Raw genomic sequence first — 117121 nt, 5'->3', positions numbered from 1 at the left:
AGATGCTTTCCTTTTCAATGATGGTGGAGTGCCCAGGTAGGAGTGACAGGTGCAATAAACCCTAAAGAAAAATTAAGTGGAGAGAGAGAAGGGCAGAATGGCTTCTGTCTGTAGAAGGAGGAAGTCCTTACTCACAAGGTCATTCTGAAGAAGCCAGTCCACGATTTTTACATTGGCTATCAATTTGACATCTTTGGGCCAATGAGAAGGCTTACACTTCCATATAACACCCTGAGGAAGGGGGGCAAAGGCAGCATTTATCTCCATTAGGTCTTCCTCAACCTATTGGGTGTACATCATGAAGCCCAGTGTTAAGAACAGAACATACATGTCCAAATTTGGCAATAAAGTTCTCAAATTCCTGGAGAGAACAAAAAGAAGAGTTATACCATTCATGAAGCACACATCTGAACTCTCTGTGTTTCTCTTGTTTAGGATAAATGGAAACCTTTCTTTTCCGTAGGCTAACATCAACTGTGCTGGATGGCCTGGAAGACAGAGGTTTTTCTGAGCCTTGATTTATCCTTTTTCTCCAGGATCACAGGAATGGTATATCCTCTCCCTGCAGGCTTTATAACTGGATAAATTTCAAATTTGTCTCTTGTGGATCAGGAGGGAAGACAGGGAAAGTTTTTGATAGTATCCTCCAGAGGACCATGTCAACAGCTTTCCCCATCCTGCACGATGGGCTTCCCCCAGAGGACACTGGGAAGTAAGCAGGATTCCCAAATGGTTAGGAGGAGCTGGATCTCATCTACCACTGCTAGGGAGGCAGCAAAAATATGTAGTGCTGGAAGATGGTCAGAGAGACACATGTGGCAAAACGATACAATATGATCTGAAATTCTCATTTTTCTAAAGGTTTCCAGTAACCTATGTGGGCTTTGCCACAAGGCAAGTTAAGTTCATGGGTATTTGTGTCCTTCCCAACCACCACTCTCTCTAAATGATGTTCTGTGGGTATACTTTTGAGAGAGTTTGTCATCTCTTCTCTCTCCTTCTTTCTGTGCTTCCAGAGTCATCCACTTTTCATGTGCTTGAGCTCATTCCTTTCCCAGTGGTAGTGGCTGCTATGGGATAAGGGAGGACCTAATGAAAAAGATGATGGTAAATCTCTCAAGAATGTATAGAAAGCTATAAGCCAGGCTGTAATGTGAAACATCAAAAATACAGAAGTAACTGGATCTTTGCCTCCCAGTTAACCAACTGAGGGGCATGTGTCTGGTTTTGTGGTCCTTGTTAACTGAGATGTAACAATAGTAATAACAAAGGCAAATACCACTTAGTCATGCCCAACATGTGTCAGGTACTGCAATGGAACTCTTAAAAACATATATCCTCTTAATCATAGGAAACAAACTTAGGGTCCCTGGAGGAGAGTGGGATGGGGGATGGGGTAACTGGGCATTGGACATTAAGAAGGGCACATGATGTAATGAGCCTGGGTATTATATAAGACTGATGAATCACTGATGTCTGCCTCTGAAACCAATAACACATTATATGTTAATTAATTTAATTTAAATGCAATTTTTAAAAACCGTATATCCAATCCTCTGAACAATCCTGAGTGCTAAGATTATAGCTCTTTTACACTCCCAGAAACTGAGGCTTAGAGAAGAAAAAGCACTTGTTGAAGAGAATATATCAAATAAATGGCAGAACCAGGATTCAATTCAGGCTGTGTCTAACTCTGAAGTCCATGTTTTTTTCTACTATACAACATCAAAGTGGACTAATATTTGAAAAGAATGATTATTACATATTTCTCTTAGAATATTCACAGACAGAACTGATAGTGAACATATTTTTCAGTTTGGTAGTTCACTTTGGGATTTAGCAGAGACTATGGAGGGAAAGAATAAAAAATAGTGGTTGTCTCACAGTCAGTCTTAAAGACTCAAATGTTGAGTCCATATAAATGCAGTTTTGGTGTTGTTGAAAATGCAAATTACCTGGATTCAAACCTAGAGATTCTGATTCACGCTAGGGTGGGGCCTAGAATCTATATTTTTAATAAGTATCTCTAGTGAACCTGACAAAGATGGGCTAAGAACCACACTTTAAGGATGACTAATGCAGGGTGTGACATGCATAATCCTGAAGCACTAATGTGGAAGGGTGCACCTCACTGGAGCTATCTATATATCCTGGGGTTGGGTTGAAAAACGTTCTGACAAGGCAGCATATATAACTGATAAGATACCTGGAGTAGAGCACCAATTGTTCCAGAGCTCCCAGTTCCCATATATCACTTCGTATCTATGAAAAATGAAATATCTGGTTATCAGATATGTGAAGTGAGCAAATTATTTGACTAAAAACAATTTCTCAGAACTGACACTAAAAAATTAGAAATTTTAAGTAGCTTTAAATAGCTTATTAAAGTTTTGTTTTATTTTTTTTACAAAAATTGAATTCAGAATCAAAAAGCTTTCAAAAAGAAACCTCTAGAAACATAACCTCATGAAATACAAGAAGGTGCAATTTCAATCGAGTTTTATGAGACCAGCTTATCCTTTAAAATATTTTTCTTTTTTTCCAAGATTTATTTTATTTATTTATTTATTTATTTATTTATTTATTTATTTATTTGACAGAGAAAGACAAAGAGAGAAAGCAAGAGAACACAAGCAGGGGTGGGGATCAACACCCTGACATATAATAGTGAAGCTTGCAAATTTCAGGGATAAAGAAAAAATCCTAAAAGCAGCTCAAGACAAGAGGATTCCTAACATACAATGGAAGAGAAACATCAGATTAACAACAGGTCTATCCAGAGACCTGACAGGACAGAAAGGGCTGGCATGGTATACTCAGGGTACCAAATGAGAAAAACATGCAGCCCAGAATACTTTATCCAGCAAGGCTGTCATTCAGAATGGAAGGAGAGATAAAGAGCTTCTAGGACAGATAGAAACTGAAAGAATATGTGACCACCAAACCAGCTCTGCAAGAAATATTAAGGGTGATCTTGTAAGCAAATAAGGAGCCCAAAGAAACACAAACAATCTGCAGAAACAGGGACTCTACAGGTAACACAATGGTACTAAATTCATATCTTTCAGTAGTTACTCTGAACATGAATTGCTCCAGTGAAAAGACACAGGGTATCAGACTGGATAAAAAAGCAAGACCCATCCACATGCTAGCTACAAGAGACTCATTTTAGACATAAAGACACCTTCAGACTGAAAATGAGGGGATGGAGAACCACTTAGCATGCAAACGGCCCTCAAAAGAAAGCTGGGGTAACAATCCTCATTTCAGATGAATTAGACAATAAATCAAAAACTGAAGTAAGAGATGAAGAGGGATATATACTATAGCATATTTAAAGAGTCTATCCAACAGGAATATATAACTATTATGAACACTTATGCAGGAAAAGCCTAATTATATCAATGTGGGAAAGGCCAATTATATCAACCAATTAATAACCAAAGTAAAGAAACACATGGATAACAAAACATTAATAGTAGGATACTTCAACACTCCACTCTCAGCGAGGGACAGATTATCTAAGCAGAAGATCAACAAAGAAACAAGGGTTTTGAATGATAGACTTCAGAGATACATACAGAGAATTCCATCCTAATGCAACAGAATATACATTTTTCTCCAGTGTACATGGAGCATTCTCCAGAATAGATATCATACTGTGTCACAAATCAGGTCTCAACCAGTACCAAAAGATTGGGGTTATTCCATGCATATTTTCAGATCACAGTGGAGTGAAAAACTTGAACTCAATCATAAGAGGAAATTTGGAAAGAACTCAAACACTTGGAGGTTAAAAAGCATCCTACTAAAGAATTAATGGGTGAACCAGGAAATTAAAGAGCCATTTAAAAAAATCATGGAGGGCAGCCTGAGTGGCTCAGCCGTTTAGCACCACCTTCGACCCAGGGCATGATCCTGGAGACCCAGGATCGAGTCCCACATCGGGCTCCCTGCATGGAGCCTGCTTCTCCCTCTGCCTGTGTCTCTGCCTCTCTCTCTCTCTCTCTCTCTCTCTCTCTCTGTCACTCATGAAAAAATAAATAAAATCTTTAAAAAAATTTTTAAAAACCCTTTGAAAGCTACAGTCTAAAAAAAGAAAACTAGAGTCTAATAAGTGAATTTATTAAAATTAGAGGACTCAAGGTTGATATATAAAAGTTATTATATTTCTATGTAATAGCAAAAGTGATCGAAAATTGTAATATAAAAAATTTCAAAAAGTTCACACACCTAGGATTAAATCTAACAAAAAATTCCCATGCAACTGAAAACTACAAAGCATAATTGAGTTAAACTGAAGAGACTAGACTCTAAATAAATGGAAAGATTACCATGTTAATGGATCTGAAATCTCAATATTCTTAAGATCTCCATTCTCCCAAGTTGATCTATAGATTCAGCTTATCCCAAAACAAAATCCCAGCAGGTTCTTTTGAGATATAAAGAATAACTGAATATCTATATATATTTTAAAGAACCATAGTCTTCTAAATAATTTATATACAAGAATTAATTCAGGGGATCCCTGGGTGGCGCAGCGGTTTAGTGCCTGCCTTTGGCCCGGGGCGTGATCCTGGAGACCCGGGATCGAATCCCACGTTGGGCTCCCGGTGCATGGAGCCTGCTTCTCCCTCTGCCTATGTCTCTGCCTCTCTCTCTCTCTCTGTGTGACTATCATAAGTAAATAAAAAATTTAAAAAAAAAAAGAATTAATTCAGGATAGATCATAAGTTTAAATGTAAAATCCAGAACTATAAAGCCTACAGAAAAAAAAAGCATTGGAGAATATCCTTATCTGTACATTGGCAAAATTATAAAGCAATTTCTTTAAAACAAATAAACAAACAAACCTAGCTTTATGGGATGCCTGGGTGATTCAGTTGGTTAAACATCTGACTTGATTTTAGCTCAGGTCATGATCTCAGGGTCATGATGAAGCCCTGTGTCAAGCTCTGCACTCAGCAGAGTCTGCTTGAGATTCTCTCTCCCTCTTCCTCTCACCCTGCTTGTTCTCTCTCTATTCTCTCCCCCCATAAACAAACAAACAAATAAATAAATAAGTCTTCAAAAAACCCACCTAGATGTAACTTTTGAACAATTGCTATCTGTGCGCTAAAGACAGCATCATGAGGGTGACTCTTCACATCCAAATGGGGCACAAAGGTTTTATTTACCTGAGTATTGGTTCAACAGGTTGACCATTAAACCTGCAGTGTAAACAATGTTGTGAAGCAGCGGTCAGGCAAAATAAAGGCAAAGTCAGAATTAACAAACCACAGCTCTGCTTTCTTTAATTTTCAGTTGAAGATTAAAGAGCTCTGGCCTGGAGCCTTCTGGGAAATGTTCCCTGACATGACAGTCATCAACCTGAGTATAAATATACCATTCCCTCAAGGTTGAAATGAAGAACATCAGTTCTTCACTAGGCCTCAGAAATCCATGTGATCTGTCATGGAGGAGTAGAATGCTGGAACATAAGACACAGGCTCACACAGCCCAAAATTCATAATTCCTTTTTTTCTTTAAGATTTTATTTATTTATTCATGAGAGACACACAAAGAGAGAAAGGCAGAGACACAGGCAGAGGGAGAAGCAGGCTCCATGCAGGGAGCCCGACGTGGGACTCGATCCTGGGACTCCAGGATCATGCCCTGAGCCGAAGGCAGGTGCACAACCACTGAGCCACCCAGGCATCCCAAAATTCATAATTCCAAATGTGCCAGTAAGGATAGTCACAAATGGCCTTCTAAGTTTCTCAACAACCAGGGGAGTGCAGTGATCTATAGCATCAACCACCACTGGCTCGAAACTCTCATTCTTGAAGGAGCCCACAATGTCTTCCTAATCAATGACTACACTGAGTTGCATGTAGAGCTTCATGACCTTTAAAAGTTCTTTAAATGAGTTCCTGCAAAAGAAAGAAAAAAGAAGTGAGAAATGTTCAATATTCATAAACAGTGTTAATCTTGGAACACACAAAAGAATCCTGGCACCAGAAGTGACTAATCTAGAAAGCACTTTTGGCAATAATCCCTTCTATTGTTCTCTCCTAAGAAGTTTCTGATCTAGCTGTTGGTCTTTTCATGATCTCCAAATCTACCTTGTTTTTTTTCTTTGCTATAATTCTTCCTAATGCTTCGAATGTTCCTCTTCCTCCCTTCCCCTCATGGAACTCCTACCCACTTTTCAATGCTCTTCCTTCCCTGAGATGTTACCAGCTATAGCTGAAGCCTATGACCTCTCTCCATTCGCTGAATGCTGAAGTTCATCCATGATGCTCTATATGATCTTCAATTATATGTAAACTTTGCTCTCAAATGTACATGTGTGTAGGACTTATTTTCCCGGGGCTGTAAGCATCTCGATGACAGGGTCCTATGAACATAAGTGAAAAATCAGCATTTTCCATTGGAGAAACCACTGTAGAAGCTGTGTGCCAGTGACAGCTGCTAGTTTCTTGCTTTCAACTACTGGGCCGATAGAGACCTTCACACTCCGCTGGCAAAAAAAAATCCTTCAAAACGGTCACTATTGTTTGAGCTCCCCACTTAAGGGCCAGTGAATAAGGACTTTGCACTTTTCTCTCTCTCAGGGCCTCTTCTGTGATACAAAGTCTAAAAAACCTTACTGAAAATTAATATCCATGTAAGCTTTTACTTGAGCATTTACTTTGTTTTATGGGGTATTGATTTACTTTTCTAATAATAATGTTTAAATAGTTGCTATGGTGATTCTAAACTGAGGATCCACAAAATAGGCTGAAAATTAGATTCTAACTAGGATTCAGGCAGTTGACTTATACAACAAGGATCAGCAATCAGGTACTTGATCTCCTTTTGCTAAAGTGAAGGCACAACACTTAAAGAGAACCCTTAGGTAAGAACACTGCCCTATGCCCTCTGGCAAGCGGTGAAGGGGGAAATAGAAACATGGCTCCAGGAGAAAGGTCTCTACCCTGACTTTTTCTATAATTCCTAAGGTAAGGAGGTTTATAAATACATCTATGCCTGGGCTTCACCATTAATAATTTACATAAGACTTTCTGAAAGTGGGGCCCCAAGCATAAGTATTTGCTTAAAGCTCCTCAGGTGATTCTAATATGCAGCCAGGGTTGAGAAGTGCCATCCTGAGAGAAAGAGAAGGCAAATATGCATTTATCCTAACATAAGGACACAGGGTATACCACTATTCATGTATATTTAAATGGTTCGACTATGTTCTAAAGATTTATTTATTTATTTATTTATTTGAGAGAGGGAGAGAGAGTGGGGGGGGGGCACGGAGAGGGGCAGACAGGATGGAAAAGGGACAGAGAATCTCAAGCAGACTCTGCATTGGGTGCTGAACCTGACGTGGAGCTCCATCTCACAACCCTAAGATCATGACCTGAGCTGAAACCAAGAGTCGGACCCTTAACCAACTGAGCTACCCAGGTGCCACTGGTTCAACTCTTTTTATAATTGGTTCAGGAGAAAGAAGATGGAATGAACTAATTTGGGGACAAAAGTTGTAAGAAGTTCTGTTTCCATGAAGAAAATTCTTTCTATGAGAATAATTACTGATAATTATTGGGGACAAGAGAGAGGAAGTTGTTTTGTCATTTCAGTGGCATGATCAGTAGGACAGCCTTCTTCCAAAAGGACACAAGGTTATGAGGAGAAAATAAATGGGACTAAATGGACAGTCAGTGTAGTAAGTTTGAGAGGGTGTTCTGATTGGATCAGGGACAGGAGGAGGAAAGCAGACAACTACTTTAAGCAGGAGAGAGAACAGGGCAGCCCAGGTGGCTCAGTGCTTTAGTGCTGCCTTCAGCCCAGGGCATGATCTTGGAGACCCAGGATTGAGTCCCACGTTGGGCTCCCTGCATGGAGCCTGCTTCTCCCTCTGCCTGTGTCTTTGCCTCTGTGTATGTGTCTCTCATGAGTAAATAAATAAAATCTTTAAAAAAAAATTTAAGCAGGAGAAAGAACAGTCCAAGGAGGCTTCTTGAATTCAATGATCACATCAGGATAATTTTCCTAATTATATCTGGGACAATATCAAAGGTTTCAATAACTGTAAAAAGCTAGTCAAGGAAGATGTAATTTATAATTTAACCTAGTATTTTTATAAATCTTGATCTTTCTGTAATAAAGGCTTATCTTCTGCCTACTATGTGTTATACACTATGGTAGGTTCTGTGGGCCTAGTAATGTGCAAAGAAAACATGATCTTTGCCCTCATGGCGCTTACACTTTGATAGGGAAAGCAGATATTGAGCAAGTCATTACAAATAAAAAAAGTGCCAGTGTGTTCACTGTTTCAAAAGAAAAAGCTAGGCATTATGAAAGTGTTGAAACAGCTTAGTTAGCATAGCAGTTAGTACAGTGATTCTCTCTGTGCGCTTCTATCAATTTCAAATACATCAGTGGAGATACATTTTTAAAATTAAGTATTTTGGGGGGGCAGCCCCCATGGCTCAGCGGTTTAGCACTGCCTTCTGCCCAGGGCGTGACCCTGGAGACCTAGGGTCGAGTCCCGTGTTGGGCTCCCTGTATGGAGCCTGCTTCTCCCTCTACCTGTGTCTCTGCCTCTCTCTCTCTCTCTGGTAAATTAATAAATAAATACATAAATTAAGTATTTTTTTAAATGTTTAAAGGGGGAAACTGGCTGGCTCAGGCAATAGCTGACTCAGGCGATAGCACATGTGACTCCTGATCTCAGTGTCCTGAGTTCAAGTTTAAAAAAAAAAGAAAGAAAAAGAAAAAGAAAGAAAATTAAGGTAACACATGGAATAGTTTTGAAAAATTCAAGACAGCAGCTATAAATTTTTAGAAATTAAAACTTGGAAATATAAACATTGACTTCCAATGAGAGAGAAAAAACTGGCAGAAACAGTACTAAGCTCTATAGGTCACACTCTAAAAGTGTATGTTCCCTGATTCATCTAGTTGGAGGATGGGAGAACAAAGGGAAGACATGGGGATTTTTTGTTTGTTTTCCAATAGCTTTCATTCTCTGCTATCTCAACTCCTACATTGCCTGGCACATATTAAGTACCCAATAAGTCTTTTTAATGAAAAAAAAATACAGCACAAAAGTAAGTGCTAAGTCAGGGGTATAGAGAAGTTTAGAGAAGAAATGAGATAAATAAAACACATTTTATGTAGGAGGCAGTATTTAAGGAATCCCTTGACTGGGCAGCCCCGGTGGTGCAGAGGTTTAGTGCCGCCTGCAGCCCAGGGCATGATCCTGGAGACCTGGGATCGAGTTCCACGTTGGGCCTCCCTGCATGGAGCCTGCTTCTCCCTCTGCCTGTGTCTCTGCCTGTCTCTCTGAATGAATAAATAAATAAATCTTAAAAAAAAAAAAAGAAAGAAATGCCTTGAGTGGTGAGTAGCATCATTTTCAGAAATGAGGGAGCAGCAAGGACATTCTACTTAACAGAGACACTATGATTTTCCTCTCTATGATTTCATAGTTAAGATGAGTACCTTATTGTTATTTTGAGTTTCCGAGGAGTGGAATTTCCAAGAGTCAGCCTCATGACTTACAGTCTGCAAGGCTGAAAGCAAGTGAGTTATGCAATGAGTGGATCTTAATGACCAGGTTCAAGTTTTGCAAAAATCAATCTTTGTAAGTGACCTCATCATCAAAAAACTTATGAAAAGAGAAAGGAAGAGAAAGAAGTGAAATTGAGTAACTGTGACTTTATCCAACAATGAAATGGTGAGTTTCCTTGTCCCTAAGCTGGAGAGATTGAAGGCAAGGAGAGAAGTAGGCGAGGTTCATAAGGTGAGATTCACCCCAATTTCTAAGGGTACTATTTACTCATTCAAGCTTGGAAGCTAAACAAACTGGGAATGTTTGCCAGAGTACCATATTCCCAAGACTGCCTGAAGTGACTTGTTCAGAGATAATTGAAGAATTGTTTGATTTATTAGTTAATTCATTCACTCATTCAGATTTCCCAAATAATAATTGCTTTATTTTTGTGTAAAAAAAAAAAAAAGGGCAAACAGTTTATGACACTACCTTAGCCTTCACTTCCTGCTTGTGCAGAGGCTCAAGGGTGATCAAAAGTGAGCACTTAGGGCCTTCTCAGGTCTTTCCTCAACATGTGCACAGTCCTGAATGTGCACATAGCCTTCTAGATTCCCAGGAATAGGTCAGAGCTTTTCAAATCCAAGAATCATCTTCTCAATTAGTTATACCACAATATATTGAGTTATATAAGCATTCAAACATTCCAAGTTCATATTCTTATAACTATGTAAAAATTGTTTATTTTTTAGCTAAATAGTATATTATTATCTGGTTTTCATTTGTGTACTTTTCTCCCCCTTGGAGTTAATATTGCCTGTTTAAAAAAAATTGTTTAGGTTTTGTTTTGTTTTGTTTCTGTGTGTATTGCTCAGCCTTTCAATTTCCTCTAATTCAGTTTCCAGTAATGTCAACCTATTGACTAATTTTTTTCCTAGGATATGTTCTTTCTGGATTCTTCCACTGATTCAGTCTGAACTAACTGCTCTCCAAGCCAACTGCACAGCTGATGTCTTAAGGCAAATCTTAACGCTCTTCTTTCGCCAGTTCTATTGACTGATTCTCTGTCTTCCTCTTTCTTGGTTAGGCCATTGTTCTGCTGGGACTAAATGCTGTAGTAAATTCTTAAGAAGCGGTATATGAAAAGGAAAACCTTTGAGATGCTTTTACTGTCACATCTTCTTGATTTTCTGTGAACACTGTTGTAATGTCAACGCTAAAAGGATTGATGCCATTCTGAGTCTTATTCACCATTGAAGTGTAGTAAAACATTTAGGTTGCTTTTTATTAATCACTACTACTCTGAAATTTCACTATGATTGGTCTCAGTGTAGATCATTTTTTTATTCTTTGTGTTGAGTGCCAGATGGGAGCCTTTCAGTGTGGAGCTTCATGTATTTTAGTTCTGAAATTTCTTCTTGTATTAGCTCTTTGATAAGTTTCTGCAGTTTTACTGTTTTCTTTTTCTAGAATCATTAGTAATCAGAAAAATCATCTTTATCCAGTCTTCACAAACTATACTTAAGATTTAATATAACATAAACGAAGTAGCATTTTATCAAATCGATCTGGAAATGTTTATGAAGGGTTCCTGTGAATGGGCTGAAGATAGCGGTGAGAGGATATGAGATGGAGGAGTGCAGAGGATGATGAACAGAGCCAAACAATGTTTCCAATTTTCTTATGCTATAGTTATGGTTTAAGAGGGACCTTGAAGTAGACACAGATACCACACATATATCTTTTTTCATAATAATAATTCAGTAGACTCAAATGAAATTTTGCTGAACATTTAACACACGCAAGGCACTCATAGCTTATCACTTATGGTAGAAGGGTCCAAACACTACCGTCCAATACGGCAGCCATTAACTACATGTAGCTGTTGGGCACTTGAAATGTGGCTAGTGTGAACTGTAAAATACACACAAGATTTCAAAGATTTAGTATAAACTAACATGAAATATTTCATTAATAATGTTTATATTGTTTACATGTTGAAATGATATTTTGGATATATTGAGTTAAATAAAATATATTATTAAAATTAGGTTGACCTGTTTTTATTTTTTATGTGGCTTCTGGAATATAATTACATCATGGTGCTTGCATTTGTGGCTCCTGTTATATTTCTGTTGGACAGAACCAGTCCACAGAATAGAAAGATATGATACGTGATGTGAACAAAAGTCCATTCTGTTGGAGTGAGATCACATTATGCCCATGGTCTTAAAGAATCTGAGATACCCGGTCCATCATTAGATAATGGCTTCCCCCTCAAAACAAGGTTTTGTTTTTGTGAGGTCCACGAAGAGAAAAACCAGGGTGGGAAGGTGGGGATATAGAGAAGCTTCAGGATAAGCCTTCATTGGAGATGAGCAGAAGGAAAGCTTCATCCATCTCTTCATTTCCTATATGGGCAACCCTGCCTTGGACCCTCAGAGTCCTCACACTGACTCTCTGAGCCCTCACCTAGAGCAACTTTTCTCTATGGTTTCCCTGTCCTGTGACCCAGAGCCTCTATCCATGTCAATGTGATAAGCTCTTGAGGACTTACTTAGAGTTGAAAGCGTTCCTCTTTTTTGGAAATAAACTACATTTTAGTAAAGGTCGTGTCCCTTTTTTTATATATATAAATTTACTTTTTATTGGTGTTCAATTTGTCAACATATAGAATAACACCCAGTGCTCATCCCGTCAAGTGCCCACCTCAGTGCCCGTCACCCAGTCACCCCCACCCACCTCCTTAATCAAGCTCTAAAAAATAACTGCACTCGGTGGTATACATATGGCTTCTTATAGTAGACAGCTGACCAGGAATATCCTGGGAGCCTTCTCTTTGGCAATTTTTGCTACAGTGAAAACCACAAAGTGGCTAGAAAATGAGTCCAGGAGACAGTCATGGGGTGGAGGTGGAACTGATCTTTAACCCTAGAAACTTCCTTTAAAATGTAAATGCTTTGTGTAGGGGGGGTACTTATTTGGGGCCCCAGCTTGGCTCCACTCAAAATTTAGACATCTTGGGTGTGAAAATCAAGGAAACCTTAAAAATGTGGTGGGGAAGGCCTGAAGGAAGAGGTCTCAGCAGGTACCACACAGTCCACACAGCCAGCAGGGGAAAGGAAGGTAAGAATTATTTCAACACAGGAAGGCACTTTTCACTTAGGAGTTGAATGGAACTAGAGGGTATTATGCTAAGTGAAATAAATTTATCAGAGAAAGACAATTAATCATATGATCTCACTCATATGTGCACTTTAAAAACAGAACAGAGGATCATAGGGGAAGGGAAGGAAGAAAGAAAACAAGGTGAAATCAGAGAGGGAGCCAAACCCTAAGAGACTCTTAATCATAGGAAACAAACTGAGGGCTGCTGGAGGGGAGGGGGGTGGGAGGATGGGGTAACTGGGTGATGGACATTAAGGAGGGCACTTCATGGAATAAGCACTGGGTGTATGTAACTGATGAATCATTAAACTCTACCTCTGAAACTAATAAAACACTATATATTAATTGATTGAATTTAAATAAATTTTTAAATATCTGGAGAAAAAAAAAAAAAAGAAAAGGAAGGGAGATCCCTCCCTTCCCCAACAATAAGTCACTAACCACCACCTTTGACCAACAAGGAACCGCCCCAATCTCAAACTCTTGCTCTTCTAGAAACATGTCTTCAGAGTAACCTTCCCCACTTTCCTCCCAAGGTCTGGTAAGAGCTCGCCTTCTCTTGGTATCTTGGGGTTCTCCGCCGGTTGCTTGGCCTGAATTGCAGTTCCCTTGCTCTCTCCGCCTAAACTCATTTTTTGCTGGAGTCAAATGGCTCTGCTCTGCTTCAAGTCAACCGCGGCTCCCGGGCCGGGCCTCACGACCCCGCAGGCACCTGCCCCGCCGAGGTGCATCAAGCAGGAAGGAGAGACGGGTGGAGGGAGACTCAGCCTGGGGGGGAGGTGGGGGGAAGCTGCAGGCCGACTTGGCGTGCCTGCCCCCACTGGGTGGCAGCCAAGCATCAGGCCCAGTGTCTTCACCCCACCCCTGCTGGGCCCTTTGACACCTCTTGGGGCCCCCGACCTCTCACCTGGGCCCTGCCTAGAAGTCCAGGGCCGCAGAGTCTCAACGAAAATCCTGCGAGGACAGGCCAGTCCCTGCAGCGGCCAAGGGAAACTCCAGAGCGGGGCTAGCCTGGAATGCCAAGTTGGGTCTGCTGTTCAGATTCCCGTTGCCTTTTGCTGGACCTTTCTCTGGACTTTTGGGTGCCCGTTGCCTTCTCACTAACTCTAACAGTCACACAGACCTAGCCTCCGATTCTCCCCTCTTCCCCCAGGGCAGAGCTCCAGAGGGGCGGAGCTTGGCACAGCCTGGCGTTCACAGCCTGGCACCTGCCGTAATGCAGTAGCGCAGGTCGGGGCGGGGTGGCGGCTGAGCAATTTCCCCCATTCAACACCAATTTATTGAACCCTTAGTGTGGGTCAGAGCAGAGTGGTTCTGCAAACGAAACAAAAATCATTCCTCGTGGAACTCATGTTAGAGAGATGTGCATTAGCTCGTCTAATATGTTAGCTCATCTATCATGTTAGGTGGTTGGTGTTAAGGTACTATCATGTGTTTTTTGGCATTTTCAAATGCATTATTTGATTATAATCCTCACAACCACCCTCACAGGTAATGTTATAAACCATCCCACTCCCCACCCCTCTCTTTCTCTCTCTCTTTAACAAATGAGTCTGAGGTTCAGGTTTGTTGAGGATCTCTGACTTTTTTTTCTTTAAAGATTTTATTTACTTAATCATGAGAGACACAGAGAGAGAGGCAGAGACACAGGAGAGGGAGAAGCAGGCCCCCCGCAGGGAACCCAACAAGGGACTTGATCCCAGGACCCCGGGATGACGTCCTGAGCCAAAGGCAGATGCTCCACCGCTGAGCCACCCAAGTGTCCCTGAGGGTCTCTGACTTAACCAGGATTCAGGGATCCCAAACACCATATTAAAAAATGACACTTCTCAGTAAATTGTGTATTTTTGGATCTTCCATATACATGACCATCAAAATCAAGATGGATAAATGCTTGTTCTTTTCCCATCCTTAGGCCTTTCATTTCTCTTATCTTATGATTATGGAACATACAGTGTTAAATAGAAGTGATGATGGTAGGCATTCGTGGCTGTTCTGGACCTCAAAGATAGCATTAAGTATGGTTTCTTCCATAGTTTTATGTTCTTGTTTATAGATATATGTCTATAGGTACATATATAGATATACATCCTTTATCGGAAAAAAGAATGCTATCTTTCTTTAAAAAAACAACAGACTTTAAAAACACTAAAGAAATTATATCAAAATGTTTTCAACATCTATTTGAGATGATCATGTAGATTTTACTCTTTTCAACTATTAATGTAATTTATAGAAATTGATTTTTCTTTTTAAAACCTTTTACTTTTTTTTTTTTTAATTCATGATAGGCACACACAGTGAGATAGAGAGAGAGAGAGAGAGGTAGAGACATAGGCAGAGGGAGAAGCAGGCTCCATGCACCGGGAGCCCGACATGGGACTCGATTCCGGGTCTCCAGGATCGCACCCTGGGCCAAAGGCAGGCGCTAAACCGCTGCGCCACCCAGGGATCCCCTAAAACCTTTTACATTTTGAAATACAAACAGAAATTCAGAAAAGTGCAGGAGCACCTGGGTGACTCAGTCGGTTGAGCATCTGACTCTTGATTTCAGCTCAGGTCATGATCTCAGGATCCTGGGATCAAGCCCTAACTTGGTATCCCTATTCAGCGGGGAATCTGCTTAGGGATTTTCTCTCTCTCTCTGTCTCCCTCTGTCCCTCCCTTTTCTTTTTTTTAAAAGATTTTATTTATTTATTTATGAGAGACACAGAGAGAGAGAGAGGCAGAGACACAGGCAAAGGGAGAAGCGGGCTCCATGCAGGGAGCCCGATGTGGTACTCGATCCCGGGACTCCAGGATCACGCCCTGAGCCGAAGACAGGTGCTCAACCGCAGAGCCACCCTGTCCCTGTCCCTCCCTTTGCTTGCACATGCTCTCTCTCCCAAAATAAGTAATCTTTTTAAAAAACCAAAAGAGCATAAAATATAAATATTTAGTTAATAAGTAAAACATGCTTGGAAAAAGCACCCAAAGAAATAAAACTTTGCCCTTACTAACCCAGAGGTTCTCTGAGCGATACCCCTGAATGTCCATCCCACCAGAAGCACTACCATGACTTAAATGCTAAATTGCTTCACATAACTTTATAGTTTGCCCAACTATGTATGCACTTCTAAACAATAAAATTTGGATCTTGGCTGTTTTTGTTCTTTTGCTGTTTTGAATTGGATCATTTTTTGTGGGGGGGGGGTCATTCCAACTTCCCTGTATTTGAAGCTAAATTCTATTTTTATTCTTTTAATAGTTACCAAAGAGATTACAGCACGCATCCTTCACAAAGTTTAGCTTAAGCAATATCTTTATTCCTCCTTTATGTTATCATGACCTTAGCATACTATAATGCAACGTCCTCCACACCCAATTTATGAGGTAAATTATGTAATTTAATGCTCTCCCTAAAGATTTTACCCTTACTACAAAATAAAATGCACATACAGGAAAGCACATGCAAAGGCATGTAGTTGTCAACAACCCATTACAAAGTGAACATCTAGAAAACCAGCACCCGAGAAAGAGAAGATAGGCCACAATGCTGAAACTTCTCTTGTGCTTTACTTTAATCACTGATCCCTTCCTCCTCCTCCAAGGTAAGCCATAGCCTGACATGTATGGTAATTTCTTCCTTGATTATTTTTATGGTTTTACTACAAAGCATCAATGTTTGTACTATGCAGTCTAGTTTTGCCAGTTTTTGAACTTTAAGTGTAACCACACTATATTACTTTTTCACATCTGGCTTCTTTTGATACGCATTATGTGAGTTTCATCTATGCTGTTGCATAGCTGCAAATCATTAATTTTCATTTAGTTGTACATGTATATATCATCATGTTGAATAAGTAAAACTATTCTGTTTATCGAGCCGTTTATGGACTATGAAGAATGCTGCTATGAACGTTCTTGTATATGTCTTATTACATACACACACATTTTTGTGTGATATATAGACTCATTGCCAAGCCCAAAGTCATCTCTGTTATCTTCTAGAAGGTTTATAGTTTTGCATTTATGAATCATTTTGAGTTATTTTTTGTGAAAGATGTAAAGTCAGCACTGTCTAGATTCCATTTTTCCCCTTCTTTTTGGCCTGTGGCTATTCATTCGTCCCAGCCTCCTTTGTTGAAAAGGCTATCGTTTCTCTATTGAATTGCCTTTGTTCCTTTGTCAAAGATCAATGGACTGTTTGTGGGCCTACTGGTGGACTTTCTATTCTGTTTCACTGTCTACTCTTTTGTCAGTCCTACAATGTTTGGTTACTACAGCTGTATAGTAAGTTTTGAAGCTGGGTAGTGTCAATTCTCTTTTTCTTGTCCTTCAAAATTGTGTTAGTCCAGGTCTTCAGCTTGCCATATAAACTTTGGAATTAGTTTGTCAATACCCACAAAATAACTTATTGGAATTTTGATTGGGATTGCATTGACTCTACAGATTAGGTTGGGAAAAACTGACATCTTGACAATGTTGAGTCTTTCTCTCTATGAACACAGATTCTCTCCATTTATTAGGTTATTTAATTTCTTTCATCAGTTTTGTACTTTTCCTCATATACATCTTCTCTCTACATATATTTTGTTAGATTTAGATCTAAGTATTTCACTTCTGGGGGTGCCTATGTAAATGGTATTGTTTTTTTTTTTTTTTTAATTCAATTTGCCACCTTCCTTTCGGCCAGAACCGCCATCTTTCAGTAATTTGCCAAAATGAGCACAAAGGGAAAGAGGAGAGGTACCCGTTATATGTTCTCTAGGCCTTTTAGAAAACATGGAGTTGTTCCTTTGGCCACATACATGCGAATCTATAAGAAAGGTGATTATTGTGGACATCAAGGGAATGGGCACTGTTCAAAAAGGAATGCCCCACAAATGTTACCATGGCAAAACTGGAAGAGTCTACAATGTTACTTAGCATTCTGTTGGCATTGTTGTAAACAAACAGGTTAAGGTCAAGATTCTTGCCAAGAGAATTAATGTCCGCATTGAGCATATTAAACACTCAAAGAGCTGAGATAGCTTCCTGAAGCATGTGAAGGAAAATGATCAGAAAAAGAAGGAAACCAAAGAGAAAGGCACTTGGGTCCAACTGAAGCGCCAGTGTGCCCCACCCAGAGAAGCACACTTTGTGAGAACTAATGGAAAGGAGCCTGAACTGCTGGAACCCATTCCCTATGAATTCATGGCATGATAAATGTAAAGAAAACAAAAGACCTCAGGATTAAATAAATAAATAAATAAATAAATTCAATTTGTCAACATACAGTGTAACACCCAGTGCTCTTCATTTCATATCATGTGACCACTGTAGTGCCCATCACCCAGTCACCCCATCCCCCACTCACTTCCCCTTCCACAATCCTTTGTTTCCCAGAGTTAGGAGACTCTCATGGTTTTTCTGCCTCTCTAATTTTTCCCCACTCAGTTTCCCCTCCTTCCCTTATAGTCCCTTTCACTATTTCTTATATTCCAAATGTGAGTGAAACCATATGATAAGTGTCTTTCTCCAACTGACTTATACACTTAATACCCTCTAGTTCTATCCACATTGATGTAAATGGTAGGTATTCATCCTTTCTGATGGCTGAGTAATATTCCATTGTGTGTGTGTGTGTATACATATATATCATATCTTTTTCATCCATTTATCTAAGGACACCTTGGCTAATCCCATAGTTTGGCTATTGTGGACATTGCTGCAATGAACATGGGGGTACAATGTCCATCGTTTTACTATATTTGTATCTTTGGGGTAAACACCCAGTAGTGCAATTGCTGGGTTGTAGGGTAGCTCTATTTTTAGCTTTTTCAGGAACCTCCGTACTGTTTTCCAGAGTGGATGCACCAGCTTGCAAACTACCAACAGTGTAAGAGGGTTCCCCCCTTTCTCCACATCCTCTCCAACATTTCTTATTCCTGACTTGTTAATTTTAGCCATTCTCACCAGTGTAAAGTGGTATCTCATTGTGGTTTTGATTTGTATTTCCCTGCTGACAAGTGATGAGGTGCCATATTTTCATGTGCCTGTCGGCATGTGTAGGTCTTCTTTGGAGAAATGTCTATTCATGTCTTCTGCCCGTTTCTTGACTGGATTGCTTATTTTTCAGGTGTTGAGTTTGGTAAGTTCTTTATAGATCTTGGAAACTAGCCCTTTATCTGATAGGACATTTGCAAATATCTTCTCCCATTCTGTAGGCTGCCCTTTAGTTTTGTTAACTGTTTCCTTTGCTGTGAAGAAGCTTTTTATCTTGATGAAATCCCAGTAGTTCACTATTGGTTTTGTTTCCCTTCCCTTTAGAGACATTTCTTGCAAGAAGTTACTGTGGCTGAGGTCACAGAGGTTGCTGCCTAGGTTCTCCTCTAGGATTTCGATAGATTCCTGTCTCACATTTAGGTCTTTCGTCCATTTTGAGTTTATCTTTGTGCATGGTGTAAGAATGGTCCAGTTTCATTCTTCTGCATGTGGCCGTCCAATTTTCCCAACACCACTTACTGAAGAGCCTGTCTTTTTTCCAGTGGATAGTCTTTCCTGCTTTATCAAAGATGAGTTGACCATAGAGTTGAGGGTCCGTTTCTGGGTTCTCTCTTAGGTTCCATTGATCTATGTGTCTGTTTTTGTGTCAGTACCATGCTATCTTGTTGATCACAGCTTTGTGCGACAGCTTGAAGCCTGGCATTGTGATGGCCCAGCTTTGGTTTTCTTTTTCAACATTCCTCTGGCTACTCAGGGTCTTTTCTGATTCCATACAAATCTTAGGCTTATTGGTTCCAACTCTGTGAAGAAAGTCCATGGTATTTTGATAGGGATGTCATTGAATATGTAAATTGCTCTGGTAGCATAGACATTTTCACAGTATTTATTCTTCTAATCTATGATCATGGAATGTTTTCCCACCTCTTTGTGTCTTTCTCAGTTTCTTTCCTTATGCGTTTTGGTGCAATTTGGTGCAAATATATTGTATCTTATGGGTTTTGGTGCAATTATAAATGGGATTGATTCCTACTTTCTCTTTCTTCTGTCTCATTATTAGTGTATAGAAATGCTACTGATGGGCAGCCCCGGTGGTGCAGCGGTTTAGCGCCACCTGCAGCCCAGGGCATGATCCTGGAGACCCTGGATCGAGTCCCACGTCAGGCTCTCTGTATGGTGCCTGTTTCTCCCTCTGCCTGTGTCTCTGCCTCTCTCTCTCTCTCTCTCTCTCTCTCTCGGTCTCTATGAATAAATAAATAAAATTTAAAAAAAAAAGAAATGCTACTGATTTCTGTGAATTGATTTTGTATCCTGTCACATTGCTGAATTGCTATTTGAGTGCTAGGGATTTTGAGGTGGAGTCTTTTGGGTTCAACATATACAGTATCATGCCATCTGTGAAGAATGAGAGTTTGACTTCTTCTTTGCCAATTTGGATGCCTTTTATTTCTTTTTGTTGTCTGATTGCTGAGGCTAGGACTTCTATACTGTATCAAACAACAGTGGTGAGAATGGTCATCCTTGTAGTGTTCCTGACCTTATGGGGAAAACTGAGAGCTTTCCAAATTTCTTCCTGTGATTGGTTCAAATTTCAATGCATTATGGTCTGAAAATATGCACGGAATGACCCCAATCTTTGGTAGGAGATGAAACCCGATTTATGACACAGTTATGAGATCTATTCTGGAGGATGTTCTATGTGTACTGGAGTAGAATATGTATGTATATGTATGTTTTAGGATGGAATGCTCCATATATTTCTGTGAAATCCATCTGGTCCAGTGTTTCATTCAAAGTCCTTGTTTCCTTGTTGATCTTCTGCTTAGATGATCTGTCCATTGCTGTGAGTGGGGTATTGAAGTCCTCCTACTATTACTGTATTATTATCAATGTGATTCTTTACTTTTGTTATTAATTGGCTTATATAATTGCCTGCTCCCTTGTTAGGAGCATGAATATTTATATTTATTAGATATTCTGCTGGACTTGAAGATCATACCCTTTAAGTATGCTACAGTGTTCCTTTTCGTCCCTTACTACTGTCTTTGGTTTAAAATCTAATTTGCCTGATATGAGGATCACTACCCTAGCTTTCTTTTGAGGTCCATTAGCATGATAAATGGTTCTCCACCCCCTCATTTTCAGTCCAGAGGTGTCTTTAGGCCTCAAATGAGTCTCTTGAAAGATATGAATTTAGTGCTACTTAATTACCTATAAAGTCCCTGTTTCTGTAGATTGTCTGTTTCTTTCTGTTCTATGTTACTCTTGGGTTCTCTTCTTGCTTTCAGAATCCTGTTTAATATTTCTTGAAGGTCTGGTTTGGTGGTCACATATTCTTTTAGCTTCTATCTGTCCTGGAAGCTCTTTATCTCTCCTTCCATTCTGAATGACAGCCTTGCTAGATAAAGTGTTCTTGGCCACATGTTTTCCTCATTTGGTACCCTGAGTATACCATGCCAGCCCTTTCTGACCTGCCAGGTCTCTGTGGATAGACTTGTTGTTAATCTGATGTTTCTCTTCCACTTTATGTTAGGAATCTCTTGTCTTAAGCTGCCTTCAAGATTCTCTATTTCCAAAATTTGCAAGCTTCAGTATTATATGTCAGGGTGTTGATCAGTTGCTGTTTTTTTTGGGGGGGGGGAGGGTGGAGAGGAGATCCTCTCTATCTCTTGGATATAAATACTTGTTTCTTTCCCCAGATTAGGGAAGTTTTTAGCTATGATTTGTTCAAACATACCTTCTGGTCCTCTCTCCATGCCCTCTGGAATCCCAATAATGTGGATTTTTTTTTCAAACTATCACCGAGTCTCTCCTCTTGGGCTCTTAGCTGTTTTTCTCTTTTCCTCAGTTTCCTTTTTCCCCATCAACTTGTCTTCCATGTCCTTATTTTCTCTTCTGCCTCATTTACCCTGGCTGTTAGAGAATCCAGTTTAGAGTACATTTCAGAGAATTTTTAATTTTGGCCTGATTAGATCTCATTTCTGCAGTAAGAGAATCTCTTGAGTGTTTTATGCTTTTTTCAAGTCCAGTTAGTAATTTTATCATTGTATTCCTGAATTCTATCTCCAACTTTTTACTTAAATCCATATCCATTAAATCTGTATTACCTCTGGTTCTTTTTTTGTGTGTGTGTGGTGAATTCTTCCTTCTAGTCATTTTGTCCAGAGCAGAATGGCTGTACAAGTGAGCAGAGTCAAAATATCACCCATAACCCAAGCAAAATACATACTACATACTTCCATAGAGGTCCGGGACCAGAAAACAAAAGAAAAAAGTTAAAGAAAAAGAAAATAAAATTTTTTTAAAAAGGGGGGGTGGATGGGGGAAGGTTAGGGTTAGGGTTAGAAAAAAAAAAGAAAAAGAAAAAGAAATTTAAAAAAAAGGGGGGGGTCCCTGGGTGGCGCAGCGGTTTGGTGCCTGCCTTTGGCCCAGGGCGCGATCCTGGAGACCCAAGATCGAGTCCCACATTGGGCTCCTGGTGCATGGAACCTGCTTCTCCCTCTGCCTGTGTCTCTGCCTCTCTCTGTGTGTGTGTGTGTGTGTGTGTGTGTGACTATCATAAATAAATAAATAAATAAATAAATAAATAAATAAATAAATAAATAAAATTTAAAAAAGGGGGGGGGGTTGGGGTAGGGAAACGGTGTATGAGAGAAAATAGAATCTCACAGGGTGGACCAAGATGGTGATCCACTTGGTTTTGAGTGTATTTTGGTCTATATGTTGAAGGTATGAAATTCCAAACTTATATATATATATATGAAAAACTTCTATATTTACCAAAAAAAAAAAATTGAGTAAGTGGTAAGGAAGCCAAAAATGAAGAATATATCTATAACGTGATTGTAAAATACGAAAGAAAAAACTTCAAAATAGAGTTAATAAAATGTTATAGTTAAGACGGGAAAAGAGAATGAATATTGGAAAATTTTAACCTGAAAGATAAATCATAAGAAAAAAGAAATCCTCGAGTTCTAAATGCTACTTTCTCTTAGTCCTGGATTCTTCTGTCCCTGTAGGTCAGTAACTTGCTGTTCTGGTTCTTTGGGCTGGTCTTCTGTGGGCGGGGCCTGCTGCGAGGGTTCTCGGGTGTCCGGGTGTCGGTGCCTGGGTGGAGCAGCTCTGCCCCTTGCCGGGTGGCTGGGCTCAGTAGGAGCAGTTTGCTGTGTGAGGTCTTTGTTCCTGGAGGCTTTCCGTGCCTCTTTTGAGGGCAAAGAAAAAAAAAAAAAAAAAAAAAAAGTCCCGCAGAGGTCTCCAGCCCGGGAGCCAAGAGATCCAGCGTGTGCCAAACTGCAGTCCCCTCTAGCGCCCACTCCCTCCTCCTCCTCCTCCTCCTCCCCCTCCCCCTCCCCCTCCTCCTTCTCCTCCCCCCGAGCAGGTGGGCGGCCCCTGACCCGTGCAGCAGGACACCCGCTTGTTGCGGGGACCCGGCAGGCAGAGGTCACCGATCTGTCCTCGGTTCCGTTTTATGGCACAAGCTGGCGTCTTCCCCGGGCTCGCTGACCTAAACCTGTTTCCCTGATCCCATGCTTGGGAGCTCTGCCCCTCAGGCGCCCCTGATCTTTCTGTTCCTCCAGGAATATTGAGACCTCACTGTCCCTCCTATAATTCTGCGTTTCACCACTGAGCTCCTTTCAGGCAGGGAAGACTCTCCGGGAGCAGATTTCTAAAGGTCCTGATTTTGAGCCCCGGGGCTGGGGCTGTATCACTTTCCTGCAGCCCGGCTACAAAGGCTCCCTCCCCCTGCGCTTTACCTTCCCATAGATCCCCCGTTTCTCTTCTCCACAATCCTCCTTGCAAGAAGTGGTCACTTTTCTATTTGTAGAGTTCCAGCCATGCTTTCTTTACATCTCCGGTTGAATTCATAGGTGTTCAGGATGGTTTGAAAGTTACCTTGCTAAACTTGGGGGAACCAGATGAAACGAGATCCCCTGTCCTTCCGCCATGCTGCCATTGGTATGGTGTTTTTAATTTCAAATTTCACTTTTCCATTGGTTATATGGGAAAATGATTGACTTTTGTAATATTAATCTTGTATCTTGCAACCTTATCATAATTACTTATTCCAGGAGTTTTTTGGGCCAATTCTTTTAGGTTGTTTACATAGGCAATCATGTCATCTGCTAACAAAGACAGTTTTATTTCTTCCTTCCAAATCTGTGTACCTTTTATTTCCTTCTCTTAAACTGCATTAGCTAGGACTAATATAAACGGTATTGTTTTTAATTTCAAACTTCAATTGTTCTTTTTTGGTATAAAGGAAAGCAATTCTCTGTTTACTTAGTCTGGCTATGATTTAATCAATTTTATTGATATTTTCAAGAACCTAGGCTTTGGTTTTATTGATTTTCTTTATTGTTTTCCAGCTTTAAATTTCATTGATTTCTAATTTTTGTAACAATTATTTATTTTAATTATAAACACTGGATAAAGTAATGTAGAACCTAAAGTACATGTGTTTAATTATCTTAAAATAGAACAAAGAAAGCTTCAGGCTCCTTAGGGGTTTAATCTCAGAGATGTTATCAAATGAAACACATAAATAATCAGCAAAATTCTTAGGAACTTGTAAAAATGTTCTTTATTTCATGCAAAGCCACATAATTTCCTATATTTTAATAGCTAATCAAGTAAACATTTCAAAAAATTCATTACATCACAATAAGTTAAAATACTACAAAGCAACTGCAAGTCCACGAGTTTGTCAAAACCAAACCGAAGGAACATTATGCATAGATAAGGCCAAAGATGCTAACTTACTTATAGGAGCATTTTGCAGCTTTTTCCAAATACATATTTGAAAATGTAGTGAGAATCTGCAGAGAAAAATAGTTAACCCATTGGTCAGATAGGAAAACATCTGTCATTACATATCAGGTAGTAATGGCTGATTAAAGACAAATTTGGCATCATGCACCAAAAATGAACAGAATGAACATTTAGAAAAATTATGACCAGATGCACATTTGAAAAGACTTATCCTCTATTTCACCTAATCCACTGAATTAGACAAATAACAAGTACTTCATTAATGCAACACAGAAATTAGGCTTTTGGTATACTTCGTTTGGGTACTGATATATATAAAAAGACACTGAAGGGATGAAAGAATATTTCAAATTCACACTGGATTACTGAACTTTAGAATTGCCCCAAGGAACTAGGATGTGGGCAGAACTTATTTGAGAATGATTTTTAAACTACTTAAAAGCACTACAATTAGTTACTACAAAAAATTTTTATAAAAATTAAATACCAGAAAGTAACAACATCAATATTAGAGCTCTTTTTTCAATGCTATAATTTATAAATATATATTAGATTACAGTAATTTAAAAGACATGTCCACATGTTTTCTACCTTCTAAAATGAGAAAAATCCTTCAAGCTGTTTTCAAAGTATGGACAAAAACAAATCCATTGGATTGCTTTTAATAAAATAAATACAAGTCTCTCCCCTACAACTTGGTGTACTAAGTAGGGAAGATGCTAGCCAGCGTTCTTTTGAGAAATACAGCTCTAAGTGACTAGATTGATAGGATTTATATCAATTATATTGACTCAATATGGTGTTGCACAGAGTCACAAATTATGACTTTACCCTACATATATCTGCCATAGTAAACCACTTTTTCTACACTTTTGCACTGAGTACAGAAAAAAAAAATCTTTTATAAAATGATTTGAGATCAAGATAACCACCAAAGAAAAAATTTTCAGGAGAAAAAGTTATTTTTTTCCAGGGTGTGTGTCAAAAATAAATGTCTTTTAAGATTATCAATAAGAAGAGGAACATGCCAATATTCCTGCTTTATTAATAAATTAAAAATTGTAGAAAGGCTTCAACCAACCTCAATGGACAAATCTTTTGACAATGATAATAAAATTTTAGGAAGACCAGACTAAGTGTGAAAAGAATTAGAAGTGAGGTCATGTTCCCAATGATGGGACTGAGGATAGGGCAGGGCTAGTGCCCACTCTGCTGGGGAAAAGGATTCATCAGGCCTGGTCTCCAGGAGTTGGGGTAAAGGATGACAGGGCTTGGTCTTCTAGTTCTCTGGGCATGAAAAAGTCCACTGGGAAGAAGTACTTTTCATGGAGGGAATTAATATTTTAGAACGCCTCCTATAACCCTCTTGTATTATTCTAACCTCTCCTAATGAAACTTTGACAACTATGTAGGTTATTTATGAACTCTTTCTCATAAAAAGTTATCTTAAGGTTCTTATTTGTTGTTGTTGTTGTGTTTTTTAAAATCATTGTTTTTGGAAATCCATTTTATGCCAACACATTACACTGAGAGTAATTCCTATTAATGAAGTGTCCTCTTTAGTGACCTAAAGACAACACACTGAGTCAGCATGTATCACATTTACATTTAGATGTTGCTTAGTTGTCTAGAAAAATATGTTTCACTACTTTCGGTGCAATATTACTATTCAAGTAGTGGGATGTGGAATCAGAACTAGTTCCTTTTGAGTGTACTGATCATCAGAAACAACTGTATACACAAAACAAAGAAAATCTGTCAGCATATTAAAAATCATACTGTAAAAAGAAGTTTCAGAAAGTATAAAAGGACGAGGAAGGAAGAAAACAAAGAAAAGATAGAACTCTAAATCCATTTACTCCTTAACATTTAGAATTTAATGTAATGTGATCCATTACACTTTACAGATTCAAGTATGTTAAGATTTCTCAGGGACATGTTTTGTCTCTTTAGTGCAAATATACTTATCCTTGTAACTTTCAGGCATGGTCCACTCAAATCACAAGTACAAAACTCCTATTACTGAACAGTGTGAATTGTAATTAGGGAGAGCTTTCTTTCTTTTAAGATGCTCATCAACATACCATCAAGAACATTCCCTGAATCTCTTACAAGACAAAAAATGAGGTTTGCTATTGTACATAAATGAAATTCTTTTATCCGTATGCTGAAATATACTTTTAAAAGCCCACAAATTGACTTTCCTATCCATATTTAATTTCATTTGGGTACACAACCAGTGTAAATTTAAGAACTGATACTCTAATCAAATAGTAGAGACCAAAAATAGATCAACTCGCGGTATTTATTTTTGATTGTCAAATTTTCTGATCTATTTTTTAATAAATGGAAAATCTTTGAATGTTTTGACTTAGCTTTTATCACTCTTGTGAAGTGAGGACTTGTGTATTGAAAGTACTCGAAAGCCCTTATATTCACTTGGTAAGAGAGCAAATCCTAATAATTAGGTTTAAACCTTATTTATTATTTTACTAATGATTTTTATAAAAATGCTTTACTGATAAGATCAAGTTACTGATGTAGTAACAAAAGTTAATTAGCAACTTACAGGTGATTCGTGAAATTAACAGATTATTATCACTTTCTGCAATGGTTATTTTGAATTATTGGCTTACTGAATATTCTTACCTAATAATTATTCAGAAAAATAATTTAGAAAATTTAATTGGATATCTATTATTATATAAGAAAGACATCAAAAGCTAATTGTCAGAAGTAATTGTTTAGGAAATTACTTTGCACTTAAAGTGTATGAATTTAGTAGTAATGTTTTGCAGTAGATGTCATTACATTTTAATAAGCTTCCCCAAGCAGAAAACTTGTTCTTACTTTAGTTTTTTACACAAGGTGGCTTTACAGACATTAACTTAGTTCCTCCACCAATAAATTCTTTATTCTTCAGAGGTTAAAATGTTATGAACTCAAATTTGTCCAGCCAGGTAACCTTCCTATATGATCGTATATAAAATCCTGTAAGATAAATTCTGCTTAAAAAGTTGACTCTAGATCATTTAAACAACCAAAAATTATTTTGGAAATAACTCAGAAGTCACAAAGGGAGCTAGGTTGTTTGTGAAGTATTACATACATTTCAATTATTATAATCATAAAAAAATAATAAAGGAAAGTAGTACATTCCCCTACATATTCCTAGCAATTACTTTAGGGTATTATAAGTTACAAAAGTGACTTATAAGTGAATAATTTTTCTGCTGCTGCTTCTCGTACAGCATCTGGGTTTCATGATAAAACCTGATGAGAAACAACATTATACTTAAGGAAAATATGCCAAGGTAAACCCAAAGACCAAATATACCACAATACTATTTTCAGAGGACTTTTGATAAATTATTCCAAAAACAGTTTTTGCTTCAGGGACTTAAAAGCTTCTCTGTAATTATAAAGAAACTGAACCCCTCTCCGAGCTTATCATTTCTCCATCCAACACCTTCAAGTACCACTAGGAAGAACAGCAGAGGTTACAACTTCTTTTGTTTTGTTTTGTTTTAAACTCCAGCATATCAGCATCAACTCAATACCCTCACAATAGTTTTGTGAGGTAGATGAGTAGGTAAATAGCAAGTATCATCTTCATTTCACGAATGAAGAAATTGAGGCACTGAGAGGTTACATAATTTGTCCAAGATATTGAATGGTCAGTCATGAAATGACAAACAATATCAAATGATCTCTGTTCCTGGCCTACAGTCTGTAACCACACTTTACAGTGAAAGTCTCTGTGTGGGTTCTCAAATGGGCAGCCTGTATGACCTTTGACTGAGAATAAAATCTATCCATTTATAATTATTTAAAGGGATTTAATCTCAAAGATCATAAAAATTAAACAAAATCAGGTAAGTAGGATGATATACTATTCCTTTCAGTATCTGCATAGAACTGTCTTTTAAAAATTTACATGATAATACTAAATAAAAAGCAAAATAAAAAATTTAAAATTATGATTCAAGGGAAGATTACCTTCAAGAAACATAAAAAACATAAAATCATATTGTTAGGGTGATCATATAACTCATTTTTAAACTGGGAAACTTCAGAGTGAAAGCGAGGACTATTAAAATTTATACAGAATAATAGGCGTTAAACTGAGACTTGTGGGCAAGCTCAAGAATAGTCACCACTGGGTGAATCCATAGCAGGGATTCTTTGAGTTGCAAACATTTCAGGGACACAAAAAACTCTCTGGAAGCATATTGTGTTCAACTGTGCAATATTCACTGTGCAATAAAACACTGATGATTCAAAATATAATACCCAACTTTGGCTTAAACACAAAAATTAAAAAACTCATTTTAAAATAATTAGCACGTTTAACAGTTATCACATATTTCCATTCTATAAACCCAAATTTAAGTATTAGTAAATGGATTCACTTTTTTCCTTAGAGTAACCATTTTCCACAAAGCATCAAGAGGCACCTTTAAAAATTAGAGAATTTTGTGGGACTCTTTGGCTATTAAAAAAAAAAAAACACAAAAACAACCCACAATTTACCATTAATGCTTCAGATTCTCTTTGAGTGGAACGATCCACACTTAAGTTAATACGCTGAATGATAAAGGTGAATATTTCTCCCTGAAATGAAAATCTTTTACAAAGCAATACCAAAAGCGTATAGTAATTTCCAGTTACTAGCAAAGACTGAAAGAATAATACATCACCCGACTATAGTATACATGCTAAAGATACTAATACTATCAGTTGAAGTATAATCTTAATTATACATGCAAAAACCTCACTGATTTGCATATAGAGTTGAAAAAGAGCTTTCTACATTCAGTTATGTCTGGTAAGTAAGCCTTGTTTTAAGACATGGGTTTTGTAAATACCATTACTATTTGAGGTCTCCATCTCTTTGGGAAATATGGGATTAACATATTCTTTAGAAACAGCAAAAATGTAAATCACAATAATAAAACCATATGATGTTATTTAGTTATGACTTATGGCTTTCTTGGATCTTTAAAACAACTTTCCCAAGAAAAACTAATATGAAACAAACCGAACTACATGTTCTCAACATATAGCGATCTTTACCATGAATTGAATGCCTTCCACTACACCTGTACTTCCTAAGGCAGACACGTCAGGAACAGTGTGTAATAAACCTTACAAGAAAAGATGACACTCTATCCAATGGGCAATAAACTATTATTACTAAGATGTGATTAACTTTCAGGGCCTGTTTTGTCCTGACATTTTCACTAAGAGTACAGTATAAATTCTAGGGCACACATATGTTCTGAAAGACTGGATTGATGCGTTGATCTTGGTTAGTTGTTCATAAATTTTCAGACTTTAAACATCATCAAATATTCTGCTTTGAGACATCGAGAGGTATCGTCCACCAGGCTGATACCTGAAAGGTGGATAAAGAAATGATCTGAGGCATCAAAAATAACAAAGGAGGAGAGAAAAACAAGGACACATTAAAAGGAAGTGGCTACATAATTTGTAAGCATAATTTATAAAAACCTATTCAGTAGCTGAAGGCAGAAACTTATAAAGATAATATCCCAAAGTGATTTACTTAATTATAAATTAACCAACAGCTTTTCTAGAGCCTAGAATACCTTGTTTTCTATATATAAAAAAAGAGAGATATAAAAAGAAAGGGATAGGGGGATATAAACTGAAGATTTAATAATCATTCTTGATTGTTCAATATAAATAAAATATTCTAGTGTTTTTGCTATTTATAGACAATACTATAGCAAATATCTCATGCATATGATATTTTGCTTTTGTTTAATCATTTCACAGAGTGGCCAAAACCACAGACCCTATAGCCAGAGTCCTGGGGTTTGAATGCCTGACTTTTGCCATTTGCAAGCTATTTTACTCTGAGTAAGTTAAGTTACTAAGCCTCTCAGGATTCAAATCCAATTGGGTTTATAACCATAAAATATAGTATCATTGGTAATGTGCTTAGAATAGTATCCGATACCTAGCCATGACCATGTAGCTATTGCTAAATATGATAAATTTCATAAATGGGATCATTAGAAATAGGCATATAAACATTGTTAATAGTCTTACTAACAATTTCAATTCTTCTTTCTTATTTAGAATACCACTAGTGGTTTATGGATATAGTAATTTCAATTACCACCACTGGATGCTATAATTTTTACAATATAAAAGCATTAGAAGGGATAAAAAGCTACCAAGGGTTAATTAATATGATTATTATTAGCAGTAAAGATGAACATTTTTTCCTTACGTTTATTTCATCAAGTTTTATGTTCTTAAAATTCCAGAATGTTGGAGCCAAAATGATACAGTCAGAGCTTACCTTCCCGATTCAGATTCCAGAGGATCATCAGTGAATGTTTCTGCATTAAAATCCAAAGGTTCTACATCTTGGAGGAGTTCTATTCGGTCCCTTTCAGTTCTGTTACTGGCCCTGTTATATTTGGATGCTGCTGTAAAGGAACAAAAAAAGATCTGTCTACTTTTCTATTGTCCTCATGGGTCACAGTCTATGGACTCACAAAAAAAGTCAAGATTTTAAAGGATCTGAATTTTGATTGTGAAGATAATAGCAAGAAAAGATAATTACTTGATTCCTTCAAAATCAGATTCAAATGAAAAATGGTATGATAGAAAATAACAACTGGTCTTGTAACTGGTCTAAGCTCAGAAGTAGGTACAATGCAAAGAATTAATATGAATCAGAATTAACATTTAACATATGAATTATGACATTGTTCATTATCAAGTTTCAAATGGTTTCATGGTTGAATCCAGGGGCTCCCATATGTCAGTTCTTGGCTAGAATTTTCTCAAATGTTCTCAGTTACATAAAAATGTAAAAAGGAACAGGTGAAATTAATTTTAACCAATTTAATTTAATTCACTATATCCAATATATTATCATTTCAACATGGGGCGTCAGCCATGTTGCAAATGCTCAATGGCCACAGGTGGTTAATGACGACCATCCTGATCACTTCAGATTTATACAACTAAGTCTCCCTTTTCTATGTGGGTTTTCTTCATAAACAACCTAAATTTTCACAATGTTGTTCTGAGTAATCCAGTAACTTCAGAAGAACTTTATGATATAGCTCTTTTTGAAAACTTAAGGCAAGCCAAGTCTATCATATCTTATACTTTTGTCATCTTGGACTCTGCCCTTCATCTTTTCTCTCATTCATTCAGCAAATATTGATTGCCTCCTGCATTCCGGGTTCTCTTCATGTCATTATCCAAAGGCGTTGTATTTCTCTTCTCTTGACCATTCTCCTACACTCCCACATCTCTATTGTGTCAACTCCTACTCCGCGGTAAGCAAACTTCCAAATCTTTGTAGAATCCTCTTTCTTTCTTCTTAGCTTTGACTACACCTTTAGCTCTCTCCTGTTTCTTTGACCATAAATCTCACTCAAACACATCCTTTCTTCCTCATGTGTAGGGATCACTGCTGATTTAAAGGCCCTCATCATTTCTTGATCGCATTACCAAAACAGAGAACTGATTTCTGTGTCTCACTTCCCTGGAAATCATACTTTATGTTGCTATCAAACTATCTCTTGAAACCAAAAATGTGCGCATGCTCCTTTTCTGACTAAAATCTTAACTTGGGAGAGAATCTTAACTTCTGAGTATGGTAATACCTGCTTTCCAACTGTCTCTGCAGCTTCCCCTCTTTATCAGGCTTCTCCTACTCAGGATCTTGTCACAGAAACAAACTTGCATTCTCCCAAAGTTCTCTTAAGTCATTCATTCATCCTTCTGCCCAAAACACCTTCACCTGGATAAGTACTATTCATTTCCAAATGTTAAGTTAACGTTACTCTATCACAGAAATCCTTTCTCAACAAAGACCTCTTTTTCTATTCCCTAAGTCGAGAGTCGAGTTCCCTCAGCATCAGGAGTATACCTTCTACTCTCTCAGCATTCCTGCCTCTTCCCCAAAGACAAACATTCTCTGCCATCTACTCTGGGCAGAGTCCTGAGCAAACACAGGTTTCTTGCCACCTTCCCAGGTGCAGATGGCAGGGATAAGGATGTGGGGAGGTGTCCTAGCTCAACCCACTGGCAAACATCTTCTCCTTATTATCAGTCCCTCACTGAACTAATTAGCATCCCAAGGACAGGAAATGTTTCTCTATAACCCTATAAACCTGGGAAAGTACCTGATATATTGATCAGTCAGGAAATGGTTATAAAAATGACTGAATTGCCTACACCCATTAACAGAAAAAGTAAAGAACAGCATCGGGGAAATAGTAGAAACCAACATGTACCTAAGACATGCCTGGGATAAGTACTGATATTATTTAAGGTAGTATATTATCCCAATTCTCCATCTCCTACCAGAATGCATATTTGAGTTTCCCTTTCCCTCTATACACTGAGGGATGAGAAAGGAAAGACAGAACCACATCTACAGTTCTCTAAAGGCATTTTTTAAAAAATATTTTATGTATTTATTCATAAGAGACACAGACAGAGAAAGACAGAGACACAGGCAGAGGGAGAAGCAGGCTCCTCATGGGGAGTCCAATGTGGGACTCAATCCCAGGATCACGACCTGAGCTAACTCAACTGCTGAGCCACCCAGGTGCCCCTCCAAAGGCATTTTTGGATGGATATCTTAATCCTCAGTCTCTATGCAACCAAGTTTAAGAAACAATTTCTAAGGGAATTGGAAAATAAACTACTTACATCGGTTGGTACTAAGATCTGAGAGGTTTGACTCTTTTGGGTCAACATGAACATTTCTGTTTCTAGTGGAATCTTCTCTACTGTGTCCATAACGTTCTTTCCATTCCTAGGACAGAAAAATAAATAAATATATGTAGCAAAGGAACTCAAAGGCAGAAAGTAATTCATCAGTGTCAATAGATAGTACATAGAGATAATATAATTTATTTTCATCAGAAATTCACCACATAATCAGTATGTTAGCATAGTACCACGAAAATTTTCAAAAAAGATTTTTCTTTGTCTCTACGTGATTTTAATATGGTCTCCAAACATTTTTCCAAATGAACGCTTATAGACATTTTCGCTAGCTATAATTAACCTTCTCAATTCTATCTAAAGTGTCAAAAGGATATGATAGCTACGATAGGCTTACCTTGACCACATAAAAATTATGAGAACTCCTAATAATTTGAGAGGTTAACAAAATTACCTCCCATACAAATCAACTACAAATATTGAGACCTGAAAAGTTACTTTCGAAAGCAAAATTTGAGTTGTATACAAAGATAATTAGATCATTGTAGTCAAACCTTATGAAGTGGGATGCTACTCAGTCAATTCATAGAACTGAAAGGAACCTTACAGGTCACCTAATTCGACCTCCCCTGCATTGTAGGGGTTCATTCTAAAATAGCCATGCCATTGACTGTCTTATTAGAGGGCATGAAGTTTCTATGTGTGAGTAGCTCACCACAATTTTGTGTGTGGTGTGTGTGTGTGTGTGTGTGTAAGCCCATCTCAATTTTGATAAACTATGGAAGTTAGATATTTTCACCAAGAGGTGAAATCTATCTGCAGTATCTTTCACTCTCTGGTTCCAATTATGTCTTCTAAAATAAAGAACAAGTCTCCTTTTACATGCTACACACTAACATATATGGACAACTATCATGTCTCCTCCTCTGAGTCTTCATTTCTCCAGTATAGATTAGCCCCAGCTGTTGTAATTTGTGGTAACCACACTAAATTTTTCTGATTTTCTGCCTTTTCTCTCTACAGGAGGAGGTTAGTTTGCCTCAGCAGAGGACTAAAGAAAAACTGAAGAGGAATATAATTAATGTCATATTATAAAAAAGCATAACAATTTTAAAGCAATCAAAATGACTTTAATAATAAGACTGCGTGATTTTATTAATTCATTCAATAAGTATTCACAAAGCACTGAGCTTAGGCAAGAAACTGCTAGACACTGGACACAAAGTAACTTAAAACTAGTGACTTTTTGGAACAGGTCTGACCAAAAAATGCTTAGCATGTACATCTGAAAGTATTAAAATTACCTTTTAAAAAAAACGTGTCGTATGTCATTTTCCCACTGCTCTTTGGTCTTTAGCCAATTGTAAATCAGTAAAATTCTTTTTTTTTAAATAAATTTATTTTTTATTGGTGTTCAATTTACCAACATACAGAATAACACCCAGTGCTCATCCCGTCAAGTGCCCCCCTCAGTGCCCATCACCCATTCACCCCCACCCCCCACCCTCCTCCCCTTCCACCACCCCTAGTTCGTTTCCCAGAGTTAGGAGTCTTTATGTTCTGTCTCCCTTTCTGATATTTCCCACACATTTCTTCTCCCTTCCTTTATATTCCCTTTCACTATTATTTATATTCCCCAAATGAATGAGAACATACACTGTTTGTCCTCCGATTGACTTACTTCACTCAGCATAATACCCTCCAGTTCAGTAAAATTCTTATGATTATTTCACATCAGTCTTTAGGTTACAACAAATTATTAAGTACTATACTTACTCTTCTTCGATTTTCACCTTCTTCTTGCCTTTGTCTTTTTCTCTTCTCTAGAGACAGAAAAGTGGTCTCAAATTTGGTATAATGGGTTTAGTTAGACGTAGAGTAACTGAAGTAAAGGTATCAGGCTATGACCAATTTCCTTTAAATTACTACAAAGTCAAAAGTAATAGGTTATTGTTGGAAAGGACCTTAGAGGTCACCTAAGTCCACAGAGGATATCTTCTATATTTCTGTTGGACATGACCTTTAGGCCATGTGTAAATAGTTTTTAGTGAGGAAAACATTCTTCCTCATGGTGATCTGAAATTTGTTGGTAATTTCTTTCTCTTTGCCTCATCTTCTAAATTAAGTTGATATTTTTTCTGCATAAAAGTCCTTTCCCTTATTCTCTTCAGGCTGTATACTCACAGTGGTTTTTGGTTTTGTTTTGTTTTTGTGTAAGTTACGCTCTACAGACTCATAGTTCTGGCTGTCCTTCTCTAAATACCTTCTAACTTACCAGTTCTACTCTTGAAATCTTACCCAGGACTGAATACAATATTCCACATGAGGTCTTATTAATGCAAAAAGCAGCAGAACCATTACATCAACTGGACTCCACCTTCCTCAGAATGTGAAGACTATGAAAGCTTTTATTGGAGTCACAACATATTTTGGCCTCCATTTAACTAAATGACCACACAAAAGCTCCAGACTCACGGAGGGAGAATGTCTAGGAATCAATGTCCCCACACTCAAGTTTTGTTTTCTTTTTTCCCTACCATCACTTGAACCTCAGGAAATTTGATATATTCAGTGTCCGGATTAGATTTTACTAGAGTGCCATGTATTCTAATAGGCTGTTAATGATCATTGCATTCTCAAAACCAGCCTTGGCTTGAATGATTTCTTGTGTGGTATTAAACTGATGATTCTTTGAATTCATGAATTTTATAGTTGTACTGAGCTTGGCAAATCCATTTCCAGGAAAATATGAAAGTAACTCCAATGCCATCCAAGAGCATTATTTAGTTGAGGGCATACTAAATTTCTGCTGTCTGCTGTAGTATTTCTTAAAGACAGATGAGAGTTTCAATTTTTTTTATAGTTTATAGTTTCAAATTATTTTTATAGTTTCAAATTATTTTTGTTATGAAGGTTGTTTTTGTAGAATTTTAGCTAAAAAAAACATTAATTTCTTAAGAGATTAAAAATTACAAATTATAGAAACACTAATTCGTATTTTGAGTTTTAGAACTTTCCTTTCCTTGATTTTAAAAGACAAATCTTACCTCGTCTGATTAATTCTTTTCCTTCATCAACCAAGTCTGATGTCATATCATTATCTCCCATGAACTGCTGGAAACCAAGTAGATTCAAACAACGAGTTCCCAAACTAATAAAAGTAGATTTTTAAAAAGGCAAGCATTATTTCTCATTGTAAATGTTTAAACTCTTCTTTGGTATTGTCATTCCAAAGAAGCCTATGTTTTATTATTACTTATCACAGCAAGTTATGTAGTTATAATAACTTGTCTTTCTTTAAGAAGGACTTATTTCTCTTTCTAAGAAGTTTATATAGCCAGTATTCCATTAACAAGGTATGCACCATACCCAGATTTCTTACAAAAACACACTGAGTTGGGTTATTTGTATACCTTCAGAAAATTATTACACAAGAATACAAAACAATGGCTCTAATACAAATGCAATTTGTTCTTTTCTTATATTCACACAATTTTAATGCTGAAAATACACAACTAGTATTTTTAAGTATAAAACAACATGGTTTAGAAAATCTTAATTATGAAAATTAATTTTCCTGTTCAATTTTTTTAAATAACCTAAAAGCTAGTCAATTCCATTTAAATGGATTTTATTATACACTCAGAATTTATTACTATGTCTTACCTGAGGGCTATTATTTTATCTTATTTGCTGTTTACTTTAAACCTCACTGTTGTATAGAACAAGAGTACTCTGAAAATATGACACACAAGGAAAGAAGCAATGGATGGACAGGCAGGATTAATATTTGTTAAGATCCTACGATTCAGGACAGCCCTGGTGGCTTAGTGGTTTAGCTTTGCCTTCAACCCAGGGCATGATCCTGGAGACCCGGGATCGAGTCCCACATCAGGCTCCCGGCATGGAGCCTGCTTCTCCCCCTGCCTGTGTCTCTGCCTCTCTCTCTCTTTCTCTCTCTCTGTGTCTCTAATAAATAAGTAAAATCTTAAAATAAAATAAAAAAAAAGACCCTGCTATTCATCAGCCAATTTACAGACACTCTCTTACCTTATTCTTACTGTGATCCTAAGAAATAATTATTTTACAGATAAAGAAACAGAGGCCCAAAGGGTTAAATACTTTGCTAATGATCATTTAACAAATTTTAGAGCTAGAATTTAAATCCAAGACAAAACAAAGACCAAGGACTTTTTGTTGCCTTAGTTTCAGACTTTTTCACTGAGGATCAGACTTTTTCACTGATGTACTCCTCATGGCATAAGCCCAAACACATACATGGAGCAAGGGAGGAAGAGAGGAAGAAGGAGAAAGAGGGATGAGTGTGTGTGTGTGTGGGGGGGGGTGCATGTGAGCATTACACTGAGGAAAACAGTGGAGCGATTACAAGAAAGTAAAGGTCTCCCATTTTACACAACTGATGTGTAAGAAATACAACTAATTCATAACACATCTCCTTGCTTTAATATATAAGGAATGTTTTATATGATTTATCATTGAGCAAAACTGGGGTTTCAGATAGATGGTTATGCTAATTCTGTGACACTAAATACTTCCTTACTATCTTCACACCCTTGTGGGAATACAATACTCTAGGAGGAGAAACCCCAATTAGATAATTATTTCTGGGAAGGTCATAGCTTTTTCTAGTGTCAGGAAATAGCCTTACACTCTCTAGGCAGTTAAGTCTAAATATTAACTCTAGGGATGGCTGTGTTGTTAGTAACATGGGAATTAGTAGGGTGCCTGGGTGACTCAATTGGTGACAAATTAACTCTTGATCTCAGCTCAGGTCATGATCATAGAGTGGTGGGATAGAGCCTTACGTTGGGCTCCATGCTCTGCAGGGAGTCAGCTTGAGATTCATTCTCATATTCTCTCTCTCTATCTCTTTCTCTCTCTCTCTCTCTCTCTCTCGTTTTTGCCCCTCCCCCTCTGTGCATGCTCTCTCTCTAAATCAATCAATCTTAAAAAACAAAACATGAGCATTAGACTAATTATGGCAGCATTTCAAAAGAAAATGGACCTATGAAGCAAATTATCACTAAAATGTCACTAAGGCACTGTTTCATATATCTCTATAATAGCATATCTATTTTGAGAGATAATTTGAAAATTGAAGAATCTGACCTTTTTTTTCCTAAAAGACAAACTGGCACTCAAAGTTTATCCCAATTAACTCTAAAATAATACCTTTAATGGATTAATAATTTTCCTTTTAGATACAATAACTCTTTATATTTACGATTTTATAGTTGATAAACCACTATCCCACCCATCTATTCCTTGATCCGTGTAACACCCTAATATAAAGTAGGAAGATATGCTAATCTTGCCAACAAAACTAACATGTGAAGACACAGATCAAAAGTTCTTAATGTTTCATTAGTAATTTTATAAACCTTTAAAATAAATAAGCATATAATCAAAATTAAGTCTTAGACATGCAAAGTGTGGTTTCCTCCTTTACTACCTCATTTTCACAATGATGACACATTTCACAAACCTATGGTCTTTTCTACCTTATAGAAAAAAAATCTTGAAATTTAGATTTTCTATGAGTTCATATTAACAGTTTTATTTTAAAATATAATCTTTTATTTTAGCTATAAGAAGGTAAAATATAAATATTTTAAAACATTCAATAGAGAATTTATTTCAAAGGATACTTGACTTTACTCAAAATCCTCTTAATGAATACATACATATTATTTGTAATAGCAATAGAATGGTATCAAAAGATTTAAATGAAAAGTGGTTAGAAGAAACATTTTCATCAGAAAGGCAAACTGATGGACATCAATAAATATTTTTTCAGGGGCACCTGAGTGGCTCAGTTAGTTAAATGTTTGACTCTTCATTTTGGTTCAGGTTGTGATTTCTGGGTGGTGGGATCAAGCCCTGCCGTCAGGCTCTACACTCAGTGGGGAGTCTGCTTAGTATTCTCTCCCCTCCCTTGGTCCCTCCCTCCCTTACACCTGTGTTCTCTTGCTCTCTCTCTCTCTCAAATAATTAAATCTTTAAAAATAAATAAATATATATTTTTAAGAATTTATTTATTTATTTGACACAGAGAGAGAGATCACAAGCAGGGGGAACAGCAGGCAGAGGGAGAAGCAGGCTCTCCATCAAGCAGGGAGCCTGATGTGGAGCTTGATTCCAGGACCCAAGGATCACAACCTGAGCCAAAAGCAGGCACTTAAATGACTGAGCCACCCAGGCACCCCAGTAAAAATTTTCTTTAACTTTTTGGTGTGTCACGGAACACCTAAGCAGTTGGGTGAAGAGGGCAGACACAGTACAGGATGATGGCTCTTGACATGTGGAAATAGGGAAGACAATGTGTTAGAAGCCAAGCATATTTACCTCCTTTTGAGCTGTACCCTTGCCAAGATTCAATTATTTTCTAATCCTATAAAAAGTGGTAGGCTGTGTCCTTTCCAGCCTTATATGTACTGCCCAATTACAATCGCTCCTCACATGATATTTTGTGCTGGCTAAGGTCTAAGACATCTAGAAACCCAGCAATGATTGTGGGGAAAGCCCTTAGACTCATTTATGTTACTGGATAAAAAGTGGGCATGGGATTATTTTATAAGATAAATCAACTGTCAGGTGTTGAAGGCCAGGACTTAGAGTTAACATTCTGTAATCAATCCTATCACTTGTAGCCTAAATACTTATAAAAGAATGACTGTACTTCTCTTTTCTTAAAAATACCTTCAGAGTGAAAACCTGTCCTCATCACTTAAGCAAATCCTTTAAACTACCTACAGTTCCCCGAAAGCCACAATAAAACAAACAACAACCAAAACCTGACCAGTAAATATTTAAAAACAGCTTTGAGACAGGATATCCAGATTGGACAAGAGTAGGAGGAAAAATTATCAATGTTAAGTTTCTTACCTAAAGTAAGTAGCAATGCAGAGAATTACCACCAACATAGGATAATATATATAGAATCCATCTGCGATAAAGGATAAAACTTTCATGGAACCCATAATCTAACAAGCCAAAGGAAAAAAAGGAAGTTAAATTAGTACAGTTCCGTATTTTTCATTACTTTCCACCTTTAGAAAATTCACTCTTAACCCAGCATATTAACAAATTTGGAGTTTTCGAAAAGTAGAAATAAAGCTCTAAATGGATTGATTTTTAAGTTCTCATCATAAGAAAAAAAAAACAGTCTGATGTTAACTAAAGATACTGTGGCAATCATTTCAAAATATATACATACATCATATCATTCTGCTGTATATTTTAAACTAATATGTTATATGTAAATTATGTCTGAATTTGCTTATTTATTGAGGTTTTCATCTAAAGAAAATATTTTATAAATATTATTGAAATTTATTGTGTACATAAAGATTATAAATATAAAAGCTAATATTATAGATGAAGTCTATTGATATTGCTCAGTTGCACAAGCAATGTGCACCAAAAAACTTTTTTTACAATAAAAGAGAGAAAAAAAATAATTTTTATCCAGTCATTAGTAGTTACATATACAACCTTTAAAAGAAAGTTTGATATTAAAAAAAGATCCTAATAACACTACAAAACTTTTTTGCTGGCATTACAAGAAATTCCACAGTATGGGACGCCTGGGTGGCTCAGAAGTTAAACGTCTCATCTGCCTTTGGCTCGGGTGTGATCCTGGAATTCTGCGATCGAGTCCGACATCAGGCTCCCTGCGTGGAGCCTGCTTTTCCCTCTGCCTATGTCCCTGCCTCTCTCTTTCTGTGTCTCTCATGAATAAATAAAATCTTTAAAAAAAAATCCACAATAATACATCTCATAGAGACAATCTTAAAAAACTGTTTTCTGACTATACTTACAGATGTATAAGCAGTTGGCTGTGTATTCTGGTGAGAGATGGATGAATCCATATGGGTCAAACCCAAGAAATTAAGACACAACGGAGGAGTCAAACGGCAAAATAACCTGTAAAAACGCATTTATAAACAGAATATGTAAAAAAAAATAGTAGCAAAATACATTTTACTATATTGAAATATAACTATTATTTCCATCAGTATGTATATTTACCTTGAATTCTTAATGTGAAATGTCCTTACCTGAGAGATATTCTGAAAACCCTATTAATTGCATCTCCCTAAAATACCAACACCCACACAGCAAAACTCCAGCCTCAGACTGCCTACTTTGATGGTGTTTGCTGCTGCTTTATCCTAACAATTTGTGGAGTGCTACATATGCACTTTTTTCAAGTCTACCATCTGTGTAATCTGTCTCAGAATGGCAAGGACAGCAATATCCTCAAGGGGAACTGGACTTACTAAATTTCTTAGCAAAGATTATTCCTGTTTGTTTTCTCAAGCCCTCATAATGCAGTTTGATGCCACCAAATCTCAGAACTCTCTAGGTCTGACTTAGCCCCCAAATTTTCAAATGATCCTAGTATTTACTAATCTATTTACTGAATCTCTGATTTGTAAATCCAGGCTGTCTTTCTTTTTCTCTCTAACCTAGCAAACCTAATATAACCTTAAGCTTCAAGCAGGATTTAGTCAGCAAACATCTAACTAATGCTTGAACCTAATCAATGAGCTCACATAGATACAGGTGCTAGTGGAACACCCGTAAACAAGAAATAAATGAGAAATCCATAGAATGCATGCAATGGAGTCACCCGCTTGTCTCTATACACAGTCCTACTTACATGCCACTGAAAAGAAGGCTGTAAGCATCAGTTTGGTGATGTGAAGCCAAGTAATAATAGTTAAATACACGAATCCTGAACACAGTAGAATAAACACAGATGCTCAGAAAGAAGATGGAAAGGAAACAAGCAATCTGAAAAAGAAGCAAAACCAGCTTAAGACTAATCGACTTGGGTACTTTATATACTTTTCTTAAGCAGTATCCCTTATTTCCGGCTAACATTTATTGACATCCTAAAATTTAAACACAGTAACAGTTTTTCTTAACCATCTAAGAAAATGAATTTATAAAAAAATCTACATCTCAACCAGTTCAACAACCTGTCCATGAGTTTCAAATCTACCTCCTAAAGTGCGCCCATTCTCCCACTCCCTTGGCAATTCTCCATATGAAGACTCTAAATTAAATAGCTTCACTGGCATAAAGAGGGTCAAAGTATTCTCATAAAAGGATTCTGTACTATTTTGCACCTTGTCATCTTCCCTCAAACACAATTCTTAGTTTAGGTAAATGGATGAAGACCATTTTTGAAAGTCTGAATAATAACAGCGCAGGGAACTTTACTGCTTTCATTGTTAGTAAAATAAATAAAGAAAAAATAACAGTTGACAACTATACTATGAACTGACACATGTTTATGACAGAAATGAAATAAACCAACCTCAATATAAATATAATTGTACGTTTTTTCAGCCAGCTGTATGAAGACTGCAAAGAGGGATAAGACAGGTGTAGTGCTAAAAAATGTGCATTCGGACCACACAACAATCACAGAGAAGATGGACAAAACCACAGCAAGTATCCTATAAAACCATGGTCGCAAAAGACATTCCCAGTACCATTCTGGAAGATAAAAGAAAAAAATTAGGAAAACCATTAAAGGAGTAAGTGGGTATTTACATTACTTCAAAATATCCCCAAACAAGATCTATAACTGCAAAGAGGAAAACAGTTAAGTTCACAACAGAGGAACCAGGCAGATTTGGCTCCTCGCCAAATAATCACCAGTAATGGGACAAAGTAACATCATGTGCCTCCTGCCATGAAGCACTGAGAACACAGTATCAGTGCCACCGTATTCCCACCCAAAATGTAAAGCCTGCATCCAACATGAGGAAATATCAGACTCAAACTCAGGGATACCCAATAAAAAACTGGCCTAGAGTCTCCAAAAATATCAACGTCATAAAACAAAAAGAAGCTGAGAAATCGTTTCAGATAAAAGAAAACTAAGGCGACATGACACTTGAGTGTGCTGCATTTTAAAAATCTGGGATTTTTTTTTTATAAATTTATTTTTTATTGGTGTTTAATTTGCCAACATATAGAATAACACCCAGTGCTCATCCCATTAAGTGCCCCCATCAGGGCCCGTCACGCAGTCACAACCCCCCCCCCCCCCACCCACCTCCCCTTTCACCACCCCTAGTTCATTTCCCAGTTAGGAGTCTTTCATGTTCTGTCTTCCTTTCTGATATTTCCCACTCATATTTTCTCCTTTCCCCTTTATTCCCTTTCACTCAAAAATCTGGGATTTTTAACAAAGAATATTTTGGGATAATTTGATTAAGGTCTATAGATAACAGTTCCATATCAAAGTTCATTTCCTGGTTTGATCATTGTATTTGGTTATATAAGAAAATGTCTTTATTTTTAGAAATTCTACACTGAAGCATTTAGGAGAAAATGGCATCACATCTGGATTCAACTCTGAAAAGATTAAGGAAAAAAAGATAAATTCGGGTAAACCATTACCATGTGGAGAATCTGGGTGAAGCATATACAAGAATTATTTGTACTAATCTGACAATTCCCAGTTAAGTCTGACTTTAGGTATAAAAAAAAATAAAAGTAAAAAAAAAAGAAACAAAGAAAAAGAAAAAAGCTACCCAAATTGAAAAGGCTGTATTTTCACTTCATTCACTGAGGTATTGAGTTCTGAGCCACTAAAAATTTCAACCTTACTCTCAGCACAATTCCTGGTGAGCTCATGGTCCAAACTGATGATTTTTTTTTTTTTATGATAGAGAGAGAGAGAGAGAGAGAGAGAGAGAGAGAGGCAGCGATATAGGCAGAGGGAGAAGCAGGCTCTATGCACCGGGAGCCCGATGTGGGATTCGATCCCGGGTCCCCAGGATGGCGCCCTGGGCCAAAGGCAGGCGCCAAACTGCTGTGCCACCCAGGGATCCCCTGATGATCCTTTTTTTAGTCCCTTTGGAGTCTTTCACTTCCTTGCCCTCCTTTCCCCCAGAGGTCTCATCTCCACCCCACCCTTGCAACTCACGCACACCCCTCATCCCTAAGCCTCTCACTGCCAATAACTCCCACCCTTCCTTTTAATCTCATTACTGGGTCCCTGTTTCCAAGCAATATCTTCATCTAATATTCCAATTCCACTGACTGACCTTACCTGCATCAATGATCCATTCATTCTAGCACCTTTGTATTGCCCTTAAGGCCCTGGTACCCTATTGCTTTCTTTACCAGCTCAGATTCTATAGTCTTTGAGGAGAACTAGTCTCCAACATCCCACTTTCTTTGCCCTCTCTTGCTTCTCTGCAGTTGCTAACTGAAGCCACACCCTGGTCAGATCCAACTTTCCAGCTGCTCTGAGCCTGCACCCATGGAGCTGCACACCGCAAAAGGGAGACACACAACTTTGCTGACTGGTCTCACTTAAACTCTTACTTCCCAGCTTCAGGCGGACCTTGAGCACTGCCTGGCTAGCCGATTATAATTCACCAATCTTCTCCCAGGCCTTTTCTCCTTAGCAACTATTTTGTACCTTCCCTTCTCTCTTCAAATCTCCCAAATCTCTTCTCCTATACTTACTCTTAGCATTTCACAGAGTAGCTGGCAGAAGGGAGCCTCCCCAAGTTCCCACTACCACCTCTTCTTACCTGCTCAGGTACATTTGTGCCTTACTTCCTAATCTAAGGGGATTCTCTGCTGTTCACTATTTCCCATTTCATGGCTCCTTCTCATGAACATCAGCAGAGCCATGCTCCTCTCTCATTACATTTCCTCCAAGACACTGTTCCCAAATTACATGCTATGATTGATCTTGACCCTGCCATCCTCCTTCAGCTACTACTTCTTTTCTCTACTCCCTTTTATAAGGAAAACATTTTACATTTTCTATTCTCTGCCTCTTAATTGCTCTCCTTATTTCTTTTAAACTCCAACTAAGCTTTCTTATCCCCTCAACCTCCACCTCACTTCTCTGAAGTCCAATGGCCAAGGCTTCATGTGACTGTAGACGCATCTACAACATTTGGAAAGGTGCTTTACATACCCCTTTCCTCAAAACACCTCACCATCCTGCTTTTCTTCCTACTTCACTGGCCACTTCTCTTTTAGCCTTTTTCCTGGTTCCTCCTCATCAACCCAATGTTTACATTCTGGAATGCCTCGATTTGGTCCTCTGACTTTCTCTCGCTTTTATCATTTACTTCTTTGTTGATTTTATTCTGACCCATAGCTCACTGATATGATACACTGATGATGCCTGATTTTTACTTGTAGACCAGACTTCTCCCCTGAATTCCCATTTCTACAGCCAGCTACCTACTCAGCACTTTCTTCACACCTCTATGTATACATTGTTTATTTTTCTCACTCCACAAAGAGGAATTTTCATCTTTACACTTACTGATAAGTAAGTACCCAAGCACCCAACGATGGATAACATATATGTTCTCAAATACTTGTCAAATGAATGAAAATAAGTATTTCTTTTATTTAATTAGAAAAGATCTTTGCTGAAGGAGTTTTCCAAGATACATTATGGGCATTGTCTTCATACTCAAGACCAAATATGAGAAAGAGAACATAAGGTTTATTTAGAAAAATAAGGTAAATGGAAGTGTTAATACTATGACACTTTGGCATATTTTCATTAAGTTCTTCATACTAAATCTGATAACGTTTGAAGAGAGTGTGACAAACAATCATTAAAGAGAATGAAATAGGTGCCTCAGCAGTTGAGTGCCTGCCTTCAGTCCAGGGTGTGATCCTGGAGTCCCAGGATCAAGTCCCACACTTTGGGCTCCCTGCATGGAGCCTGCTTCTCTCTCTGCCTGTGTCCTTGCCTCCCTCTCTCTGTGTCTCTCATGAATAAAAAAGTAAAATCTTTAAAAAAAAGAGAGAATGAAATAATTACAAATACTCAGTGTAGGTCTTGTAAATAGACCAATAGATATAAATAATCAAAGACTTGTTAGGGAAATATTTTAGTAGTATGTCAAGACTGAAGAAGAGACCCAAGCTTATGATATGAAATTGCTTAAAATTCTAATTTTTTAGAGTATGTATTATGAATACATATTATGCTTGATGCATTGCATATATTTTTGGATAGAATTTTGGTTAACTGTAAAGTAACAGTAGAAACTGATAATCTGTTATATAACCAGTAAAATATTTTTAGAGGGGAGGTTTATCAAATATATAGTACCACATGGTATATATCAAATAATACAAATATGATTCAACTCTGCACTTAGAAAAATTATCATTAAATTTTGAAATTATGTCAAATTACGTACCAACTGTAGGATTATAAAAATATTGGATAAATTTGTTTTCTGGCTCTGGTGACTGAAAGGTATGAACAAACTGATGAGTAGCACTAGTTTCATTTTTTGCTACATCTTCTAGATAAAATGCTTGCTCCAGAAGAATCTGCCATTGTACTTGAGTTCGACGGTGCCTCTGAACTGAATAAATCACCTAAAAAAGAGAACAGGGGAATATGTCTTTCAGTGTTCTGATCCAGCAGTGTTTCATCTTCCTGCCAGACAGCATATTTTGGTTCTCATAACAATGGGGAAATGTCCGTGGCACTTGCTGGGTTGAGCCAAGGATGTTAGTATTCAACAACACATGTAACAATTAGGTTCAGTGAATAATTCTCCTTCCCCAAATACCAACAGTAACCCTGTTAAGAAACACATAGTTAAAACAATTCAAAAAGAAAAATGCACAGGATCAAAGAAAGTTTCAAATACATATTCACTCAAAATTCCCTTTATGTGGACAGTAATTATAAATCTAACTAAAATTATCAGTAAGTAAAAAAAGCTATTATTAATAAAGTTACCTGTTTATGTAGTTTTACCAGACTCTTTTCACTTGGGTAGGTATTATGCTTTTCATCAAAATCTTCATAATCATCCATGTTCCTACCCATTTTTTCCTGATATTCTGTAGGGCACTAAAAAGGACAAGCAGATTTTTTAAAGTCTCATTTTCAAAAAACTTAAAAATTTTATTTTTATTACAAAATCTTCTATTCTTGGGCATGTCTAGTATTCTCAAAAACATCATCTTCTTTCATTGGCATCTCTAGATAGTTGGATTTTTAGTTCCTGACATTTTCTTGAAAATGTTTTAGATATATTGAGTGTCTTCCTTCTCCTATTAATATTAATCTTTATTATCAGATATACTAGCTGTGGTAGGGTAAGGGAGTTACCTACATGAAGCAATAAGTATCTGAGAGGATTAGGTTATGTAGGCACATGATGAAACTATTATTTTCCTAGGTAAAAATGAAGAAGAATCATAATAAATCCAAGATGTTGGATTTTTAAAAGGCATGGAACAGAAAAACACATGATTTGGGGTCATCTGTCTTGTTAGTTATTCATTACTTACCTGAACTTGGGCAAGTTACTTAACCTCTCTGAATAGGTCTCAAAAGGTAGCATTGTAAGAGAAATGATTAGAGAATTGATTCTCATGACCATCATCTTAGTCAAAGGGAACACTAGCTAATAATCAGCATAACAGATTTAAAATAGAGGAAAAGAAATAGTTCAGTGGTTCTATGGTTGCAAAGACAATGACTGAACAGCTCATTTTTGGAATAATCATTTTGGAAGTATACAAATACCCCAATTCAATCCCAATGCAGTAAAACCTTAATTGTATGGCTTCTTGTTAAATATCTGTCTTAAGTATCTCATAGGGCCATTCATTTTACGATGTACTTCATATATTGTAAACTGACATGCAGGGAGCGAGTGAAAGAGATTACTGAGGCCCTAGTTTATTATAATGACCACATTCAATGACACTTAGAAACTGTGACGGTCCATCTCTATTGCTGCATCATAGCAATCAGTATACATATTAACGTAACTTCTACATCCAGATTTCAATGAAAAATATTGCCAATAATTAAATGTTAAACTCGTAATAACTACTGAACAAATTCTATGTGCAGATTACTACCAGTTTATGGTTAATATTTCATTGAAAATGGAAAGGATATGAGAAGACCTGAGTCATAGGCTGTTCTCATACTTTTCTGATACTTCCATTATAATATTATATTCTACAAATTTGTATGTCAAAAGAAAAAAGATGAGGATTATAATTAATCACCTTTTTAAGAATCGTGTCAACACATTTTCTCAATGGGTGGTTATACTTGATGCTGTCATTCACTTTACGAACCTCCTATAAAAAAGAGTAAGAGGAATAAAAATATTTCCATTTCTATACATCATATGCTTCAAATGAAACTGTTCTAGGTACCATATATGTTCTCACAAGTTTAATTTCAACCCAAATTATTCAGCGTACACATGAAGCTCCATTCACTGATTAAGTTATTGAGAATGTTAAGTAAAAATACAGAATTATAGGATAGCAATACCTATATCCTCATGTTTTTTTACTACTTTCTAAGATTTATTCCCTTATCATTTGCTGACTTGTACACAATGATGAGCAGGCATTATAAAAAAGCCATGAAGGATCAGACAAACTTTGCGATGTTGCACTCCTCCACCTGGCTCAGGAAGCTCAATTATCTCATCATCTAAAATACGGTGAAGAAATCAGAGGAAGCAACAGGAAACAAACATCACAAAGCACCTGCCCCTTTCCAATGAGAGAGTCCTCTACAGCAGTCACAACTACTGACTCATTCCACATTTGTTTATTAAGAGCACACTAATGCCAGCACTGTGCTAGGTGGAAAGTCACAGTAGTCCATACTGGAGAATGTGGTAGGAAGACATGACATTACAGGTCTTTAAAGATGACGGGCTGATGGGATGCCTACGTGGCTCAGTGGTTGAGCATCTGCCTTTGGCTCAGGGTGTGATCCCTACGGTCCTGGGATCGAATCCCACATTGGGCTCCCTATGAGAAGCTGCTTCTCCCTCTGCCTATGTCTCTGCCTCTCTCTATGGGTTTCTCACATAAATAAATAAAATCTTTAAAAAAAAAAAGATTATGGGCTGATGGTGAGGTAATAAACAAGTTAGGGATTTTGAAAGGTATAAAGGGGTTGCGGGGGAATCTTTACAACCTGTAGTTCGCAAAAAACAACAATATTCTATAATACTAATGGAATAAAAAAAAAAGAGTTGGAACCACTGTTCTTGGCAAAACAAACGACATGTTCAAGGGCTGAGAGGCAGAGAAACTGACCAGAGTATTAAAAAGCACATTCTGATTGTAGAGTAGAGAATGGCCCTAGGACCATCTGTCATATAGACAAAATTATGAAAAGATATTTATGTCTTATATGACAAAAAAAATCACTTCCCTTATTATATAGAGAGTGCTTACAAATCAAGCAAAGATTGGGAAGACACATAAGAAACTATTGTGAAATGTCTGGTAAGATCATCAAGCTCACTAAAAACAATTACAAATTTTAAAAATAAGAAGTTTTCTGGCAAAATTATATAACTTCTTTGGAAGGTAATTTAGCAATAACTATCAAAATTTAAACTATGTAGACCTTATACTCTGTACCAGTAGACATTGCTCCTGTCAGGAGTTTAGCTTAAGGAAGAAAACACATTATTCATAAAGAAATGGTATGGAAAATACTATGTAATCCAGTGTGGGAGGCTTTCTGATAAACTTATTACTTAAGCTGAGATAAAAAGAATGAGTAGGAGGTAGGTCAGCCAACCAAAGGAAGGGGCAAGACTATTCCAAACAGAGGGGCAGCCTGTATGAAGGCCTCCAAGCAGAAGTGCATGAAGAGTTTCAAGGAACTGAAAGAAGTAATGTGACCATGGGAAGAAAAGGAGAGTAAGCGCCTGAGCAGCACTTGATCCGGCTGAAGAAAACCAAAGCCCTCCAGAAGGCCTTGGTAACAGTTCATCTGAGGTCAGTTGAGTGAGGCCTAACTGCAGGAGTGTGACAGGATTAAGACTTGGGTTTTTAAAAGACTCTCGAATCATCATTGCATTGTATTACTAAATTGCCTTCAAATTTTGTTGACTTGTTAGTACAACTTTGAATATGAACCATACAGTCTGCTTATAAATTATGCATGAAAATACTGTATTTTTCCTTTAAAATTTTTGAGCCATATTATACAAAAATAAGTACTGAAACAGTTAACTAATGATATTTACTATATCTGTTATAAATTTAAGATTCCTTTAAAAGTTCGTAACTTCCATGAAGTGTAGAAAGTATTTGAAATATTGCTTATTTTCTTCATCTAAAATAATGTAACTTAGACTCCTGACTCTGGGAAATGAACTAGGGGTGGTGGAAGGGGAGGAGGGCGGAGGGTGGGGGTGAATGGGTGACGGGCACTGAGGGGGGCACTTGACAGGATGAGCACTGGGTGTTATTCTGTATGTTGGCAAATTGAAAATCAATAAAAAATAAATTTATTATTAAAAAATAAAATAAATACAATACAATACAATACAATACAATACAATACAATACAATAAAATAATGTAACTTAGGGCAGCCCTGGTGGCTCAGTGGTTTAGCGCCACCTTCAGCCCAGGGTGTGATCCTGGAGACCCGGGATCGAGTCCCACGTCAGGGTCCCTGCATGGAGCCTGCTTCTCCCTCTACCTGTGTCTCTGCCTCTCTGTGTGTGTGTGTCTCTCATGAATAAATAAATAAAATCTTTAAAAAATAAATAAAATAATATAACGTAACTTAGAGCACTGACATCACTGTGCCTCATCACTAGGCAGGGCAAACAGCATCTATGAAGTCAGGCTAATGGGCAATTTTAAATAGTGGCTGTTTCTCCCTCCCCCAAATTCTCCACCTCAAAAAATGACAAATGGTAGAGATGATCTCTTATGCCTCTAGCAAATACCTTTTGAATGGTTTGACACGGCTTATAAGTTTATTAATGCTCCAAAGAAAAATAACAGACACACAGATGAATATATTCATCACAGAGAAAAACATAAAAACACTAAGCTGGTTTTTACAAAACTGTATTTGGGAGATTTTATGGATAAGTGAATAATATAATTAATAATTACCAAAAAAAAAAGGTGATTGACTTTTGTTATGTTAAAAATGTATTCAAAACCAGTCTATTTTGAACATTTTTGCTCAAAGTATTCATATTCTTGTTCCATGCCTTATTTTGCACACCTCCATCAGACAGATCATCCTAAAAAACATAGAGGATCAGGTCTCTTCCCACTGCAGGGTGTTAAAATGATTCCCTACTGCTTTCAAAAGATAGTCTGGACTTTTCAGTCTGACATTCATGGCCCTGCTATTTTGGCTACAACCTGTCTTCTAAATCTAACAAGCTTTGTCTTTTCCACATCAACCTTATGGTCAATTAATTTGGTTTTAAAACCTGGTATCTGACCAGGATGCTGTCAGCTATGAAAATTCTATCCATCCTTCAAGGCCCAGATCACACTTCACTTCCTTTTCTGATCACTATTCAGAAGTGAAGCCTCTCTTTACTACCACTGTGCCTTTGTATCCTTCACATCACATTGGCCACAGACTGTATAATTTTCCACTCTAGACAGTTAGTATCCTAATGGCCAGTTCTGCATGGCACTTAACTCATCAAGAAGACAAGTATTTATTAAATGATGAAAACATTTTCTCAAGCTTACAAATTTGTAGATGTTCAGAAAAACATAAAAGACCCCAAGTTCCCTTGAAACAAATGGGCAAAGAAACTCACATGTGACAAATCATGCATTGTTTGATGGGGGGTGAAAGGGTGGGAGTTCTGCTATGTACGTGGACCTGCTGCTATTTTCAAATCATCCATTAGGGAAAGAAGGGTTTCTCAAAATAAATATATAAATGTATCAAATTAATATTTTGTACACTTTTCTAAAAATTTTTAAATCCCTTACATGTGTGTTAAAATAACAAAGAAAGCACCAGTGCCAGTCCTAATTTCTGACACCCTGTTCCTTAGTAGAAGGTTCTTACTTAACAAATAACAACAACAAAATCCATCTTTCTTCAGACATTGATGATTCCTCCTAGTCAAATCGAGGTCTTGCTGTAATTAACGGGATTTACATTTCTTGAAGGAATACTGAATAACTGATATAAGTCATATTCCTCAAACCTGGAAAAACTGAATCTAGTATCAACTTTTAAGGGAAACACTATCAAATTTAAATTATCTTTTAAATATGTTTTCATCGGGACGCCTGGATGGCTCAGCAGTTGAGCTCTGCTTTCGGCTCAGGGTGTGATCCTGGAGTTCAGGATCAAGTCCCACATCGGGCTCCCTGAGGGGAGCCTGCTTCTCCCTCTACCTGTGTCTTTGCCTCTCTCTCTCTCTGTGTCTCTCATGAATGAATAAATAAAATCTTTTAAATAAATAAATAAATATTATTATCAAATATAAATTTTCATATTTTTCCTCAAGAACTCAAATTTTCAAATATAAATTTCCAAATAAACCAGATATAAACATAAAATTAGTTACACATAAATTATTTATTTTGAAAAATGTAGTAGTAGCCATCAGAAGCCTGAGGAAATGTAACAGAATACTATTTGTAGACTTACTCTTACATTTTGAATTGTCTTCTACCATTCTTACATTTTGTAGGGAAAAATGTAAAAAAGCCACACCAGATTTTTCAGTGACAACACATATTCTTCTGTTCATTTATTCATTCACTTAAAAAAAATGGGTGCTGAATATTTAAGTGTCTAGAGGACCAAGGAATGCATGTCAGCATAACCATATAATTGATCAACTAACCTGGGAGAGGGGTGCTATTCAAAGTTATCCCAAAATAACAAGCATAACCCTGCACTGTTGAATATATTCTCGTTTAATCTTTGTTGGTTGGAAGGTAGAGAGGACATCTTGTGAAGCTGAACTGCCAATAAGAAGTCATGCTAATGGATGGACCATTCTGAAGGATCACACATCACCAAATTTTCAGCGTAAAGCCCATCAGTGTGCTAAGAACAACAGCAGCAACAAACCAACCGTGACTGGCTGTAATGTGAGGTTTAAATATGCTCACCTCCATGACATCTTCTAAAGTCTCTTCTGCATCTGCTTTCTCTGTCATCAGTTTGGCTGCCTTAAAATACGTTTTCATAAGCAGATAACCTCTTTTTGCTCCATTCCAGTATGACCGAGGAATTTCTACCAAACCGTACCCCAACAGCAGCACAAGAAGGAACAGGCCCCACGTATTTGCTGCAGCTATCCCGATTGTCTGAAGCTGGTTCCTGAGGAGGAGGAAACATAAGCAGACAGCTGTGACAGTTATTTTTCCACGAAAAATATAAAATAAAGCTAACTAGTGTTAAATCGTTTTTTAGAAAATGGCCCTAAGTGATGGCTAGGATTCTATATGAAAAAAATTATCTTCCAAGCCTCAGTTACTTTTTTAGTGACAGCAGATAGTCTGCACGTTCTAAGAGGAAGTTAGAGTGTGACTGCAGAAATAGAGTTTAACACAGGAAACACTGCTTCTATAATAGTTAAAATTAGAGTCTAGGATAATTCCTGGCAAAAAATATACATATTTTGTCCAAAGAAAAGACAATTTTTTCATTAGGTGCTTTCTTAGTATTAATTAACCAAGAGAAGCCTGAAAAAATTTTAAAGCCTAAAAAATATTTTAACTTACATTGAGGCATACCTACAGGAATGCGATAGTGAGATTCATTACTGCTCCATTACTAAATTTCTGAGATCTATCTCTTCACATATATAGATCACAAGTATAACGCACATTTGTTATTATAATGTCTGAACCTATCATCAAAGAGAAATATGCCTTCAAATGATAGTCAGAACAAAAGAAAAAACATTCACAAATTCCAATGAAAAGGAAAACTAATTATTTTGTCATTACAAAACTATACACCCAAAACTAATATTACACTGTATGTTAACTAACTGGAATTTAAATAAAAACTTTTAAAAAATCATAAGAGTTAACACTTCTAACACATAGCTATTAAACAAAGCATTAGTCCTTTGTCTAATAGCTACATTTAAATATATTATTCCATTTTTTCCTTCTTAGTAAGAGGGATTACTGGGATTTCTTTCTGGGGAACCTATAAAACACATAACTTGACATGTTCCTCAATGAAATGTCTATTTATCTGCATGTATGACTTAAAAATAAATTTTAAAAACTGCAAATATATATAGAAACAATGTTAAGAAGACAAGTTTTCTTACCATTCTAAGTGCAAATGTGGGTTTACAGCTACATAAATTAAAAATGCTCCAAAAATCAGCAAATAGGTGCCGTAATAAATTGCATTCTCAATCAGTGCAGTTTTGATCTTTCCGGTAATGGAAAACCCTCCTGATCTTGCATATGACTGCATAAAAGGTAACAGAATCCTGGACATTTGGAAAAAAAATATGATTAAAGAAACAATTGATATGTCTTCTCATCTCAAACACTAGAATTATGTGAATCTCAATTGTAATGTGTAGTTCTTTTCACAAATAAATATGATTTGAGTAATTATTAATACTGAACAAACTCTAATACATGACTGAGTATTTTGTAATATTAAATTTTGGAGAAAGCAAAGCACATCTCTGGGAGAAAAGGGGGCCACAATGACCAGCAGAGAGTACGACAGTATGAGTGACTTAAGATGAATCTAAGAAAAAAAGACCTTTAGAGTCTTTATGAAGACTTTGGACTGCATTTAGACAATGAGGAACCTTTTTCTTTAAGGGAGCCATGATCAAATTTAAGTCTTTTAAAGACTGATAAGGCTTTAGCAGGAAGAATGGACTGAAAGGTAACAAAATTGGGACTATATAGGAGAAGGTAAGGGGTGGCGATATGGTAAGAAGCAGGAGGGAAGCCTGGCTATGACTACACTGAGGTGAAGTACTTAGGACACATCTCAAACGAGCTGCACAGGAGGTAGTCGGCCATCCAGCTTCAGAATTCAGTAGAAAGGAGTAGAAACACAGATTCAGAGGAGTCCTCACCACATCTGTGGTACTGACATGACACGAGCAGATGAGATTTAGAAAGGTAAATATGTAGAAGGAAAAGGAAAGAGCTGAGGTTGAGCCTGTGAAAGATACTATTTTAAAGGAGAGGGAGAGACACAGGAGGAGGAAGAGCCAGCAAAGGAGACAGAGAAAAAATAGCAGAGAGGTATGGAAGAAAACCATGGAGCAAATGGAGGAGAAAACGGGAGAAGGAAGTGTTTCAAAGTGGAGAGAAAACAATAATCAAATGTTGCCAAGAAGTCAAGTTAATGCAGAACCTGTGTGTATGAGTGATGTGGGGCAAAAAAAAAAAAAAAAAACAAGGCTTTGATAAGTTGAGGATAGAGTGAGCAATGAGTAAATGAAGATAGTACATGCAGACAATTCATTTGAGAAGTCTGGCTAGGTAGGATATACTGTGGCATATTGATATCACGGAAGATTTTCCAGAAATGAAAAAGAAAAGAACACTGATACACGCAATACAACATAGATGAATCTTCCAAATTTGTGAGCCAAAAAAGGGATGCAGAAAAATACATACCACATAACTCCATGTTTATAAAGCTTAAAAATGGTAAAACTAATCTATAGATGTCAGAATCATGGCTACTTTTGATGGGGGTGGAGTGGCAGAGGTGTATGAGGGAAGCTTCTAGATGTAGCATACACATTATCAATGTTCTATATTATCAACTGAGTGCTAATTATCCGGGTGTATTCACTTTGAAAAAAGTCAAACTAAACACAATTTGTCATTTTTCTATACCAATTTATAATTCAATAAACAAGCCTCCCTCCAAAAATTAAGCTATGATGTACTCATCAATGAGGTTAGAAGCCAGGAAGTTGGAAACGGTTGTATGTGAGAGATTTTTTGTTTTTTTTCTTTCTTTTTTTCAAAAAGATGAGAGAATTGTGTATGCTTTGTTGAAACTGGCAGCTGCAAGTATAGGTAACAAGAGCTGAAGGGGATGGGTCCATATTTCAGGAAGAGAGATTTCACTCTGAAGTCAACTTTGAGAGTGACTCATTCTTTGAGAGGAAGGGAAAAGGATGGGTTGGTAGGTGTGCTGGTGAGAAGCTGAAAGAGCTGCCATCTGATGACTTGTATTTTCACTGTGAAGTAGAAAGTGAAGTCCTCTGCAAGGGGAGAAGGGATTGATTCTAGGACATAAAAGAGAGAGAAAGAGCCACAAAGGGAACAGTAGAGTTTGAGATTTGGAGTCATTAGAAAGACTTACCGTGGATGAAGAGTGAGCAGACTAGAGACACAAAGGAGGAAAGTCTGGCAATACTGGGGGCTCACATAAGTTTAATGAACATGAATCTACAGGGGCACTACTTTACTCTGCTCTGATTTTTCTCTTGCCATGTTCACTAGCTTCAGTTTTAGAGCTTAGTTGCCTGCAGAATATCTAAAATGCTCAGTACGTAGTGAATAATGTGTTTGGAGCACAGCAGAAAGACAAAGCTTTGGGGTGCTGGGTGGCTCAGTCTGTTAAGACTCCGATTCTTGATTTTGGCTCAAGTCATGACCTTTGGGTTGTGAGAGCGAGCCCTGTGACAGGATCCATGCTGGGATGCTGGGAGTGGAGCCTTCTTCTTCTTTTTTTTTTTTTTTGGAATGGAGCCTTCTTAAGATTCTCAGTCTCTCTCCCCCTGCCTCTCCCACCACCCCATCTCTTAAGCAAACAAAGACAAAGCTATAGTAGGTAGAAAGAAACATTTGGAATACATTGTGGCTATGGCAATAATCAGAGCCATATAGGGAAGGTCAGGTAGCAAGATGACCAAAAATGGGACCCCAGGACACATCAACATTTATGAAAATGGGCCACAGAAATAGAACTTGTGAAGGAAATGCAGCAGGTTGGGCTAAGCAGAAAGAAAGAAAACCAACAGACAATGATGACCTTAACAAGAGCAGTTTCATGTAAAACTAGGACTAGAAGACTGAATTGAAGGTCAAGAGAGAAGGCAGTAACTAGAAGGGAACAGTGATAGGGAAAAGTTTTCATTTTCTATTTCTCATTTGTCTGGTTTTTTTCTTTTCATTTCTTTTAAGATAGGAGAGAAACTGAATGAGCAGAAAAGTAGAATGTGCAGATTTATTTTTATTTTTTTTAATTTTTATTTATTTATGATAGTCACACACACACACACACACACAGAGAGAGAGAGAGGCAGAGACACAGGCAGAGGGAGAAGCAGGCTCCATGCACTGGGAGCCCGACGTGGGACTTGATCCCAGGTCTCCAGGATCGTGCCCTGGGCCAAAGGCAGGCGCCAAACTGCTGCGCCACCCAGGGATCCCCGAATGTGCAGATTTAAAAAAGACTAACACTTGAATAAATTCTAGAATATGAAGGTTCACGAAGTATAATCTTTTTTTTAACTGTAACCAAATTTAAAGAATTTTTAATCCTTCACTACCACTTACCATGTTAAAAATTGTGATGTCCAATATACTACCCTCCAGAAAATTGGCATGATTCCATCAGGAATGTAACTCCATGGCTTGAAACATGGATGCTGGCTGTTTAATAATAATTTGTAGCTAATTAATAAATAATTACTTAAATTATACAATTAATTTGTGCATGGCAAAGTTCATTTACATTCAGATGCAAATTACTGACTCTAACTTCTAAAATTTCATAGAAAACTTAAAACTCAAAGCTAACTACCAAACTAAAAAAACAGAGAGGAAACAAAACAGTTTGTTCTAGAAGAGGAATGCCATTTAAATTTTCAACTTTCAGTGTATTTTTAGTTCTTGAGTAAAAAGACAGCATGATACTCACCTAACAGACTGAAAATGTGACAGCCTTTAAAAGGGAATGTGTATTGAAACTAAATCTTTGATTTGATTGCCTTTAAAATACATACCCCCTAAAAAAAATACATACCCCCTAAAAAAAAATTAAAAGAAAAGAAATACATACCCCATTTAAGGGGCTGGTTATTTTCCAGGGAGGAGGGGTAGGGAAGCAAAAGACATTAGGTGATTAACTCCTGAAACTGGAGCCCTAACTAATCAGTCACTGCAGCACAGTTCCCATAGACAGAGACCAGTATCTGTAAAATTCTGTTTGAATTTTCTGAAGATACATGCATCTGACCACAGTATCTTCCATTAACAGTCTTCCTAGACCCTAAGTATATCATTTAGCCCAGGAGCTTCTAACAATTCATAATGGTTACTTATCTAGATCCAATTTTTAATGTGCTTCAAAGGAGAGTAATGTTTCAAATTTACCCTTATTCAGGTTAGATTAAAAAAAATAAATAAATAAAAGCTGCAAAAAGAAGCATGCAAACACTACCTAAAGCATTGTTAAAAGCTAGTCAACATTTATTAAAGTTTTTTACTTGGAAGTTGGATATGAATTTACATAATCTTTCAATGATTTGAACTTTATTCATTCTTGGTCTAAAAGTAAAAATGATTTCAGGGTGCCTGGCTGGCTCAATCAATAGAATGTGCAACTCTTGATCTCCGGATTGTGAGTTTGAGTCCCATGTTGGGTACAGAGATTACTGGGTGTTATGCTATATGTTGGCAAATTGAACTCCAATAAAAAAAAATATGTAAAAAAAATGAATAAATAAAATTTAAAAAAAATAAAATCTTCTAAAGAGCAAAAATAAAAAATTAAACTATAATGATTTCAAAGGATGCACAATATGAAAGGAACATCCTACATATAGAATAAGCTCCTTACCCTTTATACAACCTTATAAATCAGGCAAAAGAGAAAATGAATGCCCCATTTTTTAGACCAGAGTAAGACTGAAAAGAAAAATAGCCATTGGAAGTCACATTCTTAGTAAGAGGCAGAACCAGGGCTAAAAATGATCAGGTCTTCACCACATTTCTCCTTAGTGTCTACTGAAAGGCTTTGGGTACCAATAAATATTTAAAATTTATTTAAGATTTAAATTTAAATAAAATACAAGGTAATTAAAAGTCTACTAGCAAAGGATAGAAGGTGGGGTAGTGGGGTGAATAGAGAACAAGGATCAATTTTTATAAATACAAAATCCTAAAGGTAAGAATTGATAATTTTAAAGCAATTTTCCTCTACCCTATTAAAATAAATAAACAAAAAAACAGGAAGCAAATACCTGGGAACTGGGGCAGCAGTTGCATATAATCCTGTGATGTTGCTATTCTCAGGAGGGCTTGAGTTTGCAGCAGCATGCTTGCACCGATTGTATATAGTCTAAATGAACACATGGTTTAAAAGTGAAAAAGTGAAAAATCAAAAGGTTACCAAGTACTTAAGGGGTACTGGAGGGTACCAACCTATCCACCAATTACCTTCCTGGCTAGGCTTTTTAATGATTAAATTCCTACAGTAAGATTTAAATACAAAATATTAAATATAACCTTATATAACTTAGCTCTCTTAAGAACTAACATATCTCAAACATGCTGTATGATTAAAATTGCCTTTTGAATTGCAAAACTCAGTTTCACCTCTTACCGTACTAACATCCAGAGGCAATATGAAGACGATAAGAAAACAGAGATACCAAGCTAGTAGTGTTCCAACAATTACGAGTCTATGCTGTTTCTTGAAGTCTCCATATCGATGAAGTAGGAATAACGCCAGAAAAAAGACAAAAACAATCTCAAGTCCCAAAGCTGCACCACTCATTATTGAATGTTCACTCTGACTAACCAGTCACTCATGTACAGGTCTGGGTCATATCTGTAAGCTGGAAAAGAAAAAAAAAAGCAGCATTAACAAAGGAAATAGCCACTTGGAAAATTCCTAAATATTTACTAATGTATTAATAAATTCTTTAGAAAATTATTAGGCTTAACATTGAACTACAAATAAAAGGAAAAGGATAATTCCTACTCTCAAATATATATCTTATTTTTTAAGCAGATCTTTAAAAACTCACATAAATTATATCTTCAGGAAAAAGGTTATCCTAATGAAAATTGCACTTGTTCTCAAAATATTACAAAATAAGAATACTGAATGTGAATAGTTTCAATACCGTGTCATTTGGAGTTGGTTCCTTAAGTTCTAAGTCCCAACAGAAATTTTATACAAATACACTATTGACTAGATCCTAGGAAACTAGGTATTTTGTAAAATAAAGTTTTCTGAGTCATCTGTAGCCCATTACTTAAAATGTTCCAAAAGAGGGAGAGGCAGCATGAAAAAGACCATTTGAAAGTAACATTTCCTTTGTGTGAAAGTTTTATTTTTTGTGATAATCTTGTCTAACAAATTTAACAACTTGAAATTCTTATTTATTTACTGCTTCACAAAGTACAGTTAACCCTTGAACAAAGAGGTTTGAACTGTATGGGTCCACTGCTACACAGATTTTTTGATAAACAGACTACTATAAATGTATTTTCTCTTCTTTATGATTTTCTTAATAACACTTTTTTTGTAGCCTAATTATGACTGATCAGTTATAAACTTGCTATTAGCTACAAATATTGTTTTACAATGGTTGTCAATTTTTTAGCCTGATTTAGTACTTTAAAATCTTGTAGATGAATAAACAGAATTATGGATCCTTTATTCAATAATAAAGAAATGATTTGGTTATATCTCTTCCCATTTTCAGTCCATCAGTCTCCTATTCTTGCTATAAACAATTCCTACAAATGTAGTGGCTTAAAACAACACTCTTATATCATAGTTTCTGTGGGTCAGATGTCCAGGCACAACTTGGTTCAACTAAATTCTCAAGATTGAAATCAGTGTCAGCAAGTTAGCGTTCCTCTCTGGAAGACTCTGAGGAAGAATGTACTTTTAAGTTCATTTAGGCTGTTGGCAAAATTCAGTTTATGTTTATAGGCCTGAGATCTCCATTTCCTTGCAGGCTGGCATTTGCCCTTAGTTCCAGAGGCCTTTTTCCAGTCTTTGCATGTGGCCCTGTGTATCTCAAGAGTTAGCAATGGCTTGTCAAATTGTTCTCAGGCTTGGAATCTCAGATGTTCTTTACCCTCAGCTGGGAGAAAATTGCTTAAAAGGGCTCATCTGGGGATCCCTGGGTGGCGCAGCGGTTTAGCGCCTGCCTTTGGCCCAGGGCGTGATCCTGGAGACCCAGGATCGAATCCCACGTCGGGCTCCCGGTGCATGGAGCCTGCTTCTCCCTCTGCCTCTCTCTCTCTCTCTCTCTGTGTGTGACTATCATAAATAAATAAAAATTTTTTAAAAAAAAGGGCTCATCTGATCTCATCAGGAAAATCTGGATAATTGAGTCAGATTTACAGGTTCCAATGATTAAGGCATAGCTATCCTTTGGGGGCGTCTATTATTCTGTTTACAACACCATCTATTTCTGTTCAAGCTGAACTCTTGTTGTTTTGTTATGACAAAGGTTAGGCCTAGAGGTCCCATTAAATTGGAGATGAAAATTGAGGTTTTCCTAATCTGAGATGAGAAAATAATAGTTTTAAAGTCTGTATCTTTGACCTTGTACCTAAATTCAAGTGAGGAATTATTTTTCTACAGTCCAGAATGATAGCATTTTCCAAGGTTCCTTATGAATTCCTAGCCTGTTTTAGTTATTTCAATTGAATAATTTTGTGTTCAAAGCTAGGGGCACCTTATTCTCTAACTCAGCTAGTTATTTGTATCTTAAATTCATAAAATCACTGTCAGTTAAAATCTAATAAAGATAAATATTAGACAACTCAGGTTTGGCTTACTGAAAAAACTCCTCACCAGGGAGCATAGCAATTTGACAATACATACCAAAAACCTTGAAAAAGGCACATATCCTTTGTCCTAGCAATTCCTCTTCAAATAACTTAAAGGAAAAACAAGATGGGAACAAAGATTTATCTATAATGTTCCTTTTCATGGCAGCATTATTTAAACAGGAAAACCTAGAAACAAATGTTTGTACGAAATAGTCCAGGAAGTCTTAAAGATGTCCTCTAGTCTCATCACTGTCCACTGCCTTTTTGAAAAAAGCAGCCAAGGGTTTCATAAATCACTAATCCTGCTAACCTGTCGACTCATGGGAGCAGGGATCTGCATGCAGGTTCCCTGCCCATGAGTCAAGGACCACATAACAGCAAAACTCCATTGCAGAAAGTGATTCAAGGAGGCCACCAGATTCCCCCAGTCTAGAAGAAAGGGGAGATCCACAGGGACACTTTAGAGATGTCAAAAGGGATGGGAGTGGGCCTAAGGGAGTATAGTATGCATAAGAAACACATGGACAAATATACATCAAAATGCTAACAGTGGTTGTCATAAAATAGTAAAGAGAGGATTGCTATATTCTTCTTTGTGCTTTTGTGTATACGTGTTTTTAATTTGAAATAATGAACATAGGCTATTTTGTAATTTCAAAATTATTTAAAAATCAATGTAGTAATACGAAAGTAAAGTACATGGCAAATAGGAAACGAGAAATTCTGCCATGGTTTGAAGTGCCTAAAGTCACAACTATTTTAAAATACGAATGTTTTGTTATACTCTGGGAAACCTGGGTTCCAAATCCTAACTCTATTTAATTGTGTAATTTTATGCAATTTAAACTGTTACATGAGGATAAATAATCATTACACAGGTTGCTATGAAGATCAAATGAAATACAAAAGTGAAACACCAAATAGGGAGTTCTAGGCACAGAGTAGATCCTCAATAAATGCTAGTTGGGAATCTCCACCTCCTCATATAATGTCCTTCTAGAAAATAACTAGTTGCTTCAAAAGTCTCAAAGCACAGGTTTACTCTAAATAGCCTCCTCTGCCACCATCTCCCCCCACCCTCCCAAATATGAATGGATACCAAATGCTTTTTGCTTCTCATTCTCTGCAGTTACCAGAGCCTGGGCCTCCCCTGATTCCTACAAAACAAAAAAATTATCTTTGCTCCAAGAAACTGCTCCCGTTTCTTCTCTTGACAAATTGAGATTACCTCTTCAGGTCTACAAGGTAACCCAAACACTCCTTCAACTGTCTGTTGGAAAGACAGAACACATTTCAGAGCCATGTCAAGAAGATATACTAGGGGATCCCTGGGTGGCTCAGCGGTTTGGCGCCTGCCTTCGGCCCAGGACATGATCCTGGCCCAGAATCAAGTCCAGCGTTGGGCTCCCGGCATGAAGCCTGCTTCTCCCTCTGCCTGTGTCTCTGCCTCTCTCTCTCTCTCTCTCTCTATCGTGAATAAATAAATAAAATTAAAAAAAAAAGATGTACTAGATGTCATGTAGAAAGATGATACCATTTTTCTAGCGCATGATCAAAACGGAGGTGGATTAGAATGGATCATTTGCTGACCTGCAACCATGTATATATAGCTGTGCAAAAATATACTCAAGGGCAAAAGAGGAAATATGCCTCTGATGGCAAAACTGGTCCTTCTAGTAATATTCCTCAAATATTAAAATACTGTGTTTAGGCTAGATGACAAAAATGAAAGAAGACCATGCAAAAATTTGGAGGCAAATCAAAATCCAGTTCCATGTGATTAGAAATTGAAAGAGAAATTTAGAGCTACCATAGGTTGGCATTAACACCGCAGCAGCAAATGTAGATTTTACTCAAAATAAAATGCCAGTACATTCATTCAAATTTTAGTGCTTGATATCCAGATATAGTCTATCTTTCAAAATATCAGTTCTGAAAATCTTTGAACACTTAAAATCCAATTTAGTCATTTACCAATTATCGAGATAATCATACAATGCCTTTCAAACGCCTTACATAATTAGCTTGTTAATGTTACTGACTTAGGGTACTACTGTTTCCCAAGTATTTTATGGCTGATAGTGTTTTTGTTGTTGTTGTTGTTGTTGTTGTTGTTGTTGTTTTAGGCTAACCACTCTTTAAGTGGAAAATTTACAGGTAAGGTAATTTTGGAACTTGAAGCATCCCAAAGATCTTCAAAAAGAACGAGAAAGAGAAGACAAAGAAGGATAGAAGGAAAGATTTGTGGTAGCAACTCCACAAGAGATCACAGGCAAAAATTCCGTTCAAATAAAAAAAAAAAATTCTGTTCAAATCTAAGATTCTGAAACTGAATGAAAAATTTCTAGCCAGAACTCAGTGATTAATCAAACTCTGCATAATCTATGTATCTTTATTCAGAAATGTGAAATAATAAAAACTAGGAGACAATTCAAGATCTGAATAATGAAAAACTGGAAGTATCAGAACTAGATGTGAATGGTGAAAGTCAACAATTCTCTACCACCAATACAATGTTAAATCTTCAAAAAAAAAAAAAAACTATGTTAAATCTTCCAAATATGACCACCATTATTCCGTTTAAAGATTTCAGGTACGGGGGAATTCAGCTTAGGATACAATAGAATACCACAAGAGAATGTAGCTCCTACTCTAAAAATACAAAATAGTTGTAATATTTTTTGAAGCCATTTTCAAAAAATGAGCTGAGTTACTAAACCAACCAGGTAAACTGAATTCCAGAGTGTGACAGGCCCTTCTGAAGACAGACAGACATGTACAAAGTGCTTAACCTTTGTTAAGACATGAGAGAGAGAGAGAGCAACCCTAAAAGCAAGTGAGAAGAAAACAACTAGAATTGTAATGGATTCTTAAAGATTTCAGGTAAAGAGATTATAAGACTTATTTTGGTAATTAAAGAATAATCCTTAGAATCTTTCTTAATAATTAAAAAAAGAAGAGCTAACATTTAGCATGAGTTTACTAGATTCCAAGCATTATGCTAGCACTTAACATACTTTATCAAATTAGACTACACAACCCAATAAGAAAGGACTATTAATATCCTTGTTGAATAGAGAAAAGGGAAGAGAGAGTAAGTGGTTTGTCCACATTCCTACAGCCAGTGAGTGGCAAAGCTGGGATTCAAACCTACTCATCCTCACTACAATTGGGATACTACACAGTCTCTTTTCGAATTCAGACATACTTTATTAACCCAATTTAAACTCTTTAAACAATTTCTTTTGGTCAGTTTTCAGAGTGAGCAAATTTAAAACATTCTATTAGTTATTCCATTACATATATCAAGATAGAATGCTAGAAAAAAAGTGTTTAATATAGAATTTAGCAAAGACTTTTAACCTTCCAGGTAAGATTGCTATTACTTAAGGGTAATATATGACTCTAATCTACATGGGGAAGCTAGGAGAGAAAACATAGACCAAATTAGAATAGGGAAAGGACCCTTCTGTTACTCCAAACTGTCCATCACAGCATTAAACTATAGAGATCTAAGGATCTAAATTAATGGAGGGAAAGGATCCTTTTGAAATTTGGCAGGTAAAAACTTCTTACTATGTAATCGTTCTTAGCCTTTTGTTCCCCACAGCTAAATAATATGAAAAAAACCCTAAAGAGTTCTTTAAGGTTTATTTTATGCTATGATAGAACTAAGCAAAAAAGTACATCACTGTTCTAGTTAAATATAATCTCTTGTCCTATTTGATTTTCAAAAACACTAATGTACTACTGGAGATTATATATATATATATATATATAATATTTATATAATTATATAATATATATAATATACCTCTCACTTAAAATGGGACATGGAGTGTAGTGGGTGAAGATTAAATAAATAAAATTAATCAGCAAAAAAAAATAATCCGTATCAGTAGCAGTCACAATGAATTTTTGAAAAGACCAGATAGCAATATCTATGTAGCTGATAATCTCTTCAATGAACACAACTCCTTTTATCAAACAGACTCCCATGTACCAACGTAAACTTTTATTTACTATACAAAGAGATCGCCATGATTAGAATAATGCAGAACAAAAAAATGATTGCTATTTCAGTAAAGATTTCAGTAAGTTAAAGTATTTTTGCTACCAGGGAAAACTGTTAGTAAAATATCTATTCTAGAATTTGAAGACTGATTTTCTAAGTTGACAGGCTCTTTTTGAAGTCCTATGGAGAGTCTCCTGTCCAATTCAGATATTTCAAGTATTCTGAGAACTAGAAATGTTCCCTGGCTCCTGGAAATTACTTGTTAAATCCTGCTACCAGGGGGCACTAGGTGGCTCAGTGGTCCAGCGTCTGCCTTTGGCTCAGGGTGTGAATCTGGGATCTTGGGATGGAGTCCTCATGGGTCCTCACAGGGAGCCTGCTTCTCCCTCTGCCTATGTCTCTGCCTCTCTGTGTCTCCCATGAATAAATAAATAAAATCTTTAAAAAAAACCAATTCTGCTATCAGGATATTTCTCATCTTTTTTGAGAGGCAGAGACATAGGTAGAGGGAAAAGCAGGCTCCATACAGGGAGCTCAATGTGGGCGTCGATCCCTGCATAGCTCAACCATGGAGCCACCCAGGCGTCCCTATTCCTCATCTTTAAATGTAAAATCATCCCATTAGATCTTCCTAACTATAAGATCTACTTTACATTTAAAAACTTTGTTAATTCTCATCGTGGCATTTAAAATATTTTTTCCTTGTTTTTTTTCTCCATTAGCATATACATAACCTTCCATCCTACTGCCTTTATATATATATATATGTATAAATATATATAATTATGTTCTCTAATGAGTTACAATTTTAAGGGAAGGGATGTATATTTCAAACTAAGGCAACTGCTCTCTTCTTAGCCAAAGTAACATCAAAGTAACTTTATGTAAAAAAAAATCAGAATATTGCATTTAAAAATCTTTTCCATGACATCAGTTCAATGAATCGTGAACATTCAGCCTACTTCCACCTCGTTTAAATGAAAGTCCATGTGTGAGCATATCCCTTCTGTACATCAATTCCACTTATTTTCAAGAAAAACAAAAACAACAACAACAAAAAAAAAACAAAACAACTAAAGGTTCGTGAATAGCTTAATCGAGAATTGGTCACTTTTCAAGCCAAGCACCAAGCACCGAGCCTGAAACCAGCACATACCTGGGCAAGAGAGGTTTAATTCCAGCAAAAAGGGAATCATTTTTAATGGTCTGTCACACTGGTTATTTATTTTTTATTATTATTTTTTTTCACACTGGTTCTTGAAGGTATTGTCGTACTGCATGCTCAAGCAATACTCTATTTTTGTGATGACTTAGCAGAGGGCTCTGCTTACTTCTGAACTTGATCAATCCTCTCCTTTTTTTTTTTTTTTTAATTTTTTTTAATTGAAGGTTGGAATTTATTCCCCTCTCCCTTCCACTGTTCTCCAGGGGTCACCGTTTGTGGATTTCGCACGGTCATCCGACCTGGAATGCGGCACACTCCCTGCTCTGGCCGCCCCCAGGCTCTCCCGGGCGGCGACAGGCTCGCAGCAGCTCGCCTTTCAGACCGCGACGCCGCCGGACGTCGTCGGCGGAGCGCGAGCAGCCCAGCGGCCCCGAGCGTGGCGCTCCACGGCCCTCACAGACCTACCGACCGTCCCCTTAGCTGTTCCCAAGCTCGTCTGGGCTGCCAGGGGGCTGCGCAGCTGTCCCACCGCACACCGTGGCAACCGCCGTGTTCTCCTGCTCCCCTAAAATTAAGCCACCGCCTCTCCTTCCAACCGCGCTTTAGTTTACAAAGCGCTTCCACAAGCGTACTCTGCCCCTCACGTCAGGCGTGTTCTCGGGAGGAACCTCGGAGCCGTAGTGCCTACAGAACAGGCACCTGGTGACCCGCAGTGCTAAGGGTCACTATCTCCCAGATGGAGGAAGCAGCTTCGCGGCGGCGGCGGCGGCGGCGGCGGCGGGGGGGGGGGGGCGGGGGGGCGCAAGTGGGACGCCCGCGGCCCTCATCGTCTCACCTGGCCGGCGGACCGGGCTGCCGCCTCCACTCGGTGGCCGGGAACGAAGGCCCGCGGTGGCGGCGGCGGCGGCGGCTCGGGGTCTCCGAGGTCCTCTCGATCTCCGCCAGCGCCCGGCCTCAGACCGCAGACCCCACAGGGCTCACGCCCTCCCCATCAGGCCAGACAGCGTCCGCACAAGGACCGGGAACCCCGCGTCCGCCACAACCGTCCCGGACCTGCGACCGGCGATCCGGGGCGACGGCGGTGACGACCACTAGAAAGGCCTGCAGGCTCCGGGGTAAGGAAAATCCGTCCCCAGTCAGGCGGCTGACATTTCCCAGGCAGCCGGAGCACCGCCCACTTCCGCTTCCCCGCCTACCGCGTGGACGGCCCCGCCTCGCGGGCGCGGGGGCTTGTGGGTATCTCCGAGGCGGGTCAAGTCAGCCGAGGAAGGACGTCGCGCAGAGCCGGCGGGACTACGAGGCAAGACGGAAACTACAGTTCCCGGCAGGCAGCGGGGCGGCCGACGGCGGCGGCGGCGGCGGCGGAGGGCGAGTAGAAGAGCCCTCGCGCGCGCGGCGAGGATGGAACGTTGCTAGAGTTCGCGGGTCTCGCTGCTGGGGGTCGGAGCTGCACGCCTTGAGCCGCCGCGCGCCAAAGCGGGAATCCCGGAGGCGTGCAGTTCTGCAATTAATGCACGCGTTTAAAACTCCAGAAGCTGTGGACGCCATGCATAGGTAAACCGATTGCAAAAGGGGGCTGAGAGTGAATGAACCGCCTCAATTCTTTTAGGCCGCGAATATTGCTACGCGCTAATACTGTTGTGAATGTTGTAATTGAATCGTTGCTCAGCCCCTTCTTTGGGAAAGTGTGGGGGGCCGGATGCTTTAGTGCGGTGATCAGCGTGCGGTTTTTGCCTTCCCTTATTGAGCTTTCCTGCCGGTGTACGTTTGCCCCCCCCCCCCCCCCCCCGCTTGTCTGTTCCCTCCACTTTAAGACATTCTTGAGGCCTTCTCCGTGATCGTAAATCAAAAAGCCTTTTTGATTTGTTCGGTTATTTTCTTTTTTTCCTTCTTGGAAACTCGCCGCCGGCACTTTAAAAAAAAATGCAATTCTTAAAGTTTTCTGCATTGCATAACTTAGAGTTTCATGTAGGCCTATCTTTGAATTATTTACGGGTGTGTTTTTGAAAGAAACCGGGGCTGTTGTGCATTTCTGCAGGAAACACCTCCAGGAGATTCCAGACCAGAGTAGCAACGTTACCACCAGCTTCACGTGGGGATGGGATTCTAGTAAGACTTCTGAACTGCTGTCGGGCATGGGGGTCTCTGCTCTGGAGAAGGAGGAGGTGGACAGTGAGAATATCCCCCAGGAACTGCTCTCAAATCTGGGCCACCCTCAGAGCCCGCCCCGAAAACGGCTGAAAAGCAAGGGGAATGACAAGGACTTTGTCATAGTCCGCAGGCCTAAGCTAAATCGAGACAGTTTTCCAGGTAAGGTATGAGGGTAAAACTGTCGGTCACTTAAGAAGTGGACTGAACTATTTATTGCTAATCTTTGTTAAGCGATCTTTAGGATGGCACGCTTTTAAAATTGCCTACTTCTGAAGTCGATTTCCAAAGCAATGGGACAACCCTTTGTCACTGAAATCTACAGGAATCTTGGTAGGTATATATTTTCCAGGTGCACAATTGACTTTTAACCCATGTGAAATTTTAACCCAGAAGATCTTCCTGCCTCCTTCCCTTTGAAGGGAATCTGCGTGTTCAAAGGCCAGCTCAGTGCCATTGTTAAATGGGAACATAAGCAATAATCTTGTAGGATTTTTGTTGTTATATATATTCCGTTGCTCTGTAGCTTCAGTTGAGTTTGTTGCCATAATTGCTTTAGTTATTTGTCAAAGGACTACTAACGTGAATGTTAAACTAGGAGTAGGGCCTTATATCCCTCGGACCTCCCAAGTGGGATTTTTCTGGTTTGATCTGTCTCCATTACTGCCCACATTATCTGTTCAGTCACCCAGCCAGAAACCTGAGGGCCAGTCCCTTCCCACCATCTTCCAGCCCCCAACCAATCATTGAATGTTTCCCTCTTGTCTCCTAGATGTTTTTCATACTCTCATTATCTCTTGCCTGAATATTGGCATGGACTCATAATTCCAGTCTTATCCTCCCCTGATCCATCCCCAGAGCTAGAGTGAACTGACTCAGATGTAGAACTCACCATATCATTTCCCCAGGCTTCTCAGACATGTCATTGAGTATCTCCCAGAGTGGATCAGAATCCGAAGAGTACAAAAGCCATAGGGTAAACACAGTGCAATGACTTAGGGTTATCAGTTTTTCTTGCCAGTAAGTCATTTAAAACATTAATCCAGCAAATATTTGCTGAGCACATGCTATGTGGGAGGCATCGTTCTATGTGTTGGGGATAAGGCAGGGAACAAAACATAAGCATTCCTGCTCTCATGAAGCTTCTGTTTGAGAGGGGGGATGCAATAAACATAATAAATGTGGTGTATAATATGTTAGAAGGTGGTAAATACTGTGGCCAAAAACAAGTAGAGAACAAGCCAAGAGGGATTGGAAGTCCTGGGGTTGGAAGATGGTTTACAACTTTAAACCTCACTAAGAGATATTAAGGGATAGCCTCACTTAGACACAAGCTTTTTAAGCAAAAGCATACAGGAGGTGTGAGGAATGTGCCACGCAAATATCTTGGAGAAGAGGGCTCTAAGCAGAGGACAAAGGCAGTGCAAAGACCCTGGTGCAAAAACATGTCATGTTTGCTCAAGGAAGAAGGAAGCCATATGCAGACTGAGCAAAAGGGAGAGCAGTGGGAGATAGGGCTAGAGGTGGTGTTGAGCAGATTTGTGATGTCACCTGTTAAAAGGACACACTGATGTGTATGGATTAAACTATAGGGGGGTCACGCATAGAAGCTTAGAGATTTGTTAAAAGGATGGATTCTGACATTAGAGTTGACAGAATCAGGAGGCTATTGAAGTCGTCTGTAGAGGAGGCGATCGGACCCTAAACAGGAATTGGGTGGGTGATAGGGGAAGAATAAGAGGCAGATTAAAAGAAATTAAGATGAAGTCTTGCAGAGCCACGGTAATAAGTATATTCCTCAGTTCTCCCACCAGACTTTCTTTGAAGAAGGGTTGGTTGGTTGCTTTAAAAAAAAAAAAAAAAAACTATTGTTTCTGGGTTTTGACTTTTTCACTGGAAAAGAGAACCGGCAGGTTATGATCTGGAAATCTATATCAGGAGAGGGGGTGAATTAATTAGGCAATAAAGGATTGTGGTGAAGTCAGATGGATCTGACGTTACATCCTAATTATGCTGTTTACCAGCCATGGGAAGTTATATGAACTGTGTCTTCGTTTCTCTTGTGAAATGGAATAATAATACCCACTTCATGGGTTGGTGTGAAGATTAAGTTAAAAAATGCACATGAAGCTCTTAGTATGCTGTGTGCTCATAACACAATAAATAAACCTAGTTAATTTGGTCAACAAAATTTCTGACACACATTTGGGAAGCTACTTCACTTTTTCTTTTGTCTTTAATCCAGTTAGCCTGATCTTGTTAGTGTAGTTTTTTTTTTTTTTTTTTTTCTTCAGAACTTAATGTTAGGAGATCCCTGGGTGGCTCAGCGGTTTAGCGCTGCCTTCAGCCCAGGGTGTGATCCTGGAGACCCGGGATCGAGTCCCACATTGGGCTCCCTACATGGAGCCTGCTTCTCCCTTTGCCTGTGTCTCTGCCTCTCTCTCTCTGTATGTCTCTCATGAATAAATAAATAAAATCTTAAAAAAAAAAAAAAGAATTTAATGTTATTTTTAGTATCTGCAGTACAGCACTAGCCATTTGCTGCTTGACCAGCCAAATGTGGTGAAAGAAACTTTCTGCTAAGAGGGGCAGGTTTTAAGTAATTTGTCTTATGCTGGTTGCTTTTCAGTGTTGAACGTGATTCCTCTGTCCTTCCATAGTTGTACACAGAGAGAGATGTATAAATAAAAAAAAAAATCATTTTTTAGGTAAAGCACTACGGAAGATGGAGGGATGGTTGTTGGTTTGCAGGAAGTTAGGAGTCAAGTTGGGCCCACAGCAAAAGATGGTGGCAACCGATGAGTAGTTAAGGGAATCAGTGCCTTAGGAGGCCAGAGGAAGGGAACCCCTTTTGCCAAATTGAGCCAGGTGAGGCTTCCCAGGTGCAGAAGGATTTCCAAGGTGATTACCAGTGGACATAGACAATCTTCCTCCTCCTATTTAGCAAAAGTGGAGGCTCTGAGGAAAGAGAAAGATCTGGAAATGGTCCAGTCAAGGAGTCTAGACTGTGTGTGTGTGTGTGTGTGTGTGTGTGTATCTGAAGTGGGAAGAGAAACAAGTTTTATGTTTGTTGCTACCCTAGAGAGAGGCAGAGAAGGAAGCTAATAGGATACATAGTATGTGCATGAAATTATACACAGTATGGATTGGTTCATCGGGGCAGAGCTGAAGAGGTGGGTTCACTGATGCAGGATGAGGACAGCTGGCGCAGAGAATTCCCAGTGGGCCTCCAGGAGCCTAGGCCTACATGTATCTGGATCATCATTCCAGGGAGTCTTGTCTGCAGTTGTCAGGACAGGTGGCTGACAGCTCTGCCAGGATTAGGGTAGCAAAGGCCACACCTGCTTTATGCAGCGATCTGATGACAGTGGCGCTAGGCTGAGAGTTTTTCCTGATTCTTCACTCAGCAGCCTCCCTGCAGGCCCCAAGCCAGACACACACATCTGGTGACTAAATCCTCATCATCTTTTCATTTTGGAAGATAAAAACTGTGGCAGAGCCTTATCAGGACAGGTCTGTTGGGCCCTCGGGGGTGAGTGTATGCAAGGAGTTGGAAGTAAGTGACCCATTAGTGAGGTTAATAATAGACACAAAGAGGACAATTGCATTCTATTCCTGATCATTAAATGCCTGTCCTGGTCCCTTTTCTTCCCACCCCCCACAAACAGGATGGCCATGAAAACACTATTGAACTAATTTGTTGATTAGCTTTTCCATGGCTGTTACACTGCTTGACATTCCAGATCCTGCAGTGGTTCTCAGACTCGAGAGTCTTAAAGTATAGTGTCTGCTGATACCCCAGAGGAATTTGTTCAAAGTGCAAAATTCCTGAGATTCTGATTTAAGAAGTCCTGTCTTGAGCCTGAGAATCTGCTTTTTAACGTCCGCAGGCAAACATTTTTCCTCCAATTTTTTTTCTTAACCAGTAATAAATGTATTTTAGGTTGCAGACCTGGGTGTGTGCCTGAAACAGAAATTTCACAAAACTATATTTCCCCTAAGATACTTCCTATCCTGTTCCATTCCATTCTTATCAAACAGTGCTGCTCAAACTAAATTGATTTCATGACTCACCAGTGAATCTTAGCCTGTAGTTCCCAAAGCTCAGCTCTGTAAAAGCCATATTTATGGGGCCCTTTGAAGCGTCTTTTCTCTGTCCTGTAGCTTCCTTTCATTTATTCATTCAACAAGTGTTTATTGAGCGTTGTAGAGATTAGGAATACGGCAGTGACCATATCAGACAAAAGACCTTGCTCTCCGATCACATATAGAGCATGTGTATTATACCTTATTCTCTAAATCACAATTTCCATGGTTTCTCTACTGCTGTTCCCACATTTCAGGGTTGAGCAAGTCTCTTACACAAAGACTGAAGGGGTCCATTGAGGACTCTGTTTTTGTCTTGCTGTGGTTTGCTTTTTTAAAAGTTTTGCCCACTTAGCCAAAACAAAACCCAAAAATACCAAGTTAGTATGGTCTAGTGTTTTTATGATTTGTGGGCAGAGGAAGGAAAACTCATCCCAGCAAAGCAGAACGTTCGTGGTTTCCCAGAAAGGAAGCATAGATTGTTAATACTTGAAACAAGCTAGCACGAGCAAACATAGAGCCCCCCACCCTTCAGCATGAAAAACAGTAAGTGTGAGCAGCAGTGCCTGCTTATTCTTCACGCATGATTTGTTTATCCATGATTAAGGAGAGGAGCAGTTTTAAGAGTCAAGGAGTTTTGCTTATGATTAAGATTTGGAATTTTAACTTGAATCTGAGTGTAGGTGATGTTCCAAGCAGTAAATAAGTAAGATGAGTCCCTGGATCGCAAAGATCTCCTGCATAGAAAACTCTCCACTAAGCCACTCTCCCCAGAGGAGTTTGAGGCCTAGGCAGCAGTGAGGTTACAGACGTGGACAGCTGGGATTGCACGTGAGGGGAGAAGTGGAAGTGACAGTGGCCAAGGATGACGACTAGCAGGTTTGTGAATCTGGCCAGTGTTCACCCTGTTCACGGCCCCAAAGACTGTTTAACTGCCTTCGTGTAGTTGAAGAGCAGCTGCTGTGGGCTTGAATAATTGTTTCCTTTGCTGTGAGGGGCCGGTGTGCAGCCTTGGAGAGTTTAGAAGAGGGGAGTGGAGGAAAGATGGCTCTGGACACTCCCATCCACTCAGGCAAACAGACCAGACCACAGAGTAGTCAGGAATCCAGGAAACAGATGGTTGATGTTTTGAGAATTAAATATGGCAAGTAAAATTAGATTAAGCATATCATAAGCCTGGATGCCAGCCACTGGAGCTGGAAGACAGATTTCTGCTCCATCTGCTTGGACAGCAGCCAATCTCAGGCTCAGGCCCTGCCAGTCAGTGTCCTGTGGTCCACTGAGGGAGCCCCGGGCACTTGGCTGCCAGCTGAGGCCAGGCATTGTCTCCGCCGTTGGTACCCAGCCTCCTGGATGGCTCTCAGCGTCTTTGTTTTACTCTCTCTCCCTGCCTGCCCTCCCTCGCCCTAATTTGAGTTCTTTTTCCGTAGCAAGCCAGGTGTAGTTCTTACCTTCCCTGACCTTGGGGAACGTCAGGTACTCAGAACAGGGGAGAGCGTAGAATGTTAGAGCCTCCTGGGGTCGGAAGGGCATCATTTGGAGTCAGACCTAGGGTTGAGTCCCCACCCTGCCACTTACCGGTTGTGAGACCTTGTCTCTTTTGTCACAGTCGCATCTCCTTCTGAAGCCCCTCCCCCACGTCAAAGACTACTCTGTACTGACCCCCGGGGACATGACCTTTGTGCCCTGGGCTTTGGTCTTCAGCCTCACGCCCTGGACACCCAACGGTGCCATGTCATTGCCTTGCGGGTACAGTGCCCTCCGCTACCCGGCCAGCCTTCAGACATCCACTCTTGCGTCTTTGTACCTGCACCTCGGCGCGTGGGGCTTTGGCGTGCTCATAGAGCAGCCCCAACTTTGCCTCCTGGCTCTGCCACCTAATAGTTGATACCAGCTTGGTGAGACCAGTTTCCTCATCGGTGAAATGGCATCCTGCTGAATATACAGGGTTGCTGCATGTAGAGTCAGTGTGCTTGAATAAATGCTTGAGACTTTTTAGGGTTTTCAGTAAATGGCAGTTTTTATTTTTTTTTAAATTTTTTAAAGATTTTATTTATTTATTCATGAGAGAGAGAGAGAAAGAGAGAGGCAGAGACACAGGCAGAGACACAGGCAGAGGGAGAAGCAGGCTCCACGCAGAGAGCCCGACGTGGGACTCAATCCCGGGACTCCAGGATCACGCCCTGGGCCGAAGGCAGGCGTTTAACCGCTGAGCCACCCAGGGATCCCCAAATGGCAGTTTTTAAATGTTAGGTTATGTATTTGTTTATTAGTTTGTTTCCAGGTGAGGCTGCTGGGCAGGGACTGTGGCTTACACCCAGCTCCCAGCACTAGCGCATTAATTAGGCACCCAGGAATGTGTGTTGAAGTGGAACTGTAGGCCAGCCTTATCATTCTGCAAATGAGGAAGCTGGCTGGTTCAAAGAGGCAGCAATCTTGACTGTCTATAGAATAAAGCCAGCATTCTTCTCTTGGGTGTCAGTCATTCCTTTGTGAAATATCAGTTGAGCATTTTCTGATACTCGCCAGGCTCTCCCCTAGGCACTGGGTGTGTAAGAGTTACAGGTTAGCAAAGGTTGACCAGTCACACAAATACAAAATTAGCACATTGGCAGATTGCATGAAGGGAAAGTAAAAGGTATACTAGATCTAGCCCTATACTGATGCCTGTGGGCCGGGTATTGTGCTGTGTGCTGGGTATGCAGATCTGGATCTGGGGGCTGCAGTGGTCGGGGAAAACTCCTCTGAGGGGGTGACATTTAAGCTGAGATCTGAAGGATGAACCAGTAGGAGTTGGGACGGATGAAGATGGAAGTCGTAATACAAGGCGCTCCTCATTCTCGTGTTACCTGACTGGCGTGGCTTCCGTGCCTGGCTTCGGTGCCTGGCTTCGGTGTCTTCTGCAAACCTCTGCCTTCATCGCTGGGACTAGTTTTCCTCCTAGCATTTTAATTACCTAGCTCATCTTTCTTTCTTTCTTTCTTTCTTTCTTTCTTTCTTTCTTTCTTTCTTTCTTTCTTAGATTTTATTCATTTATTCATGAGAGACAGACACACACACAGAGAGAGAGAGAGAGGCAGAGACACAGGCAGAGGGAGAAGCAGGCCCCATGTAGGGAGCCTGACGTGGGACTTGATCCCGGGTCTCCAGGATCAGGCCCTGGACCGAAGGCAGACGCCAAAGCATTGAGCACCCAGAGATCCCCCTTGTTCTCATTGTTTCTGATGCCTAATGTGTGCCCAACAAAATAAGCACAAGGTGCGTTAATTCATTTCTCCAGCCCTGCCCTTCACTACAAGCGTCCCTAATTTCTTTTCCCACCATTTTGAGTGGACACATGGCCCCCCGTCCATAGTCCCTTGAAGCTGAGCACTCTTTTAAATACCGAAGACTGAGGCAGCCCGGGTGGCTCAGCGGTTTAGTGCTGCCTTCAGCCCAGGGCCTGATCCTGGGGACCCAGGATCGAGTCCCACATCGGGCTCCCTTCATGGAGCCTGTTTCTCCCTCTGCCTGTGTCTCTGCCTCTCTATCTCTCTCTCTCTGTCTCTCATGAATGAATAAAAAAATCTTTAAAAAAAAAAAATACTGAAGGCTTTCTCCTGCATGCAGATGGGACTGCCTGACACCTCTCTCTGGGCAGGCATGTGGGGAGTTAACATTCCTGCCCTGCTCCCTGATGTCCTCACCCAGTGACTGACAGTTGTTGGTGGGTTAATACCCCACCACCCGTGCCCTTAGCTGGGACAGCTCTGGGGCAGGTGCTGTAGCGTCTCCTGAAGTCCTCAGCAGACTTGAACTCTACTTGGTCATGGTGATAACCTGCTTATTCAAATACCCCAAGTCAGCTTCCTTCCCTTCCATGTCTCTTCACTCCCATACTTCCTGGGATTACTTACCCAATAAACTATTTGAATTCAAGTCCTCTGGATCTGCTTCTGGAGATCCTAAACTTAGAGTGCTCTTTGGGGCTCTTGGGAAGTCACACTACATAGCCCTTGTCCCAACCCTGTTAAAACCTAGTGTGTTTTCAAAGAGGTGAAGATTCCAAGCAGCACTGAAAAGAAGAGATCCCCACAAAAGGCGAAGGCGCAGATTTAATGACGAGAGGAGAGAAATAGAGTGAAGAAGGAGAAGGGAAGTTTGACTCTGCTGCTTGGTCTCTTCCCTTACATTGTTTAGTCTTCACAGGGAAAAACTTGGCAAAATAAATCCCTTTATTCCCATTCTCTGCAGATAAGAAACCGAGCCCGAGGAATTGGGTGACTTGCCCAAGCTTCACAGCCTTGGGGCACCCGCAGCCATCGAAGCTGTGGCTGTTTCCCGCAGTTCTCACTGGGAGAGGCCAAGCACCTGGTGTCCCGATGGGCTTATGGATCATAGTGCAGTCTCAGCATACTAGACTCAAAATAACTGTGTCATCTTTTGCCAAATCAAATCTAGATTTGCTAGAATCTGATCTACAGGGGCAAGAGGCAGCAGAGGTCAGGGAGTTAAGAATTAATGGAAGGAAAACTCAAGAAAAACATATCTATCAACTTTTTCCCAGTTTGGGAAGCAGGGCAGGAGCCCTGTTTGAGAACCTCTGTCCTCCACGCTGACCTTGGAGGAGCCTTGTTGTGGTGATGGAGGGTTGTTGCCACACTGACATGCTTCAGGGTCGTCTCTGGCTGCCTCCCCAGCTCCTGGTCCAGGGTCAGCATGGGGGATCTGCCTTCACCTGTTTACCCCTGGTTTCAGGGCTACAGTGATTCATTTTGTCCTCCAGAGAGCAGGGCATTCATTGAGCAGCTGTGTATCTCCTCATTTTTCAATAGAGGCCATTTCTTCCAGGAGGCTTCCCTGATCACTGCTTTACCATCGAACCCTGCACAACACCGCACCATGAACCCTCTTGCAGCCCATTATGATACTTTACTGAAACATCCTGTTTGTGTCTCAGACTCTGAGCTGGCCACCCCTTATTCATCTTTGTAGAACAGACACCTGCATATACTACATGTTCAATAAAAACATGCATGGATGAACGTATCAGACATTGTGCTAGTTCCTGGAAATACAAAGATTATTAATAGAAAAATCATATTTTTGTTCTCAAGAACTCAGGGCCCCAGCAAGGGCAGAGGCTAAACAGATGAGTAAGTCAATAATACAACTGTGGTTTAAAAAAAGGTGACCTACTCTTGGTGATGTCATGGGAAGCCTTCCATAGGCACTGGGGCTTTAACAGCAACTTGATTTTAAATTAATAGCAGTGAGGGGCAGGCACAGTGTGTACAGGGCCATTGAGATGTGGCACAGAATGACTCATTCTGAGAATTACAAGTAGGTCCAAATGGCTGGAACATATTTCTAGATAATGAACCTAGAAAAGTGAGTGGGGGCCCTGCCATGGAAGCTTTGAATTTCATGCCAAGTACTTTGGACTTCAGGCTGCATGTTTGGGGAGCACTCCTGAAAGGTTCTGATTGAGGGAAGGACATGATTGTTTTAGAAAGATTGCCCAAGAGTACCACCCAGAGGCAGCAAGTGCTACGTTTTTCACCCTCCTCAAGGCTTTTCTCCATCATGTTCTCCACAGAGCCTGGTTCAGTGTACCTGTGCAGCGAATACGGACTCAAGCTTTTAGCTGGGAAGGGACAGTGGGTTATAATCAGGGTTCCCCAGAGACGTAGAACAAGTAGGAGACATAGGGAGATTTATTCCAAGGAATTGGCTCACATAGTTATGGAAGCTGAAAAGTCCCAAGGTCCACAGTCCAAAGGCCTGGGAACCAGGAGAGCAGATGGTTAAGTACCAGTCCAGTTCTGAAGGCAGGAGGAGATCCACGTCCAGCTCAAAGGCAGGGAAAAAGCCAGTTCTCCCTTCATCTGCCTTTAGTTCCCATCGGGCCTTGGAGAAGGGAATTTGCATTTCTCAGTGGACAGACTCACACGTTCATCTTCTGCAGTAACCCAGACACACCTAGAATAGTGTCGAGACAGATCTCTGGGTACCCCTCGACCCAGTGAGGTTGACACGTAAAGTGAACCATCACAGAGGGGAGAGGCTAGCATTAGGCTTGTTGTATAAGTGCAATTGGAGGCAGAGGGTGGGAAGGCGAGTTACTGAACTAGTCTAAGTACTTACTCTTCTTATCCTAGGGCCATCGTCCTATTATCTTGCTCTTGTGGGTTATTCTGTGTATGTTCATATGTGAGAATTCTATTTGGAAATTGCTTTTATAAGACAAAAAAAATCCTGATCTTAATTTCCCCCACCAGTTTTTTATTTTTAACACAGCAGCCCAAACAGTTCTTTTAGAACTTTCTGTGTTCAGAACCCTCTAGTGGTTCCGCGTGACATTCAGAGTCAAAGCCGAAGTCCTCATCATGATGTACAAGGTCCTGCGTGACCCGGCCCCTCTTGCTTCTCTACCTCATCTTCTGTCACCTCCTGCTCGCTCTTTTTCTACGCTGACCTTGCTGTTCCTCAAAACAGACATGCTGTTCCCTGTATCTAGAACAGACTGCGGGTACTCACAGGGCTGGCTCCCTCACTTTCTCAAGACTTTGCTTGGAGATCACTCTCAGTAAGGCCTTCCTTGACCGCTGTGTTGAGATTTGGAACACTGGCCCCCTTACTTCCTATCCTCTCCTTTACCCTGCTCAGTTTTTCTGCATGGCACTATTCAGTTTTTACATATCATGTAATTTACTTATGTGGTTTTTTATATGTGATCTTCCTGCCACTAGACTGTAAGCTCCACGAAGCTAAAGTGCTTTGTCTGATTTCCTGCTCTCCCCCCAACACCCAAAGTGCCTCCTGGCAGCATAGTAAGTAGAGAGGTACATGAAAGCTCCCATTGGGAATTGCACTTGTTAGGCCAGGCCAATTGACTTGAGTGCTTTCTGTAAATCTGAAAGAAAAAGGAGGCTTCATTTGCCTTTTAGATAAGGTCACTACAGGGTAAATCACCCCCCAATCCACTTCTGAGAGAAACGAGGCATTTCCCAGCCACTAGAGGTATCCTACCTTAGACACTGTTGTGTGTATGCTACTTGAGGGGGTGGGGACTTGCTCTGGACCACCCATTAACATAGTGTCTGCCTAAGGGTGGTCGGCTGGTGCTGAAGGCAAAAACGATTGGAAGAGTGTTCTTGGTTTTGTCTCTTCTCCTTTGCTGGGAAAGTGCTGTGCTGACCGCAGATGAAAAGAGAAACAATGGTGGGATGAGTCATTCAATTAGTGTTACATTCCCCTTCCAATATTGTGTATCCTTGATATGCATGAAAAGACTCAGTAGACTTGATCGGGTAAAAGAACGACGATGAGAAAACACATTTATGTTTTCCCTCCCTTAAAGGTGTTTCCTGGGACTCACTTCCAGATGAGCTGCTCTTAGGAATCTTTTCCTGTCTGTGCCTCCCTGAACTCCTGAAGGTCTCCAGTGTTTGTAAGAGGTGGTATCACCTAGCGTAAGTATTTTTCACCTCTCTTGGCATTTGTGGGTTTGTTTTTTTTTTTAAGATTTTGTTTATTCATGAGAGACACAGAGAGAGAGAGAGAGAGAGAGGCAGAGACACAGGCAGAGGGAAAAGCAGGCTCCATGCAGGGAGCCCGACGTGCAACTGGATCCTGGGTCTCCAGGATCACGCCCTGGGCAGAAGGTGGCGCTAAACCGCTGAGCCACCCGGGCTGCCCTCTTTTGGCATTTGCGTGGGAGAAGGGGAAGGTTATGTATGTATTCATGTGAACCTAGTGAAACTAAACACCAAGAAAAATGTAGTAGCACAGAGCAGACTAGGTGTCTTCGTATTTTTATTAACCATCAATGTCGTCATTTCAGGTGGAAGGGAGGAGGCCCCTGGAGGTATAAACTTACCCACTTCTGCCAACTTCTTTTTTCTGTATTTCTGTGCTTATTGGATGCTGACTCTGGACGAGGCAATGGAGCACTAGAAGTGGAGGGCTACAGGGCTGCATAAAGGCCTGGCCACTCCTCACACCAGTCCTCACACATGGGGTTGGGGCAGGGAGCATGGTGGGGAGCACAGGCAGGCCCCAGTATTTGAGCCCATTGTGAACCATTCTCTGCCACTTAATGCTCTATGTGACCTGGGGACGTACTTGACACTTCTGAGCCTCCATCCACCCGTATATACCGTGAAGATCATAGTACCTTCCAGACAGGGCAGTTTAAGGGTGAAATAGGAAGATGCTGGCTGGCTCGTGGAAGCGTGCGGCACATGGCAGGTTGGGGGCACCGCTTTCAGGTTTGCACAGTGAGCTGCATATGCAACGTCTCAGTGTGCTGGAAGGCAGTAACAGGCTAGCAGGGATGGGGTTGGGGGGAAGACTTTTTCATTTTGAACTTTTTTCCCTCTGTACCACTTGTCATCTTCCAGCCCACCACTAGCCATCCTTTGTGCTTACAGGCATGTGTCTCTCGTCTCCCTCCATGTATCTAGGGCTCTCACTGAGAGGGCAAGAGCTCCTTCCCCTCCCCATTCAGGGCTGTGTGGGCCATAAGACACGGCAGGCATTTGCAGGAGTGGGCTCTTTGCTGAGAAGAGCCCTGGGGAGGTATGCACACACGGAGCGGTGGTTGCGCTGATCCCGCCCCCAGTGACCCCATAGTGATTTTCTCTTTCAGCCAGTCGTCCTCCTTGCGCAGAGTCTGTTAATGTTCATCTCAGTTGTCATACAAGTAATAGCCGGCATCTATGAAGCCCTGCCTTCTTGATAATAGAGGTCACACCACACATTGACCGTTTCTTTATGCAGAGTTATTTCAAAGCCCTGCCAGTTGTCTGCTTATTTCAAGCAGTATCAAAAAATAAAATTCTCGTAGGCATTTAAAATGTTCCCTCTGTGCTTGATCTCATGTTTTCTTTTTTTTGTTAAGTTGAATTAATCTGTGGCTGTTAAAGGTCCCTTAGTGTCCTGTTTAATACCTTTGAGGACTTCATTTTTGCTTTACAAACACTGTCTAAAATCTAAGCAATATTTTTCCTTTTTCCTTGCACAGTAGTTCATACATACACATATATTTCTATGCATGTATATACATTTGTTTTCAAGCTTAAAGGGTATAATAGCTGAACTCCTTTGTAGGGTTCATTTTTCCTAATAGATATTTGATAGTGCTATTTCTTAATGAAGTATAGTTGACCCTTGAACAACCTGGTGCCTGGATTAGGGGGCACCTGCTCAGTTGAAAATCCACTTAGGACTTTTGACTCCCCAAAAACTTAACTACTAACAGATTACTGTTTACTGGAAGCCTAAGCCAAAACATAAGCAATTAACCCAGATCTTGTATATGTATTTTATACTCTTATTTTTACAGTAAAGTAAGTTAGGGAGAAGAAAATGTTATTAAGAAAATCATAAGGAGGGGATCCCTGGGTGGCTCAGCGGTTTGGCGCCTGCCTTTGGCAGGATCAGGGCGTGATCCTGGGGTCCCAAGATCGAGTCCCACATCAGGCTCCTGGCATGGAGCCTGCTTCTCTCTCCTCCTGTGTCTCTGCCTCTCTCTCTCTCTCTCTCTCTCTGTGTCTATCATAATAAGTAAATCAATCTTTAAAAAAAAAATCATAAGGAGTTAAAAGTTCATTTACAGTACTGTAAAAAATCTGCATATAAGTGAACCTGCTCAGTTCAAACCCATATGCAAAGGTCAGCTGTGGTGCTACCTTTCCTCCTTTTTGTTCTATTTACATGGTATTTAGGGTAATTGTGGTAACTAATTTATGCTTAACAAAAATAGCCAGTGGGATCATTTAGACCATTTGAATCTACCTACCTATTCAGTAATCAATTCAATGATTTGAGCAATCATTTTCAAAATTATTAAATTGTGTTGAACACTAAAGTTTTATTATGTAATTCCAGATCATTACATTGTAATGATAGCATTGAACCCACCTGAAGGAAATACAAATATGTGTGTGTGTGTGTATATACACACATGTATAGCTAAAGATGGAAGCTTATCCGTGATAGAGCAAGAAATACACAGTTGTGTCTTAAAAATACCATAGCTAGTTGTCTAGTCAACTCAAAACCAAAGCTTCCTTCGGAATTTGGTTCAGGGCTATTTAATGACCGTATCTTCCTTGTTGAGTGGTGGGGCCTTCCAGGATCTAGTGCCCCCAACTTACTGAGGACTTCCTGTTTTCCAGGTTTGACGAGTCTCTGTGGCAGACCTTAGACCTCACAGGTAGAAACCTGCACCCAGATGTGATTGGCCGGTTGCTGTCTCGAGGAGTAGTTGCCTTCCGCTGCCCACGATCATTTATGGATCAACCATTGGTTGAACATTTCAGGTAAAAAAAAAAAAAAAAAAAAAAAAAGCCAGAAAAGACTTTCTAAGTCTTCAGGTAGAAACAGATCAAAGAGAAGCCCAGTGGCTCAGCAGTTTAGTGCTGCCTTTAGCCCAGGGCGTGATCCTGGAGACCTGGGATTGAGTCCCACGTTGGGCTGCCTGCATGGAGCCTGCTTCTCCCTCTGCCTGTGTCTCTGCCTCTCTCTCTCTCTCTCTCTCTGTGTCTCTCATCAATAAATAAATAAAATTTTTTAAAAAAGAAAGAAAGAAGAAAAGAAAGAAAAGAAAAGAAGAAAAGAAAAGATCAAAACTTTTTTTTCCCTGTAACCACCCTTACGGCCTGTGACAAGCCTGTGCAGTGGAATGTTAATTACATATTTTCCTATGTGGTCTTTGTGTTGAAACAAGGCACAGCTTTCAGTGACACCATTCCCACTTTAAATCAGGGTTACTCTTGGACTCTTCCAGGGGGTAAGGGATGCACATTTTGCTTCTCAGGTGGGGTCCTCAGAGGATGGGCATCATGAGTCCCCTGAGGCAGAAGCCAGGTGGAGCACTCACCAGCAGATGCAAGGCAGCCCGCCTAGGTCTTTCCACACTGCCCATTTCTGATAAAGACAAAGTGTGAGGAGTCTTCTCAGATTTCGTAGCTCTGGGTAGCTAATCCTATGGTGGACAAATTTGCAGCCCGAGCGAGAATGCCCTCTTTTTGTTTATTTTGTGGAATATTTTGAAAAACTACTTCCCTGTTACTGATAGTTTTGCAATATGGTTTAGAGCCATCTCAAGCTGGAGTGGAATAACTAGATACTGAACAGAAAAATAAGCTAAAAACAGCAGACTTAAGGGCAAAACATGCATCCTGGGTCTTTCCCCTTCCTGCCATGGTCATATGGCAGCACTTCTCTTCCCCTAGTGGTTATCCTTCTCTTGTGGCTGTTCCTTCTGGGTCCCCTTCATGTGTGCTCTTTCCTCTGCTATTCTGGGGTCTGTCCCTGCTCCCTGGCTGCCTTCTCTTGATCCATACCCAGGCATTGGACATGCTATCTTATACAAACACAGATGTGCCGGAACTTTCAAATCCTCTCCCCTAGCTCAACACTCTCTTTCAAACTCCTAGGTCCAGTTACCTAGAAACTTCCGTACCTGCGTTTCCTTCAGGTATCTCAATATTAGCTTGCTCTTCCACTGTCTTTCTGTTTTAGTAATTTTTTCACTGGCCTTCGCCAAGAGGATTCATAGGCATAATCTTCTTGTCACCTACATTCAGCTCATTCTCCTGATGCCCACTAATTAGTTTCCTAAGTGGGACCATATCGGCAGTACCATCTTGACTTGGCAGAGATCCTCCTGAATTTTATTTATATATTTGAGAGCGAGAGGCACATGCATGAGGAAGTGCAAGTCATTGGGGGGGCGGGGTTGGCAGAGGCAGAGGGGGGAGTTGTAGGACTTGATCCCAGGACCCTGAGATTGTGACCTTAGCTGAAGGCAGACTCTTAAATGACTGAGCCATCCAGGTACCCCCTGAAATCCTTCTGAATTTTAAAATGATTGAGGGGAGGGAGTTACCTAGTAGCAATTTATTGTAAGACTAAAACTAGTACTATTTGAAATGTGTATTTAGGGTCCTGTTTATGATTGGCTGCTGATCTGGGGAGGAGTGGGGATTGGATTTGATCTGGAGGTACTTGTGGGAGCCACCTCACAGAGCCTCTCTTTTCCCTCCTCTGTTCAGCTCTTTCCGTGTGCAGCACATGGATCTGTCCAACTCTGTAATTGATGTGTCTACCCTCCATGGCATTCTGTCCCAGTGCTCCAAGTTGCAGAATCTAAGCCTGGAAGGCCTACAGCTGTCAGACCCCATTGTCAAGTAAGTGGCTCTCAGGGGCATGTGACGAAGGCAGTTGTTTTTATGTCAGTTAACTTTGTTTCCTCAATGTGACTGGGGTGCCCTTCTGTTCATATCCAGATGGACTCAGAACATAACCGTGGGGTGCCCCAGCTTCTGTCATACTTTGCAGGACTCATCCAGGCAACCCAAGTTTGCATGCTAACTATATGCCAAGCCTTATGCTACGTTCTAGACATACAAGGATGGTGAATAAAGGCCTGGTCCCTGCCTCTCTCGTGAGGAGACATAATTACAGTGTGTTTGTTACATGCTTTGGTGAATCAGTGGTATCCCACAGAGAGACCTAATTAAATTGAAGGAGGGCAGCCTTCTCATAGGAAGTGACTCTTAAGTTGAGTATTGAAGATATTCAGGTTGGAGATTTCCACATGATGAGGTAAAGAAGCTGTCTAGGTAAAGCTGCCTGTGTGGTTCTCAACTCTGTAGTAGTTAGGAACTGCTAGAGCATATGGTACAGTGAGGAGATGCCAGGAGGTGTGGAGCAGGTCATAATGGGCCCCTGCCATGCTGTAAGAGGTCCAGACTCCGTGGTAGGCTCTGAAGAGGGAAACATGATAAAGAGAGTGGTCCTGAGAATGGAAGCACTAATGTCAGGGTTGAAAATTAGAAAGACAATGTACTTACTGGGTGCCTTTGAGTGTTAATCAGATGTAGAAAAAAACTAGACTAGTTATGATGCTGTTGTGTTCATTCAGGTGAGAAATGGTGAAACCTGATGTAAAAAAAAAAAAAAACCATCATCATCATCATGATAACTACCAACATTTATTGAGCACTTACTATGTCCCAAATACTAAGTTCTTCAAAGGTAATCACATTAATTCTCACAGCAACCCAGGATGTAAGTTCTTATTGTTCCCTTTTTATGGATATGGAAACTGAGGCACAAAGAGGCTGAAATAACTTATCCAAGATCACACAGTTAGGAGGTGACAAAACCAGGAGTTGAACTTGGCAATAGAGTAGGATTCCAGAACTCTCACTCTTAATCACGGAGTTCCTTCCACCAACACAGGCATTTGGGAATGGAGAGGAGAGGGCAAATTTGAGCGATGTTTCATTGGAAGAACCTGGAGACTTGACAAGTAGAAGTGTGCCTAGAAGCTAATTCTAATTATGGGTGAAAGAGAAAGAATGTTTATTCCCGCACTCTTTTTTAATTTAAAAACTACATTGCTAGGTCTTGCTTGTGTGTTTAACTCTGTGCCAGGCACTATGCTGAGCTCTTTATCACAGTATATAATTTAATCTTAACAACCCTACCAAGAAGGTACTGATTCTGCCGTTGCACAGATGAGTAAACTGAGGCAAAGCATCCCACTTGGTGTCATACAGAGAGTGAAACATGAACTGAAACTCACCTGTGGTTCGCAGGCTGTGGGCTTACCTACCTACTCCTCTAGCCTGCTTTCCTCAGAATGCTTAGGAATTGAACAACCGTGTCTTCCTCTGACATTTTTCTCTTTTTCCAGTAATCTTGCACAAAACTCAAATTTAGTGCGACTAAATCTTTCTGGGTGTTCTGGATTCTCCGAGTCTGCCCTGAAGACCTTGCTGAGCAGCTGTTCCAGGTGGGAAAGATTTGAGACTTGATTATAGAACTGTTTTTGCAAATCCACAACTGTCCCCCACATGAGTGAGGAATCGGATCTATTTCTTGAGCTATTCCTAACTCGGAGCTCTTGGTGATATGCGGTGTCCTTTACCCTTTAAACTTTCTGTTCAAACTGTTTGCAGAGGATACTTAGGTAGTGATCCCCCCCCTTTTCTTTATTATTAAAATAAGGAAAACTTAGTAATGTGTTTATCAACAGTATATTTGAAATTAATCTGTTCATACCTGACTATACAGGTATAGTCTGTAGACCTAACTTATACAAATATCCTAAGTTTGAGTGACTCCATTAAATACATCTTTATATCATGTAATGATGTCCGTATATAAGTACAGGCTACAGTTACAGATGTTAAGTGAGAGGAGGATGTGGCTCACAGAATACTGTGTGTGTGTGTGTGTGTGTGTGTGTGTGTGTGCGCGCCCTTTTTAATATCCCTGATCTTTCTGCTGTAGTGTTGTATCTGCGTCTCTTTAATGACTTGCTGAAAGTAGGTTGTCTTTGGATAAGAATGTGATCCATGAGGTAACATGTATAACCCTACGTTTTATTCAGCAATGTCAGGAATGAGGTGTGGGGCTTAATGGTTAGATATTTGAATTCTTCATTTGCTCAGTCAACAGAAGCCATATAAGTGGCCTTTTGCAATGTCAACGTCTCTTTATGGGGAATCCTTGGTATAACCCATCAAATTTTTTTCAAGATTTTATTTATTTATTCATAAGAGAGAGGCAGAAACATAGGCACAGGGAGAAGCAGGACCCCAGGATCACAACCTGAGCCAAAGGCAGATGCTCAACCACTGAGCCACTCAGTGCCCCCAACCCATCAAATTTTTAAAGCGTCTTGAATGACTCTTCAGTCTCTGTGGTTGTTTGCCGACAACCTGGGTGGCTCAGAAAGAAAACAGAGGCTAGAACTGCCCCATTGAGTCTTGTAATGAGGTTTGAGCCATCAGGAGGAGAGGAGAGTGTTCCCTCCATTTCCAGAAGGGGGCATCACTCACTAAGACTTTGGCTCAGATCCCCTGGCAACTCTCTGGGGCAAACCAGGGCAGGGGAGTGTGTCAGGAGGAGAGAAGGCAGCTTAGGTGAGCAAAGGTAGCTGCTGAGAGAAGCAGGGGTTCTCTGCATGAGATGGTAAGGAACCTGTGGCTTTGTGTTTTCCCTGCAGCTTGAGACAGTGCTGCTAGGATTCATCCCTGTGTCATGGTTTCATACTTTCCTTCTTTCTCCTCTGGCCTGCAGATTGGATGAGCTGAACCTCTCCTGGTGTTATGATTTCACTGAAAAGCACGTGCAGGTGGCTGTGGCGCATGTGTCAGAGACCATCACCCAGCTGAATCTCAGCGGCTATCGAAAGAATCTCCAGAGATCAGGTGAGCCTGTCCAGGCACTGGGCCCTCCACGGCAACCACGGGAATTGTAGGTCTGATTTATTGAAGAGCCTGCCCTGCATCACTCGTCTCATTTAATCCAGTGCACGTGTTCTTAGCCCCATTGTTCAGATGAGGTAGCAGCGGATTGGAAAGGTTAGGTAAAGGTAGACAGCTGGTGAGGTAGCATCAAGACCTGAGTCCAGAATCTGGAGGTGGAAACCTTTATACTTTATTATTATTATTTTTTTATTTATTTATGATAGTCACACACACAGAGAGAGAGAGAGAGAGAGGCAGAGACATTGGCAGAGGGAGAAGCAGGCTCCATGCACCGGGAGCCCGACGTGGGATTTGATCCCCAGTCTTCAGGATTGCGCCCTGGGCCAAAGGCAGGCGCTAAACTGCTGCGCCACCCAGGGATCCCTATACTTTAAATCTATCTATCTATCTGTCTGTCTATCTATCTATCTATTTAGATTTTATTTATTCATGAGAAACAGAGAGAGAGAGAGGGCGGGGGATGTGGGTACGGGACAGAGACACAGGCAGAGGGAGTAGCAGGTTCCATACAGGGAACCCAATGTGGGACTCGATCCTGGACCCCGGGATCATGCCCTGGGCTGAAGGTGGCGCTAAACCACTGAGCCACCCGGGCTGCCCTAAACCACCTACCTATCTATCTATCTATTTATCTATTTATTTATTCCAATTTATTTTTAAAGAGAACTTCTTTTAATCAGCTAAATTGTTAGAGATAAAATAGTTGAATGCAGTGTTTGATCAGGGTTGAGCAGTAGTTCTCAATCAGAGGCAGTTTTCCTGCCAGGGGACATTGGCAGGGAGGTGGAGGGGTTCTGCAGACATTTTTGGCTGCCACGGCCGCGGGGGTGCTACTGGCATCTAGTGGGCAGAAGCCAGGAATGCTGGTAAGCAATGCCCCGGACAGCAGAATAACACAAAACGATAATCTGATCCAAAATGTCAGTAGTGCCAAGGTTGAAAACCCTGTTACAAACTCTGCTTATAAGTTCGTATCTACAGCTCTTTTCTTGTTGAGTCTACGAGGACAGTGAGGTAATTTGGTTGAACACGGGGTTTGAAGCTAGGGGTCATGTGTGACAGTTAAGAGCCTCAGTGTTCAGTTACGCTTTTTTAAATTGTCTTATTGGCAGAATCGTGATTGGCAGAGGTCAGTGTTTGCCAATGGCTTGGTTTGGTTTGGTTTTGTAACGGCTTCCCCTTGCGATCTCAGGCTATGGGCTCCCCAGAGCCTCATTAAGCTAGCAGCACGCCTCAGCTGTATCTTCGGGCCTTGGTGTTGACTCATAAGAGTATTTTGTTTTTATAGTTTTTATTATACTTTAAAAGATTTGAGCCAAACATTTTCAGAGTGTGTCTTCTTAGAATTTAAGTAGTATTTGGAAACTGCCTCTCTAGGACGAGATGTGTTTATCAGGCTACGGAGAAGAGGAGCTGGGTTCTTCGGAGCGGCCAGCGTGTTCAGTCCTTTGCCTGGGCTTGAGCCTGGATGCCTGCATCTTCTCAGAGGGGAATATTTTCTTTAGACATCTGTGAAAGGAACAGTGCATCTCTCTTCCTGCTCTACCATACATGCAATATTTATATTTTTTCCCTTTGAACACTATTTTAAATCTGATTGTGGTATTCTGTAGTCATTCTCACAAATACATAATTATGGGAAAGCACCAAGAAAATCAAATCAGTAATCTCAGTAAGGTCCTGCTGGTCTTTTTCCTGCATAAAAGTGCTTTTAAAGGGACGCCTGGGTGGCTCAGTGGTGGGCATCTGCCTTCGGCCCAGGGTGTGATCCTGGGGTCCTGGGATCAAGTCCCGCATCAAGCTCCCCTCAGGGAGCCTGCTTCTCCCTCTGCCTGTATCTCTGCCTCTGTATGTCTCATGAATAAATAAATAAAAACTTTATTTTAAAAAAAGTGCTTTTAAAAGTGGGCCATAGTGCATGAAATACTTTGTAATATGCTGCTTTTCCGCCCCCCCAGATAATCCCATAGCTACATCACATCATTTTCAGTGGCTGTGGGATATTCCATCATACAGAGGTGGAATAATTTATATTGATTTAATAATAATTTCTTCACTTGGTCTCCTTTTAGTGGACTTTTAGAGTCTTTACACAGTTTTTTTCCTTTTATAAACAACCCTGTCATGGAAAGAGACAAATGGAGTGCATTTCTAAGGGTGGATTCTTAAAAGTGGAATTGCTGAGTCAAGGATGAGGCTCTTCTGAAGCTCTGGGTCGTTCTTGCCAAATTGCCTTCCAAGGATTTTAAACTCCCACCAGCAAGCAGCCTTTCACATGGAGTCCCACCACCACCACCACCAGTTCTCCCCTGTTCGTCCCCAAGCCAAGAAAAGGCAGTGCCTCATTTACATTTCCTTTCCATATCTGTATTTCCTGTTTCTTTATTGAGAGTTTTTCTGAATGCAGCAAGGTTCTGGGTGCAAGGTTGAGAAACTCTGCTGTAGGCAGGCTGCTGTTAATTTGTCCAAGTTTGGCTTAAAACCCTTCTCTTTGTTCCTCCAGAAAGGAATAGAGAGTCTTTTTACCAAGTTCTGGCAAGAATAATAGGTAATAAAATCCTGCTTGCTAGACACATTTGGGCCAAGGACAAAGGTCTGGAGTTTAAGTTGAAGTGTGTGTTTTCATAGTATTACGGTGGGAATCAGAGATTTTTTTTAAATGTCTTTAACAGTGGCACCCACTATTTCACTATTCCAAAGGTGATATGAATGTCATTTTAGCTCTAGAACAGGCATCTAGATTGGTGCCGGTCCTCCCGGGTTCAAGTTCCTGCTGTGCTGTTTGCTGGGTATTCCTGAGCAAGTTGCTAAACTTCACTGTTCCTCAGTTTCCTCATCAGTAAAACAGAGATAGTAGAGGAAGGCATCTCTTAGAGTCTAAGGAAGAAATGGGTTAATCCCATGGAGCTCGTTAACCCTGATGAGGGTGCAGTGGTTGTGGGCTGTTACTTTGCCACCACCATGGGGCAGTTGGGAAGCACTGCCCCTGAGTGTTGGAGCACCCAGCTCCTGGTCTTGGATTTGACCTTGACTTCTCTAGAAGAAACTGCCTCTCTCCAAAAATGACAGGTTAGATTTGGGGCTTTGTCAGATGCCTGCTGGCTCAGGTGGCTCTCCAGCGCGTGGAAACGAAGGGGGCGGTGGGTAGAGGGAATCTTAGCAGTGATGACCATTTCCTGACCCTTCCCACTGAGGGATGCCAGGGAAACTAACCAGTCCTACCTGCCAGGGTTTTATTCTTTCCTACATGGCATCGAAACGAGATAGTATCCAGTTTGGGATTTTGTTGAGGGCCGGTTGGCTGGCTAGGTGATAGGTCACTCAAAATTCTACTGTGCACGCCTTCATTTTTTTAGCCACTCATTAAACAAATGTTTATTGAGCACCTATGATGCACAGAGCCCTGTTCCCGACTTGGGAACTGTGGCCTTGAACAGAGCTGCTGAAGTCACCCCTGCATGGCTTACATTCTGGTGGGAAGGCCAGACAGTCAACAAATAGCTAAAAGTGAGGAGAGGAGGTGAAATGCGGGGACGGGAAAGGGAACAGAGTGACCAGACGGAGAACGGGCCAGAGGGGGCTGTTTTCAGATGCAAGGGCCAGAGGGCCTGTCCCGGGAAGTGGCACTTGAGCTCAGGCCTGATTGAGTGAAGGTGTGAGGTATATAGATAAGTGAGGAAAGAACATTCTGGAACTGGAACCAGCCAGTGCAGAGGCTTTGATATGGGAGCCAGAGTGAGAGGGAGCGAGGACAGTGATGGGAGGTAAGCTAGCCCGGGGTTCTCTAAGCCAAGACAGAAGCTTTGTTCAGATTTTTTTTGAGTGAGATGGGAAGCCACTGTAGCATTTTGAGCAGGAAATGACATGATTTAAGTCACCTTTAAAAGTTGTCTTCCAGGGCAGCCTGGGTGGCTCAGTGGTTTAGTGCCGCCTTCAGCCCAGGGTGTGATCCTGAAGACCCGGGATCCAGTCCCGTGTTGGGCTCCCTGCATGGAGCCTGCTTCTCCCTCTGCCTGTGTCTCTGCCCCTCCCTCTTTCTGTGTCTCTCATGAATAAATAAATAAGATATTTAAAAAAATAAAATAAAAGTCATCTTCTAGTGCTGTGTTGAGAAAAGTCTGTAAAAAGACTTGGGTGGTGACATTGGGCATGGTAAGAAGTGATCAGACATTAAAAAGCCAACAGACTGGATGTGGGATGTGAGAGAACAGTTGGGTACGACTCCCAGGCTTCGGCCTCAGCTACTGGATCTGTGACATGAGCACTTTCTCGGAGCCAGGGAAGGCTTTAGGGAAGGACCAGATTTAGAGGACAAATGAAGTACTTGCTTTTAGGCTGAATTTTGGATGTCTGTCCCACATCCCAGTGGGTGTGTTGAGGAGACAGTTTAAAATGCAAGTCTAGGGGTGCCTGGGTGGTTCAGCGGCTGAGCATCTGCCTTCGGCCCAGGGCGTAATCCCGGGGTCTTGGGATCGAGTCCTGTGTTGGGCTCCCCACAGGGAGCCTGCTTCTCCCTCTGCCTACGTCTCTGCCTCTCTCTGTATCTCTCATGAATAAATAAATAAAATCTTTTAAAATAAAATAAAATGCAAGTCTAGGATTCAGGGGAGGGGATGGGGCTGAAGACAGAGCTGTGGAAAGGAAAAACCCCAACCGTGAATGAAGCTTGTTTATTTTTAAAAACAAATAACATTTATTGATTCATTTTCTTTTTTCTTTTCTTTTCTTTTCTCTTTTCTTTTCTTTTCTTTTCTTTTCTTTTCTTTTCTTTTCTTTTCTCTTTCCTTTTCCTTTTCCTTTTCCTTTTCCTTTTCCTTTTCTTTCGAGAGGGGGCTCAAGTGGAAGGGGTACAGCAGAAAGACAGAGAAGAATCCTAAGCAGGCTCCAGACCTAGAACAGAACCTGGTGCTGGAGGCGAGGAGGGCAGGCAGGCAGGTTTGAACTCAAAATACTGACATCATGGGGATCCCTGGGTGGCGCTGCGGTTTGGCGCCTGCCTTTGGCCCAGGGCGCGATTCTGGAGACCCAGGATCGAATCCCACATCGGGCTCCCGGTGCATGGAGCCTGCTTCTCCCTCTGCCTATGTCTCTGCCTCTCTCTCTCTCTCTCTGTGACTATCATAAATAAATAAAAATTTAAAAAAAAAAAAAAAAAAAAAAAAAACCAATTTTCTCCCAACTTCATCAGACTGCTGCGTTACTAATTATCCCCTTCCTGTTTAAAAAAAAAAAAAAAAAAAAAAAAAAAATACTGACATCATGACCTGAGCCAAAATCAAGAGCTAGATGCTGAGCCAGCTGAGCCACCCAGGTGCCCCTGTTGATTCATTTTCTGATGGCAAAGTAGCACATGGGACTGTCTTCCAAATTCTGGAGTTACCTGTAATCCCACCACCCTTGGGTGGATTTCCTTCCAGCTTTCCCCGCTGACCACCACCCCGTGAACCTTTTTCTCTCTGTGAATTTGTGTGCAAATATGAGTTTTTGAGTGTGTTTTTACTAAATTGAGATTATAGTGATTGTGTGTATTTTGTTTTGTTTTTCACTACACAATGTATCTTATTTTTTCATGTTGTGAAATGTTAATTTAAAAGCTCTTGAGTGACCACTGTTGGCATTGTGTTCCACAGAATGGATGGAGGTTAACGAATTAAAATAATTGGGGGAAGGGCTATTATAACTATTGCTAAAATGAATATCTTCATGCACACCTAGTTGTTTCTCTAAAAGTGGAATTACTGAGCCAAAGAGTCAAGTGTATAATCTCAGAACACACAAAAAAAATCCGTTCCCCCTAAAAAAAAAAATCAGTTTGCTCTCCTGAAAGTCTGCTTAAAATTAAATATTCACTCGTAGTATATGTGGGACCTGCTTTATTATATTTAATCAAATCTGGGTATTATGATAGAATTTTTTTTTCATTTGATGGCTGAAAAGCAGTAATTTAATTTTACTTTATCTTTCTTGCTCCATTTTTCTCTGTTTGGCCAAGTATTGTTTCACATTCTTTGCTCATTTTCTGTTTTTCTTTACTCTTCATATACGACCATTAACTCTCTGCTTAATGTATGTTGGAAACATTCCCAGTTTTCTGATACTTAAATTTTGTTTGTGTTTTGTTTTGCTTTAACACGGTAGATTTAATGTTTTTATGTAGTAAATTATTAGTGTTTTCCTTTATGTTTTCTTGTGTTTAGAAAATCCTTAGTTATCCCAAGATCCAATGAATAATCACCCATATTTTTGCAGTTAGGACTTTTTAATATGTGTGGAATTTATTTGGATATATTATTTGAGTTGGAGAAATAGGTTTTTTTCTGCTCATAGTAGCAATGTTATTTTTTAAAAATAATCCATGATTTCCCCCCCATATTGATTTTAAGTGCTACCTTTATAATACTTTGCTTATTTATAGATGGTGGTGTTTGGTTTTGCATTTTGCTAATGTGAATGGGTTTCTTTTTTTCTTTTTTCCCCAGCTAGGTATTGCAGATACATAGATATACATGGTTATTAACCTACCTTATTACGTAGTTCTCTTACTATTTCCAGTTGTTTTTCTGGGATTTTCTGGGTTCAAAATCTTATATGCCAAGATGATGATTTTGTGTCTTCTTTCCAATAGTGTGACTTCAGTCGCCTTCATTTTTCAAGCTTCGAGCACAAAGTTAAATGATAGTGTTGATGGCAGATATCCTTATCTTGTTCCTCATTTTAATAATGACCATCTTTTTTCCTGTAGATGTCTCTACCTTAGTTGGAAGATGTCCCAATCTTGTGCATCTAGACTTAAGGTATTTTTTTGTTTATTTATTTTAAAACAAAAATTGAAAAATCATGACTGCTCACTGAAGGAGGAAAGGATCTTAGCATGTTGAATGGAAGGAACCAGGCAGTTGGTTATTTCTGTTTTCTCCATCTGAACTGATGGATGGGTTTTGAATCTTCCCTTCTGCTCTGTTACAGCGATAGTGTCATGCTGAAGAATGACTGCTTTCCGGAATTTTACCAGCTTAACTACCTCCAACATCTGTCACTCAGTCGGTGCTATGATATAATACCTGAAACTTTACTGTAAGTATTTCATTTTCTAAAAGTAGGAAAAGATGGGGAACAAAAGAGATGTTACTTGGTGTGTTAATAGTTGTTACTATTAATAGCAGATGTTTAAAACTTGAACAACAATATTCGATATTTGTGGTGTACCACAAATAGGCTAGGGAAGTCCAGCAAGGCAGAAAAACCAAAGCAAAATTTTGTGCTTAAAATATCTTGGAAAGTTGACTAGGATAGTTTACTATAAACATGTGTTATTTAGCTAGAAGCAGGTTTAAATATTAGAATATAGTATTCTGGTATCTGGAAGTCTTGCAAAAAGAGAAGACCATTTTTAACCTCCAGGGAGCTCCGAGTATAACTGGGAAGCAGACCCAGTGGGGGCATTCCTCCCCCCACCCACACATTTTTCAAATCAACTCCAGCTGATTCTGAAAGGCTCCCTCTGGGCATAGAGGAAAGTTTTACTAGTGATGTCTGTCCTGGACGGTGGTCAAAGAATTGGAAGAATGGCATCGTGTCAACAGTAAATGTCATGAGTCCAGTGCTATCTTGGAATAGGAGGAGAATTGAAGTCTAAAAGAATGAAGTGACTTAACCTGAAGCTATAAAGTGAGTTAATGGCTGAGCTAGGTCTGCATTCTAGGTTTTCTGGACTGATGAAGATAGTCTATAGCTAATCCAGCAGTTCTTAAGGGGGTTAATCTTGTACCTGCTCAGCAACTTGCACAAAAGTCAAGGGAGTGCAAAGAAAAAAAGAGTCTAGTCTGTCTCTCTTTGAGAAAGTGCTGTTGTGAAGTCTTTCTAGGAATAACACTATTTATTTTTTAAAAGTTTCTTTTATCCCCAAAGGGCTGGAAAATCCATCCTCATGTAGGATGTAGATGCATAACAATTTTATTAAAAACCACCGGAAGTCAGTATCTTGCATTTGGTCAGGTGCCCTTCTTTCTTATATTTTTCTAGTCCGGATGCCCTGACTGAGGCTGCTGCCCTCATGTAGCTCACTATCCAGACAAAGGTAGTTTGGCTACTGGTTCGTACCAAAGGAGGGTGGTGAATTTGGACAAAGAATTTATGTAATCCTCGAATGATTGGTGTAGATCTTCTAAGTTAGTTTCAATTAATAGATCAGATACTTCAGCTCTACAGGGTTAACTGGTAGTATTAGATAATCCGATAATTATGTTTTTAATAAATCACTTTAATCAATCTTGGGCTTAGGGTCTCAGCTGGTATCTTATTTGAAAAAGCACTGTCTAAAAGGGATGGCAGTGTGTACTTCCACGGCTCTTAGATGGTAGGGTGTAAATTCGTATACATGGAGCCTTTATTAACGTCTTGCGGCCTCTGGTATCCAGAACTCCTGAGAGCCTCTGGCATCCACCTAGAGAGACATCTCTGTCCTCCGTCCCCCCTGTCTTTGCCATTTGGGCTTCAGCTGCGTTGCCCATGCAGCTCCTGGGGATGACAGCGATCAGTCTTCTTTAGTTGCTTGTCACAAGAGACTATGCACATGTCTCACGTTTGTTCTTTCTCTCCAGGGAAAGAAGCTAAGCAGGTAATCCCCAAATGCCTTTTCTTAGGCAGAGGCTAGGGGAAAGTGGTGAGCTCTCACAGTTTGATATTTTTATCCAGTAGGATAGTAACACTTGCCTAGTCCTGCCTGCAGGCAGTGTGAATTGATGGTTAAGAGCACGACCTAGGTTTGAACCTTCACTGCCTTGTGACTTATCCAAACCTTGTCTTGAAATAAGAACCAGGCATCAGGAGTTTAGTTGCAAAAAAGAATGAGAACAGAGAGGAAAAAAAGATGCTCTCTTTATACTTTAAGGTAAAAGAGTATGCTTCTTCAGGCATTATGTAAACAATATACTGGTGAACTTTATGAATCCATTAGGATGACTTTGCCTGTACCTTATCCTTAGAAGTTTATAAAGTGTTATTTTCTCTACTTTCATTCTGGCACCTGATGTACTCAAAATTCATAGTAAGAATTCTAGGATTATCAATAGTAATTTTGAGAAAGCCACTTAGGCTGAAGAATTTTTATTTATTATCTCAGAAGTGGGAGAATAAAATTTGAGTGCCTTTTTTTCTATAATGATCTTGGGAAGCTGTAGGTTTTTCTTCCTCAGGATATGCCCGCATTGTATGTATTCCCTTCAGCCTTAATTGATCTTATTTCTTGTGTCCAAATTTTCTTCTGATTATTCCGTATTTCTCATTCAAGTAAGAAAGCCACACTGGAGATTGTAAACTGACCTGGGATTAGGAGAGACTAAAGAAAAAGTCTGTGGTAGGAGAATTTGGAGTCAGGAATTTACTTGATTTTATAAGGAAAACAGGATTATGTAGTTGAGGGGTAAGGTGTGAACCTGTGAAATCTTCTCTTTTCTAAGAGGGAACAAAGATACACAAGACATTACCAGAGTCCTCGTATGCTTCTTAAATTGGAAATAATGGCTCTTCAACTGTTCATTTCTATTTCCTGTCCTTTGGTTGCTTTTCAGTCTAAAGAGATGCTTATCACATGGGTTCCGCTGTGTTACAGATGACGCATGTACTAAGGGGTTTGATATCAGTGTTTTTAATGTTTTAGTCCCCTTAAAATTTTAGAAGACCATCCTATGCTATGCAGCTCACTCCTTTGTCACCTAGGACACCATTTCCTTACTCCCAGCCAGGCTCCTTCCCAGGCCGTTGGCAAGAACGTTTCCTCTCCTGCCGTCTGCTGTACCTCCTTCCCTTCCGCCCACCTACAGTTTCTGCTTCTAATACTGTCCACTGTAGGATGACATAATTGGGCTAATTCAGATATCCCAGCACCCAAATTCTTACTACAAAGTTCTCAAATACTCAGATTTCACATAAGAGGATTTAAGCAGAATTGCTGTCAGGTGATGGTGAGTATAAACATCTATGTGCTGTGACCTTCTCTGCCTTCCCGTGTCTATATTCCAGAGGTTACTTTACTTTAAGAAGAAAAGTACTTTGTTCTTCCTGATTTTCTTTTTTGTCTGTTGTAACCTCCAGATCTTGTTGCTGTCCTTTTATGAACACCAAGCATATTTGTTTTACTTAGGTAGTACTTTTATTTTCTAAATTACCCTCCATCTTTATTCAGCTAACATTTATTAGCCTCTGTGGTGTTTAATACACTTGTTGAATGTAGAATAAATCCATTTAGAGGGTAATGGGGTGACTGGGAGAGCAGACTGAAAACATGGAAAGTCCTAAGGCCAGCTGAACGGTTTGAGTTCCGTAAACAAGAGGACAGCATCAAAGGCTTGGGTGGGTGGAGGGGGTGGGGGGTGACATAATCTTCCTAGGCTTTAGGAAGATGCCTTGAACATAGGTACATAGAATAGGCTGGAAGGAAGAAAAGATTGGAGGCCAGGTTACAGTTACTATGAGGAAAGTTTGGTTTTTTTAGTAATTAATCGGCAATATGAAAATATAAAGGATGCTTCTAACTCTAGGTCATTGATGTGTTCATTGATCTGTAGTGGGATTTTGTTGATATTCCAAACTAAATATTCCCTTTCCTAAGACTTTGTACTGTGTGTCCCAACCTGGAGCAAATACAGATCAGAGAGATGAATTCCTAAGCACATAGATCTGAGCTAAGAAGAAAGAATCATTACCTAAAAGTATTTGCTTTGGGGAAACAGGCTCTCTTTTTTGTGGACCAGAATTTCTCTGTTGACAGAGTTGTATTTCACTTAATGGGAAATAGCTAAGAAGAGGATTGGCATATATGTGACCAAAAAAATAAAAAATATGTAAAGAAGTCAGATGGCTTTTGCCTCTCATAGAAAAGGTGTGACTAATCAATCCTTTTCTCCATCTGTGCCCAACTACTCCCATCTGCACCCACCTACGCAGCCCTGTCCTAAATACCATAGCAAAGTCGCTGTTAGATGTTATCACAGGTAATGGACCTACTAAGAAGTTACTTTAACTTCTCTTGCTCCTCTTTTGAAAGAGCCTGGTTCAAATAAAGGTCAAGTCCATATTTTGGAATTACATGTAACCTGTGGTGATTCTTTGCCATCACTGGCTCCCAGCTTCTCATGACACTTGAACTCCTTTCAGTTTTAGATCAAGAATAGAAAAAGGATGGGCAGCCCGGGTGGCTCAGCGGTTTAGCGCCGTCTTTGGCCCAGGGCGGATCCTGGAGTCCCGGGATTGAGTCCCACGTCGGGCTCCCTGCATGGAGCCTGTTTCTCCCTCTGTCTGTGTCTCTGCCTCTCCCTCTCCCTATGTCTCTCGTGAATAAATAAATATTAAAAAAAAAAAAAAGAGAGAGAGAATAGAAAAAGGAAGCAACTATGGTTGGATTTTAAAGAAATCTCAGCATTTTTAGATTGTGAGAAAACATTTAACAAAATGCGCCTGCGTGGGTCCTGGGGCCATGTTGTCCGAGCACAGAAAGGTCTGTGCTTTCTGGTTTGATTCATCTATTCTATTTTCTCAAATCATTGATTGCAAATTATGTTTTCAGTTTGCATTTTGTAGAATATAAAACAAATGGTAAAAATTGGGTCATGTAACTCTGGTGGATCAGTTACCATAGATACTGCTATTCTGAGAAGTCTCTCTTCCTTTCCAGTGAACTTGGAGAAATCCCCACACTAAAAACACTACAAGTTTTTGGAATCGTGCCAGATGGTACCCTTCAACTGTTAAAAGAAGCCCTTCCTCATCTGCAGATTAATGGTTCCCATTTCACCACCATCGCCAGGCCGACCACTGGCAACAAAAAGAACCAGGAGATATGGGGCATCCGATGCCGGCTGACACTGCAAAAGCCCAGTTGTCTATGAAGTATTTATCACAAGATGGTGTCTCCTCTTTTCTTTGGAACAGGGAAAATAGGCAGGAAGCCTGCTTGCTGGAGCACTCAGCTGTTTTTATTCTCGGTTTTCCCTTTGCCTTCATTCTGCAAGTATGTTAGCCGTTTGAGAGAGAAGACTATGAAGTTTTGCTTTTTCTAAATAACCAGAAAAGCTTCGGTCACTGCTTTTGTACACTTAGGAGCCTAAGTTTAAGGCCTTTGGGAATTTTAGGAGAGCCTGTAATTTCAGGATGCCTTAAGCAGCAAGATTTGAGCCACCTCTTTCAAGTGCCCTTCTTATTAAATCTATTTAGAATCAAGCGTAAGAATCACCACCAGCAAATCGTTCTCACAATCTATATGGTGACTTCTATTTAATTTTTCAGTATTGCTTTATGAGACATAGACTGCTAGAAGTGTTTGTGTTGTGAACGGAACAAAAGGAGAATCATAGGATAGTAGCATTTGTGGCAACCTCTTCTGGAGATAGAAAAATACGCATTTCAGCTTTGCCTGTAGATATGAAATTAGGTTCATGGAAACAAATAGCTCTGGGCAATTCACATTAAATGACAAATGACTGACCAATCAGAGGTGAAGAATTGGTAGAGAATTTGAAAGCTCAAGAGGCAGTTTTCTATGACAGGTCAATCTGAAGTATCTTCTCATGCACATCAGTGAAGTTTCCATAATGTCATGTGCTCGCAGAATTCCGAATTAGCTGAGGAAATATAATTGTGGTCTTCTAACTTTGTGATCAAATGACGTTAACATGGGTTCTTTCGCTTTTAAAATGGCTCGCTTTGTTTCAGACAGATGCTAGTAGCTGGTCAGTCTTTATTCTTGAAATGTTGGATGGAATGCCAAACTGAAGTTCCCTGCCATTTTTCCTTTATTGTCCAAGTTCTTGAAGTTATTTTTATATTACTCTGGAATCAAGTATTTTCAATTGCCTTTTTAAAAAAAATGTCCCCCACAATAATTGAAAGTCATTATTTTCTAAAGTTACCGGACATGGAGTTGCCCAAGAAGAACTACATGTTCATTCACTCAGAAATACACATTAGAAGTAGGTGTGAGTTCCATGCAGTTTCTAAGCAGTGAGACAACTTGAAATGACATCAAGGTTAAGACTCAGGTGTGGAATCTTTTGATAACAACAGTGCTTTTTTTTTTTTTTTTTTTTAATAATGTCTAGAAGAAAAAGGATTAAATTCTACTTTAAAACAAAACACTAATTTTTTAATTTAAATTGATGATCTTCCCATATGTTCAAAATGAACAAAAAAGCTAAAACCTGTTATTTCTATTAATTGTTTTTAAATCAGATTCTTCAAATGTCAGAAACAACGATTTGAAGTGCCCTTATCTGCCCAGACCTAAGGAGGAACATTTTAAAGTGGTCTTATGCAGGAAATAATTATGTTTTGATTTTGTACTGATTAAAAAGTGCTACATATACTACATGAAATTATTGTTTACAGATTAGTGACAAGGGCTGATGATAGTACCCAATTGGGCTGTGATTTCCAGATGCCCTCAAATGTACAGTACTTCCAAACTCAAGTCCAGCCATAAGCTATTTTGCTAACATGTCAGAGTGATCTGTATTTTTGTATGTGATTTCTACTTTTATACACCTGTTTTAAAATAAAACAATTTTTATAAAAATGAGTACTTCCGCTGAGTTGTATTCTTTTGTTCTTTCCCTCTCTCTCTTTTTTTTTTTTTCCCTAAGTACTGTGGTTAAAATTAGCATTTCGTCTGGGGTGTCTTTGGTCCCAGCCCTCTGGTTATGGCTACAAAAGGACCCCAACAATGGTCCCCTTTGTTCCATCCACATCATATGCTTTTTGTCAAATTAAAATGATAGTGTGAATGCTTTCTGAGAAGGTACTAAGTACAGGTTTATTCTTTAAAGTGCTTCTAAAATAGTAACATTTATAAAACATTTGAAATTCAAGTGATTAATATACTAAAGTACTAATAAAAGGCAGCTAGTAGGACTTTTTAAATATAGACGGGACCAGCTCATACTATATATCTTACTCTCATTAATCTGTCCCCTATTTCCATAGGTTCAGCAGCAAAAATCCCTAGACTGAAGGTAATATTGCCATGGTAGTGAGATCAAGTCCTAGGATGGGCTCCATGTTCAGTGTGGAGTCTGCTTGTGACTCTTTCTCCCTCCTCTCTGCCCTTCCCTGCTGCATTTTCTCTCTCTCTAATAAATAAATCTTTTTTAAAAAGAGGAATAGAATTAGTTCCGACCCATGCCTTACTGAGTATTCCTATAAAATATTCAAATTAAAATATTCTTTCCTAATTTTCTCTTTAGTTCCTCTTTATTTTGTCAGTAATTTTCTTAAAAATGTATCTTCAGGTCCATGACACTTAAAAACAAATACTCATGTTTTCCTTAACGTAGAAAACTTAATAAGCCTTCTTGTTGACTTATGCCCTGATCCCCTCATGCTTATTTTTAATGTTAAAGTCGAGAATATACTGCATTGGAAAGAAACCATTTCTCCTTGTAGCTCAGCAGTTCATCTGTATATTACTGTTATCCCTTCCCGCCCACCAATTTAATTTTTTTCATTATATCATTTATATGTCACATTATCCCTGGGATCTTTTTTACGCATTGTCTTGGTAGGTACTATCCCTAAGTATAATGATGCACATATTATTGGTACATTGGCAAAACTGAATGAATTTTTTAGTGATTTAAATCCTCAATTACCTCTTTTTTTTTAAAGTACTTTTTTTAAATTTTTATTTATTTATGATAGTCACACAGAGAGAGAGAGAGAGAGGCAGAGACATAGGCAGAGGGAGAAGCAGGCTCCATGCTGTGGGAGCCCGATGTGGGATTCGATCCCGGGTCTCCAGGATCGCGCCCTGGGCCAAAGGCAGGCGCTAAACTGCTGCGCCACCCAGGGATCCCTTAAAGTCCTTTCTTAAATTGAAGTGCAGTTGACATAAGTTTCGAGTGTACAGTGGAGTGATTCCACAAGTGCTCACTGTGGTAAGTGTAGTCACCACCTCTCACCATACAACATTACAATATTATTGACTATATTCCTTATAACTGTACTTTTCATCTCTATGATTTATTTTATGACTTGAAGTTTATACCTCTTAATCCCCTTCACCTATTTCATCCACCCCCCTATCCCTCTGCCCCTGGAGCAACCACCAGTTTGTTCTCTATTATTTGTAAGTTTGCTTCTGTTTTTTTTTTTTTTTTTTTCTTTTTTTAGATTACACATATAAGTGAAATCCGATGGAATTTGTCTTTCCCTATCTGACTTTCACTTGGTGTAATACCCTTTAGGTCTGTCCAGGTTGTCACCAATGGCAAGATTTCATTTATTTTATTTTTTAAAGATTTATTCATGAGAGACACACAGTGAAGCAGAGACATAGATGGAGAAGCAGGCTCCCTGCAGGGACCCTGATGTGGGACTCGATCCTGGAACCCTGGGATCACGACCTGAGGCAAAGCAGAAACTCCACCAATGAGCCACCTAGGCATCCCTAAGATTTCATTTTTATAGGTAAATGATATTGCATTGTCTACCACACCTTTGCCCATCCATAAATTGATAGACACTTCGGTTGCTTCTATGTTTTGGTTATTGTAAATAGTGCTGCAATAAGGTAAGGGTGCATATATCTTTGAATTCGTGTTTTTGTTTTCTCCAGTAAATATTCAGAAGTGGATTTGCTGCATCACATGGTAGTTGTATTTTTAATTTTTTGAGGAGCCTTCACATTCTTTTCCATATTGGCTGCCTCAACTGACATTCCCATCAGCAATTTACAAGGGTTCCCTTTTCTTCCTTTTGTTCACATCCTCACCAAAATGTGAGGATTAATTTTGTGATTTTAATTTGCAGTTCCCTGATGACAAGTGATGTTGAGCATCTTTTCGTGTGTCTGTTGAGCATCTGTATGTCTTCTTTGGAAAAATGTCTGTTCAGGTCCTCTGCCCATTTTAATCAGATTATTTTTGGTGTTGAGTTGTGTGAGCTCTTTATATAGTTTGGATATTAACCCTTTATTGGATAGGTCGTTTGCAAGTATCTCCTATTCATTAGTTTGTTTTGGTTTTTGTTTTTGTTTTTTATGGTTTCCTTTGCTGTACGAAAGTTTATTTTGATGTAGTTCCATTTGTTTATTTTTGCCCCTGGCCATCCAGAACCTCATGAGTTTTTTGAAGCACTCTACTTGCCTCCTGACACAATGTCCCTAATTCAGTCTCTTGATCAGGGATCCATAATGACCTTTAAGGCTTATTACACACAGTCTCGATGGAAAGGATTGTCAGTGCCGTGCAAGAGAACCCTGAAAGAACATCATGAAAGTCTAAGAGAATTTTACCATCGAAGATGGCTTTGTTAGAGAAAAAGCCATGAAAGCTATCCAGCACTAAACAAGTTCTTGCTGGAGAAAACCATGTCCAGATGTTACGCATAACTTCACAGGATGTACAACAGAGCCAATCAAGGATGAAAGAGATTGTGAAAAAAAAAAGGAAAAAATAAAAAAATAAAGAGATTGTGGACATGGCAAAAAAAATGGTGGGGGATGTAGGCTTTCAAGATACAGTTTTTGGAGAAATCCATGAACTTAATAGACACCACACCAGAGGAATTAACTGAAGATGACTTGTGGAGATGAGCGCTTCTGAACCAATGCATGATGAAGACATAGAAGAAGCAGTTCCAGAAAACAAATTGACATTAGACAGGCAGAAGGGTTCTGATTCTTTAAGCTTGCTTTTGATCTCTTTAACTACATGGACCTTTCTATGATATGAGCATTGAAAAAAGAAAGCAGAGGGTGGAAGAAAACTGGCACTATATAGAAACACTTTAAGAAAAATGAAAAAACGAAAAGGACAGAAATTATGTTTTTCACTGAAGTTACACTAGAGCGCCTACCTGTCCTGTCTCCCCTCCACCTTCTCCACCTTCTATTTTGCTGCCCCAGCGTCTCTCTGCAAGACCAGGCCCTCCTCTTCCTACTCAGCATGAAGACGATGAGGATGAAGACCTTTATGATGATCCATTTAACGAATAAAAATAATCCAGCACAGTTAATAAACTTATCTGTGGTGTATGAGTGTCTCCGTGTGAAAATCTAACTGTATGGCAAAAACTGATAAGTTTGTGTGTCTTCATCGTCATCACCTAAGTATTTGTAAGGTAGGATGTCATGTGCAAAACCTGTGGAAGTAGTAGATAGCCTGTTCTTACATAGGCATAAGGTGAGTGCTATTTAATATAAAATTGACATTATTGCTATTTTATAACTTTTTGAAGAATTACCGTGCAGTATGCCTCTTACTTAAAATTGGAGAAACTATCAGCCTTCAAGGTACGTGGTTTTTTTTAAAAAAAAGTCCGTGTTTCCAATACTGTGTTATGAATATGACTGTAATACTCTATGCCCTATGTATTTTGCAATGCCCTTCATTCACTGGTGTACAGGCTAGGGCACTGTGACACCATCATATTATTTATGCTAGGCTGCTAGTAGATAGGTTAGTATTTACTAGTATTTATTGCTAGTAAATAAAGCAATGATATTGCTGCTGCTTTGTAATCAACGCATGGATCATTATACCTATAAATAAATATGAATATGTTTTTTATATTATCTTTTCACTTTTGGTGTTTAGTGTTAGTATATGTAACCTTTATGGTGTTTTGTATAAGACAGTATTGATGTTAGTAATGACAAATGATTAGTCTTGTAAACAGATAACATAAATTTGTGGTACTGATAAATATAGTAATACTGTAAATGTATGTATTTTCCTTATGATTTCCTTAATATTTTCTTTTCTGTGACTTACTTATTATGGGGATACAATATATAATACATATACAAAATATGTGTCAATCAGCTGTTTATGGGCTTTCAGTCAATAGTAGGCTATTAGGAGTTAAGTTTTGGAGGAGTCAGAAGTTGTGCTGGCAGGGGGGTCGGTGCCCCTAAGCCCCTCATTGTTCAAGGGTCAACAATAATTGACCATATAAATATGGTTTTTAAAAAAAAAAAAAAGCATGGGTTTATTTCTCGGCCCTTATCCTATTCCATTGATCTTGTGTCTGTTTTTGTGCCAGTACCATATTGCTTTGGTTACTATAGCTTTAGAGTATAGCCTGAAATACAAGAGTGATACCTCCAGCTTTGTTCTTCTTTGTCTAAGATTGTGTTCAGGTCTTTTGTGGTTCTGTACAAATTTTAGGATTATGTATTCTAATTCCATGGAAAATGCCACTGGTGTTTTGATAGGGATTGCATTGAATCTATAGGTTGCTTTGAGAAGTATGTACTTTTTAACAACATTAAGTCTTCTAATCCTACAGCACAGAATATCATCTATTTGTGTCATCTTTAATTTCTTTCATCAGCGCCTTATAGTTTTCATAGTGTTTCTTTTACTTCTATTTCTAGGTATTTTATTCTTTTTGATACAACCATAAGTGGGATTTTTTTCTTAATTTTTCTTTTACATTATTTATTATTAGTGTATAGAAAAAGATTTGGGATGCCTGGATGGCTCAGTAGTGAGCATCTGCCTTCAGCTCAGGATGTGATCCCGGTATTCTGGGATCGAGTCCCACATCAGGCTCCCCTCGAGGAGCCCGCTTCTCCTTCTGCCTATGTCTTTGCCTCTCTATGTCTTTCATGAATAAATAAGTAAAAATCTTGAAAGAAGACGCACACAACAGACTTCTGTATATTGTGTATTATCCAACTTTTCTGAAATCACTTATTCTGATAGTTTTTTGGTGGAATATTAGGGTTTTCTATATATAGTGTCATGTAATCTTCAAATAGTGACTATATTACTTCTTCCTTTTCAGTATGGGTGATTTTATTTTATTTTCTCATTTGATTCTAGAATTTCGAATACTACATTGAGTAAAAGTGGTGAGAGTGGGCATAATTATCTTAGAAGAAAAGCTTTGTGTTTTGATTTTGGTGTTAGTTGTGGGTTTGTCATGTTTGGCTTTTATTCTGTTGAGGTTTCTTCTATATAAACTTTTTTGAAGGGTTTTGTCATAAATGGATATTGAACTTTGTCATTTATTAATCTTACGATTTTTATCTTTTGTTAATGTAATATCATGTTGGTTGATTTGTGGGTATTGAAACACCTTTGCATTTCTGGAATAAACCCACATCATAGTATATGACCTTTTTAATATATTGTTGAATTCAGTTTGCTAATATTTTGTTGAGAGTTTTTGCATCTATGTTTGTCAGGGATATCAGCCTGTATGTAATTTTTGTTTGTTCAATAGTGTCTTTGTCTAGTTTTGTTATCAGGTTAGTGTTTTGGCCTTGTAGAATGAGTTTGGAAGTAAGTGTTCCCTCCACTTCAATGTCTTAAATAGTCTGAAAGGGATAGGTGTTTACTTTAAAAAAAATATTTGCTAAAATTTACCTGTAAAGCCATCTGGTCCTAGTCTTCCCATTTGTTGGGAGTTTTTAAATTACTAATTCAATTTCTTTACTAGTAATTGGTCTATTAACGTTTTCTCTTTCTTCCTGATTCAGTCTTGGAGGATTATATGCTTCTACAAATTTATCAGTTTTTCAAGGTTGTCCACTTTAATTATTGGTGTATAATAATTGGTGCATAATAATTCGTAGTAGTCTCTTATTTGTGGTGTCTGTTGTAACTTCTCCTTGAATTCTGATTCTGATTTTATTTGGGCCCTCTCTTTTTCTTGAGTCTGGCTAAAAGTGTATAAATATTATCAGTTCAAAGAACCAGTTCTCTGGTTTGCTTTATTATTTTTTTCTTTTCTCCTAATTTTTTTTTTCATTTTTTTAAGTCTTTATTTCATTTATTTCTACTCTGGTCTTTATTGTTGCCTTCCTTCTAGTAACTTTGGGTTTTGTTTTTTCTTTTTCTAGCTCCTTTACTTATAAAGTTAGATTGAGATTCTTGTCTCTTGAGGTAGGCCTATATCACTACAAACTTTCCTTAGAAGTGCTTTTGCTGTATCTTACAGATTTTGGAGTATTATTTCCAATTTCATTTATCTTTAGGTATTTTCTGATTTCCTTTTTGATTTCTTCATTGACCCATTGGTTTTTGTTTAGCCTCCATGTACTTGTATTTTTTCCAGTTTTTTTTTTTCCCTGTAATTAATACCTATGTTCATACTGTTGTGGTCACAGAAGATGCTGGCTAGGATTTCACTCTTCTTAAACTTATTGAAACTTGTTTTATAGCCTAACGTGATCTGTTCTGGAAAATGTTCCATGTGCACTTGAAAAGAATATGTATTGTTTGTCCTATTTTGAGATGAACTGTTCTGTATATGTCTCTCAAGTCATCTTATATAATGTGCCATTTAAAGCAGTTTCCTTATTGATGATCTGTGGGGATGATATATCCATTGATGTAAGTGCAGTGTTCAAGTCCCTACTATTAGTGTATTACTGTCAATTTCTCCTTTTGTGTCTGTTAATATTTGCTTTATATATTTACATGCTCCTGTATTAGATGCATAAATATTTGTGTTATATTGTCTTGTTAGGCTGATCCCTATATCATTATGTAAGGCCCTGGTCTCTTGTTTTTGTTTTTAAAGATTTTATTTATTTATTCATGACAGAGAGAGAGAAAGAGAGAGGCAGAGACACAGGCAGAGGGAGAAGCAGGCTCCATGCAGGGAGTCTGACGTGGGACTCAATCCCGGGTCTCTAGGATCAGGCCCTGGGCTGAAGGCAGCACTAAACCACTGAGACACCCGGGCCGCCCTGTTTTTGTTTTAAAGTCTGTTTTGTCTGATAGAAGTATTGCTACCCCAGCTTTATTTTCATTTCCATTTATATGGAATAACTTTCTATTCCTTCATTTTTAGTTTGTGCATCTTTTGGTCTGAAGAAAGTATCTTGTAGGCAGCATACAAGTTAAATTACATTTCAAGTAATTATTGATAGGTATGTGATTATTGCCATTTTGTTCATTGTTTTCTGGTTAATTTTGTAATTCTTTCTTTGGTTGTTGTCTTCACTTGTGTTTTGAGAACTTTTTTTAGTGCTATGTTTTGACCCTTTTCTCTTTACTTATGGTATATCTGTTAGAGATTTTTGGTTTGTGGTTACCATGAGATTTATATATAACAACCTATGTACACAGCAGTCTATTCTAAGTTGGTGATTGCTTATATTTGAAAGCATTCTAAAAATATTTTTACTCCCCCCATCTTTTGTCTTTGACATTCATACTTTACATATCCCTATTACTGTAGATGTAGTTAATTTACTCCTACTAGCTTTATAAGTGGTTGCTCCACTACCTTTACTATATGTTTGCTTTTACCTATGAGATTTTTTTTTCTTTCATAATTTTCTTCTAGTTACGGTCTTTTCTTTTCCACTTAAGTTCCTTTAATATATCTTGTAAGGCTGGCTTAGTGGATTGCTTTAACTTTTGTCTGAAAATTTTTCTCTATCCAATTCTGAATGATAATCTTGCCAGATAGTGTCACTGGTTGTAGGTTTCTTCTTCTTTCAGCACATAATGTATCTTACCCACTCCCCTCTGGCCTGCAAAGTTTCTGCTGAAAAGTCAGCTAATAATCTTTTGGGGGTACATAACTAGTGGTTTTTTCCTTTTTTTAAGATTCTCTTTTTATCTTTAGTTTTAGTTTAGTTTTTTTTTTTTTTAAGATTTTATTTATTTATTCACGAGAGACACACACAGAGAGAGAGGCAGAGACACAGGCAGAGGGAGAAGCAGGCTCCATGCAGGGAGCCTGATGTGGGACTCAATCCCAGGACTCCAGGATCACGCCCTGGGCCGAAGGCAGGTGCTAAAGCACTGAGCCACCCAGGGATCCCGAGTTTTGTTTTTTTAACGTTTTTATTATTATGTCTTGGTGTAGACCTCCTTGGGTTTATCTTGTTTGGGGCTCTCTGTGCAGCCTGAACCTGGATGTGTTTCCTTCCTCAGGTTTGTAAGTTTTCAGTTATTATTTCTTCATATAAATTATCTGTCCCCTCTCCCTCTCTTTTCCTCTGGGAGCCCTATAACTTGAATGTTAGTATACTTGATGTTGTCTAAAGGGTCCTTTAAATCATTCTTATTAAAATTTTTTTCTTTTTGTTCAGCTTGGGTGATTTCCACTACTATGTCTTCCAGATGCTGGTACTACTTCTGCATAATCTAATCTGCTATTGATTCCCTCTAGTGTATTTTTTGTTATTCTTCAGTTTTTTTTTTTTTTTTTTACATTTTCTATATATTTCTTGAAGTTTCGTGTTCATCCATTTTTCTTCCGAGTTTGGTAAATATCTTTATGACTATTACATTGAACTCTTTATCACTAGATTGCTTACCTCTGTTTCATTTAGTTCTTTTTCTGAGGTTTTGTCTTTTCTTAATTTGAAATACAGTCATCTCATTTTGCCTGTGTTTCTATTAAGTAGATCAGCTAGGTCTCCTAGTCTTGAAGGAGTGGTCTTATGTAGCAGGTGTCCTGTGGGGCTCAGAAGAGCAACCTACCCATATCACCAGAACCAGATACTGCCGGGTTGTCACATGTGGGTGTGTGTGCTTTCCTATTGTGACTAGGGCACAGTTGCTGTGTACATGCTCCTGGGTAAAGCAGACCTCCAGCTCAGCTGGCTGTAGCACCCAGCTGCAGTTGCTATGGATGCACTGATAGGCTGGGCTGCTCCCCCAGGGAAGGAGCCACTTTGGGGAGAGAAGAGCATTGGATCAGACCAAACCCACCCACTGGGTGTACTGGCATGGGAGCAGTTTTGGAGGGGCCCCTGCTAGGGCAGGCTGGTTGGATGGATCAGATCTGCAGGAGATCACTAAAGCAGGACAAGGCAAGCAGTGCTAGCTACATAGACCCAGAAATGGTGTCTACCACTGCTAGACCAGCTAGGTCTTTGTTAAAGATTAATTGACCGTATAATTGTGTTTATTTCTAGGTTTTCTGTTCTGTTCCATTGATCTATGTGTGTTTTTGTGCCAGTACTATATACTGTTTTGATTATTACAGCTTTGTAATTTAACTTAAAGTCTGGAATTGTGATAGCTCCAGTTTTGTTTCTCCTTTTCAAGATAGCTTTGGCTATTTCAGGTCTTTTCTGGTTCCATACAAATTTTAGGACAGTTTGTCTATTCTATGAAAAATGATGTTGGGGGATCCCTGGGTGGCGCAGCGGTTTAGCGCCTGCCTTTGGCTGAGGGCGCGATCCTGGAGACCCGGGATCGATTCCCACGTCGGCCTCCCGGTGCATGAAGTCTGCTTCTCCCTCTGCCTATGTCTCTGCCTCTCTCTATCATAAATAAATAAAAAATTAAAAAAAAGAAAAAAAATGATGTTGGTATTTTGATAGGGATTGCATTAAATCTGCAGACTGCTTTGTGTAGTATAGACATTTTACCAATATTTGTTCTTCCAACCCATGAGCATGGAGAATGTCGTTTCATTTCTTTGTGTCATCTTTCTTTGATCAGTTTTATAGTTTTCAAAGTACAGGTCTTTTACCTTTGTTAAGTTTATTCCTAGGTACTTTACTATTTTTGGTGCAGCTGTAAATGGAATTATTTTCTCTTTCTACACATGCAATTATTTGTGTATAGAAATGCAACAGATTCTGTACATTGATTTTATATCCTGTGACTTTACTGAATTCATTTATTAGTTCTAGTCATTTTTTGGTGGAGTCTTTAGGGTTTTCTATATATAGTATAATGCCATCTGCAAATAGTTTTAGTTCTTCTGTGTCGATTTGGATGGCTTCTATTTCTTTATCTTGCCTGATGGCTGTGGCTAGGATTTCCAGTACTATGTTGAATAAAGGTGGTGAGGGTGAACATCCTCATCTTTTACTGACCTTAAGGGAAAGGCTCTCAGTTTTTCCCCACCAAGTGTGATGTTTGCTGTGGGTTTTTCATATATGGACTTTATTGAGGTAGGTTTCCTCTAAACCTACTTTCTTCAGAGTTATCATGAATGGACCTTATACTTTGTCAGATGCTTTTTCTGCATCTATTAAAATGAGCATATGCTTTTTATCCTCTTATTGATATGATCTATCATGTTGATTGATTGGTGAATATTGAGCCACCCTTGGGTATAAATCCCACTTGATCATGGTGGTTTTTTTAATGTATTGTCAGTTTACCATTATTTTGTGGAGGACTTTTGCATCTATGTTCATCAGATATTGGCCTATAGTTCTCTGTTTTGTGCTATCTTTATCTAGTTTTGGTATTGGTGTTATAGGAAGAACTTAGAATTTTTCCTTCCTGTTTTTTGGATTGAGAAGAATTGTGGAACTCACCTCTGAAACCATCTGGCCCTGGACTTTTGTTTGTTGGGAGTTTTTGATTCCTGATTCAACTTTGTTGCTGATTATTGGTCTGTTCAAATTTTTTCTTTCTTTTTGCTTCAGTTTTGGTAGGTTATATATTTCTAGAAATCTATCCATTTCTTCTAGGTTGTCCAATGTGTTGGCCTCTAATTTTTCATAATATTCTATTTCTATTGGTTTGTATTGATGGTTAGTTCTCCTCCCTCATTTGTAATTTCTTTAGGAGTCTGCCTAGAGATTTACCAATTTTGCTAATCTTTTCAAAGAAGTAGCTCCTTGTTTCATTGATTTTTTTTTTTTTTTTTTTTTTTTAGTTTCTATGTCATTTCTGCTGATTTTTATTATTTCCTTCCATCTGCTGGTTTTGGGTTTTTTCTTTTTCTAGATCTTTTAAGTGTAAAGTTAGGTTGTCCGAGCTTTTTCTTGCTTCCTGAAGTAGGCCTGTATTGCTATAAACTTCCCTTATACTTGCTTTTGCTGCATTCCAAAGATTTCTTGGTTGACCCAATCACTGTTTAGTAGCATGTTATTTAACCTCCATTTTTTTTCTTGTGGCTAATTCCTAGTTTCATAGAATTGTGGTTAGATTGGATGCATGGTATGATTTTGATCTTTTTCAATCTGTTGAGACTTGTTTTGTGGCCTAATATGTGATCTATTCTGAAGAATGTTCCATGTGTACCAAGTGAATCTTTGATACAAAATTTGTGTTAACTGGTTCTAATGATTTTATACATATTTTGATATTTAAAATCGAAATGAGGGGGAGGAGCAAGATGGCGGAGGAGTAGGGTCTCCAAATCACCTGTCTCCACCAAACTACCTAGAAAACCTTCAAATTATCCTGAAAATCTATGAATTCGGCCTGAGATTCAAAGAGAGACCAGCTGGAATGCTACAGTGAGAAGAGTTCGCGCATCTATCAAGGTAGGAAGACGGGGAAAAAGAAATAAAGAAACAAAGGCCTCCGAGGGGGAGGGGCCCCGCGAGGAGCCGGGCTGAGGCCGGGGCGAGTGTCCCCAGGACAGGAGAGCCCCGTCCCGGAGACGCAGGAGCTGCACCGACCTTCCCGGGTGGAAAGGGGCTCCCAGGGAGTTGGAGCAGGACCAGGAGGGCGAGGAGGCCCTCGGGCTCCCGGGGACAGTAACAGAGCAACTGCGCGCCCAGGAGAGTGCGCCGAGCTCCCTAAGGGCTGCAGCGCGCACGGGGGACCCGGCGGGACCCGGAGCAGCTGAAGGGGCTCGGGGGGCGGCTCCGCGGAGGGGGCTGCGCGGCCCCGGGAGCAGCTCGGAGGGGCTCGGGCAGAGGAAGAGGCTCCGTGCGGAGGGGCCTGCGCGGTTCTAGGAGCAGCTCAGAGGGGCTCGGGCGGCGGCTCCGCGGAGGGGGCTGCGCGGCCCGGGAGCGCGAATCCACCAGCGCAGGCTCCGGAGCACAGGGCGCCGGGACACAGCCCAGGATCCCGCCTCCCCCGGGACAGGCAGAGGCCGGGAGGGCCCAGGACAGCGAGGACGCTCCTGCCCCAGCTGAGCAGAGCAGCGGCCCCGCCCCGGAGCCTCCAGGCCCTGCAGACGGAGTTCCTGCCGGAGCTGAATCCAGGTCTCCAGAGCTGCCCCACCACTGGGGCTGTTCCTCCTGCGGCCTCACGGGGTAAACAACCCCCACCGAGCCCTGCACCAGGCAGGGGCACAGCAGCTCCCCCAACTGCTAACACCTGAAAATCAGCACAACAGGCCCCTCCCCCAGAACACCAGCTAGACTGACAACTTCCAGGAGAAGCCAAGGGACTTAAAGAACACAGAATCAGAAGATACTCCCCGGTGGTTCTTTTTTTGTTTGTTTGTTTTTGTTTTTGTTTTTGTTTTGTTTTGCTTTTTGATTTGTTTCCTTCCCCCACCCCCTTTTTTTCTCCTTTCTTTTTCTTTCTCTTTTTCTTCTTTTTTTTTTTTTTCGTTTTTTTTTCTTTTTCTTCCCTTTTTTTTTCTCTTTCTCTTTTCTTTCCTTCTTTCTCTCCTCTCTTTTTCTCTTTTTCCCAATACAACTTGCTTTTGGCCACTCTGCACTGAGCAAAATGACTAGAAGGAAAACCTCACCTCAAAAGAAAGAATCAGAAACAGTCCTCTCTCCCACACAGTTACAAAATCTGGATTACAATTCAATGTCAGAAAGCCAATTCAGAAGCACTATTATACAGCTACTGGTGGCTCTAGAAAAAAGTATAAAGGACTCAAGAGACTTCATGACTGCAGAATTTAGAGCTAATCAGGCAGAAATTAAAAACCAATTGAATGAGATGCAATCCAAACTAGAAGTCCTAACGACGAGGGTTAACGAGGTGGAAGAACGAGTGAGTGACCTAGAAGACAAGTTGACAGCAAAGAGGGAAACTGAGGAAAAAAGAGACAAACAATTAAAAGACCATGAAGATAGATTAAGGGAAATAAACGACAGCCTGAGGAAGAAAAACCTACGTTTAATTGGGGTTCCCGAGGGCGCCGAAAGGGACAGAGGGCCAGAATATGTATTTGAACAAATTCTAGCTGAAAACTTTCCTAATCTGGGAAGGGAAACAGGCATTCAGATCCAGGAAATAGAGAGATCCCCCCCTAAAATCAATAAAAACCGTTCAACACCTCGACATTTAATTGTGAAGCTTGCAAATTCCAAAGATAAGGAGAAGATCCTTAAAGCAGCAAGAGACAAGAAATCCCTGACTTTTATGGGGAGGAGTATTAGGGTAACAGCAGACCTCTCCACAGAGACCTGGCAGGCCAGAAAGGGCTGGCAGGATATATTCAGGGTCCTAAATGAGAAGAACATGCAACCAAGAATACTTTATCCAGCAAGGCTCTCATTCAAAATGGAAGGAGAGATAAAGAGCTTCCAAGACAGGCAGCAACTAAAAGAATATGTGACCTCCAAACCAGCTCTGCAAGAAATTTTAAGGGGGACTCTTAAAATTCCCCTTTAAGAAGAAGTTCAGTGGAACAGTCCACAAAAACAAAGACTGAATAGATATCATGATGACACTAAACTCATATCTCTCAATAGTAACTCTGAATGTGAACGGGCTTAATGACCCCATCAAAAGGCGCAGGGTTTCAGATTGGATAAAAAAGCAGGACCCATCTATTTGCTGTCTACAAGAGACTCATTTTAGACAGAAGGACACCTACAGCCTGAAAATAAAAGGTTGGAGAACCATTTACCATTCGAATGGTCCTCAAAAGAAAGCAGGGGTAGCCATCCTTATATCAGATAAACTAAAATTTACCCCAAAGACTGTAGTGAGAGATGAAGAGGGACACTATATCATACTTAAAAGATCTATTCAACAAGAGGACTTAACAATCCTCAATATATATGCTCCGAATGTGGGAGCTGCCAAATATATAAATCAATTATTAACCAAAGTGAAGAAATACTTAGATAATAATACACTTATACTTGGTGACTTCAATCTAGCTCTTTCTATACTCGATAGGTCTTCTAAGCAAAACATCTCCAAAGAAACGAGAGCTTTAAATGATACACTGGACCAGATGGATTTCACAGATATCTACAGAACTTTACATCCAAACTCAACTGAATACACATTCTTCTCAAGCGCACATGGAACTTTCTCCAGAATAGACCACATATTGGGTCACAAATCGGGTCTGAACCGATACCAAAAGATTGGGATTGTCCCCTGCATATTCTCGGACCATAATGCCTTGAAATTAGAACTAAATCACAACAAGAAGTTTGGAAGGACCTCAAACACATGGAGGTTAAGGACCATCCTGCTAAAAGATAAAAGGGTCAACCAGGAAATTAAGGAAGAATTAAAAAGATTCATGGAAACTAATGAGAATGAAGATACAACCGTTCAAAATCTTTGGGATGCAGCAAAAGCAGTCCTAAGGGGGAAATACATCGCAATACAAGCATCCATTCAAAAACTGGAAAGAACTCAAATACAGAAGCTAACCTTACACATAAAGGAGCTAGAGAAAAAACAGCAAATAGATCCTACACCCAAGAGAAGAAGGGAGCTAATAAAGATTCGAGCAGAACTCAACGAAATCGAGACCAGAAGAACTGTGGAACAGATCAACAGAACCAGGAGTTGGTTCTTTGAAAGAATTAATAAGATAGATAAACCATTAGCCAGCCTTATTAAAAAGAAGAGAGAGAAGACTCAAATTAATAAAATCATGAATGAGAAAGGAGAGATCACTACCAACACCAAGGAAATACAAACCATTTTAAAAACCTATTATGAACAGCTATACGCCAATAAATTAGGCAATCTAGAAGAAATGGACGCATTCCTGGAAAGCCACAAACTACCAAAACTGGAACAGGAAGAAATAGAAAACCTGAACAGGCCAATAACCAGGGAGGAAATTGAAGCAGTCATC

The 117121-nt window shown here is 39.4% G+C and overlaps 2 protein-coding genes, 1 long non-coding RNA gene and 1 pseudogene across 8 annotated transcripts; 2 read left to right on the top strand and 2 right to left on the bottom strand.

Annotated features, from left to right (window-relative positions):
* Positions 1-659: 659 nt before the first annotated feature.
* Positions 660-10780, bottom strand: LOC144311741 (UDP-glucuronosyltransferase 3A1-like; annotated as a pseudogene).
* A 5352-nt stretch (positions 10781-16132) lies between these two features.
* On the top strand, positions 16133-34438 carry LOC144312990 (uncharacterized). Of its 2 annotated transcripts, none has more exons than XR_013378626.1 (3): positions 16133-16284; positions 30727-31063; positions 34181-34438. It is a non-coding gene; the product is annotated as an uncharacterized LOC144312990 (long non-coding RNA). The 2 variants fall into 2 exon arrangements; XR_013378627.1 differs by lacking the exon at positions 16133-16284 and adding an exon at positions 30228-30313.
* LMBRD2 (LMBR1 domain containing 2) lies at positions 24214-68147 on the bottom strand. 5 transcript variants are annotated; one of them, XM_077896213.1, is made up of 18 exons: positions 67774-68147; positions 59564-59798; positions 59202-59299; positions 57514-57609; positions 54288-54455; positions 53110-53320; positions 48236-48310; positions 46947-47060; positions 46393-46576; positions 42507-42688; positions 41844-41977; positions 40999-41104; positions 40064-40161; positions 36205-36308; positions 34934-34980; positions 33140-33245; positions 30762-30888; positions 24214-29849 (listed from the first exon to the last, which is right to left on the bottom strand). In XM_077896213.1, exons 2-18 carry the CDS (start codon positions 59735-59737, stop codon positions 29765-29767), a joined length of 2109 nt encoding a protein of 702 aa, XP_077752339.1. In that variant the 5' UTR covers positions 59738-59798; positions 67774-68147; the 3' UTR covers positions 24214-29764. The 5 variants fall into 5 exon arrangements, with proteins under 5 accessions (XP_077752339.1, XP_077752341.1, XP_077752338.1 ...); XM_077896215.1 differs by having other exon boundaries at positions 24214-29825; positions 67774-68146; XM_077896212.1 differs by having other exon boundaries at positions 30762-30891; positions 67774-68145.
* A 71-nt stretch (positions 68148-68218) lies between these two features.
* Positions 68219-102017, top strand: SKP2 (S-phase kinase associated protein 2). The gene is made up of 10 exons (XM_077896217.1): positions 68219-68492; positions 68977-69248; positions 80515-80626; positions 83336-83479; positions 85217-85351; positions 86866-86964; positions 88257-88387; positions 95190-95241; positions 95414-95521; positions 100119-102017. Exons 1-10 carry the CDS (start codon positions 68449-68451, stop codon positions 100330-100332), a joined length of 1311 nt encoding a protein of 436 aa, XP_077752343.1. The 5' UTR covers positions 68219-68448; the 3' UTR covers positions 100333-102017.
* The last annotated feature ends 15104 nt before the right edge of the window (positions 102018-117121 follow it).

The sequence above is a fragment of the Canis aureus genome, chromosome 4 (assembly GCF_053574225.1).
Source record: "Canis aureus isolate CA01 chromosome 4, VMU_Caureus_v.1.0, whole genome shotgun sequence".
Taxonomy (NCBI): domain Eukaryota; kingdom Metazoa; phylum Chordata; class Mammalia; order Carnivora; family Canidae; genus Canis; species Canis aureus.
This window is presented reverse-complemented; position numbering and strand designations above follow the sequence as displayed.

What these genes read in the sequence shown, in the direction of transcription:
- SKP2 (XM_077896217.1), top strand. Translation starts at nt 68,449, where the DNA reads ATGCACGCGTTTAAAACTCCAGAAGCTGTGGACGCCATGCATAG. An exon ending in AAGAGGTGGTATCACCTAGC is followed by an intron (nt 80,627 to 83,335) that starts GTAAGTATTTTT and finishes CCTGTTTTCCAG; the next exon opens with GTTTGACGAGTCTCTGTGGC. An exon ending in CTGTCAGACCCCATTGTCAA is followed by an intron (nt 85,352 to 86,865) that starts GTAAGTGGCTCT and finishes CTCTTTTTCCAG; the next exon opens with TAATCTTGCACAAAACTCAA.
- LMBRD2 (XM_077896212.1), bottom strand. Translation starts at nt 59,737, where the DNA reads ATGAGTGGTGCAGCTTTGGGACTTGAGATTGTTTTTGTCTTTTTTCTG. An exon ending in CCACATTTGCACTTAGAATG is followed by an intron (nt 53,321 to 54,287) that starts GTAAGAAAACTT and finishes CCTCCTCCTCAG; the next exon opens with GAACCAGCTTCAGACAATCG. An exon ending in TTGACACGATTCTTAAAAAG is followed by an intron (nt 47,061 to 48,235) that starts GTGATTAATTAT and finishes TGTCCTTTTTAG; the next exon opens with TGCCCTACAGAATATCAGGA.